Consider the following 111566-nt stretch of genomic DNA (forward strand, 5'->3'; position numbering starts at 1 on the left):
TTATTATTATTATTTTTCATAATCACACCGTAACAGTATGACACAATAAAATACAACGTTTAGTTTTGGGCCCTCCAAGGGAAAGAAAATGGGAACCTCTGATCTCGTTGCTTCTTCTGGCAGTCTACCATCTTCCCTGCGTCTCACAACTTGCAGTTTGTTTGTGGATTCACACATTTGTTTCGAAAGTTCTGGATGTTTTGTTTGTTTGCTTATGTGTCTGCTTATGTGTACATCTGTCTTATCTAGAAATCTCCAAATGAGAGCGACATGGTGGCCCAGCATTTTACAATCCTGACCAGCAGTAAAAAATGTATAATAAAGCTGACAATCGATACAGTGGAGTATCTTTTGGGGGATCTCCACATTTAATGATGATGTCAACAGCAGTACAATTGTACGTCAGGTGATACAGGGACATTTTTCAGTCAGTGTTCAGTGTTTTATTTTGTTAAAATCATAAATTCTATGTGGTTTATTCACAGTCAAGATTTGTGCTTTGCGTAGTCGATGTGAACTACTCTTTTGATCAGGAAAAGCAACTTATGGATAGTCACATAGACATCCTGATTACTTATACAGTGAAGATAAATTATTTGATTAGATGAAGACATTTTTAGTAATCGATGACAAACGTCAGAGACTGAAAAGGTTCAGGAGACTAAAATGTGTTCATCAAAACTTTAAAAAATCATATTTATCTCAATAAATGTGGTAACGCCTCATGTCAGAGGCTACTCACAATTGTGTTGTACAACTTTCTTTTAAACCAGCTTTTTTGTTGCATATAGTCAAAATAAAATGCCCCTTGCTTGTGTACGCTTCTGTTGTGAAGGTGATCTCTAGGAAAATAATACATGGTCTAAAGTGTTCAAACATGAAACCCAACAAAAAGGCACCAAAGTCTCATTGATCGCTGGAGGTATTTTGGGAGTTGTGGATTCTGGTGTTTGACCTTATAAGGGAAAGTGAAACCCTGCTGCCAGCTGATGAGCCTGTCAGGAAACGCTGACCTGTGTGGTTGTCAGGGCGACAAATGGACACTTGAAGCTCTGTTTAAATGAATGATGAATACAAAGATGATATTACACTTACTTACTTATTGACACTTAGAGGATACAACCAAACGCACAAGCAGGATGAAAAGTTCACCTTTTAAAAATACAAGTTTTTAACCAGGGGTCTGTCGGCTACATCAGTTGGATATCACTTGAATTGAGATTTATCATCACATATTAAGGAAAGTTTAATTAAGGGGTTTCATTTGAGTGGAGTGCTCTGAATGTTAATTTTGTTCAATAATATCAAAATGTTTTATTTCACCTACAGTTTGACTTTTGCTCTATTTCTCACACAGCTGTCATGAGGCCCACTCACACTGTAAAGTCAGTCCAAGGAGAGAAGTGACAAAGCAATCCATTATTTCCTGCTGGTCTCCATCTCACGTTACTGAACGGAGAGGTGCTGAAGTGGTCCAACCCACAGGATGATGCCAGTCGCACTCCAGACTCCCTCCTGTCCTGAACACACTGTGGGAACGATTATCATCCCCGCGCATCCAAAGATGACATCTCCAGTCACCAAAGCCATGATAGAGTCCTACGCGCTCATGGTCATGGTCATGGGCACGTTTTTCGTCTATTTCTGCGGCATGGTGTGGGCTTTTTGCAACCCGAAACTGAGCGGAGCCGAGGAGGAGGAGTGTGGGACCGGGAAACAGGCAGCGGAGCACGGGGACGACTGCTCGGTTTGCGCCCCAAATCCTCCAGAGCCGCATTTCAGGTGCGCCTGTACGCACGTACCGGCACCGCCGTACACCGCACAGGGGCTCACACAGACCACTTATGTTAACTTCTGGGATGATACTGACAGTCTGCTGGCGGACTGCAATGCTCTTTGTCGTGAGGATCTTGGAATTAACAACCAGATTGGAAGTAGTCAATCCTGGATCGCATAGGCTGAACAGATGGTGACCTTACCTCCCATCCGTGTCTGCGTATTTTAATTGCTCTCCTCATGTAATATCATACTTCATGGAGTTGGATAAAGTGGATGAAAACAGGCAATGCTCAGTTTTATTGTAAACTCTTTTACCAAACCATCAGAACATACATAATTCTGGTTCTTCGTCCTATAACAGACATTTTATTTCAAGATAATAAAGATGTAAACAGGAAATCAAATCTTTCAATGCTTATGGAATTACTGTAACTTGTTTTTGTGTTGTGCATGAGGCAGCGAAGTGTGTGACAGTCAGTGTGCGGCTGCTCCCAGTCGAGACCAGAACAAAATACTCTCCCATCCCAGAATTGTGTCAAGATGATCCAAGGGCATGTTGGGATTTTTTAGTTTTTCCTTCAATTTCTTTCTCACTTCACTTTCCATTTGCAGTAATTTCTCATACAAAGCCTCAGATGTTTCCAGGTCGATATCCATCTGCAAAGAGGAACAGACGACACAAAATCACTGCATGATCTATCTTCAAAGGCTTTTTAAACTTTCAAACTCTGAATTTTTTATATTTACACTTTAATGAGGTAATAACACAAACTCAGAAATATTTATCTTTTCCAAAAGTGAATAATCAAGCTGTTCTCAGAGGAAAATAAGGTCCCCAGAACACTGTTTGAAGCTAGAAAAGGTGGCAGGGTCCGCCACATATAAACAAAGTAAAACAGTATGAAATTGAGTTGTCCTTTAATGTCAGTTTGTTTATTCAATAATGAAAGCGAGGAGAGTTTGTTTATTTACTTTGTTTAAAATGTCGTACCCAAAACTACATAGTGCACCGTCAGTGAATAGTATTCCTTTGCCGTACCTTACGCGGTTGTGTGTAGTTGTTACCCAGCCCGGATGTAAAACTGTGGTACTTGGCTTGAGGGTCCAGTGATTCAGGCTTTTGCTTAAATAACCAGAACTGCAAGAAAGAGCAGCATTCATGAATTAATTTGTCCTAAACTGAGTGTGGAAATGTGGACATTTGTTCAACCTACCAGGGCTTCAGCTCCGTTGTAAGGGGTCAGCGTGAAAGTATTGGTGAACATTCTTATCTGTGATCATGAGAGAAAGATGCATTCAATATGAGCAGGTAGCCCCAGTTTTTCTGTTCTTCTTGCATCCATCACAGGACAAAGACAAACTCAATAATTTGCACTCACAAGCCAAAAGACGGGCATAAGCACGGTCCAGAGGAAGGCTGGGAAGGAGGGCAAGATACCGTAGGTCAGATTGGTCATCACGAAACCAGGACAAATGACAGATGAGAACAAACCCTAGAAAGCACAATGAAAGCAGGACAACAGTCATTAACTCAGTTTAAGATGCATGGACATGTGAGGTGTGTGAGAGCCGACCTGCTTGTTGTAGTGTGTGTTGAGCGCCAGGCTGAGCAGGTCGGAGGCATATTTGGAGGAGCTGTAAGGTTGGGTGCCTCTCTTGTGCTGTATGTCTTCGAGGTTAAAAGCTGAGCGGTGAGCGTTACTGGAGGAGGTCCAGATCAGCTGGGAGGTCTGGCTCGCGTGGCACAGAAGAGGTTCCAGCTCCCGGATCTGGGACATGACACAGGAGAACAACACAGCATTAAAACAGTCATTTTAAAGCATCATCAAGTAACTTTTTTACAGCTTCAACATAATTTTGATGATCACTTGTTTCTGCAAGTTATCAACAAATAACATTGTCATGACGTAATTGAAACACCTTGAAACAAGACAAAAAGAGGCAGATTAAGTTTTTAAATTAAAGTTATTTTTTGAAACTTGGTTGATTTATGTGATAAGCGGGTGAAATGGCTAATTTTAAGTGTATTAGTGTAAAGCCTTTTGTGGCTCCAGAGGGAGCTGCATGTTATCTGATAAATCGCCTCTAGTGATGTCATTCAGTTGCTAAGTTGCATTGTGGGTAATGTAGGCACCAGGTTTTGAAAAGCAGTCCACTGCTCTAGCATTGCTCTCCTGTAACATTGTTATGGACGGATGTGATGAAAATCCAAACAGCATTATTCCACGCATTCTTCTTATTTTTCAACACCTGGTGACTACATTAACCACAATGCAACTTTACTGTGATGTACCACTGAGTGACATCACTGGAAGCAATTTATCAGATTACATTCAGCTTCCTCTGGAGCCACAAAAAGGCTTTATACTACTTTTTTTTTAACTTACAGGCTAATACTCCCCCTAGACTTGTAAACACACTTTTCTGTGCAAAATTGGTGGAGTCTTTAACTCCAGCTGGAGTTACCCTTTAACTCCAGTTTTTCCATGATGGCAACTTAATCCATGTGAAAACACACACTAGGCAGAATATTGTCCTCGGTGACCTTATGGCGAGAACACTACATACTGTTCATTTTTAATGAGCATCGTTGCCAAGTGACAGACAGATCAAGTGTCACCTATATTTATTTCATCGAGGGTACACAGCTGACAAGAACTGCTCTCCCTGCAGAAAACTGAAGATGTGTCCGATTCCAAGTCTAGATCAGATCTTACTAATAAATGATTTAGTGATCAGAATGGCAGACACTCACGAGCAGGAAGTGACCAAAGAGGTTTGTTGCAAAAACTTCTTGCAGGCCGTCAGGGGTGACGCTGTCCTTCTGCGTCAGAATCCCCTCGCCGGTGGCAAACATGGTGATGATACGGCTGCAACGAAGACATCATAGAAATCTGAGCATGAGGAAGGCAGCATGAGATGTTTGAAATAAGAAGTAGCTTCAGAAGTCAGATTTTTTTAACACACTCAGTGGAGACAATACCGAATGCTGCATGTAAGCAGGTAAAATCGACATAGTACCTGGAGAAAAGGCCTTTGAAAAAGGCTTTTACATCAAACTGTGGGTTTGGCATGATGCCTGCGTTCAGGTAGAGGTAGTCCAGCCGATTATACCTGCAGCAGACAACCGAAGTCACACACATAAAGCACAGGTCTGTAGAGCATGACCTGCTCTGTAGTGAAGACTCTATGATCCTGCTGTGAGTCTATCCTCCCACCTGAGTTTGACCTCCTGTGCAGCAGCCATGACTGAGGAGATGCTGCTGGTGTCCAGCTGCAGCAGGGCCACCTGAGCCGCAGGGTGAGAGGCGAGGAGCGCCGAGCGAGCAGCCTGAGCTCGCCGCATGTTCCTGCAGGCCAGACACAGCTGCAGACCCTCCGTGTCCTGAGAGAGGAGACGCTCACACAGCGCCAGGCCAATCCCGCTGCAGGGAAACACATACAATGTGCTGAAATGAAGCACTGGACACTAAAAAAAATGTTTTTCTCCACTTTCTGTTGAAGTAAGTGTTACTAACCATGTGACACTTAAACATCCAACGTGCCAACAAATTGTAAATCATGCATCTTATAGTAAATACACATTGTTCCCTTACATTTCATCATTTTAAAATATAAATGTAAGGTTGCTGTATGTCACATTCTGTTGATCATTTTGGCAAATTTTTTATTGTTTCAACCAAAATCATTATTCTGTATCTTTCCTTTTGTGTGTACGCATACTTGGTAAGTAAAGCTTATTCTGATACCTGATACCACATTGAGGACATCTTTGACCTAATTAATCTTGTTTATTCCACATACATTTACTGTATCTGACAAAATCATGCTGCCACTTGCGTCAAGACTCTCTTGAAAAGGAGATTTCAAACCGTCAAATAAATGAACAAATTAAAAATAACAATATCCTTTTGTAAAATAAATAAACAATAGCTAAGTATTCACTAACAATTCAAAGGATTTCATTACAGATAATGAAGAAAAGGTCTCTTGTGTCATGAATCCATTACACTTCAGATGCCAGACATCATAAAAAAACACAATAAATACAACTATTACCTGTTTGCTCCCGTCACCAAAATCACCTTATTCATCTTTTCTAGTCCAAACTGGAAACAAACTGCGTACAGAAACCTCAACACACTCAACAGTACGACATTAAGTGACTTCCACTTTCAGAGCAACAAGTCCTGTGTCTGCTCCATGGAAAGTTCTCCACCCCACGTGAGTCATTATCTTCACTCTGCTTTCATTTTGTTGTGATTGGACACCACCGCAGCTCTCAGCCAATGAAATCCTCTCACCACTGGGCTCAGATTGAGGGACCGCCCACACATCATGAAATATTCAGTGCCTATGAATGAGACAGGAGCTCTCAGAGAGGTAGAATCCCCTGTTTAAATTTTATTTGTATTTTGTCTGTCCATGTACAACTTCTGTTTACAACGTATATAAAAACAATCTCACTTGGAAAAAACCAACAACATAAGAGTACAAATATGTAATAAAACTACACATGACATGTCTCAGGGTGATATTACAGCTTTACATCTGCCTCCAATTTATCTGTAACACAGAGGGGATTGAATATCACATTTGACCTTTGCCTCGCTTACGTAGCACAGAATGACAAGGGTTGACGTGACCATGAATTAGGCCAGGCATAAGGGTCATATTTGTACAACTTTAGTGGGACAAAGGTCTCTGACAAGAAGATAGAGACCGTAAATATGGTCGAATTAGCTGAAACAGTGGAATGCAGTATGAAGTTCAAGCTATCAGAGAGCTATACACAGAATTATGTTACAAAAGAAGAAGAAGAATCCAGCATACGTCAATAAAAGAAAGAACAGCCGATAACTAAAACCTGGAGACGAGTCATTAGCTGTGCTATGAATCCGAAGCACTCGTACCATTACATTATTAAGGCTGAATATTCCCAGTTCCTCTACTTTCCTGATATCAAAGTCAAAATACTTTCTCTGTCAACTGCGACAAACTATAAACACATATGCATTAAAGGAGACTTATTATGCTTTTTCCTTTTTTTTCCTTTCCTTCAGTGTTTCTTATAGGTTCTTTCAAGATCTTGATCATAAAAAAAGTCCACATCAACAGAAGCTCCTCTCTCCCACAGAAACACTGTTCCTGAAACGCCTCGTCAGTAGTCCCGCCTTTAATTCAGTGACTTTGTGACATCACGCTGCGTCACCATGTCACACATTTGCATAAGTTATGCGTAGCAGCTAGTTTGCCACGTACAAATTGATTCAGCACAGCTACTCCGTTGTTGTGAGCAGTGCTGGGTCAGGCATGTGTGAGCTGACCAATCAGAGCAGACTGGGTTTTTTGGGAGGGGGGGCCTTAAAGAGACAGGAGCTTAAACAGAGACAAAGGGGGAATACAGTGCTGCAGCACTGGACAGTAAGAGAAAACGGATGTGTTTTTTGAGCATTAAAGCTTGTAAACCTATTCTAGTAGTAACCCAAAATAAACTTCTGAACCTGACAATTAGCAAAATATGTCTCCTTTAACTGGTCCGACACCCAAAACACACTCAGTAACATCTTCCCAATAATGCTGACTGTAAACACATACTTTTGATCCAACATAGCACATGGTCTGCATCCTGATAAACATCTGGTAACATCTGATCAGGTATCAAAGAGCTTGCTGTTAATATCAAGACAATAACAGGTGCAGTGCAGTAGGGAAAAAAAAATATTCTGAAGCAGTTTCTAAATCCAAAATGTGAGCAGAAAAGTACTGAAAATCAAATACGATACTCAAAACAACTCAGAGATATTATCCACAAATATATCAACAAAACATAGACAGAACAAACAAATATGAACATATAAATATTAATACAAAATATTGCTATTTGAGATTTAAAACTCATCTATTGAAAATACACAGTCATATACACTTCATGTTCAAATTGCTGTGGAAAAACTGCAGGGAGAAGAGAAAGACTTGCTATTTCCTTGTTATTCTAGATGAGATGAAACTGAGATGAGATACTTGAAATATACTGAAATGTGACAGTGAAAAATGCTTCGCTGCACTTTTCTACATTCAAGCAGTCTTCCAAAAGAAAACACAAGAAAGTTTCTTATCGAACACTGTAACATGGGAGATTTGAAAAAAAAAAAAAGAGAGAAAATCAAAATACATTTTTAAAAGTGCCGAATGTCACTTGCTACATTTAACTTTGGCTTCTCAACACAACCAAACCTTCTGTCACGTTTCTGCGTGTGCTTTGGTGGAGTATAAAACAGAGTAGATTTTATTAAGAATGCCTGTATGTCTTATAAAACATGTGATGTGATTGTGCTAGTTAAACTCAAACTGACACACACTAACAGTCTCTGGTAGTCCATCTTTGTAGTGTGTAAGTCCATGAAACAGTGTTTCCCAAATCGTAGCTTGGAGCCCACAGGTGGCGCTCACCCTGTTCCTCTACTGAAACAAGATAGCTTAAACCTAGATCCATGCCTGAATCACGGTCTGCTCTTGTCATGCACCATTTCCTCCAGAGGTGAGCAGACTGGGAATCACTGTCTCTAACATCGCCCTGGCTGTTAGTCCAGGAGGGCTCGGTGTATTTCCTGGAAGGAGGGCCGTTCCTTCGTGTTCCTCCTCCAGCAGCTCAGCATGATCTTGTAGAGCGAGTCTGGACACAGCACAGGCTGAGGCAGGTAGATCTGCACAACAGGGAGCGAGAAATGTAGCCGGGGATTCGCAGGTTTTCTAAATATATAAATGAAATGTTTGTGACGACACTCACCTGTCTTTTCTGGTCCCTGAAAAACTCCCCTGTGTTTTCTATCACCTGCTCATCAGTGAGCTGAGAGTAGGGCTGCTCCTTGCAGAAGTTTAGTATCTCCCACAGGGTGACCCCGAAGGCCCACACATCGCTCGCCGTGGTGAACTTACCCTGCACAGGAAAACAGTGATGAGCACATTTTATTAAACAAGCTCAACAAAATGTTCCTCGGCTTGTCAGGAAAACATTAACTGGAGGTCAAAATGTGTGTTCAGTAGCGGCCCTCACCAGCAGGATGCTCTCCCATGACATCCAGCGTATAGGCAGCACCGCCCTGCCCTGGATGCGGTAGTAGTCACCGCTGTACAGGTTTCTGCTCATGCCGAAGTCGGCTATCTTTATCGTGTAGTTTTTGCCCACCAGGCAATTCCGCGTGGCCAAATCTCGATGAACGAAATTCAGAGAGGAGAGGTACTTCATCCCCGACGCTATCTGAGCGGCCATGTAGCAAAGATTACTGAAGCTGGAGAGGAGAGATAAGAAACAGTGTGTTATGAACAAAACATAAACACATACTCCCTTCTGTCTCCCTCCGGTTCGTTCAACAACCACTCACCTGACAGTGGGTGCATTGCTGAGCAGAGCCAGTTGCCCCTCGGGCTCGTGGCGGGAGAGGAACTGGTTGAGATCTCCGTTCTCCATGTACTCTGTGATCATACAGAGAGGGTCGCTGTAGATGCACACAGCCAGCAGGCGAATGATGTTGGGGTCCTTCAAACGTGACATGATCTTTATCTCTTTCAGGAAGTCGTTCCTGCCAAAATCAAAAGAGAGAAGTGACTCACTTTACACAAAACAAGACATTTGGCGCAGATCACTCGGGAGCGTCTGGAGTCGATACCTTGCATTTTTGTTGGCGTCTGAACGGAGCATCTTCACAGCCACTAAAACTGGCTGGTCCTCAGGGATGTCGAATAAAAACTCCTTATTCATGAACTCCTGCATTCCCTCGGCTTCACACAGGTGCACCTGGAAGGACGAGGAAGCAGAAAGGAATACAACATTTAGGACTTCATTTGTGTTTCGAGCTTGCCTAGAGATGTAAGAAAGGCTGTAGAGGTAATGGTGCACGCACCTCTCCAAACTGGCCCTCTCCCAGCTTCTCCTTGAACGTGAGCAGCTTTCGGGGGAACTCCTCCACCACGACATCCTTCCCTGACAGCAGGTCCATAGTCAGAGCAGGGATGGCGTACGTGTTGCTGCCAGTCACGCCTTGCAGGTTTACGATGTCTGCTTCTGCGTAGTGAGGGACGCCGTCTTGAGCTACGGTAGTTGTGGTGGATTTAGACGCAGTCGTGCCAGTAGAAGCTGAAACACAGCAGGAGCATCTCAGTAATCATTGGCCGCGTTGATTATAATATTATATGTAAGAAGACGTGTGTGTCGACCTACCAGGCTCCTCTGAGCTCTGAGCAAACTCGGGCAGCTTGCATATGAGGCGTGATGGCTCCTGGTAGTCAGGGCCGAGGGGGAAGATGCGCTCATAGGTGGAATTAGACTCCTGCTCACTGATTGTGCTCGACTGGTTGTGGTTGTAGGCGAACGTCTCGCTCTGTATTGACAAACTAGCGGTTAGTTCATCGTCCAGCATCCGGCGAGAGGCCTAGAATAAAGGACGTGGGGGGTGAAGGAACAAATCTGACCACCTCCCAAAAAAACAAAAACTCTACATGGAATTGCACATGAGCTCACCTTCTCCAACATCTTCTGCCACACCTGCCTCCACAGGATGATGACGATGATGGCCACAAGGATGAAGATGATGGCCACTAAACAGCCAATCAGAATCCGGGTGTTGCTGTCATCTACTTTGTGGGTGGGGTCGTCCTCTGTGGCGGGAACAGATAGACAGGTGCTATTAAAGATGGAGACTGTATGGTCTGTTTTCATGTGTATGTGGGGGACCATACTGTACTTCTCCATTAAAACCAAACAGTTTTGACTTGGAAAAAAGGATTTATGTGAAACGTTTTGCAAAAGCAGAATACACCTTTGTCACAGCACATGTTGTATCTTGTCAAACAGGTTTAAATAATAACATCCACGGAGGTGTGGCGCTGTAATCCCACATGCTGACACGCCTAAATGGAAGAGAGCCAACTAATTCATGTTATTAGTTCCACCTGTGCTTTTCCTGCTATGACAAGTTGAAATTTCTGCTGTGAGAAAGTCCATTATCAGGATGTGGAAATGTTAAATAACTGCCCCGACAGGAAAGTAATCTCCCTCTTCAGTTCAGACTTTACACACATGAGAGCCAAATGTCACTTCCACCTTCTCTGACCTTTATTTCAAAGGGAGACAAGTTTTGTGAGGTTCACCCTCATGTGTCATGTTGTGTTACTTCCTGTCTTCCTCCCTTGTCATTGTCCTGATGAGGTCAACCTGTCCCTGATTGGTCTCCTGTGTCCTCTCTCTTTGTCAGTTCTTCTGTTTTGTTCCTGGTGTCTCTGCGTTGCTCCTTGTGTTTTCTGCCCTCATTTTTCTGGACACCTGCCTGCATTCCAGGTGCTTTTAGTTTGTATTTCTTTTGTTTTTTGTGTTGTCCTTTTTTGTTTTTTATGGATTTGCCCCTTCAACCTGCCTGCCTATGTGAGGGTCCTCCCTCTTTTTGCAATCTGTCCAGTGTTATTTTACAGATCTGTCACAGAATCAGTCCCGACCTTCTCACTGATTGGTTGGTACATATATGAGGATCTAAATGTGAAATGAGGAAGCAGCTGGGCATCATTTCTACATCAATCATAGCAAATCCAGAACAATCTCTCATTTCTTCCATGGACAATTCATGCATGTGGAGTGATTACTGACCTGGCTGTGTGTTTGGCGTTAGTCCTGTCTTGGGCGGAGCCAGTGTTGTGTTGTACATGGCTGTATCTGAAAGGTCAGATGACACACAGCTGATCAGCATTAACAGTTTATTTTAAATTAGAAGGGTTTAAATAGTTACTTTTCTACCAATTACAGCTTATACAAACAGTTGTTTGATCTGTACCTGACTGGAAGGTGATCTCACTGAACAGCATCCAGGCATCAGCAAAGTAGAACTGGCACTTGATGGCACTGGCCATGTGGTTGGCCAGGTTGACGGTGACGAAGCGGGCGCTGGGGTTCTTCTCGTCCACCACAGGGCTGAAGGAGAGCGGCGAGGCCTCCCAGTCCGACTCTGAGCGGAAGTAACACACCACCTGGCGGAAGGCCTTGACGTGCCGGGAGAACATGTTGTTGCAGTGGACCTGGACAGATAAAATGGGAGGATCTTTAGTACGGATGAGAGGCTGAAAAAAACTGAGAATATGATCTGGTACAATCAGGAGACTCACTTTCATGGTGGTGAAGTTTCGTGTGCGGTCAAACTCAAACATGATTTCCACAAATCCACTGGGGTAGCTCTCATTGCTCCAGCCAACGTAGTCGTACCCGGGCCACACATTGTAGACGTGACTTTGTGTAAAGTCATCCAGGCCACACACTCCATCAGTCAGCTGGCCCAAACCCTCTGTCATACTGAGAAACAGAGAAAAAGCAGTGTAAACATCCTTTATAATCGCAGTAGGCCCCTCTGTTAATAGGTCACTGAACACTAGGTGGCAGCATTGTCAAACCAGTCCCTCACTCCTGCTCTTGACTGTGATATCATAATAAAGGCCATTTTCTTTTCCCCTCTGCCTCAACGGAGAGTGGAGGCCTGCCTGTGTCATGGAGGACATTATTCACCGCACCATAATCCAAACACTACTGTCAACAAAAAGACTGATTGGTTCATTCCGGTTTTTTAAACATCATAAGCACGGTTGACTCAGTCATTCCCATGAGGTATTGCCTAACAGTAAACCAACATGAACCACTCACCACTGTCTGTCTCTGTGCTTTCACCATGGTGACCAGCAAACAACAAGGTGAGGGGGGAAAAGTACTGACGGAGGATGAGAGCCATGATGGAGCAGTGAAAAAAGGAAGGAAGGAAGGAATAATTAAACACACACAGACACACACCTGTGGATGACAGCTCCATCGTAGACAGTGTCGTTGACATAAACAGGGTGAGAAGGCGAGTTCATCTGTTCTCCTGCTGGAGCGTTGTACGACACCAGACCGTCTGTAACGCAAAGAAGATGAACCGTCATTGCAAACTCACCTTCTGTAGTAAAAACATTTCTATCCTTTTGTTCCAACCAGCTTTAAATTACCGGAGGTTTGCCTGATGCATGGCATAATGGTGTACATTAATGAGCATTTTAGGATAACACGTGTGCATGAAAAGCATCAAAAAGGCCAAGAGTGGAATGAATCTTGACCTGCCTAATTTCCGCTTGAGATTTTGAACATGGGAACCTTTTGATATTTGATGTCAAAGCGAAATAATAAAAGGAAAACACGTGTCACAAGTGTCTAAATGCGGTCTATTTGATATGGCAGTGTTGGTGTTGTTCCTAGAGCATCATAATTAATGTTGTTCCAGGACAATCATTGAAAATGACCAATCAGGCTGTTGTGATGTCAGAAACTGTGATTTTCAACACCTTTCAGACACCCGGTGTGCTTTCATTCAGTGGTAATATTGTGAACGTTGAGATATGGTGGTATCAGTGTTGTATAAACAACTGTTTCCAGTTTTTATGTCTTGACTTTATGGGCTCAAAGGTGAGGACTGATGCCAGCTCAGCTGTGATCTTTGTTCCCAGCTCCCTCGCTCATCAGTCCTTTCATACTCTCAGCCACCGTCTTCTTACCCAGCCATTCACAGCCGTAGAGCTCCACCCTCATGCAGACGTTCATAGAGTGGTCGGTGACGGGCATGAAGCGGACGAAGCGGGCGATGATGGGCGGCTCGAGGTCCTTGAGCACAATGTCATAGGCGTTCCTGTTTCCTTCAATCACCTGGAGGTAAAACAAACACACGTTGACCTCAGGAAGCTCACTAATGATTGAGAATGAAGTCATGGCCTCTTTATAGATAATGAACAATGAAAAAAATCCCTTTATCTATATTAACACAGCAGGTATAAACAATGACAGGCCATAAAACTATGATGATGATGAGTATCAGTACTCTGAAGCACCGACAGGCTGGCTGACCTGCTTGCCCTGCCTGTTCCTCCACGAGATCCAGCGGCTCCCATCACGGCTGTACTTAATCTTGTACATCTGGGCGAACTCGTTACCGATGCCTCCGGCGTGACGGCCTTGCGTGCCCACGAGGGTGATGAAGTGGAGCGAGCGAAGGTCAATCTGGAGGAACTCCTTCAGGCTGTCTGGCTCCACTGTTATCTCTGGACACCACGCGCCATCACCCTCCTCGAAGTCCAACCTGGGCAGAAGGAGGGAGAGGGATGTTCATATTAGAAAATACGGCAGGAAAGGGAAAAGAGCAGGGGGGAGAAGGAAAATTAGGACAGGATGGAGAGGAAAAGGTGAGAGGAGAAGCACAAGTGAGCGCGGTGGAGGATTTCAGTTCTTGCAGCCTGTTATAAAAACACCTCAGTGACAGCCTGCCTCATAAATTCATCTTAAAGTGTTAATTTTGGGCAAGGGGCTGGCAGGGGCTGAAAACACAGCCGGGATGGATGGGGAAAGAGTTTTACATCATTATACTGATACTTACAGAAGGCCACCCAAGATCTTCTGCACACACACACACACACACACACACACACACACACACACACACACACACACACATATAAAAGCCTCCTTAATCATGTGGCTAAGTAGAACTGATACCTCAGTTTGTGGTTTACTGCAAATAAACAGGCAAAGGCACCTTGCAGGATAAACCACCCACACACACACACGTGCCTCATAGTATGTTTACCCTGATAATGAGTGTGTGTGTGTGTGTGTGTGTGTGTGTGTGTGTGTGTGTGTGTGTGTGTGTGTGTGTGTGTGTGTGTGTGTGTGTGACCTACCGGCCATATCTAGCCGCCGTGGATTCGGACCACTGGCTGGAAGCAGAGATGTCCTCATCCTGTATCTGCCCTCCTGACATGCCCAGAGGATACCGACACACACCTGAGGCACAACAAACACGTCGGATTAAAAGACTTAGAAGGAATAAATAAACAGATCAGAAGATGGTGCCTTAAACGTTCATCCTGTATTTTACTAAGAAAGGGAGCAGACTGATTACAAGCAAGTGTTGCTAATGAGCAGCTTTTTTGTTTTGTTTGGAGTCGCCTCCTGAGCTGGACTATTTTTTATTATGTAGTTTTGGAAAGGCCAGATGACAGAGTAGCCTTTAATTGTGCCGTTATGACCCATTCAGGGAAATATGACTTTTCATTTGGTTTCCCCTTTTTCTTTGGAAGCAACCTGTGATAATGATTTCTCATGAAGGGAAACCACAAGATCGGTTTGAAGCACTGAATTTGAGATGGAGCAGATGGAGGCGGTGCATGGTGACTAGGTACATTTACTTTAATCAGAAGAAGTTTGTGATGTAGGCTATTTGACCACTTTTATGCTGCGTCTACGTCACTGTTTCAGATGGAAATATTAACCCAACGGTTAACGTCTGAGAAGCGGGTGTGCACTGAGCTTAAACAGAGGATGGGGAAAGTTAGCCAGACCTACGTTTGTCAAACCAACTTGTGAGTCTTCCTCCTTCCAGTCTTTTCTCTTGTAAAACCTTAAAAAATACTGCTTGAAGTCACATCCGGTTAAAACATAAAGCTCACCTTTGTCTCACATGACAGCCCCTCTGCCTTAGGATACAGTTATGAGCCCATTTTTAAGAAACCGGGCGCTTAATATTTACTTTTGCCACCGACACAAAGGTAAAAATTTAAGCTTTAACTGTTCCTTTATTACATTTACTTGAATAGTTTCTAATAAGAGTACCTTTAATTCTTCTTGCTCACCTCTATAACAGTGCTTTTATTGAAGCAGGAAATTATATCTAATAGTTTTTCCACCTCTGGTATTTAAGGCTACCTGGATTATCACACCCTCAAATATGCGGTTCCCCTCGCTCCTCTCCAGACCAACCACAGCGCTGGTTGGCCGTTGAAAACTCTAAACCGTACTCGAGCATTCACCAGACGCTTCTTAAGACAGACCTACTTCATTCTCAGCTTCTGTCAAGAAACCTGCAAAATGTGATGGATAGCGCTGGATGAAAGGGGTGGGGTGGTGATCTGAGACACACACACACACACACACACACGAGCAACTACACACTGCTTGCACTCAAATTGTGGTTGCTCTATTGAAATAATAAGCTGGATCCATTCAGTGGTTCTGCCAGTCCAAACAGTGCTGGTATCAAGGAGTCAGTGAGTGTGTGCGTGTGGTAGAACTGGCTGGTTTGAGCCCATCACGCCTCCACTGTGCGGTCAATAGCAGGAATATGCCCTCTGTTTCCTGCATGCCCCTCCGCCCCCTCACGCTCCTTTCTTTCCCTCTCCTCCTGTGTGGTCTCTCCGCGAGGTGATAAACGCTAACAGTGTGATTTAGACAATCTTCGTCTCATTAAGACTCAGCACGCTCGTGGCTAACTGAGCTTGACACGGCCGATATGGTATCTATTAACTTTTTTTTACAAGGCTCTGAATGAATCTACTGATTTCTGGGGTGTTTCCACGAGCAGAAATGAAAGGGCTTTTTTTTTCTTCCCCCGTCTCGTGTTATCTACAGGGCTGGGTTGTTCTTGTGTTTTGGCCTAATATTGATAATTCCAGTTTACAGGATATGACCGCTGGTTAGCCTCATTGATGGATGAAAGGGCCTTTGGAAAAACTTGATTTCTGCGTATGCGATAGCGTTGGAGCTGGAGGCGGAAGCTAAAGGCAGCCTGACCCTGTTCGCCTGGCCCCTTGTCTCACAGAAAAACCTTTGAGAAGATGCCAGCAACAGCACAGCTCGACGTTCAAGGCCTTCTCTGTCCCTCTCTTGCTCTTTCTTTCCTTCTTTTTCTCCCCGTGTGATTCTCTCTTCCCCTTTTTTTTTTGATCTCCTCCAAATATTTGCTTAAAAGTCAAGATGTGGAAACCCCTGAAGGTTCAGGACCGGGACTGACGACCTGATACGCTGCACACAAACCAGGCGTAGATGCGCTTCAACCACACACGTGCATGCGGGCTTTCGTCTTGGCAGTGACACAAGTGACAGCTCGAAGGAGGCACAAACAAAAACTCTTCCAGATGTCTGCACTCGCCTCCTCTGTCCTTTCATCTTGTCCTCTCTAACTTTTGTTGCCCACTTCATCCCTCGCTGTTTATCCCCAGCCGTTGAAACCCCTCCTTTTCACTCCACTGCTATTTCTCTCCTCGCACAGAAATCCTCTTACTCCTCTCATATTAACAGGGTCCTTGGCAAACCATTTTAATGATAGGTGATGTGATCAAACTGCACGAATGATAGCCGTAGCAAAACACAAAATATCAGAACCTGCTTCAAGAGAAACAGCGTAAGTGATTTCATATCAAAGAGCACCAATGTCTGAAAACGAAGAGAAAGAAGCATGACTGATATCTGGCGTCAAACAAGCCGAGTTGAAATATTGTATCTGTCCTTGGTGCGGTGTTGCAGCCTGCTGCAGAGGAAGTGGGGTTTGAGGTGGGTGGCATGCCTGCCCTTGAGTCAGAAGAGCAGTTAGGAAACACGTGTCTGTTATACCAAAAAAACATGATGCTAGCCTGTCGGAGGAGCTAACGATGATTTTAGCCTGTTGGAGAAGCTAACACTGAGTTTTGGCTGTTGGAGAAGCTAACATAATGATAGCCTGTGCAAAATGTTGATATCAATGTTATTCTGTTCCCTGTAAGTGGATATATTTTTGATTAATGCCTCCAAGCTAAAAATAACGCCCATCTTTTCTTGTTCATTATAGCATCTAAGCTTGCCAGTGACAACTGAAGTGAGCCAGCTGTTGTCAAGTATACAAGCACTGTCATTTACATACAACACACATGCAGGCTGTATATAATGAGGCCCATGGATGTAGAAGAAGATGACCACAGTGCAGCATCTAATCTTTAACTCTTACTGCCTCCACACTGGGATGACACAAAAAGGCAGAACACTCTCCACTAAGCACTCTCAGATGATGATTATGTGCATGTCGTGCGGTATGAGGTGGTGACATAAGTGGTTTTCTATGAAGTCTTGCTAGTCAAATGCAGAGATAAACATGCAGCCAGTGCAACGTCCCGAGTTGGGGAAAACACAGCAATTGCCTGGGACATAATTGATGAAAATAGGAGTCATTATCAGAGTCTTTAACCACATCCTCAAGAGTCAGAGACGGGTCTCAGTGTGCCGTGCCGGATGTATGACCGCTCTTCCAAATGTTGGTTTTTGCTGTGTTTATTTATCTACCCAACCCACTCAGAGGTGACCCCTGGGGCGAGCTATGGGCGCAGGCGAGTGTGTTTCGTTTGGATGCACGCACACATATACAGATACACACACACACACACACACACACACACACACACACACACACACACCACCACCCATCAGGCTCAGCATTTAGCCGCAGTATCTAAAAATATCACCCCAAGAAAAAGGTGGAAAAATACCAGCCTTGTGTGGTGGGGGAGAAGAGAGCGAGAGAGGTGGAGGAGTAACGGACCAAAGCCTCTCTCTCTCACCTCTTGATTTTCACCGCACCCTGACTGCTGAAAGGCCGGTTTGTTCTGTAGTGTTTGCCGTCCAACCGCCGGCTCCAAATGCATTCAGCGTAGTAGTCACGCAAGATGATGTTCACAACTGCCACATAATACCTGTCAGCTGAAGGCAGTTTTGGCTTGCATTGCTTAAAATGTTACTTTCTGCTTTTCTTAAACACACGATATGTAATTAATGAGACTTGAGGTCTCTTGAATCGAAACAGTGAACATTAATGCTCACAGAACACATAAACATGTTCCCCCTCTGTATGAAACGCTCTGTTTTAGCTCCGGCCTCTTTAATGTTTCCCAGGGAGTTATAGCGAGAGAGTTAATAAAAGTTAATAAAAAAACTACGGACATTTTCAGGCAGAAATGTTACATATTAAATCTTTAAAAGCAAGACCGTAACGTTTTAACTGAACAGATGTTATGCAGACACTGTGGCCACAAGCGGAAAAAACAGGATTAAAACTCAAGATGCTCTTGAGTCTGTGGCTTTAAACCTGCACTAATCAATAGTTTTATATTAATAACACATTTGTCTCCATGTAATATCAAATTCTACAGACTTTGATTTGGTTTTATGACCCTTAACTTTACAAAAAATAACACTGACAAATACACAAAGAGACTGAATAGCGGACAAAGTTAGCGACTAGCGAGGGAACACAGTGGAGCATTCAGCAGCTAAAGACCAAGATATTTCCTTCAGGAGTTGGTGGAGACCAAAAACAGAGCTAAAAGCGAGTCAACATTTGACCTCACCTGTCCAGAGACACGACTCCAAATTAATTTGAATTTTTCCTTTTCTCTGCTAGATGTATAAAAATAGACAACTGTCAGCTAACACGTTCACCACAGTAGCTTTATGTATAATTATGTCCCATGTCAAAGGTCTCATAACAGTGGAAAGAGAACACAAACAGGAAATAGCAAAAACGTGTCTCCTGGTGAGTTACGTTTTATTTTGTAATAAAATCAGAAAATGTTTATGCTATTAGAGGCACAAGTATAAAAAAGGTGACAACAAACACAGCAGAATCTGTCCAAAGTGAGCTTATAATGACTAACAACAGCCACCGTCATCAATCGTTCACTCACTCAAGGTTTACCATAAACATCCTCACGGGATGAAGCCCACATAATAATAGCACTGCTTGATACTTGGCTGCTCTGCTCCGGCCTTTGCATGTCCACACCTCCCCCCTCCCCTCCACAGTGAAATAAAGTTCGCCCACTCACGAGTAAAATGGGAAAGACAGGGATGGTATAACTCCATTGCTTGGGAATTTTAAACAGGGGAAAGTTGGCATCGCTCGACATCTCAGCTCTACTAAATTCAGCCATGAATATTTCCAGACTGTGGAAAAATGAGCCTCCTCTGAACGCAGCAGAACTAAAGCGTTAGACAGAATTATAGGTGGATATATCCTGCTTCCATATATTACAGCAGGTTGAGATTTGAGCTCTTGGTGACACTGGAGGTGTTTTTTTTTTCTTCTTTTAAATAATCGCTGGTGATTTCTGAGCGAAGAAGACCCCTCGCGTCAGATGACAGATACAACACTTTGTCATGAATGGTGAACTTGTTGAACCTTGACCATTATAAGATGCACAAACAGACCTTTCCATGACTTATGAGTGGTCAAATACTGGGAAACACACACCACACACACACACACACACACACACAGAGAGAGAGAGAGAAAGTGCTGGGGAGAAAGACAGAGCTTATTTCAATGGACTTTCCTGCTGTCAGAATGTCTGGTATGCATTAGCCACAGACTCCAGTGGGATAGCTGGATCCACAGTATGCGTGTGCATGGGAGTAAATGCATGCGAGCAGGCACACAAACACACACACACACACTCTCACAAAAACACAGAAGGAAGACAGACAAGCGGAGAAAGATACTCCCACAGGGGTCAAACACTTAAATCCTTAATTAAGTGCAGTTGAGAAGATGCCTCATAAAACATCCAGTCACAACTCGCGGTGCTGAATAATTAATGGTCCAAGATTCTGTAGAAAATGTGAAATGTTTCAAGGAGACATATTATGCTTTAAGGCTGCTCCAACGGGAGCTCCTCTCTCCCACAGAAAACACCGCTCCTGAAACGCCTCACCAGTAGCCGCGTGACTTCTTGACATCATTACGTCACACGTTCACATAATTGATGTCTATATTCACGGTAGAAGTGAAGCTAACTGGAGGCTGAAAACACGACAGAGCTGATAAGTGACTGTGCTGGCTCATGCGTGTGTTGGCTGACCAATCAGAGGAGACCATTTCTGGAGGGGGGGGATCGCCTTAAAGAGACAGGAGCTAAAACAGAGCGGTTGGTGAGATTTAAGCATGTAAACCGGTTCTAGTAGTGACACAAAAATAAAATCAGGAACCTGAAAATGAGCATTAAATGGCTCCTCTGAGCAGCCTGTGTTACATTCACATCTGGTTAAAGAGGTCAGAATATAAACTGTACATGTGAGGAGACATACGCATGAGAGTAACCACAGCATGCACACAGTCCTTCTATAAATGTTCTCTGTGAGCTCTATCTAACTCACCATCTCTACTTCTTTCTCCTTTTTTAACTCCTTATAAAACTCTCTGCTCTCTCTTTCATTCTGTTAGCTTTGGCACGACGAACGAACGGATGACGAACGGGGAAAGTCAGATTTCGATTGTGTGTTTACGCACGATGACTCTGTGCGCGTGTTTTGTCTGTTGTTGAAAAGTAAGAGTTAAACTTAACTTTTTGTTTTCCTGGTTTGAAAGACGTTTGTAGTTCCCCACTGGCTTGTCATCATGGCCTCATGTTTGCTTTTATTTTCATACATCTTTCTCAAAATGAAATTGCATCCGCAGTTGTAGAGGACTGAAGAATAATAACGTCAGAAGTTTTATTTTGAAGATTGGTGTAGTGTGGTGAAGTGAGGCGGGAGGATGTGGATGTGATGAGGCGTTTTTCCACTGGTATGTCTTTTCTTTTTAAGCACTGCTTGGTAGAGTGAGGTCAGTGTGACCTGTAAACTTTTGTGCTGAACCATTCTGATAAAACCGTCATTAATCACCGTGTAGATCTGAGTGCCATTCATTATCCTTTCAACAATGAAGAAAACTCAGCCCGATGACAAGCTTTGAGACTTCGGTCATAAACAGTAGCCAGATCGAGGTTTTTACTGGCAGATATCTGCCGTGTTTCTACTATTTCAACAATAACCAAAAACCTCTCTTTGGTTCTCGTTTGACTGTATCTCTGCCCAACAAATGTTGCTACTCCATTTCCTTGTTAAAAAAATATTGGCTCTTTTTCATTGACATCACACAAACCGCCCGTACAGCCGAGGGCGAGCTGGAGAAAGGCGTGCATGCTGGGATCAAAGAGGCCGAACCAGAGAGAGAGAGGGGACCACACGGCTCCCACAAAGCAGCACTTATTTAAGATCTGAATCAGTCTGGACTAGACTGGGAGCACCAGGCACAAAAACACGACCCAAACATCACAAAAGTCATTTTATAGTCGTCACAACCTCTCGACTTGAACACAGACACTGAAATGAATGAGAGCGTGGCAGCACAGACCTGGGTTGACCTGCGATGTCACGGCTCCTAACAGGTAGAGGAGGATGAGCAGGAGGAAGTGAACGTCCCACAGGTGCTTCATCCCAAATACATGCACAGAGACAGGCTTCCAATCTGAAAAGACAAGAGGGACACAGCAGGTTAAAACAGCGAAAAAATAGCTCAGTGTGTTAGCATGATGAGCACATTTTGTTTTGTCTGTTTTCATGGGAACCAAACATTTGTTTGGATATACAAGAGGAAAATGGGAGTTTAATTGGAAGCATGTTTTTTATTCCACTCAATAAAAGACACAATAATTGCCACCAAACTGGAATTTCCATTTATTTAGTGCTTTATCACACTATGACAGAAGGCCTATTAAATTTTCTTAGTGCGGTGATACTTTCAATATCGGCCACACAAGACAAAATAGCCTCAGTTTGAAATTAAAATGAAGCTTTTCATTTTTTAATTTTACATAATGTGCTAATTGTAGGAACAAATGACGAACAAGCAAGCGAGGGGACACATGATGGAGAAGGGAGGAGGAGGAGAGAGACGTTGAGACACTGAGTCACAGACATGACTTCAGCTGGACGGACACAGCGCCAACGAGCCGCCTCCAACTGACCACTTAGTCCGACAGCAGAGCACGACGACGAGTTTCAACCGGTTTGAGTCCACAATTCATCTCTGATGTGGCTTCACAAGTTTAGAGTTTCACAACAAAACAAAGAAATACATACAGCTCACTGACCTTCAAAATGTCTTTCCCTAAAACTATGACTAAGTATTTTAATTTCATGTACATTTTATTAAATAACTTATTAAATTAATGCAGATTTATGCATAAACATAACGTGTTTATTCAAGTATTTGTTATTTAAAGGAGACTTTTTCGCTTGTTTCCTTTCCTTCATCGTTTCATATCGGTTCTCACGTAAAAGGTCTTGAAAGTTAAAAAAGGTCAAAGTCCGCACCAGCGGGAGCTCCTCTCTCCCACAGAAAACACTGCTCCTGAAACGCCTCGTCAGTAGTCCCGCCTTTATTTCCGTGATTTTGTGACATCACACGACATCACCATGTCACACGTTTGCACAATTTATGCTTATATTCCTGGAAGAAGTGAAGCTGACTGGAAGATGAAAAAAACAACAGAACCGACTGGAGAGATGGTGAGCATGGTGGCTCAGGCGTGTGTGAGCTGACCAACCAGAGCAGACTGGGTGTTCGGGGAGGGGCCTTAAAGAGACAGGAGCTAAAACAGATTGTTTCGGATAGTATGAGAACCCTTTACACTAGGGCTGTAGCTATCGATTCTTTTTGGAATCGATTAATCTAGCACTTTATCGATCGATTAATCGATTAATCGTATATATATATTTTTTTGCATTTTTAAACAACCAAAACAAATAATGCATGACGAAAATGATGTGGCTGTAAAATGATCAACCATTTGGCTTTTATTTCTTAAAAAAACAGAGGTATTTCTTACAACTCCAACATTTGGCTCCAAAACTTTATTGCAATTTACCCATTTAGTGGGTAGTGCAAAAAGTGCAAACAATTAAATAACAATACAGTTTCAACTTACTGTAAAACATGTATAACATGTAACACTATGAATCAATACAAACTTAAATAGAAACGGCCATTTTGCCTTAGTGTTGTCTTATACAACATTACAAAAAGGGATTGCACCTTCTAACCACCTACTAACAAATAATATATAATCTCTGGGATAGGCCTATTTGCTATGGTAACCTAGCAACCTATGTGTGTGCACGCATGCTGTGTTATATATAATTTTATGTTATACATAGCACCAAATCACAACAGAAGTCATTTAAGGTCACTTTTCCTATAGAACCGGTGCGGACCGTGTTCGTTTAATTAATAATTTCTTCATCGTCGCGCATTTACAATTCTCCTCCGCTCTGTTTTACGAAGGGAGGAGCTCCGGACCGACGTAAACAAACACACGTGCACACACACTTACAGACAGACAGAGAGACAGAACATGTCATGTCGGTCTCAACTGTCTGTAAAGCAGATATCATATCTACGTTTTTTAAACGCGCACAAACTGATTCTGCTCTGGCATGTCATCTCGAGCCTTCGCAGTTCTCCGTCGTGGTGGCGGATACGCAATGCAATCCCCCCCGGGCTGCTGGAGAACCAGCGTGAGGACGTGAGTTTAGAGGACCAATCACAGCCCTTGCCGTCTCCGTTTCCCCTCGACGGAGTGACGGACACTTAAAAAATCTTTCATGCGCCCGGAGAGTGCGGAGAGGGCTCTCCGTCAGGCTCTCCGGCGACGGAGAGGGCTCTCTGTGTCCGTGTACGGCACTTTACGCAGTAGTAACAACGGTCCGTGTGGAACAGTCAAGATCCCTGCGCGTCATAGGAATTTAACGACGCTTCGAGGCAGAGTTTTTGCCTCGACCAATTTTTGTAATCGAGTAACTCGAGTAACTCGATGAATCGTTACAGCCCTACTTTACACTGAATTTATATTCTAAATTAGATAGAAAATGTGATTAAAATACTTAAAGTAGCTGTTTGGGACAAATTATTTGTATGAATGTACAAACTTAAATGTCTACAATAGGCCATGGATGTGTTCAGTTACATGCTTCAACAGTTTTCTTCCACATGAGCAAAAAGCTTCCACTTTGCTTTACTTATAAAGATCTGTTATCTGATAATTTTTTTACTGCTGCTCAAAGTCTCTGTTATATAACCGAGGTTAGTTTTATTGTTCACACCATGTTAATCATGTCTTATGTAACACGATTGTGCAGTAAATGAGAAACCAGACACCCAAATGTAATTAGAGGGAAAAATCTACAAGTCAAGTGTTAAATTTTGAGAGTTTTCCAAAAGCTTTCAGAATCTTTTTTTTGCTCCGTCATCTAATGATTTTGTATCGACGACAGGCTTTGTGTTCTGCAGCTCCAGTGTAAATCAACAGAGCAGGGTTATCTAAACCCAATTGCACATAACACAAAACAAAACTACCAGAGCACTGTGGGAATTTTCACAGAGAGACATCGGTGAGTGTGTGTATCAGACGTTTCCTGCTCTTCATCGCCGGCCAAAGACAACATTTTCCTGACGTTTCCTCATTGAAATAACAGAAAGATCAGCAGCATGCCGCTCAGAGCTGCAGTGCAGGACAAGACCGGACTACAGTACAGACCTTTAATCACTGTACAGTGTTGGATTATTCCTAAAAACATGGTCTCTGTGCTTCTCTCCTGTTGCTTATGTTCAACAGGGGATCTCCACCAGCAGTCTGTTAAACCTCTGTCCAAATTAACCTCTGACATAAATGAAGTGCAGGTTCATATTCTGTCTATGGGAAACAAATCCAGACCTGTTGATTTTGAGCTGGTGCCCACATTTTCTCAGCTTTCCACATTGCCTGACTACAATGATTAGACATTTGGAAATATGAAATATGAGTTGGAAAACACTGATAGTTACGGTTTGTTTTTGCCAAATAACTCTGGATGTAAATTGATTCTCAAATACTCTTGAACTAAAGCAGTCCTGTGGTTTAAAAAACGACCTCAATCTAATGCCGTGCGACCGGCGCCGATGCTCCACCTACTGAATTTTGCGACACTAATTAAGGTCTGACTCGCGTCTTTCATTGTGCCTTCACACATAATCTCATTGCTTTTCTTACATCCATTTCCTGCAGCTTCAGGTTACAGCCACTTCCCACTGAGACCCCTTTGCTAAGCTTAACTCCTCTATGCGTTTCATGGCTAATGAAACACAAACACCTGATGGCTTGTGTGCATTTGGAAGTCAAAAATGTGTTTACCATGTGCTGGAGGACATTTATGTAAAGGCTGCCTGTGTTGTGTCGGGGAGGTGGACTGACCTTTGCTTCTACATTTTTCAAAGGACCGAACTTATGTGTTTGCATGTTTTAGCCCATTTACTGCAAATCACATACATCTTACAAATAACTGCTCGCCATTCTTCTACGCATGTCATATAACTCAACCATAAAGCCCTTCACACGTAGCTCCATGTACATAGTGAATTAATCTGATAACCTTTCAGGCATCTCTCGTGATTTTCACTGTTCACACATGCAGCAACATTCAGGAACATTTTTGTGTTGCACCTTTTCATACAGGCCATGACAACGGACAGTCTAGCAGATGGCGGTAATGCAACGCCAAACGTCATATAAAACTCAACAGAAGAAGAAGAAGAAGAAGAAGAAGAAGAAGAAGAAGATGGCTGTCTCCCCATTTTTCATCAATTCACAAATGTTGTTTTTGTGGTACGCATTTTTTTTATTTATGTCAATACAATGAGAGGAAACTTCTTGAAGAGTTTTGAAAACTGCTTCAGATACAGTAGGTATGAAAAGTCTGTAGGTATAGGTGTGTGAAAGCCAAGTCTTAAGTCTAAAGGCTGCACCCTAAGGATACTTTGACACCTAACCTGTTTGATTTGGTTGATAATAACCTTGGTGTGTTTGTTAGGTGTGGAAGTACATGAGGACATCCACCTGGTAAACTGCTGCAGTGGTGTGGTATTAATACAACTCTAACTGTGAAAAATCACCTGTCTCAAGTAAATTCAGGGTCCTTCCAATGCACTACACTGACATGAGCCGACACCTGCGAATGCCTCTGGATTTGGAAAGTTTCTGTCTGTAATGTGAACTGTCTGTAAATTTCTTGGTGTGAAAATACAGCGGTCTTTGGAGACTTTTCTAAAACTTCCAGACCCTATTTATTATATGTTTCTCACTGTCTTTGCTCTTTGTTTGACCCTCAGAGTTAAGGCTGCAGATATGTGTGCGTACAGTAAGTAAACGTTGGAGATGGTTTACTGATTGTGAAAACGTGGAGATGGATTTCCTGCACATCAGCTGAATTGCTGTTGCCTCCTCTGGATCCAGCTGTGTTCTCAATACCTGCGTGAGGTCAACAGCTGTTATTCCACCACTGGCCTCTGTTACAGTAACATCAGATCGGACAGCAACGCTGGAGACGCAGGCGCAGGTTCACAGCTCTGGAAACTTCCCTCCGCTCTCGTCTTACAGGAACGCAGCAGGAAAAACTTATTCATGTCCTATCTCGGTTTCAAAAAGTGTCTATTCCAGGATTTTTTCCTTTTCACTGTCAAAAAACATATTCTCAACTTTGAAGGGAAAAACAGGGCGAGCACTGACGAATAGTGTCAAACCTAAAGGGTTAAATTCAAATGTACAAACGTATCCATAGTTTATTATCTATTATGTTCTCGCTGTCATACAAAGTGAGTTTTTTACACACAAGGTTCTGAAATTGTGTCTTTTAAATCAACTTTACTCTGGCAATCATTTCATCCAAGTAGGCACAACTCTACGTTTGAAAGAAGTGGACATTTCTCTTCATAATCCATTTTTTAACAGCTTACAGTAACATTGATTTTTCTGAAGTGAAAACACTCGCACTAAAAGTAAAAGAGAGAAGGGGGATTGGAGACAGATGAACGCAACGAGGACCAGCTGCACAAACCCTTCAGTGGCGAATTTATTCTCATCGCTCCAGAGAGACGGAGCAGGAAATAGACAGGAGATCTAGGACACACAGACTTCCCCACCTGTATGTCAGATAGAGATACACAGGAAGTCTGACCATTGGGTTTTGCTATTTACCATGCATGAGAACTTATGGGCCGGTGAATAAGTAAAGTAATGTTTCAAGGGTTTTTAAAGTCCTCTAGGTGAGGTGAAATTATGGAAAATAAAAGTCTCCTTCCCGGCACAGTAAGTCTGACAATTTACTGGTAATTAAACAATTCATTCAGCAGCGACCAGCAGACACCAACGGGCAGAGTTTGGTTTGGATATCACCGGTCTGAGGTAAAGTCTGCGCTCTACTGTTACCATGGTAATCTGGGTGCACCTACGTTTTGTGTTGAGCTCACACTAACGAACCGATGCAGGCAGTCCAACGTAAACAGGTACAAGGAGAGTGAAATTGGAGGGGGGGGAAGAGAGGAAAGATGCCATTCGGGGCTTTTCAAAACAGCCCCGAATGGCATTTATTTGATACAGATGCCTGTCCGCAAACCCCAACACAAGCATGCAGGGTTACGTGTAAAGAGTGGGGTTTGACTCAAAGTGAGGCTCAGAGATCTACGAGGAGCTGTGAAGTGACTCTTTCTGGACACTGGATATTAAATAGCAAGAGAATACATGTGAATAAAAACACTGATAATAATTTTTCCTCTTGTAACAGTTGCATTTGTGCACCACAATTTTGCAAAACACATAAAAAAGGGCATCAATGACAGGATGATGGGATCTTTAGCATCAAAAAAATGAAACTGTGTTGGTCTTTAAGGTCAGTTTGTTAATTCACTTTATTCAGTCATTAAAAAGAAGAGAGTTTGTTAATTTAGTTTGCTTGGACGTGAAAAGTCAATGATCTTTCTGTTCTGATTAAAATTTCTTCCCCAAAATCTACATAGTGCACCTTTAACATCAGCATGTTAGCATGCCGACATTAGCATCTAGCTCAAAGCCTCACAGTGCCGTTAGCATGGCTCTAAATTCAGCCTGACATGAAAAAAAAATCAAACCTGTCTCTGATCTCCTGTCTCTCATACCGAGCAGCTAACCTTCATGAAAGTCTATACCACAAGACAGCACACTCCAGGGTCACTTTACTAAAATAAACCAAAGTCAGATCCACTGACACTTAGAAAAGCTTTCAGAAAGGGAACAAAAAATAAACTTAAAGCTAAAAGTGTATGAAGCAATCAAAACAAGTCCCTAGAAGCATGTTTGACATGTTTCAAAGGTCCAAGAGAGAATTTTCTCACCAGACACAAGTCACAGAGGAACAGATTCAAATATCAAGAGAACAAAATAGGATGATTAGAGAAGACAAAGAGACTTATGAGAAAAAGAAAAATATATGACTTTTCCTGAGTCTAACTATAGAGAATGACACAGCGGTAACAGCATACTGGTCCCACCTTTACTCTGCTGCTGTACCTCGTGACTATATGATTAAAATGTCTGGGCAATAACTCTCAAAGGAAAGTTGGCCTCATATATTCATACATATTTCACTGACGGACGGGGAAAAAATACGTTTTTGTCCTTCAGTTTAATATGAGCATTTTAACCATGATGAGGAGCGAGTACGTCATCTTTAGAGGGCCCCTCACTCTAATTTTGAACATCTTCCACCCCAATCAATCAATATAATAATGTCTCTTTGCCGTCTAGGGGAAGCAGTTATCAGTATTACTGTCCAACACAGCACACAGTATGTTCAAGGCTCAGTAAGTGATCAGAGTGCGATCATGGTCATGTGTTTGTAGTCTATATCCCGGTGCAAACCATCGCTTATTGTACACAAATGCAAATGTTGAATATTTCAAAATAAAGGCAGGATTTTAAAAGAGTGAAATCTGTCATTTAAGCTCAATAAGACTTCCTGCCTTTCTCTTGTTTTCCCTCCTTTGTGATTGTCCTGATTAGTTTCACCTGTCCACGATTGGCTCCTTGTGTATTTAAGCCTTGTCTTCCCCTCTCTCCCATCTGTTCTGTTTCCCCACGTCAGTATTTGCCTGCTTCTTGTGTTTTTTGCCACCTGCCTTTTTTATTGCTTGCATTTATTTTTTCAGACTTATGGATTGCAGCCAGCTTTATTAAAGCTCACCTGCTGCTCTGTTACCTGCCTGCCTCCGTGTGTCTTGCTTTTGGGTCCTCATCATTTTGCTGCTGGGACATCTCTGTCATTGATACTGTGTGTGCTGTTCAACGGACCCTGCCGCCTCTCTGCCTTCAAACTGTGTTCTGGGGACCTTATTTTCCTCTGAGAACAGCTTGTTTATTCAGTTATGCAAAAAATAAACATTTCTGGGTTTGTATTATTACCTCATTAATTTGAATTTCTTCTCCAAAAATACAAAGTGCCCCTTTAAATGTGTGTGTATTTACCAATATAAGCTTCAATAGGATGCATATTTGAGTGTACATTTTAAAAATACATGTTGTGTCAATAATTTGGATTAAAACAAAATTGTGAACATACTTGCATTAATAACAATCAGTTAGATCTACTTTTCTTTATCTAAGAATAACAGTATATGATAGCATGGCAGCCGTTTACAGCACTCTCACTTACTTTCTCCCATATAAAAACAAAACCATGTGTGGTAAATGTTACCAAATGTGGTGTCAAATGACTGTATCTACTGTGGGAGTTATAACATGTCACTTCACATTAAACACAGTATCAAACTATGTCAGCGACCCACTTAAACTAATGTATGTCTGTAGATGTATTCATAGATATGAAGGGTAAAGCACCGCTCGGACAGACATGAAGAATTACAGGAAAGATCCGACTTCGACTGGACCTTTGTTTGACTTCACGCGGGTTATTATAAACACAAAATGTTGATCGGCAGTGAACAGAGTTTATTGTGTCAGCCCGGAGCAGAATGTTCCTGAATAGAACGACTATTGACTTGAATTTCAGCTTCTGGGGGGAAAAAAGTCTGCGCCCCATAAATATCAGCTCCCTCATGGCTAGTTCAGGAAGTGGTGAAGGACAGATACTACCCTCAGAAACCCACCAGCCCGCAGAGCTCAGCCATCAAACTCACACACATGCTCTACCTACACTTCTGAGTCACACGGATAAATTAAATGTGGCTGAGATTCACCGACGAGTTTCTAAATTCGTACGACTCACAGGAAAAATAACTATTGCAACTTAAAACTCGCATGAAGACCTCACACACGGACATCTGCACTCTCGTACGGTCAGTCGGAGCCCGTGTCCTCCGGCAGAACTCTCACACTGCAAACGGGCCGGCGGTTTTATTTTGTTTTCCCAGGCTTTCTTGTTTGTATAAATAATCAGGTTTTCGTGGGAGGGTCGAGCGCACAGACTAACCTTGGTGTACCACCAGGTCCTGCTCCCTGGGAAAGCCTGTAAAGTCAACACGCAGGTTTACCTGGCTCTGTTCCCTGCCTCTGTCACACAGCAGCGTCAACACTTGGGGCTTTACATGAGCCTCTGCGGGAGAGTTATAGCAGCCAGTGGAGGTCAAAGGTCAGGTACAACTGAACGCTTCAACATCCAGCCACCAAAAACTGGTGATAGAGAGAGGAGGAAGAAACTAAGGTCTGAGGCATTTTAGAGTCTGTGAGTCCTCCTGAGCGGCTGTGGCTCAGCGGCCTCCAGGAATCGGGAGGCTGCTGGTTCGATTCCCTGGCTCCCAGGGTAATGCAGGTACATGGTCATAAACAGAAGTACTTTGCTAAATGAAATGTCAGGGGATCACCAGAGTCATCACAATCGATCCTGAGTGCAACATGAATGTCTACACAAACCTTCAGGACAATCCATCCAAAGCTAGGGTTAGGGTAAAGCTAAAGCTAAAACCTGCCTCATCACACTCTAAACCAAAATGAAAGTTTGAATACTGATAAATCTTCTGGCTTCTTATCGACAGTAATATATAAAATTAGATTACATGAGGTTAAAAATTCAAAGGTAACCAATCCAGGGCTTCTTATAAAGAGGGAAAAGGGGGGAAGCTTTCTGTGGCCCAGCTGCTAGGTGGGCTACATTATGTTCTTAAAGTATAAGCAACCAAATCTCTGTTTTGAACAAAAAAGCCATTACTTATCAAAACAGCAAAAATAAAAATTATATTATCTTTAGCAAAATGTCACCTTGTTCATAACAAGACGACCTGAGAAATGTACTGGTCTAAACTAACTAGGCTAAAGCTAATGCTGGAGTTGATTACTTTGCTGTGGCTGGACCTGCATGTAAATTGGGATGCCAGAAAAGAAGAGGGGGGAAGAAAAAGAGGGACCTGGCAATGGCAGAAATGATGACAAACTTTCTTTAGTCAGCTCAGGAAGCTGCTTCCTGCCAGACTGAGGAGGTGGCCAGGAGGTAGCTGGCATGGGTGGATGTCAAAACTAACAACGAGGATGATGGTATGAGGAAACTCAGTGGACTCAGGGACCCAGTCATTTCTGTATCATCTAATACTAACAACTTGACAGTATAAAGGTATGGTACGACTGCTATAGGCCTACTTTTCTGAAAAGGGGCAATAGATGAAAGTCAGCTTTTAGCTCTATCTGGTGACATTAATGTATTTTCTGTGGCGTTTGGTGGCTTGGTGGTAAAAACCTGAACCGTATAATCACAACATTGCTCATTCAGCTCATGCTGGGGATCTTTGTTGCACTTAATCCATCATTTCCTGTCTGCTTCTGTTATTTTAACTGTTCAAAAAAGGCAAAAACCGACCAAAAGTTGCTAAAACCATACAATAACCAATAAATAATGGCGAACCTACTGCTAAAGACAAGGCATGCCAAATAGGAAGTCAAATAACACATTTTACTCAGTTCAAATCTTCTCACTCAACCCAGAAATCATGACTCGGCCTCATAGCTATACTGCATTTACAGTATGTATAAGGGCGTGTGTGTGTGTTTATGTGCAGTGTTGGTGCTGGGCCTGATTGCTATACAGTGTGCCCGTACGCTACGCACCGTAACCACTCACATGTGCTTTCTATTATATCCTCTTGTTTCTCCCTGAAGGCTGTAACATAGCATTGCGGATATTTTATTTTTATGGGAATGCATGAAATCCGAATCACATTTCCCAATCAGAGCCAGGTGGAGCCATGTAAACACACACGGGCAGTAAAAATCTGAGAATGAGGCGCACGCACTTGCACGTGCACACGTACAGTGTGTAATTACATTTTTCTCGACTGGAGGAGGAAAACAATACCGTATAGTGCGGGTAAGACGTGACACCTGCGGAGAAGCGTTTCCACTTAATGGTAGGATATCTTACACCACATATGCACATGTAATGATATACGAGGAAGATTTTTGAGTTTTTCTTTATGATAGAGTGGATTAAAAACACGACTTTGCTACGTAAGCAATAGTTTTACAGCAACATGAAACCAAAAGCTGAAAAGCTAAGGTCGTGTACCGCTTTGAATCCATCTGCTGAGGCTTGGGTGTCACATCCTTCTGCACAGAAATTGTTATTTTACAAGAAAGTCTGCAGAGGCTGACACGAGGCCAAAGGATACACTCACTGTAATGACTTTCCATTATATGTAATGTATCAGAGGTTAAGGTTTGAGGTTTGTCTTTAACACCGTAACTGCTTTTCTTGAGGTTCGACAGTCTCCAGCAGGAGCACACCTGCTTTAGCTCCTCACTGGCGCTGCCACGAGGGACCTTCAGCTGCCCGAGGACATGAACTGCTGAAGCCAGCGTGCAGGTGCTCGTAAAGGCTACCAGCTGATGTTTAGAGGCCACGAGGGAGACAGAAAGGCGAGAAACTGCCGGAGAAGCTGTTGGCACTCTTACTTCACCTGTAAATACTCACAGATACACAGATTCAGCAGTGTATTTGATCTACCTGCAAAAGATCAGGTCATTGTGAATATCGTGCCGCGACGAGGGGTTTCTGTTTATTATGTAAGGAGAGAAGCCTTAAAAAAAAAACTTTGACTGGAAATCCATTTTGATTGAATATCCAGGCCCTGAACTTTACAGCTACACTGTCAGATTGGAAAAACACCGGTTCACGCCAAGAAGCTCTTTTTTCTTTCCACTTCCCCCGTTAAAGCAGAGGTCCATCCTTCTGCACGCTGCTTGAATCAAGAGCAATTGTGAATTCAAACTAGGACAGAAAGTGCTTTCTCAACTCTCAACACGAAACGTACATCTGTGTCCTTGAACGAAGTGCTGCATTCAATATCCTACAAATCCTACGGTACAAATTAATTCATTTCTCAATTTATCATTCATTAATTCATTCATTTTTCAAAGTTATTAAATAATTAGTTATTTTTACAGCGACAGCACACAACTAACAGAAATTGCACCGAAGTTAGCTAGAAGCTAATTTGCATCTGTTGTCCCTGAGCAAGTACATAAAATCACTCATTACTCATTAATCACACGTATGTTGTAGCTCTTCGAGGTAAAGCCAGTTTAAACTACTTTATATAGTTCATTAGGTTTTCAGTGGTTGCCGAACTAGAGGGTTGTGAGATGACTGATTGGCCAGAAAATACAGAAAAACACAAATTTGTGTTCATTTTTCGGCCATTTTTTCTTTCTAAAATGTCTTTTGTTCGAGGATATTGTGTAATCTGAACAGTTACTAAATGCACAGTGTGTAATTTTTAGGGCTCCACCTCTGCTGACGCTCGCCTCTACTGATGAAAAATCTCTGACTCTGGCAGAAATGTTCACAGAAAGTTTTTCAGTTTTATTCATGTTATGTTTAATCACGTTCACAGACTTCCGCCTTCACTCTCTGACTCTCTCCTGGAAGTTATAGTGACAGGGGACTAAATGAGAGTCACTGTCATGAGTAAAATTACAGATTTCTTTGGATTTGAACATTGTTGCAAAGAAGATAATGTACAGTAAGTACACAACGCTACAAAAATATACATAAAAAGGAATGCAGATATGTGGCATATTGTATCTTAAAATTAAATCACTAGAGAAGTTTACAGGTACAAACCTTTTTTTATAAGGAATCATCAGCCAAAAATGTTAAACGTGAAAAGTAACTACGTCTGCGTGACTGTCGGATAACTGCAGTGAAGTGAAAGTACAATATGTTCCCTCTCTGAAATGTTGTACGTGTAAAGAGGAAGAAAATGGGAGTATTCAAGGAAAGTATCTCAAAATGTTACTTATTTTCTATGTATGTAACACATAATTTTAGACCAAAGACATTCAAATAAACAGTTGCAGAGCAGATAGTAACAGCTGTATAAAAAGGCAGATGTTGTGCACACAGCCTGATACGTCAGCAGTGACAACTCTTTCATTGCCCAGGCTGTCATTTGTGCAGAGTGGCAGCCTGCAGAGCGTCCTGAGGTCCTTTTCATGTTGAAATATTACCTCACATCTGCCCTGACAGCCTGTAATTAGGAAGGACTGGGACAACTGAGAGACGGCGAGGTGGAAGGACGGATAATAAGCTTCAGACAAACGGACAAACAAAAACAGAGGGCCACTTGTAAACAGGAGAGGGAGAATGAGGCCACATGTGCAAACACAGGAGCACTCAGGCTCCGACTGCTGTGTGCTAATGTGTATCTGTGCATCTCTATTTTAGCTCCTACCCGATTGTTTGGTTTTTGTGACTCCACCAGCCTTTTCTGTGATATCAACATCGGTAATTACTCCACAATAGAAAATATCACAGAAGAAAGGACATTTTTGTCATACTTCCTGTCACCGAATCGCCTCTGGTTCTGGATGCAGACCTCAAGTCGGAGACAAACAAGCAACTCAGGCTCAGAATTAAGAGGCACAAACGTAGCCTGCTTTGAGCTACGAGTAACCTAATCCCCCTCAAACAGTAGGTGATGAGTGGGGCGCTGGTTTGGGCAGGGTCGAAGTTCAAGCACGTGCGGTACACAGAGTCAACAGCGCAGTATTTAAGGGATGATGTTCCCTGAAATGCTGCTATTTATACCAAATTACAGCATGCACCTCAGCGAGCGAGCAAGAGGGCGGGCGGGCGAGTGCGCAGCTGGTTTTCTCTTGCCAGAAGCATTGATTTGAAAACACTTCCAATCAAACAACGTCTGCGTCGAGTTACAGCTATAAGCTAAGTAAGCACCGGGTGCCTCCAGTGCAGTGTTTTGAATGTGGGGCTGAAATTACAGCCCTAGCTGTGGTGTGTGATTTGGGGTCTGAATGTGAGGATGTCAGTCAGCCTCCGAACTGTGGAGGGAAGGGCTGCTAATTGAAATGACATGTCAGAAAGATGCAGCGATAACACACTCCTAATGTGGTCCCCTTTTACTCCTTCGTTCTATTTATCCCTGAGTGTGTGTGTGTGTGTTTTAGCCTATATATGTGTGTGTGCATCTTATATCAAGTTACATCCAGATAATGGAGCGATGGCTTCGGATCAAATCCCCCCTCGAACGTTCTGTCCCGCTCTGTTTTCCAACTGTCTGGACAAATAAAAAAACACTAAAGTTGAGTACATTATCCACTCCCCTTGGACATCCACCACAGGCATTTCATATATTTCCCTGTCATAAGCAATAATCCTCCATTTGAGCTCTGACAAAGAGCTTATTTACCCTGACAAAGATAGCTTGTTATTTACACATCCAGCCAAGAGAGCTCACAACAACAAAAAAGGCCTCAAAGGACAAAAAATCCACACCCCTCTTCTCTGATACAGTCGTAAATCGTCCATCTGTGGTTATCACTGCGTTCCTTGAATTAATTTGTGGGCACGTTTTGAAATCTCTTTTTGTTTTCCCTCAACTTGATATGTCTACTTGTGCTTCCATTACTTCTTTGTTCCACAGAGTTCGGCGCTGCGCTGAGAAAGAGCTGCACTTTGGCGTCGAGGAGAGAGCAACAAAGCAAAAACACTTCATTAAAATCACTATATATCACGACCTTGTGCTACATGGATTTGAACATGATTATTGAACATTGCTAAAGAAATGACAGATGTTTCCCCGGTCAAGAAACATTATGCAAGGAGAGCTACTCTGATGTGGAGAATGATGTCTCTCCGGTGCTCTTCAGTATGTGGATCCTATTGGTTTGAACTTATTGAAGAAGTCTGAGGCGCTCAAGACGACAATGAGATAAAAAGCCTTTAATTTCTCACGGCTATTCAATCATAACATGCCTGCGTGTTTCAACCATCGAGGCCTTCCTGCATGTTGCGTGTTTTTATTGCTGTTTTAATTCAAAAGCCATTTCTGTCCATTTCTGACCAAAATGTTGGATTCAACATCAACTTTTCTTAAAAATAACACCTTTAAGTATGTGCAATATAAAGGAATAGGCCGAGCCAGCTGTCCTCTTCATACTCAGAACAAACACAGGTTAGCATACAACCAGAGAAACTGCTAACTGCTGCTAAGTTAGCTAGTTAGCTCTGTAAGCTGTGCATCTAGTGGATCAGACTGGGAGCTCAGAGCGGGGAGGGGAATGCTGGTTAGCATGTTAGCTTCAGTGGATATCCCTGCAACACAATAACACCTATAATGTCAAAACCGTTATTTCTTCACCTTCACTTATTCATTGCACCTTTAAATCTTTTCTCAAACAAAGACAAGTAAATATACTTTTTTCTATTGATCACTCTAAGGCTGCAACTAATGATTATTTTCACTGTTGATTAATGAGTCTATAAAATGTCAGTGAAAAGTGTCAGTCAGTGTTTCCAAAGGGCCTTTTTGGATTGAAAGTTTTTACTTTTTTCCTTAAAAAAACATCATAAAATCATAGTTGGCAATTTATTTCAAAGTTGACGACTAACCGATGAATTGTTTCAGCTCTAAATCAATTAAATATTCAGTCTAAAACTACATAATGGTAAATTTCTCATTACCAGCTACCAGACATTGTGCCAGAAGACATCATGCTGCAGAAATGCCAACAACATTAACAAAGACAAAACGCTGCCATGTGTAGAGGTGAATAAAACCTGCCTACTAACTGCAGTCACACACACACAGACCAAACGTGACCTCAGCATCACCTTCACCTCTCTACAACATTTAATCCATTGATCAGAGCCTCTCCTGCTGCTCATACACATTCTCAACTCTTCAGATGAGTGTCGAGTTGAGTCACCAAATAACTCCAACGTGGTAGAAAGGAGGCCTCTGTGTGGACATCTATCACCCACACACCACAGGAGGATACCTACATACCACCTACGTAACACCTACATAACACTGAGGAACATACACACCACCTCCGTGACACAAAAAAAGCGAGGACGTGTACTGGAGTCTCTTTCAAAGCTGTAACTCGAGCATCCGACATTTCATCAGCTGACCGCAGTAAACTCTGAGACAATCTGAGCGGGCCATAAATGAGTCAGTTGTTTAACTTTTCCAAAAACACACTGCTCACTGCCCCGCCACAATAAAGCAAACAAGAATGTGTGTGTGCTCGCTGCGAGGCATTCAAAACAAGAGTCACATCATTTTTACATTAGTTACACTTCGGTTGGTGCTTGTGAAAGAAGAATTGGTGCCATTCTCCAACAAAGGACGGACAGACAGCCAGACAGCCACAACCACGCTTCAATCATTAAATATCTGACATGTCTGCTGTTTGAACTTATTCGTGGCAGACACTGAAAACAGTCCAAGAGATGAAGCTTCTGCTGGAGTTTTGATGATATTTTTAAAGAATTATAAAAAAAACTCTGACATTTATACTCTTTTCTTCAAGCCTGGTCATTATTTGAAGTGAGAAGATCTTTAAATCAATCACATCCAAAGTAAAACAGTGTGTTCAGTTTGAAACAGCTGGATCTGCAGCAGAGCAGAGAGGAGTTTCAGCATAACACTGCATCACTTTGCTCCTCTAGTCTGCCATGCAAACAGCCGACACTCCACAGAGAAGGTACATGGAGTTCAAACATGCAGCTAAAGCTCCCACTGTGAAACACTTCAGGGAAACTTTAGGGCACACTCAGAGGTTTCAGGGAAGTTGGTCAGAGTCCTGATTTCTACAGTCCCCCCAAAAAAACAGTTTGCAACTAGTAAAAAGGAGAAGGGTGACTTACTTCTAAGATGTCTTATCCTTTCAGACCATTTGTTCCCGAGATGGTTTGAGATTATTCCAGTGAGAGTGAAGGCGGCTGGATGTTTCAATCCGAGCCCTTCTCTCTCTGTACCGTCAGGCGCCTTCACCAGGGCTCACTGGGCTGATGTAAGACACCCCTGCACGTAGGAAAAAAAGGAGAGGGAGAGGAGAGACAGAGGGAAAGAGAGCGAGCGAGAGAGGGAGGTAGAGAAAAAAAAAAAAAGGTTCACATTCTGTGGATTCCTGGGAGCGTGCCAAAGTCCCAGAATTCCACATGCCACACATACGGTTTCAATTAAGTTTGAATCCAACGCTCAATCAGAAAAGCTTTCTTCCTCCTGAAAAGAGCCTTTCTTTTGACAGCTAGAGGCTCACGCAGCCATAATGCAAAGCAACGTTGGTGCTGAAGTCATTTTGGTTATTAAATGACACATTTATAGAACTTAAATCAAACATCATGCACCTTAAGTTTTGACTTTACTTCATACTGCTGATCTGTTGAGTGTGATCACCTGTAATGAAATATGATCTTTGACAATGAAGCAACTTTTCTCTTAAACCCAGTGGCACTAACACTGCAGTGCGTCAAAGCCTTAATAGTCAGAGCAGAACCATGAAAAGTGTGAGTCAAGTGTCACAGAGAGGTCGTCCTCTAATGACGTCACAACGTCCGTTGTTCTGCGTCAAAACTGTTTTTATCAGACCAAAGAAATTCAGCTTATTTTGAAATGCGAAGGTTTCAGTTCAAAGAAACTGTGACTTTAGGTTTTTCTTATTTCTCGGAGTGTAAGAGTTGCCTGTAGTGTGTCTTGATGATGAGGAAGCCATCATGCAGTAAAAGTGGCTAGGAGGAATTTATTGGATTTTTTTGTCTGCTTGAATGGAGAGTTTCTTCAACGAGATGGCAATGTTTTGGAGGTCACTCTGTTCTTCCACCACTCCATGCTAAAATATCTCAACAACTATTGGATGGATTGCCATGAAATTCTAGTTTGTACATTCATAGTCCCCAGATGATGAAACCTACAAACTCTGGTGACTCCCTGACATTTCCTCGAGTGTCTGAGGTTGACATTTGTGGCCTGGCTGAAATGTATTGACAACCGTTGGACAAATCGCCATGAAAATTGTAAGTGGATGTTCCTCTTGGCATGACCTGTGTTAACGTTTGTGACCTCTTAATTTCTCCTCTGGCTCCATTTTCAGATTAACATTTTTAATTTATCCAAATTTGCCAGAATACCTGCAAAAGCTGCATTTTGTTTTTCATACTCAACATTGTAAGCACTGAACCTGCTAAGCATCAGCATTTTAACATCATCACATATCGCATCTTAGCATGCTAGTGTTAGCATTTAGCTCAAGGCAGTGGTTTCCCAAGCATGACTGTCGACTTTGTCTCATACATTGAACGGAGGATGGTAACACATGTGAGTAGTTACTAAGGAACGAGTGAGGAATGAATCAAGAATGACTTGAGTACTTCCTGAATAAGTGTGACTCAAGGACTATATAGTGATGAGTAACTGGACAACAGACTGGGAGATAATACATTAATGAATCATAAGATAGAGATGATTTCATAAATATCTGTGAATCAACATACTGACCACTTTCTTCATGTTGTTCTTGATTAGCTATGAACCTGCCGCTGAGTGGCACGAACTAGTGATGACTCATTACTACTGTAATTACTTAATCATTAGTTCCTCTTTTTCTGTACCTTCAAGTAAAAACATGATACTGAGTAGTTACCAGGTAGACTAATGAAATAATGACTTAATCTTTAGTTTTTTGTGCCCCCTCAAGTAAAATGATCCATGAGTAGTTTTATTTTCTTCGAGGAGTAACTAATGATTAAGTAATTACTAATTAATGAGTTGTTACTAGTTTGTAAATGAGGAATATCTCATTCAGAAAGCTGTCAGTATGTTGATTCACAGATATTTCTGAACTAATCATTACCTAATGATTCATTAATGTAGTATCTCCAGTAACTCATCATTATCTGCTATATAGTCCTCGAATCACACTCAGGAATTACTTATTAACGATTTATTAACTATCAAGTCATTCCTGATTAATTCCTCTTGTTTCTTAGTAGCTTCTCATATTTTTGAGCACCTCATTGTAAAGCGTTACCCCAGAACACCTCTGAAGTAGAACGTCGTGTTCAGATTTGATAAAATGTTTTCAGTGCACTCTCTAGGCCACCGTAAAAGTGTTTTTCTGCTTAAGTGTCCACACTGCAGGTACTTCACATCATAGTGCAGTTATGGAGCTGGAGAGAAAGAAAGAAAATGAGTCAGAAAGGAGCCACAAAAAAATATTTCCTGAATAACTGCTGCAGAGTTGCATGCTCTGGCCCATCTTAAACATAAACCATGTGCTGGAAACTCTGATTCAACCCACCAGCAGTTATAATGCAAAAAACACACCCTGCAGACACAGCGCAGCGAAACTCACACATTCACATATTGTTTGCTGATTTGTCAGAAATCTTGCTAACATTTAATCTAATACTTCAATGTTTTCATGCACAAGTTTACCTATGCACACACAGACACACGCAAATATATGGTCTGAATGTACACACACACACACACACACACACACACACACACACACAAAAACAAAGCATTCAGTAGGTTTTCCAAGTAGGACATTTCTTTAATAAAGATGATAGAAATCATAGCATCTCTTAAAGCTGAACAATATCCCATCTTCAGTGATCACAAGCAGAAAAGAAGCAGATATTATAAATACCCCCCACAGCCCGTACCATGTACCTTGATTACATGCTAGTAAGAAACATCTTTCTGATTATTTCATCTCGTTGTATAAAAATCACCTGGTAAAATGAGTAGATGGTTAGTTTCCATCTATAGAGCATCTATCAGTACATATAAAAATAAGTCTCATCAGCAAAATAAATAGATGCACCTGCTGACTGCTTCATCCAGTCGGTGTGACAGGGATTTCGTCCTTCATCTCATGCTGTGTTCAAGTGCTCTTCAAAACAAATAGGAACTAAGTATGACATCAACATACGAAGCAAAAAATAAAAAAACTTTTTCTTGCTCGTTCATTCATTTTGGACAGCCTCTTTCATGAACACACGCACGCGACATTTGTTATTGCACAGCGATGACATCACAGTTTCTCCCAGCATACGTTGAGAGACAAAGGGAGGTCGGTCTTTGGGTTGTCCCTCCATCTCTCTCTCTCCTTCATTGTCTAAACTCCGTTCTTCACCAGCTCGTGGACTCCGTTCTCGTCGATCGTCAGGGTTGGATGAAACTCTCGTCCCTTCACCAACTCTTCAAGACCCTTAAAGAAGTAAACGGTACCATCAGGACAGTGTTCGTGTGTGTACAGGTGGAGAGCAGGAGCGGGACAACATCTACAGCCCTATTCAAACGATCTATGGCACATGATTTAAAGCGCGTGGCGCAAGTGCGTATAGGACGTGTCCAACTCCCTTTTGCGAGTTAAGATTCAAGATTCAAGATGTGTATTGTCCCTCCGGGTGTACAAGGACACGCCATTACAGAAATGGTAAATAGTAATTAGTAAATAAAATGTATATAATAATAAGAAATAACAAAAACAAAAACAAAAACAAAAACAGAGTATACAGAATAAAAATAAAGGACAGCAGGGATAAAGTGCTTGTGTATATACTATCCTTACATGTACATAAACGGTGGCTCAAAAATGTGTGCAAAGTAAGGCGCACATTGCAAAGGGGTTGTATTTAGACTCCTCATCAGTCATTGGTGTGTTTTGGATGTGACGTCAGTTAAACCAATCTGTGTGTGTCTGACTACAGCACCGTCTTGCAGGCTAAAAGCTAGATTAGTTTGGTGTAAAGTAACCACCCTCCTTGTAGATCCTGAGATACTGGAGAGATTCCTCTGTCCTGTCGAGTTCATCTAATCATAAAATTATAATGTACAGGCGTTGTGAACCCAAAGGTGTAGGCGCATCTTACTATCTGAATAATGCGCCCTTTAAATAGCAGGAAAAATACTACGCTTCTTGCTTAAGGATAAGTTCAACAAAAAATGAAAAGTTGGTCATTATCTACCAATGGAAAGTCAGGTGAAGTTTTATAGACAACAAAACATTTCTGGAGCTTCACAGCAAAACAGCAGCATTTTCCTGAACGACTGAAATAGATGGGGACTTAAGTTAAGAAGGATCTAAGTCATGTCTTTTCGAATCACTTTGGGATCTTGCAGCGTCCAGACTCGATTACACCAGACAATATTTTGGAGATATTTTACGTTTGTTTTTTTTTCTTCACATTTTAAGTCCCCATCTACTTCAGTTGTTCAGGAAAATGCTGCAATGCCATCAGCATTTGGATGAGTATTTAAACACTGAAATTTCATTTTTGGCTGAACTTATCCTTTAATACAGTAGGCTTCGCCTCCTTACCTCTCCCCCGTAGGACACCATCGGGGAGATCTCACATTTGATTGGCAGGTCAGTTCCGTCCTTCAGGCTGGTGGATCAGAAGAAAAACAGGAAGAAACAGAATGAGCGATTCTGTCGTGAAAATGCAGAGGGATTAGTTGAGAGAAGCAGCTGCGCGTCCAGGACACAGCTGTTCTTCTGCTGCGGCTTGTGATTAGAGTTCAAAAAGGCAGAGAATCAGAGCTTTATCATTGTCAAACACACTCAGTGATTAGTCCTCCGACCCGAAACAGACTTCCCCTAGAAGAAAACAGGTGAGTGACAGGTAATGAGGCGTTGGAGAAACCTTCCAGCACATTACCATCACTCAGCTGGTTCACTTCTAGACCGAGACAACAATCACTTATCAGGTACTTCAGGTGTTTTCTGAGCTGCTGCCCACACATCTGAGGATGATCAGGACATGGATGAAGGAAAAGCTGAATGATTGAGGAAAAAGCACACCCTTCAAAAGCCTGAATAACATTCATGGGTACCATAAATGTTATTGAAGCACATGCTCATTTAAAAAAAAGCAGATGGATTTAAACTCAAAGGCAAACTAGCAAGCAATGAACGGCTGGCTTTGTCGTAATACAAATCAACAGGTTTATCATCTGTTGCCAGAAAGTGCGACTGGTGCCCATTACCCTGCATGCAATACATCATGTGTATTAGTAGCAACCATCTGAGGGGAAAATGATCTGTCAGCAGGTCATTATGACTGTACATCATCCGACCAGGAGGCTAAGAGGACTGCGTTTTCAGTTGTCTAAACTGATCCTTGCTGTCATTTCCTTCATTACTGTAAAGAGAGAAAAATGGCTACAGACCGTTTCTCTTTTCAGTAAGGATGAAGGTGAAAGGACGCCAAGGATCAGACTCGATGTTATAAAGTGTTAACACGTCTGAGCGAGAAGGAAAGAAAGCCAAAACCCCATCACCATGCACTGAGAACTGCAGGGGGATAATAATTACTTTCTGCTGCCATCATCTGTGACACTTCTTGCTCCTCCGTCTCTGGAAACATTGCACGGGACACACACAGGAGTAAGACCAAGCATGACCGAAGGAGGAGTGAGAGTGTGAGGCTAAAAGAATATGATGTGTATAATACAAACAAAACAGAAAAGCCAATGCATGTAGTTTGTACACAAGGTGTTGGGAAGGTGACCACGAGGAACCCGTGTCTGTGTCTCGTGAGGTGATGTGACATGCATGATGCTGTGTGTTAGCAGGCTGGCTGTGGTCACCTGGGTATGGCGGGCACACGTCTGCCGTTCTCGTCGATGAAGTGGCCCCCAGCGTTGAGCACCCAGCGGTGGTGGAGGGACATGAGGGAGTGTCTGGCTGTGGTGGGCGTGTCCTTTCCGTCCTGACTGTCCGCGTTCTTCAACGGGGAGAACTCGTCCTCCCGCAGCACCTCGTACACAACAAAAGTCCTGTTGGACACACACAGCGCACATCAGCACAAAGACAAACACACCAAAGGGCAGACAACAGTACAAATTATGACAAGATCAAATACCATGCCACCTCGCTTTAAAGCTGAAATAGTAAGTCTATGTAGAAATTTAATTAGAAACAATTTTGATTATCAATTCTCATCAATTATCAAGAAAAACATTATCTTCTTTCTGCTACTCAAATGTGAGGATTTGCTGTTTTCTCTGTTTTGTATCATTCAAAATGAAGTGTCTTTGGGTTTTGGACAGCTGGTTGTACAAAACAAGCAATGTGAAGACACTGATGGAGAGTTGTACATAAAAAGAAAGTAGATTATTGTAGAAAAACTGTTAGTTGCAGCCCTAGCTCTACATCGATCTATCCACCGTAAACAGGACGGATGTTAGGTAAGAAAAGGTGCCTCGTGTTGCTATCCAGTAATCTACAAACATTGTAATTTTGTTTTTTAATACTGTATAAACCAAAAGATTTGGTGCTCGTTTATAGGTTGAAAAAATCTTCAACTTCATACGGTAAATGGTCTAATTGAAACTCCAGTGGTAAGCTGTCACAAAGCCGAAAACAGGGCTGTTTTTCTTAGCTCACAAAAAGCTGACAGTTTGGAGATTTGGCACACTATACAGGACCCTCGAACAGTACACAGAAGGATCAGAAAAAGTCAGACTTTTTAAAACTCTGGCTGCAGAGAGAGTCAGTCCATCTGTGTTCTGCTAAACCAGCCAGTCTGCCAGTCTGGGCACAACCGTAATCCATCTCCTCAGCAACGGCGAAAGCCATTTCTCATCTTTCTACTTAGAAATACAGCGAACAAACCTCGGAGGAAGCTGGACATGTCTGCAATGTTTTTCCATCAGTCAATCATTACAGGAATCCTTTCATTAGATGTAAAGTTCTATTAGTAGTGGCGTGACTCAAAGTTGATGTCATTCGACACTGGAGGAGGTGGAATGAGTGAACAGCTCATAAACCTCCATCCTCCTGCAGAGAGCTTGGCAGGCTCAGGCTGCTGGACCCGACCTCGGAGCATTGGGGCTGGTGGGATAGGCTACTGGGACTGGAAAAAGGGGCTGGTTCTTGCACGGAAGGACAGATCAAGGACCAGTCAAACCTCGGGCCTGAAGGCCTGCCAGGAGAACATATGCAACCCAGCCACCTCTCAAAAGGAGCATAAGATAGTCATTGTATTCTTTGTGCTTTAAGGCCTTCTCATTCGAGGCGAGAAGCCGTCTGCTGATGCTGTCACACACTGTGTGCTCTGTATGGAAAAAATGCACTGTAACTCACTTGGCAAACTGGAAGATGTCAAAGACGAACTTTTCCATTTTAATCCCATTTGGTTTGTCCGGTTTGATTAGCTGACCCTTCGCGTCCACATGTGGGATCTTCTTCTGGGCCACGTGGTGCTGCAGCTGCGGCTCGTGCTTCCTGGAGTATAAACAGAGGCAAAAAGCGAGACAGATGCTGATTTATTGCAGCACATTAACTTAATAATGATGATGAGCTACTGTTCATGCTATAGGAAACCACTACAGAGCAATAAATGAATACAATTTGACAGAAAAGTGCACAAACTGTATGAAAACTGTGAATCTGTTCAGGTTGCATTAGTCTTACTGCACTATGTCTCTGAGGAAGGAGAAGCTGAAGAAGTGATTGGCCACGTTTCCTGCGTTGAACATCAGTCGTCCGTCGGCGCTGCGCTTCTCAGCGGTCGCCAGGGTGATCTCGCTGTACTCCACCACCTGATAACGCCCATCCACCTTGCAGACCACACCCACCGCCTCCGTCGGATTGGTTTTTTCCACCACCTGGAAACATAAGAAAAGAAGACTTGTAAGTTTTCTGCTATTAACACATTAAATGCACATCAGTCATCTTTTATTGTGTAATTTACTAGGAATTAGCAGATTGACTACCTGCTAATGTATTTTATATAGAGAATACACTACAAAATGATACAAAAATATTCTCTGATGACCTCTTTTATCACATTTTCTGTAATAGCAATGAAGTCCAGGATAAGTGAAGTGGTGAAAAATGAATTCAGTAAATGGGACTTGTGACATTGCAGTTTAAAAATGGTGAAACAAGCAGAAGTATGAGTAAAAATAAGCAAATATATTAGTTGATTTTACATTTTAAATTAGGCTCAAAAAGTTAAGGCCAGCAAGTTAAAGTCTGCACTGAATGAAAAAAGAAAAAACCCTCTCCCCATCTGCTGGTTGCTAATGACAGAGTGGAGTCCTGATGTGGGGGTTGGTGAACGGGGTGGGGTTAGGGGCAGGGGTGGTGGTGGTGGTGAAGCCACATGAACTGTGGCGGAGCTTAGTAATTTATGACGGGAGGGTGGGACTCGGCTCTGATCTGATCCTTCCATCTCTGCTCCACCGCACAACTCATAATGTCAAACAGGAGCGAGGTCTGCACGATCCATGCAGTGAAATACTGCAGACTATTCTGTGTTGCTTCAGTGTGGTACTGCTGAGAGATAAAGAGCCTAAAATAGAGTCAGTCTGAGGAGTAACGGGAGCGTTATAGTTAAGTAAAACTAAACTAAAAGCTTAAAGTAGTGGGGGAAAAAACATTTTAGAAAACTAACTGATATAAAAAATAAAAATATACAGGATATGTCTTCAGTTTTAGTCTTTGAGTCAACTACCTTTACAGAGTGTTGTGTTTGTATTGTAATACCTAGACCCTGACATATACCCACATATCTTAATGGGAAACAATTGAAACTAATAAAAAAGAATCTAAAACTAAACATTTTAAAAACAATAAAAACTGAAATGAAATAAAATTAAAACTAGTAAAAAATAAATAGTTTTAAGTTATAACTCTGCTTCAAACGACCCCAGGCACTGAGCAAACATGACCTCACTTACATGTGAGTTCAAGGAAAAAGTGGAAGTAAAACTGTTTTTGATGAAGTTTCCATGACAGGTAACGTTTGTTTGTTAAAAACCAGAACAATGTGTCGGTCACTATGTATGAATAACTCTCAGGTCATATCCTATTTCCTAAGCAGGAGATCTTACACACTGTGTTTGGACTTTTTCAGACATGAAGCATGTTTCCTGATTGACGCAAGTCTGCTCTCTTTGTTTTACTGTTTATAGATATTTTGATCTCCTATTAGTGGTAACCTTGACAACAAGTTATTAAGGCAACTTTTACAGCAGGAGATCCAAGTGATATCAACAGGCCAGCGAGTCACTTTCAGCTTCACCCAGTTGCAATTATTTCACAATACTGACCACATTTTTCCTTCATTTTCTGTGTAATTTGATGCCAATTTCTAAATTCTTTTGTTATAAATTTAATCCCTATAGTACCATCAGAAAATACCTACAGTCATACAGTTTTGATGTTTTTTTGGTAAGTGTTGTTTGACATCACACAAGGTCAAAAGGAGCAACAGCATAATAGCATTTAGTGTTGATTTATATATATGTGTAATATCTTTACCATTGTTACAACCCCTCTGTTGGTTCTTTTGTGTCCTAGGAACAACAGATGTAACATTGGATGTTTGCAGTTTATACCGTAATGTATTGTCTTTAGAGTTACATGTGTTGGTCGCCTAATTGATAAGTCTATCAAAATTACCAACTATTTCAATAATCAATTCATCGTTACATTTATTTAACAATAAAAAGTATCAAACACTTGCTGGGTCTGTCTTCCTAACTGTAAGGATTTGCTTCTTTTTCTTTATCATTCACGATAGTAAAAAGAAAAGTCTTTGGGCTCGAGGGAACTGTGATGAGTATTTTTCAAATTTGTAAACAAAAAAAAAGCCCTAATTGTCTTTCTTGATTGCTACTATCACTTATTATTTGTAGGAGAGGAAAAGTGACTGCAACAACAAAGGACAAAACTGACAGAGCGAGCTTTGCCAGTGGAAATTCTTTCTTAACCTGTTCTGCGAGGCACGTCTCAATTATTTATTCCATGTGCAGCGTGTTGGATGTACTGATACATGTTACCAGCTAAAAGAAATAAACTAGAAGATTATGAAAAAACAGAAAGAAGTAACAATTAATCATGAATAAGGTCTATTTACTAGTGGAAAACAGTTTTAGGTTGAGTTGTCGCAGCCTGAAAAGCTTTTTTCCATACAGAAAACTACACTCTGTCTTTCCAGAGACACTGTTAAGGAAAAAGTGGCATCTCCACATCACACTAATGTTATCCGAGACTGATGAAAAATAAAGGAAGATTCTCGGCTCAGACCTCACATTTCCTAGAAAGCTGTGATGAATTATTGCTCACTCAACATGAAAGGAGTGCGGCCTATATCTCCACCCAGTGGTAAGTTGTGGAAAGTGCAGCTGTCTTCACACTGAAACTGTTGTGACCGCAAACTGACCACGCCTGTAAATACAAGACTGACACACTCAAAAGATATGGATCAACATCTGTCACCCTTAAGGACCTCATGGTATTTAAAAAACTGGACTGACTGATCAGACTGGGTCACATTCAGCTGTTATTACTCGACTGCTAGTTTAGTTCCTTGTATCAATGTCCACACTTATGACACACGTCTATATTTGAATGAGTAATGTTTCTTTGACGCATTTTATTATTTGATTAGGCTGTAACAATTGTGTGCCTGTATCCTTATAATACTAGTACTCCCTGGTCTGATAAAGGTTACCGAGCATAGGATCAATGTAACAAACTACTTCATGACAGGAACATAAAAAACCTGCTGCTCTACCTGCTGCTGCCTCTATCTTAATACATTTTTCTTATACTATATACCATTATTATCACAAGAAGTGATGTAAAGGTTGACACTTGAGGCAACATCATGACTCAGGTGTTGTGATCAGGATGGCCGATTCTTAAAAACTAAAGCTATGAAACCAAAACTTTAAGATCTTTCAAATTAAAAGATTTAAAACCCCCAATAATACCTAATTATCACAATAATCCATCTGAAGACTACTTGAAATCCTTAAAAAATGAAGAAAAAAGACAGGAAAAGAGAGAGAGAGCAGGAGATGTGACCAACCTTAGCTCCACAGTCCGCTCCCTTCTGCACACAGAAACCAACAAAGGCAGGGTCCGCCACTTTGACCAGGATGTTATCTACACAATACACGTGGATGAATTCAACCCCCCGCCGCTCCATGTCATCTATGATGCCCTGGTTCCCCAGCGCTCTGTAAAGACCCCCGTTGCCATCTGAAACACAAACACAGACACACTCAATTGAAACACAAACTCTAAAATCACAGCGTGAATGAAGATTTAAAAAAAATCCTAAGTGGGCTCACCAGGGGCCATGGAGAGCTTTCCTTTGCTCTCCAGGATGATCTTGCCTTTGTAGTCCATGGCAGGTAGCATGCCCTGCTGAAAGAAGACGACGTTGTTCTTGTCCAAGCCAAAATAGTTATGTTGGGAGAAGTAGTCCTTGGTGGACTGCATTGTCCTGCCGCTGGTCATGATGTACCTGAAGGCAACATAGGAGGAACTTTGTGTTGATTCATTCAGTATTTGTTATCCTCTCTATTCAAAATCCTTTGTTAAAAGACTTTGTTTGTAGTGTGAGCCAGCTGAAATGAGAATCATTTTTCTGTTTTTGGGATGTACTCTTCAGTAAAACGTCCTCCATTTATGCTGGTTTCTTTTGGCTGGATGTTTATGAGAAACTTGGTTGTGCTTCAGGAAGGGAACCTTTTTTGAAGCAGATTTTGTTTGCAAACCTTTGGAGAAAAGGCAGGATATTTTTGTTTATGACCGAGCTGCGAAATGACCTTTTTTTGCAATGTAGTGAAATATTGTGGGTGTCCTGTAAACCCATGAGGGTTGGGCACTTTGTGTGCATGACATGAAAATAAAAGTTGAAGTATATGACGGATAATAAAAATGCAACAACTTCCTGCTGAGGATTTGACTGACTGTTGAACCTTAACCACAGTGTCATGTAGTCTTTATGCATTCCCCTGCTCTGCCTTCCGGGTTCCTTCATCGAGCATATCTTTAAACTGCCCTTGAATCTGCTCCACAGGAAACTAATCCTTTTCTAGTAACACAACTTCCGTGACCGACTGTCCTTTGATGCTGGCAGTGATTTGACCCAGAAACACAACTGGGACAAATAGCTTTAGCTCTCATTACAGATAAAGAGACAGTATTCGTTGGCTTGGATCCGAAGTTTTAAATAAAGCAACAGTTCAACTGACAGGCACACTAACTAAAACGCCTCAGTCACGTCTTCCTGAATATCATGATGTCTTACCAGGGAACACAGCATTTGGTTTTGTGCTTCTGCTCAGCCAGCTGCTGCAGCTTCAATATGCGTTCAGCCTGGATCTGAAAGAGGGTTTTGTGGGACGGCAGCCCCACGTCGTACATGCCTTTGGGGTAAGAGACCCCCAGTCTGGTTCCTTGGCCGCCGGCCAGCAGCAGAACCGCTACTTTACTCTGAGAGACGCACTGCAGACCTGAATGAGCACAGAGAAGATTGACCTGTCATAAACAGAGGCAAGAATATGTTTCCTACAGAGTATATTTAAGATTGTGAAACATATTGATATGATAGGACACGACACACTAGAACAGTATCTTATCTCTATTAACATTATCAAGCCATCACCACACATTTTATCACTAGTTTAAAAGGACTTTGGCAATGTGATATAATAATTAGCCCTGAACTGATGTCTAATAACCCTACAAGAGCCTTTATTGTGGTTCATCGGTTCAATGGTTTATAACAGTTCCAGTTTATCTCACATAAACTGCTGCTACGTGACTCGATACGCAACTCTCTTTCTTCTTACGTGCCAAAGAGACAAAGTTTATGCCAGCGGACGGGGCGGGCCTGCTAGACTTTGACTAGCCTCCCAAACCTATACACACACACACACATACACACACACACATACACACACACAGACACACACCTCGCCCTACACACAGATTTGGTCTCGACAGAGCAGAGTGACCTCATGAATGAGGGTCAAGCAGCAACGCTATTTACGTCAGGCCCGAATCAAAAGCAGATGTTTTCTGGTGCCTGCCTCCTCTGTCATCCTCCCCCAGGAAAAGAACTCGACAGACCCGCTAAATGGTCGGACCCCCACTGCAAGGAGGATTACGCAAAGTATGATGAACAACACAAACTGACTCACTCATATTTCAAATCTACGCAGGAGACTCAGGCTGGGAATAGTTTGTGAGTTTGGGCAACCACACAGCAAGCAAGGAGGGAGTTTCTGCTGCAACTCAACTTCTTGACAAACTATAAGGCTTTATTGAAATCTCTGCTTTTTTTCTTTCTTATAACATCATAAAAGCAAGTTGTTAGGACACACGCTGTCACATCTCAATATCAAAGCTTCTGGGTTAGCATGTGATGCTTTAATCCCATTTGGGCATCCAAGTGGGAGACCAGGAAATCTTTCCTCTCTCACCTGTGGGCCATCACTTCGCATTTAAAAGTTGCTCAACCGAAACTTAATTTCCAGGCTACAGTCTCTTGACAGGATTATTGTTCCCACAGTAACTACACAAGACTGGCTTAACAAGAGATAATTGCTTACATATTTTCTCCTGCTGTGTGACATTGTAATAAAACCCCACCCCACCCAACAAGACATAGCATACAGCCTGTAGTACACTGACAGTGGCTGTGTGAATACACTTTCTGTGGTTAGAAACCGTTCTGATGAAGCTCACCTGCCAGCTCCCAGTCTTTAAGACACTCCCTGTCCCTCGTCACACTCCCCAGCACCTCCCGGGGCACCGGCTCCATGCGGGTGTCCATCTTTTCCTGTTTGCTGCTGCTGGACGTCTCCATGGCGTTCTTGAAGAATCCATTGATCTCCTTAAAGTCCATCCCCTGCAGTTCGAGGGTCAACTCGGCCTGCTCAGCAGGGCTCAGTTCGCTCCAGAACTGCAGGAGGTGAGACTGGTCGGCCTCAGCCAACCTCTGGGCGAGTCCGCTGGCGTTTGGGTCCATTATCAACAGTGGTTTTGATTTAACTCTGAAACACAGACGAAAAAATGAGATGAGCAATCAAAGTCATCTCCTCAGCCATATTTCTGAAAATGAGGTGTTTATAAAGATATGAAGAGGAGATACACACACATACATGTTGGATTTTAAAACTGATTCTCATATTCTTAGACATTTAAGCAAAAAGCTACTTAAGCTTCATAAAAACGAAAGCAACTCCTCCTCAGTGTCACACGCTGAGCAGGCACCTGCTCATAAAGTATTACAGATAATACTCTTGTCTGGTTGATGGCTCTTCAACACTTCCTCAGGTGGGTGGGGCTGTTCTGGGGGAAAACTGGACTCATGACCTCAGTGTTCATACACCCCACTTACTTACAGCTGGCAAAACTAGCACAACCTGTGACATAATGCAAACACCCAGCCTGACACTTAACAAGAACGTTTTTAATTGAGCTAATGACAGGGATGTTTAAATACTGTATTTGCACCCACACCCACAATAAGCAGCTTTGTTGGACCAGGAAATCATCACAACACTACAGGAGGGAATCTGAACGGGATGCTGAAGGCAACAAACAATACATTTGTTTAAAATCGATAGCTGTCAGGCGCGACTCTGATTTAAAATATTCATAATAAAGCTTTCAATGCTCCCAGGAGGCTGTGTCAAGTCTGCAAGGGGGTTTTAAAGTTGAGGTTATTCTGACCTTAAACACGTGAATGCCTCGTTTAACTCACAGCAGAGAGATTCAGCATTATCTCTGAGTAATGAAACGTGTTGCTGTTACTACACAATAAACGTGTTTGCTGTGCAGGCTATATTTATCAGTCATTGCTGTTTAGCCGCTCAGCACACACACATACACACACACACACACACGAGTGGCAGCGGCGGCAGCGGAGCCGAGCTGATGCTAGCAGCTAACCGGCTAACTGAGGAGGACACAGTCAGCTCGGTGAGGACATAAACTGTAACCTGAATGAAATATTCAAAGTCTTACCTCTGAGAAGTGCTCCTCTCTGGTTAAAGACCATTAATGCCAGTGGCTGTGCGGTCGCTTGTACTGGTCGGGACGCCTCCCACCCGGACTACACCTCCTGGTACGTCACGTTGACGTGGCAGTAGTGGCGCCGCCGAAAGAGGGTGTGCTTCTGATGCTGCGTTCAAGTGCTGCTCGGAATTTTGACAAGTCTTAATGTCATAAAAAAAAGCTCTACCAATAACCTCTGACATGATTTGGAAAACTGTTAAACCGAGAGGCTAAATGTCACTATACTATACAGAGGTGGCGAGTAACTGAGTAGATTTACTCAATTTGTATTCAAGCAAATTTTCCAAGTGCTTTTACTCAGTGTTGTAAAAGGTACCCAAAAGTTGTGCTTGGTAATTTGGTAAAACATGAAAGTCACCCAAATGAAAGGTACTCGAGTAATCTAAGTAAAGTTAATATTTAATATTATTAATATATATTATTAAACATATATTTACATGTATGTAGGGGTCAACTGGTTATCAACTTTGGCCAAATATTTGATCCAATATTCAGCGCCCCTCTTGATTTTCAGAATCAACTACAACAGATGAAATAATTTAATTTAAAAATGTACTTCTTTGGCTCTGATGCAGCGTGTAATCTCCAAAGTAACTAGTACTAAAATTATCAAATAAATGTAATTGAGTAAACTTACAATATTTGCTTCTAAAGTGTGGTGTTGTGGATGTTTACAGCAGAAAATGGAAAAACTCAAGTTAGGTACAGGTGTATCAAAATTGTACTTAAGTACAGTACTTGAGTAAATGTACTTAGTTACATTCATCACTGCTTTTACTTCACTTGAGTGTCTCCATTTTTTCTTTTTCTTTTTTGCTATTCTATACTTTAAAAAAAAGTCATGTCTGTAGTTGTCTCTGTGCTTATCAAATATTTGTTTTAATAAATTGTCCCAATGATGCACAAATACACAGAATATTATCCTTTACAGTCTGTGTATAGATCCTCTAAATGTTAATGATTTTTATTTCTATTACGAGTTAGAAATGTATCGTACATGCAGGTCTGACATGTCCCATGCTTATACTTCAGTTTTATCAGTTGTCATCATTTTGGCCTATTTTGATCAGAGCTGAGATATCAGAGAGAGTGAAGGCAAAGCATTATGTCAATCTAATCTATGTGTAAAAAAAAACCCAGCCACAATCACTTATAAAAACTCCAGTCAGCAACTTTAAATATCAGTTGAAGCCGTCATTTCCTTTGCCTTACACTTCAAAGTAGGGTGTTAGGACTTACAACCCATTAATCTCTTTGAGGATCTGACAGGATACAGAACTGTACCTCTCGCAGACATGTGTGTGTACTTTTGAGAAATCAAAAGTTAAAAACAGCCTTTAAAAGATTAAATGGGTTTTTTTTAATGAGGAAATGTTAATTTTACAGAAAATCGTAGCAAAGAAGATGTTGATCATTGACAGACTTAGCATGGATGACCATCAAGCATATGGTGGCTAACATTCAGGTGGACCACCTGTGTTTCTGGTCATGCTGCAGTTGGGGATGTATGTCTGAGTATTTTAAGAAAGTCCGTCTGTGAGCGTCAGGAGGCATGCACACATTAATTCAGTTCAATGTCAACAGAAAACTACAACAGGCAGGATTAACGGTTGTGGTGGTCCTCTGGTTGGAGGCACTAAATCATTTAGTGGCCACTTTGGAGCTGATGGACTTGCACATTATGGTAATTCTTATAATGTTGTGGAAGCCCTCCTCTGCCCTCCGTACCTCCCATCATGGAAACACTAATGCAGAAGCGGGCTGGATATGGATACGATGTGTAGCTGTAAAGAAAATTACAAAACCTCCATAATGTCCACTTTAGAACAATTACTTTATTGATCTACACGGTAAATTAGTTCTGTGAAGAATTGCACCAGTTGCACCGTTCTTGAATATGATGTAAACTAAACGATTGGATGAATAAAAGACTTATTTGCAATGGCAATCTGCAATAATGACAGTGCGGTAACAGATTATTCAGTTCATAAATTGCATATTAAGTGTTTTGCTGGAATTATCCAGGTTCACAAATCTTCTTCAGCTCTAAATATATATTATAATTGACACTTTTTTGTATTTATTTCATTTTATTTTATTTAATCTTTTATTTTATTTATTGTGTGTGCTGCCACTGTACTCTTCAGTTCTGACCTCGGCCACACGGGGGCGACACCACCTCTCCGGAAGGCGGAAGCAGTCTCCTGTCAGCTGCCTGCCACAGTTTTGTTTTGGTCCTCCTCGTAGCTGAGGTTAGCTACGTGCTCTTCATCTGTTTGTGTCGCTGCGACAGCTGAAGGAAATGAAGAAGTTTTTCGATGACTTTAAGAAAGACATTAAATTTAAATCTGCGGGACCGGGGAAGAAGCTAACAGCAGATACCAGGCAAATACCAAAACTTTTCTCAGCGACTTCTTCAGCGCTAGCCACATAGCTAACGTTTTCTACATTGTGAATTAGCATAAAGCTAGTTGCTGGTCATAAATGATTATTGGGTTGATGTTAGCATGTTGTAAAGCTAACTGGGGGGGTGATGATTAGTAATTTCCACTGTTTGTACAATAGCGTTTAACGGGCTGTCTGTTTTCCGCCGTTATTAACTGGATTATATAATACAAAGCAGGGCGGAAAGCGTCCAACCAGTATCAGTTAGAGTTAATCCCTGAATAAGCTTATTCAGCCACTAGTCTGAGAAAGCTAGCTAAAGTTAGTTTTAGTCGTAGGTAAGCCGCCTAAGAGCTCGCCCGAAACACAGACCTGCTGTGTCACTGACGTTTGGATGGTGTCGTCGTTAGCATGTGGTAGCCTAGCTAGCTAACAGGCACACTTCTCATGTGGTGACAGCGGAATTTGTGGCTCTGTGCTGACGGAAACGTGACGGCAGAGACACATCTCTTCACTTCTCTTCTCCTCTCTGTCCTTTAAACACTGTAGTTCAAAGCCCGATGTGGTGCAGAGCAGCTCCAGTGCCAAGAATAATCGCCATGCTCCCACCGAAGGAGCCGCGCGGGCAGGAGCTGCAGCCCTGGCCAGGATCGAGCAGCGGCAGAAGCCGAAGGTCCACACCTCTCAGGACACCATCAGGAACCAGGGTGAGACACGCAGCCCTCATCCAGCCATGGTTCAACCAGGGTGGTGTCTGAAATCTAAATGATTTCCACCCCCACTTTACATCATTTGGGTTAATGCTTTGAATAATGTAGCTTACATGCAGGTGTCATAGGAGGTTTGGGGTTGTGGAGCCCTAGTTCAGATCCGGGTCATGGGTTGTGGTAAAGACAGACCTGATAAAGCAATCAATTTATAGGCCACCTAACACCATTAGATTATGTGAATTGTGGAAACAGGATTTTTAGTGTCAGCTAGCGTTGTCACAGATATCAGTATATCGATACATAGTGATTCTGAATGGTTTCAGTACTCATTTCCCGCAGCGTGGAAACACTGGTACCAGCTCCACTTTCTAGCTCCGTCTTCCTTCCAACAGAGAGTTAACACATGCACTGCTGCAGGCCCACCTCCTCCCACTCTATTGTCTATTATTATCAGAGGTAAATTAACTTAGATGCTGTCGTGCTTGACACACAGTACACAAGCATTGTTATATTCATTGTATTTGAATGTCTTCATAGCTATCTTTAGTTTTCTATTGCTCATTATCTGTTAGCTTTCAAGTGAAGTTCAGACTGCAGGTTTTTGGCCCTGATTTCCCAGTCACTGACGCTTTTTTGGGAGATTTTCGACAGTATTTGTAATCGTATCGTCCTTGCTGAACCACAATATGAACGGGCAGCTTCAGAGCAAAAGTAATCCTTGCTGCCCATGTATCTTAACCCCATCTCTCATACATATGCTTTTCTTTTTCTTCCTGCTTCACTCCCTTGTCATGTCTCTCACGTGTGATCTTGTACTGTGACCATCTGTCACTGATCAGTCATGTAGTGTGCAAAGCAACTGCAAGTCTCCCGATTACAAGGCAAAAAGTTGTGTGACCTAAGCATAAAAGGCGCTAGTTACTAGAAAAAAAGAAGAAAAAAAGACTTGAATATAATTGCATGATTTTCTGTGTTTATTTGTAGTTAAAAAAGAGCTGGAGGCAGAGGCGGCTGCACTGGCTGAAAAAGACATGGCAGCTGCAGCAGAGGTATGTATTACATCAATCTGTTTGAGACTATTGACATTAAGTTTAGCTCACGGTAATCAGTTTCTAGTCCAACGATATTGATGAGTGCCAATTCTTTTCAGGGATCCAACGTGCCTGTGAAAGATCCCACCTGCCTCTCAGTGTCAGGTGTGTATTTCACCTGTCCGCTAACGGGAGCCACTTTAACTAAGAGTGAGAGGGAGGTACACATTAAAGAGGCCATTTTAATGGTACGTCTGAAGATATTACCCCTTGTTTTGGCTTTAATTAGAACGTGTTTGCACTCCTCAGCAACAATAACTTTAATCTAAATATGAATGAATGTTAATCCACTGTTTATTGTTGATAAAACATGTACTCTGTCGTTGCTGTCAGCGGTTTGAGGAGGATCCAGTTGAGGCCTCTGTTATGATGATCCACACGTTCAACAAAGACAGAGAGAAAGTGAAGACTGCCGTCGACATTATAAGCAAGTAAGACACTTAGCAACTGTTCGATGTGAGGTTATCTTTTAATTAGCTGACTATGAATTTAATGTTTGCCTTGTTTTCTATAATTCTCACAGAGCAGAAGATCTTAATTACATGTTTCTTCATTGTTTTGTAAATAGGTATGTTGACAATATATGTAAGAATCCCACAGAGGAGAAATACAGGAAGATTAAACTCAGCAACAAAGTGTTCCAGGTCTGTTTGTACTTTTATAACAGATTGAGATTTAATGGCATCCCTCTGAGTAGAAGCATGAGAAAGCTATTTCTTCATTTCTTTTATATAATTTCCTCTTACGTTTCAATTCAGGATAAAGTTCGTAGTGTTGAGGGCAGTAGAGAGTTCCTGCAGGCGCTGGAATTCATATCCGTGATGCTTCCTGTGGACGGTCAAGGTAAATTAATCCTAAAGCCTTTTAATGTACGAGGCTGTTGGGCTTTCTTTGATTTATCACAGTCAACAGATCATTTAGAAAGTCAAGCATGGCTTATTTTGATATTGTCTTTCCCGGAGAGCAGAGGAGGAAGAGGAGTTCCTGGTGTTACCGGAGCAGAGTCCAGACGCCCTGGAGTTGATGAAGGAGAGGAGGGATCGTCTCCAGAGAGGCGAGCCGGTCAGAGCTCAGCTCGACAGACAGCCTCAGGCGTTCAGATCCTCTCCCAACGCCCAACGCTTCGAACTGCCGCCTGAATTCTACAACCTGACGGCGGAGGAGCTCAAGAAGGAGCAACAGCAGAGGTACAGACTTCTCGAGAAGGCCATAAAGTACATTCCTTATCATGCGAGGTAGATGGATTTGCGAGATCATGTGATGTTGTAAATCCATCTTGCCAGGCTTCTAGCTGTGTGCTTGTAGCAGAGCATGCAAGTGTTGAACTAATCAGCAACCCTTGATGAACTACTGGCAGCTGTGAGCGTGGTGTAGGTGTGACGACCAGCGAAAGAAGCAGCTGTTGGTTGGTAGTCCTTTCCAAACAAGTCATATTGTTGTGCACATCTAATTTTCAGAAAACGTTCTTTTACAGCAGGTCTGATTACAGACGTGAGGCCAGGACTGTAGAGTAAAGATAAATGACCGATACCTCACATCTGCATTCGCTCTCTCCGAGTATAAACTCTGACTCACTGTGCTTGATTAAATCTTGCACAAGCTGCTCCAGGCTGTTGCCAAAACAACCACATAAATGTCTGTGCTTTGGTGCACAGCAAGCTGGTTGGTTACAGCTTGTGTTGTCCACAGCTTCTCAGTTTGAGAAAAAATCTACCTGGCCCTCAAACCACCTAATTACATGTTGTTGAAAACATGACTGTCAGCGTTTCTCTATGTCCAGAAATTCTATTGAAAAACAGATATTTTCTGCACTTGTCTGAATATTTGACTCCCCTCAGTAGAAAAAAAAACAAGAGCAGATGAGTGTAAACAGCCTCAAACTCACTTATCAATAATGTATGATGATGGATCCCTGCAGGAGTGCTGTACACCTCCTAGCCATGAAAATACAAATGTGTGGTCTACTGTTGTTTGTCCATCATTTTAAAGAGCCTGCACTCAACGCCCTTGTGTGTGTTTCCCAGGAGTGAATTGGTGGAGAAGAACGCCATGCTGCGCACTAAAGCCATGAGGGAGAAGGAGGAGCAGAGGGAGAGAAGGAAATACAACTACACCCTGCTCAGGATCAGACTGCCTGATGGAAACCTGCTGCAAGGTGAGAGCCTATTTTTACAAATCACTTCGGAGGCTGAGTCAACAAGCTAGCGAAAAGCCCTGATAGAAATAGAAGTGAGTCGGTAAAGCGGGCTTGTGATTTCAGGGACCTTCTATGCGTGGGACCGGCTGCCTGTGCTGTTTGGGTTTGTCCGGGAGTCCCTGGTGGACGGCTGGCAGCCCTTTGAGCTCATCGCTCCTGGAAGTCAGAAACTACAGGAGTCTGACGAAGTCGCCCTCGCAGAGTGTAACTTGGTGAGTCAAAACCGGAGTCCTCTCATGAAACGTGGAAAAAGTGGTTCCTTCAGTACCATGAACACACACTTTATTTTGAGTCGGCACCATACACACTGGCCTGATTCCACAAATACTCACTCCAGCACCAAATGCGTCTTTATTGACTGCTGAAAAAAGTCCCCAATGAATTTGCACCTGTCTAAGCAACGTTTGCTTTTAGGAGAGGGAAACAGAAAAAAAATAAGTGTGTATCTGAGACCACTGTAATGACATTTATGAAACAAACAACCAGTGTAACATCAATAATGAAATTAACTGTGAGTTGCAGTCGAAGGTGTCATCTCTTATACGACCAGTATCAACAGTTTCCTGCCTTTAATATCAAACTGTGTCTGCATGTTTGCCCTCAGGTCCCTGCAGCTCTGCTCACTTTTGCCTGGGATGCAGCTGTGCAGGCGGATATTGCAGCCGCAGGTGGAAAGAGCCCTACCCTCCTGAAACCGGAGCTCCTGGAAACCATCCGGACCCTGAGCTGAGGGTCCCTCACTGTCGCTGAACTCCCCCTGCTACAGTATCTCCCCCTTCTGCCACTGATGGGGTGAAATTGCCTCTTACAGATGACTAGCGACGAGTTTATTTTTACAGATCCTAACTTGATTCAGTAGCAGTGATAGAGAAGGGGCAACTTCACCCTAATGCTTCTGCTGAGCACCCCTCCCTCTCTCCATGTGGAGATAAAGCCACACTACAGACGGTCTCAGCAGCACATTGTGTTGAAGGATGAATTTTACTAACCGATGTCAAAGGAGAAGGAACGAGGGCCAAGTGGTGTTTTTGTTGTATCCTGAATGAATGTACATGCTGTGGCAGCAGTCCTCTGTAACAGTCAGGTGTACTTCATGTGGCATGTTGAGAGACCTTGTTTTAACTGTGTCCACTCTTCCCCTCCTTGTTTTGAAGTAAACATTGCGTTGGACTAACAGTGTACACCTCTGACTGTAGGGAGTCAAATGAATCTGGTCAGATTCAGACTCGTGTTGGGCATTTCGGCACCTGGCGTCTTTCATTTTAAAAGCTGCTGGGTGTCGGTGCACCAGCTTTACTTTCAGATTTGAAATGCCGTTATCTCCGTTCAGCAGTGCTCAAGTTTAAACAGTGTTTTGTCTGATTTGGTGTGACATCAGACTGGCTTGTCCGTGTTGTCCTCTGCACTCCTTGGTGTTGTACAAGACTCCTTTTGATTTCTTCAGTCAGTAAAACTTCATATAGATTTTTACGTCTACGAGCACAAGCCTGAATTATTAACGTGTTTTTCTGATTAATTTCACTTAAAGAGTGAGGTCAAAAACTATAAACATTATTTATTGACAAGGCCCCCAAAGTTTTAAAAGCGTAAGCCATGTGCTGAGGGTGTAGATACCAAAATATGTTCTTATATTTTACCAGTTTGAAGCACTTTCCAGGATTATGCACAACTTTATAAAACAGGTGTTAACCGTGCCCACACAAAGCTTCGTTCACACTACTCATGTGATAAATGGGTTTAATTGTAGAGGCTCACTGCAGACGCTTAATGTAATTTACTCGCCCTGGCATGCAGGCAGGCATGAATTATGTTTCCGTTGTTAAAACTGGCAGCATGGACTCGTCTTGATGGTGGTTTTGTATTTTGTTTGCATCAAACACGTTTCCTTGATATAAAAGCGGTCTATATTTCAAACAGGGAGGGAGTACATGAAAATAAAGGTCAGAGCAGCTACGAGCCCACTGCATCCAATGAGAAATCAAAGATATGAAAGGGACTGAAGATTCAAATTTATCTCTAAATTGTGTCAAATGGTTCAGATCCATACTTTCCCTTGAAACATGTCAATGAAGGTTAGTACTTTTATTTTGGTAGTGCTTTTGCTGTCTATACCAGGTAAATCTATAAAAGCGTATAGTTTCTCCTGCATGTGTTTTGGTTAAGACGACAACAAACCTACCTCTCACTGCTCGTCTTTGAAACATCCCAAGTGAGTCGTACACAAACGTGCAATAGATCTTAAAAGTCCTGGCTTTGTTTCTTTTTTTTAAAGTTTGTTTTACAATAGAAATCAGTCACCACCTCACACCTTTACAAATAGTTGCACAACAACAACACATCTATAACTGCTGGGTTGTAATTTGATAGACAATCCCAGCATCTGCAAGGCCAAGTCAGCAATAAGCGACATTTCTTCACTCCCCTGCTGTCTCGTTCAGCCTGTCCACCAGCGACCCGCAGGTGTTCAATGGAAGGAAGGAAAGTAAATGTTTTATCGGCATTGTAACCTTATTAAAAGGATTAGTGAGCAGTTGTGATCTGTCCAGATGTTCTGAGTTGTGTTCTGTTGCTTTTTAACCTGCCTGTAATAAAGATCGCTTGCATTGCATCTTAACTTTTGTTTCATAAACAGAATTATGAGGCAAATCAGTGTTTGATTTTAATCTGTACATAAGGAGAAGCTACTTTACAGCTACGATCACATGAACAATGAGAGCTCACATACTGTTGTACATGTACAAGTATTTAAATAATGCTTTATTGAAAACAAACCAAGAGCAGCTGCTAGTGGATTAATTAAGGGTTCAGTACACGTCTGACAAATGTTGTAATGTTTAATATTGCTCCTCCACCACAATGTTTATCAAATCAGAAATTACTGGATCAGACTGTCAGCACCTTTTAGAGAGGCTCCCTACTTGTCACTTTGTAAACAGTGAATCAACAGCAGACACGGTGCAGCTTGTCTCAACAGTGATCAAAAAAGATGTTCAACATAAACTGCTGAGGAGAGATTGCAAAACAACCATTTTACTGCCCTGGGGCGGCCAATCATATTCCAGACATCAATACAAATAAGATTTCATATAATTTACAAAATAAACCCCGACGTCACGGCCCCCATGCAGCCTGTCAGCACTTGAGTAGTTTTGTAAAGAAAGGGGAATTAAGAGCTTATTTTTCCAGATTTGTTTATTACCAAGACATTGTCTGGGAACACAATGAATTTGATACTTATTAAAATAGGTACTCATTATTAAATTAATTGCTAGCAGTCTTTTATTTAGTGCACGGCAATCAGCTGAGCGTCTAAAGATGTGAAATTAGTCTACAGGCGAGAACTCAATTGAACATAAAGAATAAAGTTTTCAGTTATTAATGAATATGAATGCTTGCTTGGGTTTACACTGAGCAGTTATTTCATTTAATTCGTACCAAATACTTAGAAGGAATTGTCAAAATTGCAGTGCCCACATGTGCATATATGAGAGTTGTTATTCAAGGGTTGAATACTTGTTATTGAACAGATAACTGTATTTTTGTAAAGACTCAGATAACAGATGAGAAGCCTCAGGCACTACTGCATCTCGTAGGTTTTTAATCATCCACATCTCAACCCAAACAGCAGTTCTTTATAAGACTAGCAGCTGTCACAGTGGTGCCGGTGTAAGCGTCATGTTACCAGATGAACCCATATGAATGGCAAGGAATGAATGGAATATAAAAGTGCAGTACTTTCATTCATGTTTAATGAATTTATCCTGTTCAAGTATTCTTGAAAAAATACAGAAAATACATATTTATAAAACACTGTGAAACTGGACCTAACTGTACAAGTACAGGTATAGCAACTACTCCAGTGAGCTGTCAGAATTAGAAATCGCAGAATAAATGGCCCTGCTGAATACAAAGAGAAATGTTCAGACGGACTTTCGGCCTCTCATTTCCCAGCTCTTATTTCAGTTAGACAAGAGGAAATCCAACTATGTTGTGAATTCAACATTTCAAAACCGTAAATAATGCTGAACTCTGTGTCTTGGATGCTTCTCATGAAAATCGGGCATTTCTGTTCTGCTCTTCCTCCCTCTGTTCAACCCAATCTGCTGTAGCTAAAGCAGTGCTAGAGAGACTTTCACCTTCCCATGCCAAACATTCCTGACTGAAAATTCAATGCAAAAATCAGACACATAGTAAATGAACACTGGACAAACAAACCTGTCCTCAAAAATCAATTCAGACACTCTGATTTTATGCACAACTACATTTTACAGGCAAGACTCCTGACTCCTTTTAAAATAATTAGGTGAGAGGGAACTCATAATACTGAGCAGACGCCACCTGCTGTGAGTCGCTGGTACCAGAGTGTGGTGCTTCATCTTGCTTGAAGACTTGATTCTGTCTTGGACGCAGTAGAGTTCAGAACCAGATGGGAGGACTTTGAGGGAAATGGGGCAGCTTGGTTAGAGGAGACGGTCTGTCCTGTCCTCAGGCGGTGGCCAGTGTAGGAGCAGCGCTGGCTGTGGGAAGAGCAGCTGTGTCGGAGGGGGTCACTTCCATCGGACAGTCTCCCTCACTGGACGAGTTTGCTCTGGTTGGACCTACAGAGTAATATCAAATGAGGTTTCATTTAGATGATGGGAAAAACAAAACAACCTAAGGCACCCATTTCTGTAGAGCGTGTTGCAAGTGAGTGCATATGTTTTGAGGCTGCTTAACTAGTGTCTGCCTGAAAGCTGCAGCTGTATCCAATTATTAAGGAGCCAGGAGGCGATTAGCGTGACCAGCACTACAGCCAAAAGGATGTCATGGATGGATACACTATTCAGTTTGTGTGTGGCATCTGTACAGGATGTGCTGGCAGGCAGGTTTTTAACTTAGACAGAGCCAGGCTAGCCATTTCTACTGCTTCTAGTCGTTACACTAGGCTAGGCTTATTGCCTCACAGTTCCAGCTCAGTACTTGACAAGGACATGAGAACCATGTCTAAACCAAACTTGACAGGCGCTGGAGAAACTAGGGCATGTTCGATAATGTGTGTTTAGAAAAGCTGGAATTAAAGTCCAACTCCAGGTGAAAGTTTTAAAGTTTTACTTCACTAAGTGATACTTAAAATAGAAGGCTTGCGTACTGACTATATGTATGCAAGTATGCACAACACATCGAGGTTTAGGAGGTGGGCTCCTCTGCAACCTACAGTTACACATCAAACCCTTTCCTGTACATATACACAGACACCTTCACAGGAGTATAATACAAACTGAATCATAAAGAAAGGAAACAAGCATTTCCCCAAATGCTTTACTATTCTAATTAAGCGATGCCAGCGCTAATATTCATGTAATAAATAAATATATCTACTTATATTTTGTATGTATCCAGCTGTACTTATAAAAGCTGATTATGTGGGCCACATCACCAGAGCTGGACTAATATGTGCTTGGGCATACATCTTATCAATCATTATAGTACAAAATTTAAACTGTCCAAATCTTGAGTAAAAGTTGACAATGACAGGTCTTCCTGCTGTGTAACTCACCACTCTCTGTGGAGACGATGACGCAGTCTTCCTCGTCATCATCCTCAGTATCAGCTTGAAAACCGTCTGTCTCCAGAGCTTCCGTCTGGAAAATACAGATTTAAGACCGTTTAAGCCAGTAATAGGGTGCAATCGACATGTGAAAAGCAGATTTTCATTAGGAGATTAAAAAAACCCCGACAAAAGCCCCGACTAAACTGAGTAAACAAAGAACTAGAACGTTGCAGTGAAGTTTGCGTGGTAATTCGAAAATCTGTGTTTCTTTACCTGCTCAGGGTCGGTACATCTCTTCATGAACTTGGTGATCGACATGCTGCCCGTGCTCTTCCTTTTATTGGAGGATGAAGATGAGGTGGAGGAGGTCTGGGGTGTAGTGGGAGAGTTTCCCTGAGAGCCTGTGGCAGCCTGCGGTTCTTCACGGGACTCTTCTCGAGCTCCTGTGGTGAGGTAGGTCCACTGGCAGGGCACGGGAAGAGCCTCCTGGCCATGACGGGCCAGGACCTCTGTGTGCACGTACCAGCAGCAGCGTCTGTAGGTGGAGCGCTTCTCATACACAGCATTGTCTTTCATGAGGCGCCTCACCCGTATTCTGATGAGGGGAAAAAAGTCATTTTACAATCTTAGAAATGAACTAGATGTTTTCCAATTTTTACAAGATGTTTAAGACATTTGTTTGAGTCAATAAATTAGGAGTATTATTAAGACATTTAAACATGCCCATCATTTTTTAGCTCACATGATAACACAAAAATTGTTATCACCAAATATTGTTGTTTTACCTGGTGGGAATATTTTCTACTGTGCCCTGAGGACTGGACAGTTCAGGAGGTGATGAAGAGGAGGAGGTCTGCTGACGACAAAACTCCTGAAACTCACTGATGATCACTTTACTGCTGTTGATATTGCCGTGCAGCAGAGGCAAAAGCTGACCGAGTACTGTGGGGAAAGCAGAGCAGCAGAGATGTTTTCAGATTCATTCGGTCACCCATAAGAAATATTTAAAAGTTAGTGTTTTTTTTTGTTTTTGTTTTTTTAAATACTATAAATACTTCCCAATACAAACTATACCAACTACCAAGGAAACATATTTTTATCCCCCTTTAAGGTTTTTCCCTTTTTTTGCCCAACACACAAAATACAGTCAATGGTCATCCACTCAGTTTATTGGCACCTTAAAGACACAGATCTTCAGCTAAAAAAAGGCTGTTCTCAAACTTTAATCCATGTATCCAAGTGAATCACGTCACACACTTACACTGTGCTTCTCTCCGACACCTCTGTGACTGCTCCTCTGGGCTCGGGCTGGTGTCTGCCTTCGGTAAGGGCTCGACCATACACATAGCAAACGGCTGGAGGAGCTGCAAACCAGTTCCTTCTCCCTCCCAGACACAGCCCTTCACAACTGGCTCCAGCACCTTCATCTTCTTCTTGGTGGACATCAGCTCATCCCACTCCCTCGCTTTCATTTTCTGGCGTAGTTTCAGCTTCTCCAGATCACCACCCTCCTGAAAGATCACGTGTGTCAATATTGGTGCAACAGGAAGCATACACTTTAGAAAGTATTTTTAAAACAGCTGTCCGTCAGATTAAAGCGACAAATTAAAATGTAATGAAAAAACATCCAATATCACACCTCCTCTTCTAAAGCCCCTTCATCGTCTGAAAGGTAGCCATGAGGAACAAAGAAGCCGTCATCATCATCGTCTTCACCTCCTTCCTCCTCATCTTCCTGAAAATGAACAACAATGTCAACAAGGTTTTGTTAAAAGTAAAATTATCATCATTTCATTGTTCGTACTACTTTCCTTGCTGTCACGACGCAAGATGAATATGACGTTTTGTTGCTGGCTCGAGTTCAGAAATCTAATAAAAGCCCCCTTCCTTCCATGCTTTTAATACATTAAGAGAAGACGCGCTAACAATACTTAATGGTATGCTCTGATTATTCAGATACTTATTTCATTCAACCTCTGTTCTTATTGTGTGATACAGATTCTGATCAAATAATTTCATAACTTTCAAAAAGGCGTCTTTTCAGTCTTAAAAACAATTATAAAGACTTTTATATTCACGCTTTTAAAAAGGCCAGAGGCATTGTTAATTGTTTTTGAATGCTTGTAAAGTATGTTTCAAAATGACTGCTTCATTTTGAGCTCGCAGGGACAGAAGCTTAACATGAGAATCCATTAGTGAAAATTGAATTGGCTTTTTGTTTTTTTGTTGTCCATGTTCCACTATTGTTACAGGTGCAAGCAGGCTTTTCTCAAAACTGTTGCTGTGCATGAATTTTAGAGCCAGCAGCAACTTAGAAACCTTTTCAAGGACCCAAATTCTCATTATTCTCATTGTTCCTTTTAAAAATATCCATGTCTGCCTCTTGGTTAAACTATTAAATGGGCACTGCTTACAATTGCTCTGCTAGTTTCAAGGCCCTACAAGCTGCAATTGTTATGGTGTATTGACAGAAATGGTATTCAGCTGCTGCCTGAGAGCCGAGAAATCAATCTTTAATACATGCTTTGTCTGGCACCAATGCTACTTGAATTCAATTTGCAGATGTCAGGGTACTTTTTCATGCGTTTTAACTATAATACTAGACATTGAAGTAGACACTAAATAAACAGAGAAGATGTTACAATCAAACAATGTCCATGTTTTTTCCACTCTCAAACAAAAAACTCACCCCTTCACTGTGTGACAAGGACTCTCCTGGTTCCTCTTCCTCCCATTCTTCATCACTGTCCACCTCATAGTCCAACACATCCTGTGGTGACAGAACACAGTTAATGGTCTGGCGCATATGCAAACACTGCCTTCCTGATAGTCAAAATATTAAATCAGAGCTAAAATCATGTAATCTAACTTTTCAGTTTATACAGACAGACATCTGTGTTGCATTTAAATATATGCCAAAATGAAAAAAAAAAGTAATGCTTCATACTGCTGGGATCCCTTGTGGGGTAACAAATTAGCTGAAGAGGTTGACGCCTTTGCAAAAGCGTCTTACCTTGTCTCGTCTGAGTGGGCAGCGAGGCGAGATGTGTGAACTCTTCTTACTCCAGGTTCCCCAGTATGCTGGACGGTAGTTTTCATGGAACTGCAGCAGCTTCATGGGTCCATAACGTTTCCGATCAGGCACGTCATCTGGTTTAGACCCTTCCACTGTTATACACTCACTGGAAAGCAAGTATATGAAGTTACACATACGTAACATTAAGTGACTGTTTAACCCTTTCACGCATAGAGGTCACTACAGTGTACAGCTATTCAAAAGCTGTTTTCTAACCCAACAACCATTGTTTGTTCTGGCTTCAACTGCTAAGGTAATCAATGAACCATGGCACACGGCGGTGGATGTAACAGAGGAACCCCACGGCCATAATGTTTTGAGCCGAGTGGGCTTTTAACAAAATGAACAGAAAACGCCACAGAGCAGTCAGTGATATCCTGCATTAATTCCAGGAAATGACGCGATTACAGCCTTTCTTTTTATTGAGTCCTGAGGAAGGTCAGCAACGAAGTAATATACAATATTTCCCATGTTTCATTAGTATGTATTGGTTTTAACCAGTACAGTTTATCATTTTTGATTACTGGGATGTATGGATCAAAACCAAGACCAATCCTCATTTCAGCAATAAATATAAAAAGGTAAATGGACATGGGGCAAATTACACAAGTTAGGATAATCAATATTTCCAGTCCCACCTGAGTGAGTCCGTCTGTCTGGGATTGGTGGGTCCCGACTGTCGTGGTTTTTGCCCGATCCAGTCTTTCAACCCATTCCGATTATCAGCAGGGTTCTTCAAACACTGATCCAGTTCCTCCAGAACAGAGTCGTCACACTGTACCCGGCACAGAGGTGCCAGAGACACGTTTTCTTTGATCTCAAATGGAGCAAACTTCCCACACGCAGCTGCAAGTGTCTGAAATCGGGACACAACATGTTGCAGTAACATTATTTCTACTTGTTTATTCAGTTGATACTCTTGGTTAAAAGGTGGGATACAGTTGATCATAGTGTTGCAACCGTAACACTGATTTAGATTATGCATTAAGGGTGTTAAAATAACCTCCAGCTTTTAGGCAACAACATAATTCCCCAATTAACACTGAAGCTATGACCAAAGTGCAATTTATAGAGGGGAAAATCCACCTGAACAACCAAAAGTACCTTAAGAGAAATCAATTTCACATTTCTCTGTTATAGTGAGATATCGAGTTACCTTTGGAGCCTGTTGGATCTTAGGTTTCTGTAGAAACCGTGTAATTTCTGCTTTCTCAGCTTTGAGGCGCTGCAAACAGACAGACATCAGTCAACAGACTATTGGTAAAATGGTCCATTACTATACTCTGGAACAAGAAATGTTGAAGCATGTACCTAAATTACACCAACACTTTGGTTCATAAACTTACTTCTTTCTCTTCCTTCAACCGTTTCTCTTCTTCCTTCATCTTCTTCTCTTCTTCTTTCTTCCGTTTTTCTTCAAGCTTTGCCCTGAAGTAAGAATACAGCAAAACATTTAGCACACCCATATCAAAGTGTTATATCATATTTTTAACCAAAATTGACTTACGGAGCTATAAACATGTCAAAAGGATAAGTCTTGACTTTAGAGTAACAGGGCCTTGATTTACTCACTCTAGCTTTGATTTCCGTTGCTCCTCTTTTGCTTTTAACCTGTCTGCCTTTTCCTTCTCCTCCTTTTCTTTTTTCTCTCGTTTCTCTCGTTCATCCTTTTCTTTTTTCTCTCGTTTTTCCCTTTCTCGCTCCTCCTTTTGCTTACGAGCCTCTTCTTTCTTTTTCTCCTTTGCAGCTTTGGCTTCTTCTTTCTGGCGTTCCTTCTCCTGTCGCAGCCGAAGCCTATCCTCCTGTTCTTGTAAACTCTACAAGTGCAAAAGTTAAGTCAAATTTAAAAAAAGTGACAAAATGGATGGAAATTATGACACATAACAGATCAGGCTGTGTTTGAAGCCATGTTTTTAAACTGACAACCAGGGAATTTGAAACATAGTTTAAACCATGCTCACAGTATAGCCTTCAAAAGTCTCACCTTCAATGAGCGCCTCTTGATCTTTTTCTGATCTGCTGGTATCTTGGGGGTGGTCTTTGGCTCCTATGAGGACAGGGGTAAAAACAATAGTCATTGTCTGAATGTTTTTGACACAATGACATCCATCCTAGTCAATGTTTCATTTGCATGATTTATAGCTGGACAAATCATTGCAATGACACGGATAGTGTGCTATATTTTGAACTGGATTCTTGATTTCCTTCATACATAAATGTTCTCAAAGGGCGGTCACATTTTTGATCAACGTATTTATCCTAATTACAAGATATTTGATTTTGTCAGTAAAGTCTAATGTGATAAGAGCAGTGGAAAAATCCTAGAATCTAGAATGTTACCTATTGATCAATTAATTATCTTTTTTATGAGTAAAGCTCTGGAAATTCTCAAGTTAACATGTTACAAGTTATATTAATGATTGAGTGATGAATGAGCCAATGCTAACCAAAACCTCTGTAATCAATGAACCACTAAGCAGACGATCACACCAAGACACTTCACCAGAAACGCATGGCCAGCAAATTATGGTTTTCCTAGCTTGCGCTGCTCTCTTGTGTCATGTTTTTCTAGAAGTTTTTAAAAAGTTGAACATTTCTCAAGTGTTCAGCACAAGGTGCAGTGTTGCAACTCTTAATCAATTAATTACATTTGTTTTTGTACACAGCCCTACTCAAAGGGCACACTGCAACATTTAGTCCGAAACCCTTTTCACAGGCGTTTTTGAAGCGGCTGTGCCTGTCACATGTGATGTGTCTGACCACACTGTACTTATTAACAATAAATTTGTTTTGTGTGATGTACACAGATACATTACCAAACAAAATACAAATACTGATCAACTAATATTGTGTGATATGACACTTTACTAAGTGGGATTAAATAAAAAGCAAGTGATGGCGATGTACATACTGATGGTGTAGTAGTGGGTGTAGGGTCATCAGTCTTCTCTGGTGAGCTTTCACATGAGGAGCTGACTGATGGAGATGACAGCACGGACCTGTCTCCCAAACTGGAAACGTTTCCCGACTCATTCTGCTCCTCTGGCTCACTTTCAGAATCCTGTGTTGTGTCGAGCTCAGAGATAGATGCTGTCTGATTCAAATCTTTTTCCTCCTCCACTTCGGCCTCATCTTCGTCGACTACTGTGCAGTCTAAATTGTGTATTTCAGGAGTGTGATCCCCATCGCTGGATTTCCCAGAAGAGGCAGTTTTGTCTTTGCCCTTATGCTTGTCTTTTGTTGGGAGGCAGGGAGAGGCAGCAGCAGGTGGAACAAGGCGCTTTACGGGAGATGAACTGTTGTCCGAGGTAAGATCTATTACCGCCTTCTCATTTGAGGATGCAGGGCGCCTGCGACTCAGGAAGCCATCAAGGGGCCCACGACCATTAACCAAGGGTGGGCCACTGTGCACAAGGACTGGAGACGACTCATTTTCGTTCTCCCCGTCTGGGACTTCTGGTTCAGGGCAGGCATGTGCACAAGGGCGTTTAGGTGGCTGGTTCTCTTTAGGTTCAGGGTTTAGGCGCTTGAATGGGAGACGAGCTGCAGGCAGAATTAAAACAAATAAATAAATGAATAACAGTGTCATCATAATGGGTGTTGGGTTGTATTGGACTGCATTATGTAGTACAGATGATTCGGCTACCACAGAGTTGTTTATCCAAATGCAGTCTCAAATTCTGTAAGGTTCAATGTTAAGGCTGGATAAATATTTGTAAAAGTTCATTAATATGTTGACTGATAGACTACATACAAAGTTATGTCAGTGCAAACACAGATTAAAGGGCCTTAACAAATTCGGGTCATGTTTCTGCAGAGGGCAACTACCTCTGTATGACTAAATTTTTACCTTTTTTGTGTATTTTTTGTAAGATTTTGTTTATTAGTGGGATTAGTAGTTCTGTAATTTGAGGTGGGGCTACTATGTACATATAATTCCTGTGGAGAATAATTAATAGAAAGGAAGCAATATATGAAATGAGTAACAAATTATCATCAGGCATTATGAATGTGCAGTAAAGTAGGACATGGATGATAATAAAATTATTGACCTTCCATGCTAGGTCATCATCAATGGCATTTGATAATGTCTTTAAATCTTTAAACAGTGTCAAAAAAGTAACAAAAATAAACATTGTATTTACCTTGGATAAGTTTCTTGTTGGCATTGTTACTTGACTTACAATCCATGCCTGAAAAGGACAAAAACATAGGTACATCAGAAAAATAACACTTCACCCTAAATTGTCTCTACTAAATATTGAAATCTGGACAATGAACTGGCACTCAAGTAGGGCTGCAACTGACAATTATCTTCATTGTCAATAAACCTCTTGATTATTTTCTCAATTAATCGATTAGTTGCTTGGTCAATAAACTGTCTGAAAAACAGTGTTTCTCAAACCAAACCTAAGGTGACATGTTGTCCACAATTGAAAAGTATTCAGTTTACTGTCTTGGAGGAGTAAAGAAACCTGAATGGGTTCACATTTAAGGAGCTGTAATATGAGATTTTTTTTTTATTTATTTTTTTACATTTTTCTTTCAAAACTACTTAAACCTATTATCAAAGTATAGTAGATGACAACTTATTAATTAATCATTGCAGCTCTACACTGAATATCAATCAAGGAGAAGTTTTTTATAACTGTGGATCTGATGGCTGTTTTAAATCTTTTAATAGCAGCTGAAGACACAAAGCTAGCTCAAAATGACAGCCACTGTGACAGCAAATACAGCCTCCAAAACACAACTCATTTGAATGAGTTTAATTGAAATAACACACATCTACATTAACCACTCCACTCAGCAACTTTTTATTGTTAAAACTTGTTTACCACTATAATACCCGCATGCCAGTGCAGATCATATACTGTGAGTCTTCGGTTCCTAAAGACTGTATTTACGTTAAAGTAAGTTTTATCGTATAGCAAAAACGTCAGTAGTAGTATTTTGTCGGAAAGGTGCTACATTGACTGTCACATTAGTTTGCAACGTCGGTGTGCTAACGTTACAGTGTTACAATGGATGTAATGGTTGTATTTGGTTAGCGCTCCCGCCAACCGGTGTATTAATCGGTGCAGCAGGCCCGATCCAGTCCGCAGGACAGGCACCCTGTAGGGCTGTCAGGCAAAGACCGCATAGACTATCACAATACTGAAAACTTCGCCGAATAGGCTACGGGACATTGTTTCATTTACGCCACTGCAGCCTCGAGACACTGTTTGAAAGAGCGAAGACAACAGAGCAGCTCTCGAGTTTCACCAATGAAAACAGCTTTCATGTGAGGCGCTAACGTGAACTACTACACAGATGCTAACACAGCTAGCTTCTCTGCTAACCTAACAAAATTAGCTACTTTGCTTAGCACCCTGGGTAGAGCGATGTCCTAGCAAAGCAATGGCAAGTTTGCCACTAGGATAACAAGCTAAAGACTTCACTGATAACTTGAGTTTACGTCTCCTGGATGGAAAACACTGATAATTTGGGGCCGAACTCAACTTCAACACAACGTTATTGTCCCTCATCTGACGTCGAAGCTACAGAATAAGCGTTAGGTAACATGATAATATTAGCAAAGCCGGGCAGCAAGTTAGCTGTACAGTTAGCTTACTGTTGGAGTTAGCGGCAGATAGTCACCTTAACATCAGTTTATGTTTGCTTCATAACAGTGACAATAGCGAGTTAACGTTAACTGATGTCTTTGTGGTAAACGAGGTTGGTGGCGTTAACGTTGGCTAACTTAAACTTCACATTAATGAACGGACACTTTTATCTTTAGTTTGTCACCGTTTAGTTGACGCTAAATTGTACACACGAAAAGACACTGCGTCCGTATTATAATAGTGGACATTTTTGGCAAGTTGGTAACCATTTGGAGGTTTGTCGTACACGGATTTGCATTACCTCTTCTGCGGGGAGTCGCTGCTGCCAAATGTCCGTCCATAGATGGGTTTTCCGCCGCCAACATCCCAACCACTAACCCGGGGCTCCTCTCGGTAGCGATATTCTCCGTCAAAACAACGGCACAGGTTACGTGAACTTCCAAGAACGCTACTGGTAACGAACCAAGTAGTACGCTGCTAATTAAACGACATGTATTTCTGATTTATTTTACATAAAACATAGCGCACTCTCTTTCCGCATCTCCCGCACACACCTTCGGTCTGCCCCGCTGCCTGCCTCGCGCTCCTCAGTCGGAATTGGCGGGAGTGTGTCACTTGCATCAATAACCGTCGCTGATTGGTCAAAGCCAGGTTAGTGCTCGCCGGTGGAGGCGTTTGTTTTGTGGAACGGCGTTGCGCGTTTACTCGGTGCTTTGTGTAGTGGAGCGTTTGTTTCTCGCGCTAAATATTTTATACGATGCTTAAATTGTTGTTTATTAAGACGACATTATGTGAAGTCATGTCATTCCACGGTCTGAAGCTGTTAATCTTTATTTTAACATTAAATACTACCCAACACGTCCGGGACACCCCGTGCGTTAAACCGAGATTTGCCAGCTGTACAGGTCACGCCTTCTGGCTGATGTTTTGGGCTCTGTGATTGGCCGCAGAGTCTGACTTTACGAAGTCAGGGTTGCCATGTTGTGGGTTACTAGTTGTGAAATGAAAGGAGTCAGAGTAAGGTCTGATGTGGCTGGTGCTGGTGGCTTTTAACTTATTGTGAATTAGGCAAATTAGACACGTTATATGACCACGTGTTGTAGAACTGATAAATAAATGAACCTTTTACTTTGGGCATTTACAAAGTATCCATTCAAATACTGATTTACATATTTTGAAAGACTAAAACACAGTTTGTCACTCGACGCTACCATCCACAGTTTTGTCGGTACGAGTGAAAAACACCTAAATGTTGATAATTAACGTTTAACAGTTGTTCCGCTCGTCTGCCCCAGAACGATAAGGCCATGTCCTAAACTGTTTACAGATCGGGGGACTGTAATTGCATTGGGTGGGATGCACACGGAGCGGTGTCATGTTGGGAGTCACGCGTTTCCCGTTTACCGCTCACGTGAATCCTGGGACTTGTAGTTCTTGAGGCCCCCGAGCGACTTGATCATAGACGGTTGGGAACTACACGTGCTACGGTGCAGCGCAGTCGCAGTGTCCTTGGATAGGATCGAAAAAGCGCATCCTGGATGTTTCCTGCAGTTGTCGACGGAAACGTAAGGAGATCAACGCTATCTCGGTAATGTTGGCTTATCTTTACTGAGCTATATTCCGCTTTACGTTGACTTGTTAGCTGCAAACGGTTTAATATTCTTTGTCAACTGCCACCTGGGTAGACAATGAAGCGGTAACGTTAGATAAAGAGACTACGCTCACCTCTGCCTCTATTGCTGCCTAACATGCTTTTACAGTTAGCTGTTTACTGTATAATACCACACACGAGAACTACAGTATAACTTCGTGTAGGAATAGTTTAAAGGAAAACCGGACGATTGAATGTTTTTCTGTTAGAATTAGTTGACGGAACAGTGTGACTAAAGTTGGAATAACGTTAATGGAGGCGCGAGAGCGACCGTTTTAACTTTCACTTGTAACTGGTTAAAGGTGAACATTAGCATGTAAATTGTGTGCAGTGTTAGCAATGCTATTAAGTCGTGAAAAACAAGTAATGAGGAGTAACTATAAGTAATAAGAAGGCATATACAAATTGGTTCAAGGTTTCCTGCATCAAATTGTATGTATTTGTGAGTGTAATTGTGTTTATTTACTTCTCTGTATATTCCTATTATCCAGGAAAGAAGTGGGATTTCAAAATGGCAGGTTTGTTTCTTAAAACAGCCTATCTATCTATCTATCTATCTATCTATCTATCTATCTACATATCTGTCTATCTATCTATCTACATATTTATCTATCTATCTATATCTGAAAAGTGCCACTAAACACTCTACTGTTCCTCATTCATGTCTCCTGTGCCATGTATTCAGGCATGTTGCAAACATGTAAGAATAGTAATCTAAAATAGTAAGACTGATATATTATTGGTGACACTTTCCTTCCTGTTTCAGACCGGTCGAATAACTTTCCTCCACTGCCTCAGTTCCTGAGAATAAAGCCATGCTTCTACCAGAACATAGAAGAGGAAATTCCAGCACCCCACCAGCAGTTGGTGCGCAGAGCCTACACGCTTTGGATGTGTGAGTTTTTTCTAACTTTGTGTTGTGTTGTGTTGTGTTGTGTTGTGTTGTGTGTGGAAAAAGGTGACGCATCCTTTCCTGTGCTCGTAACTGAAAAAAATAAATAAAAATCTATCCCTATGCTTTCTGTCATATCTTTTCTCTCCACTGTCTTCTCTCCTCTGCAGTGTATTCAGGCACGCTTTGTTTAAATGTGATATCATGCATTGCTTGGTGGGCTGGGGGCGGAAGCGCCACCAACTTTGGCTTCTCGCTACTCTGGCTCATCCTCTTCAGCCCTTGCAGTTACACCTGCTGGTTCAGACCACTCTACAAAGCCTTCAGGTTAGTCACTCATCCACCAGAATCATGTCTGAACTTCAGTTTATATGAAGTGCACATCACCAAGTATGGCACTTTTACCCATGTAAAAATTAACACGTGCAAAGAGGCAGAATCCTGAATAAACAGTACAACCGCTGATAAAACGACAGCATTATCAGTGGAAATGTTTTTAAAAGTGTAAATAGGAGGGGGTACAGAACAGAGAAAAAGCCTTTAGTTCAAAAAAGGAAGCTTGATGAGCAAAGACTTCAATCGCCAAACTATTAAATAACCAGTGTCACGAGAACGTGATGGATTGTACACAGTAATGAGACAGGAGATGTGTAGAAGTAGCTAATACATTTAAATGATTGTAAAGTATCGGGTGGATTTGGAAATCAGCCCTCACTTGTTTTGGTAGCCAGAGCTGTTTTCTGATCAGACCTCTTGGATCTTGTCGGGGCTCTTGAATCTGTTTTCCACCAAATGAATAGCTCTTGTTGCTGATACAGACAGGGAGATCAACAGAAACGTGCATTGCAATTGTCAATTTTGGTTGTTATAATAGTGTGTACAAGAATTTCTGTGTCTGAATTGGATAAAATTGTGCATATCGTGGTTACCTTAAGAAAATGTTACATACCTGATAAAAGACAGTTCAAAAACTGAATGTACCCAATAAGATTTATATAAAAATCAATGAAAACAGATTTGTGTATGACAGAACCAACTCCTCTGGGTATTCAGATGTTGACCACAATCTGTGGAAAGAGATGCAGCTTACAAATCATCTTTTTCCTTTTCAGCAGTCAAAAGGTATCACTTCAGCTGTACACAGGAAACCTATGTGGGGCGTGTGGTTGTCTGTCTTTCGTTTACATCAGAGTAGACGTGCGCATTGACATTGAATTTACTCAGAGTAATCCATGATAAGTGGGAGAAGCACCTTATAGCCGTGAGAGTTGATGTAGGTCACTGTGTGGGTTCAGAGACCACCTGAGAAAATATTTAAGTTTCAATGACTGTTATGAGATCTTTTTTAGCTCAATAGATGTGTCATTAGAAATACTCAAAGAGTTTTGGTTGCTTCAGATTATCAATCATTGATCTGTAACTTCCGGAGGATGTGTTTCTGTCAGATAATTCTTCAGTGATATATTAACCAGCAAACCGCAACATTTCATGCCAACTTAGGTATTTCTTTTGGACATCATAAGAGTATGTGCAGGTCTTGAATGGTTAAAATAATCATTACAAGCTATTAAAAAGAACATTTTAAATATTTTATTACATTTTTGCCTTAAGTAGTAATGTTAGTTATAAAATGTTCCGATAATAATAACATAAACATCTTTCAAGTCACCCAAAGGGCACTTTTAACAGATATAACGGGGTGTGTGTGTTTTTTCTTTATTTAGTATTTTCAAATAACAAGCGTTATCATTGTTGAACACACCTCTTACTATTTCCAAGTAACATATTTTAACAATGAGAAAAAATAAAAGCAAACAGATAAAAACTAAACTGTAATATACAGGGGCTTAATCAGTATATAATGTAAGTAATTCAGAAAAAACCTCAAGGCACTTGAGCTGTGAAAAATTATATTATTACACATAAATTCAATCTCTTTGTTTTGCATAAAAACACAAAACTGTACAATATACTATTCAAAAACAGGTATCATATTCTTTGTTACTAACCACTCATGTCCCACAAAAGTTTACCAGTATTACAAGTGTAAGAAAGATTGTGCTTCATCTATTTGACAAAATGTACTGTACATTCATTACTATCAAAATGAAACGGTACTTTTAAGAATTCACTGCATGGATAAATATCGTTAATTGTAGGACACTATATAAATCCAAATAGGATAGAAAACAAAAGAAAATATAATGATGGAAAGAAAAGTCATAACAATAATGATAACAAAGTACAACAGCTACAACAGCAATGACAAATAAAGAATCCATCCAAAGTACACATATCACAAAGCAGCAGGAAACGCTGATGTAAACGAGTGAATTTTCAGTTGCGACCTACACAAAGCCACAGATGTGGCCTGGCACAGACCCTGAGGGGGAGCATTCCAGAGGAATTATTGTATCCGACTGTCGGGAAGCGTCACACGCCCAGAAAATAAAAGTGCGATTGTTTACACATCGGCTTGTTAACACAGAAGGCTTTAGCTCAAACATCATCACCTAATAATGGGCATGCAAAAAAATCTGAAATGAATTCATTGCTTTTCATCGGTTTATCTATTCATCCATTTCAGCCAGCAGGGTCCAGGCTGAGTTAATTTGTTCAATAATATCATTAGAAATTTATATTATATAATGCTGGGAAGTACTGTAAAAAATGTGGCCATATCATCCCTATTTTTTTTTTCATTGTACTTTCATAATTTGGAGAGTATGATTACAAAACAAGTGTGAACTTCTATGTGGTATTAAAAAGACTGATTGTGTGTTGACTAGTAGGAGGAAGCAACATGACAACAAAAATAGAGCAACTCTTGGCTTATTTGTTTTTGTCTTGTATCATCCTTTGTTCTCAGGGCTGATAGCTCATTCAACTTCATGGCCTTCTTCTTCATCTTCTTCCTCCAGTGTGTCTTGGCACTCATCCAGACTATAGGCATTTCTGGCTGGGGAACATGGTGAGTTGAACCAAACCAGCTTTGAAGACTGTACGCATGTTTCCTGCCAGTTTTCTACCAGAGAGAGTGTGTGAGGTCATTAGGGCTCATGTCAAATGATCAAAGCAGATGGAAAATGTGCTTTCCATCAGGCACTCACATTTTCAAGTGCCTGTTCAAATTATGATGCTAAAATAGATTTAACACTAGAATGTAACCATTAAGCTAACACGTGATGAGGTTGTTCACAGAATTAAGTTGCAGCTTTTTACATTTTTATTTACTGACAGTTGAAGCCTGTTTCTGATTTTCTGGCGTGGCGTCGGTGTGGCTGGTTTGCAGAAACATCAGCCTCTTAATGTTAAATTTAAATAGGGAATGAATAGTATTTCAGATTAGGGATCGACCAGTATGATTTTTCAGGGCCGATATCAATTATTAGCAATTGAGGAGACCAAAAACCGATATTTGGAACAGATTTACATTTGCAGTAAAAATCTTAATGGCAAAATTTAGAATAACCAGTGATGAATTGTAAGTACAGTTTTGAGGTACTTTACTTCAGTACTTTGCTTCATTTTTTTCTGCTTCTTTATACTTTCACTCCACTACATTTATTTAATAACTTCAGATTCAGAGTATTCAGTGTTGATAGGTTATTAAATGTGACATGTAACCAGTCGTATAGTGTTGTGGGCAGGACATTGAGTGACTACGGAGGGAGAATGGATGCTGCTTCCGAGCCCAAGTATTGCATTTTTTCAAGTTAGTCAGAAAGAAGGTACATTTGAGTTGTAGAAAGACACAGGAGTTCAACTCTGAACACTGAGGTTTCTAACTTCTATGGATTTTAAGCAAATGCTCAGCACATTTCACAGTGCTACTCACAGATTGGTTATAACTGAACAATTATTGATAATTATAACAAAATTTTACACAAATGTCTAACATGTCTTTATATCCAAAGTGTCAAAGGTCATCTTCACTGTGACACCATAATGTTTTTTGCAAAAAATGATCAGAGATCAGAAATGGCAACTTGAGTCGTGTGCAGCAGCATAGTGCTAGTTTAAAAGTATTTCTTTCTTTTTTGGTTATCCATTTTTTAACGCAAACAATTCTCCAAAAACTGAGTGATATTTATGTCTAGTAACTGAACATCTACTTGTGATAATAACATGGTTACCCATAATGCAATGTGTCGTGTAAAGTAACTTTCACACTGATCATCATTATGCTGTTTGTCACTGCATCTGTTTCCTCACTGCTTAATGGCTCATTAGTAACTTTGTAGATTTGTTTTAAATCCACTTTGCTAATTTGATGACTGTACAACTGACTAACCCGGACTACTCCATCTCACTCTCACCAACACCTCAAAGCGGCTGGATTGCGACAGTGATGTTTTTCAGCTATAATGTGGGCTCCGCTATAGTGATGCTTATCACATCTCTGCTCTTCACTCTGGTGACTTTTTTAATGGCACTGGTTCTCATTAAGGTGAGTGAACACATACACTAAAAACACAAACACTTGCATGTAGTTTTAGTCTCTCATGTATATCATCCCACAGACACTTCAAAACAGACAAAAACACATTATGAACTCATCTTTTCCCCCTTTCTTCTTACATGGCAGGTGCACAGACTGTACCGTGGCGGTGGCGGTAGTTTGACGCGCGCTCAGGAGGAGTGGAGCAGCGGGATGTGGAAGAGTGCACCAGTGAGGGAAGCAGGGTTCAACGTTGTTGCTCAGACGGCCCAGGGGCCGAGCTTGCCTCAGTACCCTACCGCAGTGCCGAGCTACCCTGACAACAGTCAATGGTGATAGCTGAGAGTCGCCTCTAGATGGAGACAGATAGCTGGCCTTTTTCCTGAGGTGCACAAGAAAGCGCCTCACAGCGCCATATCATTTCACCCTTACATGACAAAATGCATATACATATTTTTTTGAATGAGAGGACAGAATTGCTGTAAGAAGTTTTATCACAGAGTTTTGTCACTGAAGCTCATTAAAGCCCTACCTTTGTAGTGTAGGGTTATCTTCAAAATGTACCATTCCATTTCAACTTTGTTTACATCTAGTTTATTAAAATGAGTGAGAGAGAAACACAATTTTATGCTCGAAAGAAATTTGTTATTGCAAATCTGCAATTGGAAGCTTAAAAAAAAGAGTATGAACTGTTTCAGGATGACAGTATGTGAGGGACGTGTGCCTTATGGACCTTTTATGATAGCATTGTTTTATGTATTGCCAAACTTTGCATGCTAGAAATCATGGTATGCTGATGAACAGGTTTTTTTTTCTTTTGCAACAAGAGAGAGTCTTCAAACAGCACGATTTTATGAAACCTGTGTATTACGTGTATTCTGGCAGAGGTTCAGTTTATTTTTGATACGTCGTGCTTTATATTTCTTCACGCTTGCCTGCTTTGGCTGTGATTTCTTGAAATGCACCTTCATATTGCGTGCAGATTTCGCATGTTGCCTGGCTTTTGCCTTAACAAGTGCTGCTTGTTTTTTGTCAGACTAGACCTACGCTTCGGTGAAACAACATGTGGAAACATTGCAAAAAGTTGTTGGTGCGTAATCCTCTGTGTTTTCTCACTGAGCACCGATGTGCCAAAACACTTGGCTCTTTCCATTATTTTCATACTGGGGAAAAAAAGGCCACACCCAAAGTAGATGTTTTGTACTCTCAGTATTTCTCAGTTTCTGTCGTTCCAAAGCTGCACTGTTTGCTTTTAGTGGTCAGCGCCCTGTCGTGAAAGCACCTTATCAGCTGTTGTCAATGTTCAGTCACTTTCACTTTCCCCCAGATAGACTGAATTTCTGTGTCCAGTGACTGCAGTGTGCTTGCATGCAGCCTATCACGGGAGTGAACATGAGTCTCATATTTCAAATGAACTGACCTCATGTAACCAATACAAACAGATACAAACAACTGAACTGGCTGACAGAATAAAATACTCTAATTGATCAGCAGTAGAGTAAAATCATGCATGTAAATGTTTTTACAGGCTGTTTTAATGCAGTCTGATACTCCAATGTGTGGACTAATCTACTGTCGTTCAAATGAACCCTGTTAAAGAATTAATTAAACCCAATGAATGTGGATTTTTATGCAGGTAACATAACAGTTGATCCACTTTTATTTTGGCTCAATGAAGCAGTCAAAGCCTGTAAGAAGTGTGAGCATCGACTGGAAGTGAAAGGTGCCTGCCTCATGGTTTGACTATTTCTTTTTGATTTTTCTGTTACGAAAGTGTCCTTCATGGCCAACTGCCAAATCGAGTATTTTGATTTTTCTCTGTTATTTGATAAGTGATAAAACGGATATGTAACCTTTAAATATTGCAACATTTCAATAAATATTCTTATTCCCAATCGTGTCTGTCTGTATTTAGATATTTTAAAGGATAAGTTCACCCAACAATGAAAATTCAGTCATTATCTACTCAGCTTCATGCTGATGAGAACAACAAAAAACCCACATACAATAGCTCCATGCAGCTTGTCCAGCATATTGAAAGTTAATGGAAGCCACGAGATCCAAATTGATTTAAAAATAAGTTTTTGACAAATGGTCAAGCTTGTGCACCCACTTTAATCAGGATCTTAAATAACTACACCCTACAAAAATTCATCTGATTTTCCATCAGTATGAGAGTGAGTAAATAATGACTGAATTTTCAGTTTTGGGAGAACTTGTCCTTTAAAGGTGCAACATGTAAAAACTGGCCACCTTTTAAATTCATACACCAAACATTAGGGTACAGCTTATCACCGGAACAACTGCTAACTGCTGCTAACTGTTCTTTACATCCATGATTGTGTGCTCAGTTAGCTGTGCAGCTAGTGGCGTAGTGGAGGAGTCTTGTTTACACTGCTAGCACAGGAGCATCGGACCGCTGGGAGAAAGATCTTCAGGCCCAGGGCTAGCTGGTTAACATGCTAACTTCACTAGATATCTCTGCAACACTACACACAGACATATTTGACATAGTGCCAAAACTGTTCTTTCTTCACACTGTGTTGATAGTCGTTTTAAACTAAAATTCTTACATGTTGCACAATTAATGGTTGAAATCTGAGAATAACTATTAACTAAACTATTATTATTCAGCTTTTCAAAGGCTTTTAAAAATAAACAACAAACTAATAACCTGAATAAAATACAGATTTCAATGATACCAGTTGCACTGGGCCACCAGTTCTGGATCATTGTCCATACTTGGCCCATACATGGTCTGATTGCCTCTATGTTGCCAACTCCTGCTGTGTTTTTTCTGTATCTGTCCTCAGTGTTGAATCTTTCACCCCGGCAGAGAGAAGCTGCTGTCGTATTGATTTATTCAGTTCGAAGAAAGTAAGTGTGTGATAAAAAAAGCCCTGTGAGCATCACAGAAAAACTGAACTAAAAGTAAGCGAAGAAACCTCATTAATTCTTGGGAGATAAAGTAGAGCTGATGAGCAGGAGAGAGGGCAGCTAAAAAAGAATGGGTAGGAGTGATAGTGATTTTTGAAACTTAAGAGCAACTCGGCATAAGCCCACTGGCTTTTTGTAGAATAAAGAAACTGTAAATGATAGCTGGTGAGTGGTTTGTCTTAATTCCCCAGAGTAAATATGCCTCTGCTGAGCATGAAAGCACTTAAAAACTGTGCAACTACAAGTGCATTTTTTTTATTAATTGTAGTTTTATTAGACCAATATATAACCTTAATTCTGCCAGAGACAACTTTGTTAAGCAGCACTGTTGATTAACTGAGCAGAGACCCACTTCGACCCTTTCATATCTCCAGTACTTGTCTGAGACGAAGCCTGCCGTTAATGACAGAGTGTGAAAAACACAGAGCAGGTTCAGGATACATTCCTGTAATTTTGTTCGCTCTCACACTTAAATTCAACAAAAACAAACAGGTCTGAGGTAACTGGAGTCACAGGGGAGTCTGCTCGAAAGCATCAGCACAACAAGCGTGTCAGTTGAACTTTCAGCATCGGCGGGGAGAGACGGTAATCATTACTGACAGCTACCAACACGTCAAACTCCCAATAAAGTTTGTTTTTATAGCCAACAAGGGCAGCGTTTTACAAAGTTTGACACCAAATACCCCAAACTCTCATCCGTGCTGTCTCTGATGCAAAGAGTTGATCCACTGACAGTAATCTACGCCCACACGTCTACACCCTAATCTCTTATCATTGGCATTGGAATGTTTTAAAGGTCCAGCGTGTAGGACAGACTGCGCTGAATGTGTCCCTTTAACACTCAGCGATGCATCATACCATAATAACCTGACTCTCATGGTCATACCGTTAATGTAACAGCTAATTTCACATATTTGTACCTTAAAAAGAAGTTCCTAAGCTGGTTGAAGCACGCCTGGGAGCAAGAAATGCTAAGATGTAGTGAAGGAAGATGGATGATTTAATATTCAACAGCTCTGATGAGAAATGTTGTAGTAAAACGTGTTGTTCTTCTTTTCTTTGTTAATTTGCGTATCGTACACCAACTTTAAAGGTGCGTACTGCCAACTACTGTATCGGAGTCTGTAGATGCTTGCTAAGTCAATGAAAGGAATTTGGCTCTGTATTATTGTCTCTATTTATCAGCTATCATTTTTTATCAGATATTATTTATTGGCCCAATATACAATATATCATATCAATAATAACAAGCTCATTCCTGCCCTTTTGACCATGTTGTTGGCAGTCCAACGGGCCAATTCATTTGCTGTTTGTTTCTTTTTTCTTTAAAAAGTTCTAACCCAGGCTGTTTAAGCAGAGGGAAGTCATGAGAATAAAACCGACAACCCACTTCTAAGAGAAAAAATGTGCGTTGTTTATTTCCTGTTCTTTAGGAAATGCAGTGTGTTTGGTTTGTCCGTTCTGGGCTACTGTAGAAACATGGCAGTGCAATGTGCAGGACTCCGTGAAGGAGGATCTGCTCCCTCTGCAGATTTAAAGGCTCGTTCTACGGTAATGAAAGACTTGTGATTCAAGTCCTTTGGTCCAAGTCTCAAGCAAGTCATCATTTCTAGGGCAAGTCAAGTCGAGTCAAGTCCCTTTACTCCCAAAATCCTGCAGTCTCCTGGTTTTATAAAGAGAAAAGGCGAGGTATATTAGTACCTGTCTAATAATGATATAATTAGCAAATTTATCCAAAAGTTTGACACTGAATTGAAGTCCAAGTCACATTGTGAGTCTTTAACCTCCAAGTCAGGTCTCAAATCATTTCTTTTTCTGTCGAGTCACGTTACAAGTCATCAAAACAGTGACTTAAGTCGACTCGAGCCCACATGTCTGGTTTGAGGAGATTATGTGCTAATGAAAACATAATTGTGAATATTGTATTGCATTTCTGCCCCTCAATCCTACACACTGGACCTTTAACTGCAGAAGTAAATCTTTCATCGTCTTTTAACAGCCGCCTGGAAATAAAAGAGTAGTACAGGTCATAGATTAATCATTAACAGCCTGAACAGTATGTTCCCTGACTGATGAATGCTGTCTTAAATAAACAGTAGGATCCATAAAATGAAATGCATCTGGAAATCAGAGGATGAAGTCTTGCTGTCGACCCAATTCACAAGACTCCAATCACAAGCGTTATCATTGCTGACATAAAAACTTCATTGTGACAATAAATAGCAGTTGAAAAACAAAAGGTATTGGCTGTACACATATATTACACACATTTGTCATTGTACAAAAAAAATACAGCTACAAAAAATGACTTTTCAAGAACTTCCCGGAGTGAAAATTTTCCACTCGAAATCCTGACTGAAGTCTCTTCAGTGAACATCAGCTGCCCAGTCACAGTACAGAAATGATAGACAGTGCTGGAAATTGGCGCGGAGAAACGGGACACCAATCAAAGGAATTTATAATGCGAAAAGCTTTTCTACAGTAGCGCATCTATAGGAAGATGATAAGTGCACTGTCGTTGGCCTCGACTTGAATTATATACCTCAGCAGAGTCAAATCTCTGACTCATCGTTTATGTATCCCAGCCCGTCCAGGCTTGAAATGTTGGCCATAGGTGTGAAGTGGTGCTCCCCGTTCCCTTTGAAGTCAACAGCAGAGTGATTATTATTGGCACTGCAAGGTCTTCCACACTCAGGTCCCAGGAGCTTTATCTCTGAAGTTCTGTTCGGGATGTGCATATACTCGGCTGACTGCCTCTTTGCCTCGCTTTCACTGGAGCGCTGCGTGAGCTTGAGACACCCCCAGCGTCCTTGACTCCATCTCCAAAATATGACCCCGATGAGGGAGAGGCAGAACAGCGACAGCAGAGCCACAGCCACCTCCAGACGAGCCACCCTGCCAGTGTCTCTTTGATTCTCGGGGGACAGCGGGTCCTCAGTTTCTGAGTGTGGCTTCAACCCCGGTGCAGTCGTATTCAGCGAGTCTGAGGAATTTGTCACCTCGTTGCCGGGAGTAGTGCTGTCCCCCACTCCAGTGTAGAGCTGTAATTGATAAACCGCCACAGTCCGGTTGTAAGTCCTGTCGTTGATGTGCTCGACTGAGACGCAGGTGTACAGGCCAGCGTCCGTTTCAGAGGCACTCAGGATGAGGAGGCCCCCGCTGTAGATGTAGTATTTGTTGTCGGAGTGAAGTGTTTGGTCAGAGAATCGCCACAGGACCTGCGCCAAGTTGGAGTGGATCTGGCAAGGAAGCTGGATGTTGTTCCCTGGAACCAGGGTAAAGTCCACAGCTGCTACCGGATCTAAAAACACACACACACAAGGTTGGTCCAGCTGCCTACTAATGAGTAACACTCACTTTTTTTTTAACACCCTGTAAAAGAAGCGTACCTGGCTGAGGACACTGTGAGACGTCTCCGTCCTTCAGACTCTGTAGTGCAGTGTTAGAGGTGGGTAAGCTGGAGACGGAGGTGCACTGCTGGGCGGTGAAGTCCCAGGCACAGTAAGGATCCCGGGCTAGGATGCAGTCCACACAAGTCTCATGGCGGCTGCAGTTACTGACCGGCATCTGGATAGCACCAGACTCTGAACCTGCATACAGCTGACCCTGTGTTTGCACACACACACACACACACGCACACACACAGATTAATAAACCATTTAATCTTTATTACCACTGAAGCCTCCCTGCTGCCTGTCATCGGCAGTTAAGTCACAGCTTATTTAAATTGAGATATAAATTTCAACTGAGGCTTATTGTTCAACATTTGCCAAGAAAAACAGCAGTAAACAACTATGATCTATGATAATGATCAGCTAACGAACCATACTGAACCTGAATTGACCCTGTTATTAGTTACCTTGCTGGACGAGAGGCGCAGGGTGCTGACGGACACAGGGTTTTCATACAGCTGAATCTCCTCGATGATGAACATCTCTCCATTGTAGTTGACAGCCTTCTGAACGTAACCGTTTTCTATCAGGAGCCAAAAAAAACAAACACATTTGTTAATCAACATCTTGGCTTAGATATACTCTCCCATTGTGCCTTTAAAGTTAATGGTCAACCAAATTTTGTGGTGGTTTTAAAGTTGAGTGGGGTGGCTGCTTTACAGGGATGCCTCCAGTGATGTCACTTAGTTGCTAGGTTGCATTGTGGGTATTGTAGGCATCAGGTTTTGAAAAGGAAGAAGAATGTGTGGAATAAAAAAAGGAGATATCTCTGATTCTGCTGTAGCGATTTTTATTATGTTTTTAAACTGTCGATACCGAGTCCAAGACCTGTTAACACACTGTAATGTGTCACGTTGACGGAGTTACCCTTCTAACTGTTTTATGGACGCCCTATTTTGACTATACAGACACCACTTTTTTGATAAACTCATACTGAAGTTATGTCGGCTGCCAGCCTGATATTATTCTTTTGTGCTGTGAGGAGCTTATCTATATGTCTTTGTTTAATATGTATGTAACTTGTGGACGTGCTAACACATTTATCGTGCACTTAAGGGAACTACACTTTTAATCATTCAAAAAGCCCTGAAAAAACATTTTCGCAATCAGACTCTTACTCTCAGCACTGGGCTTTGGTGCTTTTCACATGCTTTTGGTGTTTTTGTCCCTGCTTTTCTCACTGGTTTGAAGCGGGCAGGGCTCAGCTGGAAAAAGGTGATGTCACAAATTTCCGAGCCCCAAACATTTGGATGTAAATGTGACGATAGTTGTACGTTTGATTGGAACAAACCATAAAGTCCAAATAAAAGAGATGAGCTGAGTTTTGAAGGACTGAACTGTTAGTTTCACACTTCAACTTGTTTAACTTTAACTCAAAATTTTACATTTTTACTAAGTTGTCAGGGTCTGTAAGTTTAACCAACCAGAATATTCACAAAGAATTCACAAACTAAACTAAGAAGTTAACCGTCTAACAGCTCCCAGCATCAGTTTCCTGCTCTACTAGATCTCCCATAGTTTACCGGTGCCGATGAACATGACAGCAAATGTCTCTCTGTCCAGCGCCAGCACACTGTCCACGACAATCCGAGTCAGCAGAGCTCCCCTCTTGACCAGCAGCGGCCCTCCTGTCAGAGGGCGAACAGCCTCGTCCATGAGGGGGCGGTCCCTGATGAACTGGAGGGTTTTGTCAGGGAGGTCCAGAGAGCGATTCATACCCATCTTACGTGCCACATTATTGATGCACTGAAATAAAAAACCTCAATTTAGAAATGTGGGTTTTTCAGATTTGCCTTGTACCCTTTAATATCCACTTTCACTTCTTCAGCAAAGTATGTAGACTCACCGCTCCCGGTCTGGGGACCGGCACGTCTCCGGTGTACATCACCCACTTGACGTGAGATGTCTCCACTGCAACAGGTGTCTTAAACTTGCCCTCGTTGAAAATATCTCGAATTTCAGACACACGATATGCACAGACTGCAGATACCTGGGACAAACTCCTGGAAAACACCGAACATATTTGGTCAAGCAAAGCATGTTTGTTTTATTCATAGGATTGTGAAATAAAAATATGAACTGCTTTGAAACTTAAATTACAATGGACATAATGAAAAAAGTCAATTTAAAAAAATCCAACTTAAAGCTTTGTTTTAGACTAATAACTGTGTTAATAAAGACAGCTTTTTCATTCTTCCACATTCACTGCTCAGCTCACTTCCTACTTCGCTGCACGTCAGCAATAACCCATAAAACCACAGGATTTGATTGTAACTACTCACGACTGGGGTGTGAAGACAGCGTAGAAGACGCTCTGCCTCCAGTCGTCGTGCTTCAGCAGGAAGACATCCTGGACAATGGGGGGCAGGCTGGGTTCAGGGAGGGAACAATCCAGACGAGCTTTCAGGAACGACGTCCATTTCCTCTGCAGTGTCCGCTGGCCGCCCATATCCCCCTAAACACAGACACAGAGCGCTCTGTCATGTGCAGTTCAACTTAACCACAACAACCGGAGCAGTGTCAGATAGGGAGTGTGAGGCCACACATAAATCTTCACATAATATACAGAAATTTTATTAAACCTTCTCTCTCTTAAAAACAACACATTGATTTATGTTTATTTAAAATATCTATGACAATGCCAAAGGTCTCGCAGAGGGTTTCTGTCACTTCTGCCACCATCAAAACAATGAAAACAAAAAACGTAGTTTGATGAGGTCATGAAGTAGCGTGGGATCATGAGGGCTGTTGTTATCATCCTAAAACAACCAACCGATGTGGATAGTAATCTATGGTACGTGACTCAGCCAGGAATGTTGACGGACGAGGCGCTTTATAAAAGTTTTAGTCACGTTACATTTAGTCTCTTTTGCTGACCTCTTTCCTCACTCTGACGTGTCATCTGATGTTTTCCTGGAAATTATAGTGGCAGGCGACGAAATGAAACATTGTTTTCGTTAATAAAATTTTTGGATTTCTCTAGGTTTGAACACTGTTGGGAACATTTGGGATCATTTGAAGGGGACGTATGGTGGGAATACTGACGAGGCGTTTCAGGAGCAGTGTTTTCTATGGGAAAGAGGAGCTCCGTTGGTGCAGACTTTGGGCCTTGTAGCTTTACTTTTACATGCACAAGACAATATATAAACCACTGAAGGAAAAAAACAAAAAAGCATAACATGTCTCCTTTAAGTACACAATTCAACAAAATGTATGACAAGTCCAGTCTTTTTTAGACATTTCAATGCAGAAATGTTACATGTTTAATTATACCTTGCAGACACGGGCCACTCGAGACACGACGACTTTGCTGTAGAAGTCGTACTCCATGGCGTTCTCACTGAAGAACAAGTACACCTTGTCATCATCACCATCAAGGCTATTAAAACTCTCACCCACAAAGTCCGTGTAGACAAAGTTTGGCTCTGGAAACACAAAAAAAAAGGCGCTTAGGTGTTTGATCTGCCTCCATGTTATGTTAAAGGATATTTACAAATGTCATCAACTGCATCATGCATAAGTAGAGTGTTCCTGTAGGCACCTCCCTCTAAACTATGCACACCGTTATGTAAAACCTTAAATGGCTGGTTTCAGCAGAGGAGGAACTCACCACTGAGCCAGGAGCTCTTGAACTCGGTGCGCAGAGCCAAGTCGGAGCTGCGCAGGACCACAGGCTCAGAGCCCAAGAAGTTGATGGATGTAGCAGAATACAGGTCATTTCCTGTTGGACAGGAACAAGAGATGAAGGAAAATTCCTGGAGATCCATTATTCATATTAAGTTGGAACAACATCTCATTTATATGCCTTTTATTGGACTGAACCAACTATCTGACTAATTAGTGTGGAGTGAGCAGGTCGCACTCGCAAAAGATACTGGCTGACATTTGTGATGCATTTGGTGCTCGGGTCTTGTGGCGAGTGAAATTTGCACACAGTTATCATCCACGCTGATCTCTTCTGTTGGTGCACTTTGAACGTTCAGCAGTATTTTTCTGCTTTGTTCTCTTTGGCAATAAACCTGACTCAGACACTTACCAACCATGAGGGAGGAGTATCTCTGGAAGGGATCAAAAGGACACTTCCCCTTTCCCTCCTCCTGCTTTCCCTCCAGCCTCAGCTGTCCATTAACAAACGTCTGTCGGAAACACGGCCAGAGAGAGGAAAGAAAAAGTTGTGAAGAGAGGGAAAAGAACGAAAATCTGCCATTTTACTCACAACAAAACACAGACACAGTATCAGGGTACAGGACTGGAATTACAGGACTTTTCCATGGATCTGCACGTTATCACCCATTTGATTATCTATGTTTACATTATTACTCACCATTTGCTAAAATATACAAAAGGTACACCCTTTGACTCAGCCTCTATGTTACATTTTTGTCCAACCGATATCTTGCGGTGGCTAAAGACTGACTAAGAATGCCCATCCCTTAAAGTAAAATATTCCTTGTTTTTCTACACATTGTCCTTGGTGATGCATTCAAAATGGAAGATCCAAATACACTCACTAACAATGACAATGAATTAGCAAACACCAACAGTATAAGGGACAGGCTTAAACCTTTTTTAATATCGCAGCCAATACGCCCATTACAAGGATATATAGCGCAGTGAGACCTCCTGCCAAGAAAATTATGTTGACTGTATTACAAGAGAGGATTCTTAATGTAATTCAGAAAACGCATATTAAAGGAAATGCTACTTAACTGCAGCATTCGAGCACAGTTATTGCTGCTTGTCTTATCGAATAAATCGGGTGATATTCTATATTTTGCTTTTTGTAAAATAAAATCCCAAGAAAAATTAATTAAAGACTTCTGTTGTTGACTGAAAATAATTGAAAACGCATCAGTGAGTCACGCTGTTGCACTGACTGACTTCCATTATTGTGATTGAAATGGGCACTTTATTTTATTATGAGTCAATCCCTCATCCCTCTCCCGCCCTACTACTGGAAATAAACTCACTATTATGTGTATAAATCTGCAACTTAAAATAATCCCCAATACATTTAACTTGCAAGAGACATGTGCTAAAAAAAAAAGGTTGTTTTATGAAAATCATTGAGACTCAAAGGTCCCATATTTTGCTTATTTCGGGTGTCTCCTAGAAAACGTTTACATGCTTCGATGTTCAAAAAACACATTCATTTTGTCATATTGTCCAATGCTGCAGGACGATGCTTCTCTTCACCCTCTGTCGGTACGCTCTGTTTCAGCTCCTGTCTCTTCCTGCTCTGATTGGTCAGCTCTCACAGGCCTGAGCATGCACCGCCCACCATGTTTCCACATCAGCTCTGCGGGTGTTTTTGCAACCTTGGCCATTCTAGGGGCGTGGCTGAGGTCGGTGACTGTATAGTTGTGACATCGCAACTACAAAAGTCCCGATGGCTCGTTTTCAGGCACAGTTTCTAAATACAGGCTGTGTGGATTTCTCCGTGGATCAAGCGTTTTGATACTTTCACAGTATTTAGTATTTTAGCACCTAGATCCGCTTTATTTACTAGATCGATCTTTATTTAGATCCGAGAGTGCCTCAACCTTTAAAAATGCATAACCATTAAAGAAGTGGAAGCCAATGTCAGGTTGATAATCGAAGTAAAGGGAAAAAGGGCACAGTTTTTTTACAGAAACACTTCCTCTGAACTAACTTTATATTCTGGTGTATACTCACCAAGTAATCACAGGTGGGGCTGAAGGCATTTGTGCCACACACATAAATCGTGGTGTCGTTCATTCTGTGCAGGGTTCGGATGTAGTTTCGGCATTCCACCTGCAACAAGATCCAGCGGAGAGAATGCCAAGGTCAGAGCTGTGTTAGTTCAGCCGCAAAAACACAAACATGCCACATACACACACTGACAGCCCTGAATGCCAGGAGCTGAGCTGCTGGCCAAAAGGTCAAGGCTGTGTACATGCATTTTCTTCTCAAGCCTTTATTTGGACATTCAGTTTGAAGCTGTGCGCAGAGCACTTCAAAGAGAATTCAACGTAAAGACTTGAGGAGGAAGAGGAAAAGAGAGCGCTCTCGTATAAATGATTTACAAATGAGATTAACCACATCGGGGCGTAAACTCCAGTTACCCGTCATCTTTTAAAACCCTAGAAGCGAAAGTTAGAGTGCGCGGTTTTTGAAAGACATTACACAAACCTCAGCATGTTTTCCTTTGTACTTGCACTCCCTCTGCTTCTCCTCAGTAACCCGCCAATACACCTGCATCAACAGAGGAAAAGTGTCATGTCAAAGCATGCAGGAAAAGTGTCGCAACCCTGCTGCATCCCGTTTACCCTCACACATTTCATTGTTTGTCTGACATCGAGACCAGTCAGTTCAGTCTGGCGGGGAGTACTTGCAAGCTGGGACACCAATACCAAAACTTCAGTTGCGACTGTTAGCTGTGTAACTACAATGAGGTAGCTGTCTAGAACTCAACAAGACCATTATTCATTCACATTGCTAATGCAAACAAGCACTGGACAAATAGAGAGCGGTGCTGAACTGAGAGCAGTTCTAATCAATCGAACGTGTGTCTGTGAGCATATCTTCAGCCAAAACACACTCAAAAACAGTAAAAGATAGCAGAGAAGGATTTACAAAGAAAACACTAAGCAGAGGAATGACGAGAGCTGGTCAAAGGCAACAAGAGGCTACGCTTTGTGGGACACAAACTACTGGTTCTCAACCTGGGGTCGCACGATGATTAACGGAGATCTTTTGTGCTTTTTTGTTTTCTGTTCTTGTGCATGTAAAAGATCTTGAAAGTTAAAAAAGTCAAAGTCTGCACCAACAGAAGCTCCTCTCTCCTACAGAAAACACTGCTCCTGAAATGCCTCGTCAGCAGTCCCGTCTTTAATTACGTGACTTTGTGACATCACAATACGTCACCATGGTATACATTGGCTTCATTTATGCCTTGTGGCTAGTTTGGCATGTAAGAATTGGTTTAGCACAGCTGCTCTGATCAATTATGAACCTGAAAATTAGCATAATATGTCTCCTTTAAAGGAATGAGAATTTGAGAATGCAACAAACATTTACTTCTCTTTCTGAAAATGTGTTTTTTTTTAAAAAACTTCTTTCAAATTTGTGCCATTTTCCAGTGAAATACTGGATACTTTCACATTAAGTCCTCAAAAAAGCATCACATCAAACACGCCTCATTACTTCCATCCACACCACTATAACCTCACCATGACTCCATTTTAAGGGGTTATAAACTAAGAGGTTTGGAAAACACGGATTAAATGAATGATTAGGCCAGCCTTGAGCGGCGTATTGATTATTTGATGAAATGTTTTTAACCACTGATATGAGATCTCATAAATGTTCAATAAATCTCTCAATTTCTTGTCTTTGCATATTAATAATTAATTGTTCTGCAGTCATGTGAGTGTTTATCAGTTATTTTACAACAGTTTTAAAAGAAAACAGACCTGCACATTCATTTCTGGTTTCTTACCACAGCCTTTCTGACGGAGATGTTGTTGATGTCCAGAGCATAAATGGCCTCTCTGGCCCCCAGCAGCAGCACATCCAGGTCGTCTCTCATAAGCATAGTGGAGTAGTTGAAGATCCCGTCTTCTCTGAACGTCTTCAGCTCATCTAAACGGGAGAACATTTGCATGACTACTCTGCATTTCATTATATTCTCTTTTCTACATTTTAGCTGCTGTGAAAAAGGCTCCCGCAACAAAAACAAAATGCAAATTCACTATTTTAGAAGCTGAACGGAGCAGGCACAAAAAAACCAAGCAGCCACACTGGAGTTGAGTCAGTCTGACTTACTCTGGTAGGGGACAGTCTTTCGTGGGATACCGTACTGAGTGTTGAGTGTGCTAAATGAAACATGGAGCATTAATCCACAGACGAGGCTCAGGGCTGAGAGAAGAGACATGGCTCAGAGTCCCGGTCCAAGTGTGGAAGAGCTGCACAGTCCAGCTCTGCCACAGAATCAACCCAATCAGAGACAGAACATGGTCCAAAGTCTCAGTCCAGATGTTGCTGTTTGGTCTGGTCACTGTCCCGCACATGTGCCGCTCCAGCACAAGTCATCCTTGTTTTCAAAGTTCCTCAAAAGGGAGTTCATCCGTACGTTGAACCAGTTCCTGTGCAGTGAAGCTCAGCCTCCCTCGGTTCAGTTTATAGTCGGTGTCCTACGTGGTGAGTATCTATGTCGGCGTTAGCCTCCAGCGCAGCGCTAATGAGCCACTGGTGTCCTCTATGGAAGGAGGAGCAGAAGCCATGCTGCCCGGCTACTGCTGAGGGGTGCTGGAGGAGATCATCTTCAATGGTAGCCACATCTAGGAAAGATATGCATTCAATTATTAAAGAGCCTCAAGATGAAGAAAGAGTGATTTTAATGCTAAGATTGGAAATGGACAAAATGGATAATATAATAACTTCAAAAAGAAATACAGCAGCTGGTTTACCTCCTTAACCTTACTTCTCTCCACTCTTTCTGTTGTATACTTCACTATTCATGGAGAGGAGCTTCTTAAAGATTTGATATCCCCTCTTCTCATTCATTTTCAAGTGATTATCATGATTGTCTATGTGGTGAATTCAGAGTAAGCATGAATGAAAGAACTTGAGCTTCAGATCTTTAACCAGAGAACGGAGACATAAGAACATTGCACTTTCATTAAGATTTGTAGATATAACGGTCCATAAAAAAAATCTGATCATGCAATTCTCATATTGCAACTCAAAGGCATCTTTCCTTAGACTCCCTCTGCCTGGTAAATGCCTTTCAAACTCCCAAGTTCACCCACTTCTGTAACAGAGGCTTTTCTGCTCGGTTGAAATTTGTATTCTCCGAGCCCGATCCGTGATAACCCTGCTGACCTGGTTATTTTCTCAGACTTTCGAAAAGCTCCCTTCAAAGCCAGAGAAGACATTAAAAAAATGGTTTCACAAGCAGAGTGACATTCCTTGTGACAAGTGAAATGGTCCTTACATATAAAATCGCTGGAGCTTATTCTGCTCACTACCTCAAGTTTAAAAATGTGAAAATAGACAAAAGCTGCGAGGGCAGGGAAGTGTCATACATAAACATGTCTTGCTTGCTTGCTGATATTTTCCCATCCAATCAAAATGTGTTTTTTACGCTAGAAGGCTGTTTTCACATTCATTTGCTGAAAGTGTAAATTTTCTCTGTGCTCATTGAAAATCTGATTTTAAGAGGCGGGCCTATGAGCATGATTTGTGACATCACAAGTAGTTTTAAAGCCAATCCTGGTCCAATGCACGAACACTGAGAATAGACTAACCATGACAAATTAGAGGATTTGTATGCCTTAAAGGAACAGTTCACCCAAAAATCTAAATGCAGTCATTATCTACTCATCCGTGTGTGAGTGGAAAGTTTCGTTTCACAGCAAAATAGCATTCTCCTACACAACTGAAGTAGATGGGGACTTGTTTAAAAAAACATCAAATGGCTCCGTACAGCTCATACAGCATAATTCAAGTCTCCAGAAGCTCCCAGAAGATCCCAAATTTACATCCTCAAGCTTGTGCACCCACTTCAGATGGAGTGCGGGCTAACGCTTTTAGTTTAGCAGCTACAATGACGATTGCATCTTAAAATAGGTTGTAAATAGTGACTCAAAGACTTGGATTACACCGGACTAGCAGTATGGAGACATTTTATGTTTTTTTCAGTGGGTTATTTGTTTACAATTTAAAACAAGTCTCCATCTACTTCAGTTGTATAAGAAAATGCTGCAACACTGTTTTGCTGTGAAACTCAAGAAATGTTTTCTGGACTATGAAACTTCACACTTTCCATCCGCATGGAGCGGAGCAGATAATGACTGGATTTTCATTTTTGAGTGAGCTTATCCTTCAATGTGTGGAGGGGATCCTTTATGTACAGTAGGCAAAAACAAGGCCAGACTCAGCCTCATTGTTACACGTGAGCCCCACTCACAGTCATACATATTAGAAGTCATAAAGTTGACAAAGGAAACTGATTCCTGCAGAGTGCCCCGCTGCCCACCAGCCCCCACTCTCTCTTCCTCCTCCACTCTGTGTCTTCCTGTCCTCCTCCCTGATAAGAGCCTGCTTCCTCTGGGCTCAGCGGGGTTCAAGCAGTAGAGGGGGATCAGTTCAGGTTCGGGCATGCATGCAGATCACAACAATCCACTGCTTTGGCACTCCATCCCTCCCTACGCTGGGATTCCTGCTGAATTGAGACTTACCACTTCTTTGCCGAGTTCGTTTCTGTTTTGACTAACTGAGTAGTGCAGCCTCATTCAAAATTCATCAAGGCACCTTTTCTCAGAATAACACACAAAGCATACTTGAGTCAGACTCGCAAGGTAAAAAACTACACCCTTATCTTCTTGGTGCACACTGCTCGAGAGCAGCCGCACCACACAGCTGCTTTGCAACTGTTATTTAGATTTTTTAGCTCGCAGAGAGAAAAAAATACAGCATATTTCATTGAGGTGCATCCTTTGAAACACACACCACAGAGTCCCTGCCTGTTGACAGAAACTAAAATGACAGCATCCCAATTTCCTCGAGAGACAGCCAGGCGCTCGCTCCCCTGAGCCTCTGAACAACCTCACTTTTGAATGTGCGTTTTGCGACAAACTGCCATGCTCCCACCTTGTTGTTACTTGACACAGCGAGACGAGCTGCAGCATGTAGTCGACTGCTCATCTGTTGTCAGAGCACCAATGTCTTGAGCGCCTTTCCCTTCAGGCTGTGAGGGTGAGGTGACGACGGAGGGGAGGGGTGGGGGTGTAGGCTGAGCGTTACAGCTGAGTGGAACGACTGCAGGTCGTTTCTCACAGAGTTTGACAGACTTCCAAACGGTGCAGACAGGCAGGTATGGCTATATCAATAGAAGAGCTCGCAGCAGTTGTCCCTCGTTTCTCTTCCTTTGTTTATCCACGGTCACACTCACACAGGGACATGTGCACGTGTGGACGGGGTCTGAGGGGGGGAGGGACGCACAGCTGAAGTTACAAGTTACCAGCTGCACAGGGGTGAATTGTTCTCCCATAAAAGAGGACCCTTAAATCTAGTCAAGTTAATTCAAACGTTTATGTTTTCCTCGTGTCTGTTTGTTGGTTTGTCACCAGGATTACACAAAAACTACTGAATGGATTTTCACGAAACTTGGATGGAGGATGGGTCTCGGCCCAGAATAGACCCCATTAACTTTTGGCGCAGATCAGGATAAAGGGATGTATCTATGAATTAATTTCTTTAACATTGTGAGATAGGGCGTTTTTCTACATTTTTGTCACTTTCTCAGGGAATGATGCATGGATCTAAGTGTATTTAGGTGGCTGGTATTTATGAGAGTGTAAAATTTGGGGCAGATCCTCATAAAGAAAATTGGATCTGGCTGATTTAAATATGGTTTCAGACAGGGTGGTCATTGTCAGATGCTATATGGTAACAAATTTGATTGAGCTTGATTAAATAAAAGGGGACTGTTGGGCCTTGGCAGAGGTATGCACTCCCCTGAGTGCCATTCTAGTTTAAAACCGCTTTCATTGATTTATTGTTTTCAATCTGTGGCAGTGGAACAAGCTAAAAACACCACACTGACATGCTGTAATCTTGTAATGCAAATGTATTGTGGTGAACATTTTTGCAACTTATTGACACATGATCCTACAGACAAAGAGCAGCATCATTAGGAGTCGTGTGTTCGGCCACCTGACAGAAGTAAGTCAAATATTGACTCTGCTTTAGGTCTGTTCAGGTCTTCAACGACTCCACAGGGGGAAATGTAGCTCTTTAGCTGCTAAATGCTCCTCTGTCTTCACTAGGTAGTTTCTAGCTTTGGACAGGAGGCTTACAGTTGGCTCATCAGAGCTTTATTTGCTGTGGCTCGCAACCAGGTTGCTGCAGAGTTTGTGGGCCAGAAAGCTAAAACATTCAGTTATAACAGCTAGACTTAAAAACTTTCCTCAGGGCTGAAAGAAGCTGCAGAGTTTTGTCTTTTAATTCTCTGTGGGTTTCTACCTTCCACAGTACAGTTAGTCATTTGATGTATTGTTCATAAAAATATTGAGTCGTGCAGCTCTAAGATTTAAGTAAGATTAAAATATCCATAATGATGCATGAATAAAAACTTTTTATCATCCCATATGTATGTCTCTATGTCCTCCATCATTGCTATGTGCTTTGTTCTTTTTAATCAGTGAGGAAGGACCCTCCCAGGGACCGTTTGACCTTTTACCTCATCATTGCCAAAATCCACTTGAAATGGCGCTCCATCATTAATAGCTGCAGACTTGATGGATGATTTATTAACCATTTGCATTAACAAGTATTGTAAAGTGGCAGCTTTTCCTTTCATCTCTGTGTTAAAGGTCTATTTTTTTCAGAAAATGGCCAGAGTGTGAAGGTAGCTCTGAAAACATAGGGGGCAGCATTTTGTTTGTTGTTGTTTGTTTTGTTCTTTTATTACGCAAGCTGGCATATATCTGTCAGATGAAACTACAGGGGCTATCGTGCTATCGCCTCTTGATGGTACAGAGTGGTAATAAGTGACAGGAAAGGCCGGGGCTAGCTCTTAGCATGCTAACTTCTGTAGATATCTCTGCAACACAGAAGTCTTTGTAAGAACGTCAACAGTTAAAAAAGTCTGCACCAACAGAAAATCCTCTCTCCCACAGATAACACTGCTCCTGAAACGCTTTGTCAGTAGTCCTGCCCTCTGACTTAGCACAGCTGCTCTGTTGTTGTTAGCGATGCTGGGTCAGGCATGTGTGAGCTGACCAATCAGAGCAGACTGGGTATTCAGGAGGGAGGCCTTAAAGAGACAGGCGGGGGAATACAGAGCTGCAGGACAACATGAGAAGACTGATGTTTTTTTTAATCATTAAAGTGTGTAAACCTATTCTTGTAGTAACCCAAAATAAAGTTATGAATTATGAGCATAATATGTTCCTTTAAACCAACCCTCTGGCCACATCTGAGATGTTGCTCCTTTAATATCTCATCTCAGTTCTCTCTTTCAGCTTGAATCATTGTTTCTTTGACACCTCGTGACCAAAATAACAATAAACCACCACCGTATCGGGTGTGCTTTCTCCCAACTCAAAGGGTGTCTGGTGAAAGACCGGTGTGAAATCTTTTGTTTACAGGGGGATCAATGCTGATTCATGTACAGCCAGCAAAACCTGCCCAAGGATCAGTCATTAAACACACAGCTGTGTTATCCCACTCTGCACAACTTCACATGACCCGATCACACACACTCATAAAAGACGAGGAGGAATATTCATGAATGACATTGTTTAGGCACAAATAGAAGCTGCATACGATGAAGAACACTACACTGCTCTTTTTGTTTATCTTGAAAATCAATCTGACACTTGAAGCACCGCTTGCATGTAAATACAGCGACCACAAAGTCCGCGTCAGGGAAGATGAGCGTCTAGAAAACCAGAACAAACACCAAGAGTGTGACTAAAATAGTGTCTTCACATCTCTCTCAGTCCAGATGTAAATATGAAAATGCATTTCCCACATGAACAATTTATGCCAGGCAAAAAAAAAAAAATCCATGAAGGGTTAGCACTGTGGCTGCTGGTGGGTTTTTTACTCATCAAGATGGAAAGTGTGAACAACTGCAGGTTCAGAGGCTGAACATGAACTCGTACAATAGGCTGAAGAAGCCCTGCAGCAAGTATCTCCAGACACTTCAACTACATGAAGCGTGAGGATATTTATAGTCTGTTCAGGAGCCTCCATCGTATCTACAATACTACCGCGCCACCGTGGATACTCACTATGACTACGTGCTGCAGTTAAACCCTGAAACGTGCGCTGACAAGCATACTGTTGTCACCACCATATGAGCAGTCAAACAGCTGGAGCGAGCCGTGACTGTGGCTACCTGGCTGTGGTGCACGGCTTCCTTTTGCATCACACACTGCGCTGGGTGAGGCCTCCTCGGGCTGTAACTGATTCACCTGAGTGGCTGACTAACTGATTTACAGGTTTGATTCAGGTTGAGTCACTGGCTGGCTGACTGACTGCCTGTTTTGCCCACTGGCAGGCTGGCTGGTGAGCTGGCTGTGACACAGAGAACCATCACAGGGGCCTGAACAGGAAACCGGTTGTGGGAGGGTGTTCACCTTTGACACTCCTTGTGTCACAGCCTCTTGTTGTGCAACACTCACTGGAAAACACACCCCAGTTCAGCAGCTGGTTATATTTTTGCAAGCTCAGATGGCCGAAAACAAAAAAAAACGTTCTTTCATCGTAATGATGGTAGCCTGCCACCTTTTGTTTTGACTCGCAGGAGAGTTGTAATTAGCTGAAAACAATACTTCAGAAACATGCTGTGTGTACAGTTTTCCAGCCTGTTACCACACGTATCATTAACCAACAGTTAACGCGAATAAAGACGACAACTACAAACTCAAAATGCAGCAACCTGTCTCATAGGATCATTGCCTCCGCTCAGACAAATTACTTGTCATTGATGAGACAAGTCTGATGAGTGTGAATGCACGCTCGAATGCACACACTGAGAGACACACACACACACACACACACACCCAGGCAAGTCTCAGCAGGAGCAACGGCACAAAGGGAAAAATATGAGCACTTCTCTGCCAGTTCTGCTTGTGTTGTGTGACAAGTTCACTGACAGACGTGGAAACACCCAGGAAAACAAAACGTGGCGAGCGCTTCAGGTTGGATTCAAAATCAAAGCTGAGGAACTGATTTAATCCGTCACTTTATTCAACTTCACCAACCTACAACAATCATTTCAATACGTGCTCATGTGTTGATTGTTTCCTCGACTGTTCGATTTATTGTTTGGTCTATAAAATGTCAGATGATAGAGCCAAGGCGGCGCCTTCATGTCTTGTTTTGTCTGATACAATCTTTCGTCAGAAGATATTCACTTTACAATAACATAAAACAAAGAAAAGCAGATAATTCTCACATTGGAGAAGCTGCAACAAGGGAATGTTTGTTGTTTTTGCTAATCCATTATCAAAACCGTGGCCTTGATTACTAGCGAACTCATACACAAATGACTTCACTCCGGCAAGACGATCTCAAAAGTAGCAGATACGAAACTATCAGAAACAAAATGTTGTGAATCAACAGCCAAATATGAAAAACTAACTGATCGTTCTCTTCACACCAGAGCGTCAGGCCGCCTGCTTTCAAGAGATCACATCTTAAAAAACTGCCTACACGAGATTAAAAATATCGTGTCAGCCCGTCACGTGCCGTACACAACCATCAAACTGCTCCTTCCTGCTGTGGTGCTCCAGAATTGTGTTATCAAAAGTCTAAAAGCCACTGATATGAGACCCACAAACATGTGTACGTTTTGCAGTGATTGAGAGTAATTAAGTGCCTTTACAAGTACTGTACTTAGGTACAAATTCAAGGTACTTAAGCATTTCCATGTGATGCAGCTTTATTCTCCCTCTCGTCTACATCTCAGAGGTAAATATTGCACTTCTTACTCTGCTTTTTATCTTTACTTTACAGTGAAAACCGTACAGGTACAGTTTGACTTTTTCAGATAACCTGGGGGGTACTTTTAAGTTAAACAAACAATTTAAAACCCTGAAAACAGGTTGTTTTCCTCATGAAAAGCCTACTTTTTAGACATGGACAGCAACGTGACAAACACATGATGATCATACAGAATATGAAGCGTTGCTGTAGACTAAACTACCCAACAGTATATAAAGTAGTAAAAATGAGCTCAACCTTAAACATCTACAGCACGAAAATACAACATACACATTAATACAGAAGTATTATGAATGCAGGACTTTTACTTGTAGTGTAGTATTTTTACAGTACGGTTAAAGTACTTTTACTCCTTCATCCTGTTACACTGACAAACACTCAGCTAAATGTGCTGATGAACAGGAGCAGAAACACACCGGTTTATAATCAACATATGCATCAGTGATGCTGCGATTTAAACAGACAGTATTTTCCTGTGTAGTAGATCAACCGTGTACAGGGTGGATGCACACAGGACCGCCACACACTTACATAAAGCAGGAGGAGTTCAGGAGGAAATGTACTTCCTTTTGGCTTGAGGAGGCATTTGAGGACTGATCATTGACTGACCATTTTTCATTGACTACTAGTGCACATACAGTGGGGCGAAGCAAAAGGAAACTTGCATCATCTCCAGCTCTGACCACAGAGTACCAGTGTATTATTTGTGGCGTGGCGGTGCAGCCTCGCCTCGACACCCTGTGACCCCACTGAGCTGCAGTATGACAGCTAAAATTGGTCAATCCCCCGAGTAAGTGCACTGACAGCACTTAGTATATCCTCTGCTCGCTCAGCCAGACACACATTATGTGCTAAAAACTCTCACCATCCAGAAAACAAGTTAACCCTTATATCAAGCAGACAAACACAAGAACACTGAAGTTTTCCTTTAGTGAATTATTAATATGGCTGCATAGATTTCCCAAACAGGAAAGCATTTTTTTTATGGACTGTTTGCAAAGAGATTTGTCCAGTTGTAGGTGCGGTTGGTCACTTGTTTTTAAATGGATACAATGTGTGTACTTGAGCTTAATAAATGCAGTGTGACTCGTGCTCCAAGCCAACAGATCCGCAGCTCTCACTCTCGTCCTGCAGCCTCAGCAGGGACCCTACAAGTTAGAGCGTCTGTCTCCTGTTAAGTGTTTGTTAGGCAGCATTAACGCACATCCTACTACTGCTTAGTCTAGCTTTCTGCTATTATTAGATTAAGATCTCCTATAATCTTAGATAAGACAGACAAGTTACAGTGCCCTCCACAACACCACCACCACCACCACAGGTTGCCCAAATCCAATCTCTCCCCTCCACAACAAAAAAAAAAAAATCATAATCCTGCGGGACGAAGCTGCGCACAAACAAGCCGAGAAGTCACAACAGCGGCTCGGGTCCGCATCAGACTCACCGGGAGCTGTCAGGAGTCAGGACCCACATGAAGCTCCTGCTGGTTTGTCTGCTCTGGGATCCGCCTCGACGCTTTCTGCTCCACCTGTAACGATCACTGCTCATCCAACTCCTGCAGGGAGCGATTATCTGGCAGCTCTCTCTCCCTCTCTCAGCGGTAGGCACTGCCTGGTCATGTGACTCTTGATTGTACCTCTCGCAAAACACGCTCACTTGGCAACCAATCAGCTGTGACACAGCCAAACCAAAAACCATAATACTTTTCCAATTTGTTTTTATTTTGATTCAAATGCGACATTAACTTGTGACGTTGCGGCAGGATGCTGTCGACATCACACGCTCACATTCAAGAGGTTAATAACTGTACAGCCACAACAAAGAAACAGCATCTGAGATTGAATATAAACAATAATAAGCGCACTTGATAGAAAAACACGTCAGTCAAATTCACGTCATTCATACAAGAAATAAAACATTTTGGCCAGCCTTTGCTTGTTTACTACACAAACGCTGCTGTTGGCAACATATTGAAATATTATCAGGTGTTGAAATACATTAAAGAAAAGAAAAAAATATAACTTTATCCTTTAAAAGTGTCCACTGTCTGCCATCTAGTGGACGATTATAGGTACTTTACAAGAAGTTCTCAGAGGATATACTGTACATTTCCAGTTTAAAGGGCCACTATGTAGTTTAAGAGAAGGAATTCAAACTTTACAATATTAATGAGGTTATAATACAAACTCAGAAATATTCATTGTTTCCATAACTGAATAAACAAGCTGTTCTCAGAGGAGAATAAGGCCACTGTTTGAAGCTAGAGAGGTGGCAGGGTCCACCACATATAAACAAAGTAAAACAGTATGAAACTGTGTTGTCCTTTAAGGTCGGTTTGTTTATTCAGTCATGAAAACAAAGAGAGTTTGTTTATTTGTTGTTTTTTTTAAGGCATGAAAAAATAAGTCAATGAAGATCTTTCTCTTCTGATTAATATGTCATCCTCCAAACTACATAGTGCACCTTTAAGAGAGGAGCCAAATAACATCTGATAAAATGAAAAACGTGATAATATAACAGACATCTCATTCAACTTTCACTGCAGTGAGTACAATCTGTGAGTACAAGTGAGGAGGGGCTGAGTAAGAGAAATGTGAGGTCCATGTCTTCTTCAGTGTCTGTATCTCCGTGTGCCGTCGTCGTACCTCTTGGGACTCGGGTTTCGGAGGTTTTGAGATGAAGAAGCCGTCTTCAGGGTGTCCGCCGGCATCCTCGGCCGAGGTGAGGCCTGCTTGCTGACCACAGGACGAGTGTTGGCATAGATAGGATCCTCTGCTGCTTTAAAAAGTAAGAACAGGATTTAATATTCAGGATGAATTTCACTTATCTGGCTGAAAACCTTCCATTAAGTTGATTTATCAACCATTATGTTACAACACTGCAACTAGGCTGTGGGAGCAAATGAACAGAACAGAGTATAAAATGTTTTGTTGTTTGTTTTCTCACAGGAACTAAATAAAGATTGAAGACAGATGAAAATTAAAAAAAATGTTCTACCAACATTAAAAATTAGTTTTGAATAAAAAAGAAATACATTCTGGGGAAAAGAAAGTTGTCATAATAGCTTATATTATATTTTGTAATAAATTGTTATTCACTAAAATTAAATCAATTTACTTTATAAAATAACCTATCTCATATTATATCTCAGATAAAGAATGGCCTTGCGATCTAAAATAAACATGCAGCAATTATATTAATTAGTAACTTTCTCTTTCTTTTTTTAAAAATGTATTTTATATTCATGTCTATTACAGTCGGTCACTACCAGGCAAGTGCCGTGAAATTAACTATCTGCTGTCATCACATCCTTTGCAATACTGAGATAATAAAGAATATCTATAATACTATCAGGAAATATAAAGGTCTGCACATATAATGCTCTTATTGTGCTTAATATGGTGCACCTACTAAACAATGTTAAATGATGGCTCATCTTTTAATATCTTTAAGATTTGAAATAAACCTACAACAGACTGTGGTTTGAGACCATACTGTGGCCAACACTCTCTCCACTGCAGTTTCTTTAGCACGTTTTTTTTATCACTGTTCTCACAATCATGAAGTGCAAACACCACCAGTTTACACTCTGCAGCACAACACTTCATCTGTCCTGCACAAAACAGTCACTCAAAATGTTTGACTCGTTTCAAAAGTATCTTAATTAATCAACAAGTGCATCAGTGGCAACAGAATGAAACTGAAATGGCAAAGGGACTGTGTGGATATACACAGAGCGGTTCTCACTGAGACATTATCTACAGCAACACAGATAGTATCTTTAAATATCTTATAAAGCAAGCCGAGAAGTCAACATCAAACAAACTGAATAAAAGACCAAAGAAATCTGATCCTCTTGCTGATAATACACAAAGAATATTCTGGCTTGACACAACCACTCTCTGTATGTACGCAGCTCGTCCTACTTTAAACTCTGCTCCACCTCTGTGATCAAACCACCACGCGGACACACTGACCAGCACATCTCTCGCCCTGCGTGACAGGTCTGCTGGAACTGTTGAACAAAAATAGGTAACTACTCGGTTAAGGAAGCGTGTCGCTGCCCACACCAGAAAAACTAAAAAAAAAGTTTCAGTGTCATGTTATAACAGAAGTTTGATGTTTTCACATTATTATAAAATACAAATGAGAAACTTTTCTTGTAAAAACACTACGTTAATAAGTTTTATGTCATTATTGTTATAACATTTATACTTCATAATGTAATGCGATAACATACATTGTTCCAAAATGAATTTTTTCTTGTCATAAAAATATCCTATTTTTTTTTTATCTTGTTGATGAACATGATAATTTATTGTTATAAGAAAAAAAAATTTACATTACAATGTGAATCATTTTATAGCGTGATAACTCATAACAATATACTTTTTGTAATAGCATTATAATTGATCATTATATCATAAAGTTTTATACATTATATTAGATATGCTCAAATTAAAAAAATATATATTTTCACATATTATTACGTTATTATGTGACATTATGTTACGACAACTTTCTATTTTTATAACAAGAAAAGTTTTTTGCTATACCTGATAAGTTTGTATGATTTAATAACTTGAAAATATCCAGTTGCAATCTTAAAACAATAAGCATTTTATGTTATAACATCTGATCTATTTTTCTTTTTTGTATTCAGCGCATTAGTGTACATTTGAATTTTGTATGAAAGCTACAACGAATGCATGTTGATTAAATCATTTAGTGTGTAAAATATCAGGAAAAACTGAAAAATGTCCAAAGCTGACGTCTTCTTGTGTCTTTTTTTGTTCCGACCAACAGTCCGATTCCCAAAGATGTTCAGTCGTAAACATTAAAGCAGTGAAAAGCAGCAAAAATATCTTCATTGAAGAAGAGGTTTTGTTTGATTAAATTACTTTCTCAAACAATTAATCAACTAATAGTTTAAGCTCCCGATAAAAATAATATGAGGAAAAATATGAGGATTTCACACAAAATGTTGACAATAATGATTTACGTTTGAGGATTGTAGAAAAGCAAAAAAACTGAAATTGATTGTTGTTGATCGCTTCTCCAATTAAAGAGAAATATTTCCCTTTGTGAAAGAAGAAAATCTATATTTACATGAATTTTAGACTGCATCCGCTCACTAGTTCTCAAGTAAAACTGTCTATATGACTGGCAGAGAAGTGAAATTAGTGGGTGGTGCAGTTGGGTGGATTTCGCGGCTTTGCTGACGTTACTTCTGCAAAGTCAGTATTGTTCAGTCCACTGTGACCAAACCTCACTGTGTTCCTTGAAAACGGGGTCCTTGTATTTCTAGATAACCTCTCTACATTCACACAGGAGAAGACAGACAGCCTGGTCTGTCCTACTTTGACATGACAGATTGTCACACACTCTGCTGTTAAACCACACAAACCACTTGCTTGCTCAGTTTGCATCCACCGGCCATGAGTTGGGCAGCTATAACTACCTGAACAGTGCTTCCTCTTTTTCTTTTGTTCTGTCACTCAGACGCATACAAAATCAGACTCTATCATTATCTATCTCATTAAAGAGACTATAGTCTGGTTATCAGATGAGCAGAATTCAACAATAGTATGCATCCAAGTAATTGTCCCTCTCACCACTCAAATCACACAACCGTTACATTTTGTAAAAGAGAAAAGTACCCCCCATTATTTTGTAAGTGGTCCAAAATGCCCTGATTTTATATGCACATCAATAATATCAAGTGTTTCCAATTTAGATCCTGGCACTGAGATCTGTTAAGACGGATCACACCCATAAAATCCGGTCGAATCCAATATTTCATTTCTTGTGTTAAATTCTGTTGCAAAAATTGAACAGCAAGATTCACCGAGAGCATTTTTCAGCTGACTGGTTGTCGTGAAGTTCACTGTGAGAGCATTTTGCCCTCTTTTATCTTTTTTCGCAGAGGATCTTGCATCCCAGTTCTCTTGCCCTACAGAGCTTATCTACAATCTATAGATGTTGCTCACTGTACTCTCAGTTGTGTCAAGATGATTATCAAAACTGCTCAAACTGAAAGGGAAAACATGTACCTCGGCTTCTGCGGCATCTTCTTCTCAGCAAGATGCATATGACCAGCAGGACGAGGATGAAAACAGACACCCCCAACACGATCCAGTGCCACTTCTGGAGGTTTGCTGTGGGAGAGACAGTTGCTGTAAGAGAAAAACTTTATCATTTCGGATGATTATGTCAATTAATAAGAAGGCCAATGCGCGCACACAATATCCCTTTCGTCAAACAAGTCTCACACTTCAACTAAATTCCAAGAACATGAAGTTTCAATTGTTGAGTAGTTAGTGTGCAAAATGTCTCAGAGTATGTGTTTCTGGAACAACTTCAGCTTCTTCCAAGGTGCATGGAGAAGATGTTCATCATATGATCAAAACCCACAATAAAGTTGTTCTATACGCCACAAGTGCTGCTGGAGTTCCTCTTTATACAAACTGTCTCCGTTGGCCGCTGTACAAGAGTAAGGCTAACAGTGATGTTTGATCATATGCACCCCCACACAAAATCTGTGTGTGTGTGTGTGTGTGTGTGTGTGTGTGTGCAAATGTTCACACCTCACAGAATTAAAATTTCACTTTGAAGAGTGAAGTCTCATCACCTCTATAAGTGGAAAAATGACACCAACACATGTCGGTTCAAAGCAACATTCAGCGGAAAAGGAGCGCCTACTGCCACCAGAATGACTGCTCGGATGCTGCTGGGCCGTAAAAATATATGATACATGTTGTTTATAAAAGCTAGTTATACACATACACACACACACACCACCAGAATGACTGCTCGGACGCTGCTGGGCCGTAAAAATATATGATACATGTTGTTTATAAAAGTTAGGTATATACACACACACACACACAAACACACACACCTGCGCGCGCATCATTGTTTTTATCACTTGTGGGGATATAACATAGTGTTACACTTAGTTGAACTTATAAGCCTCAAGTTAAATGATTACTGTATGGGGTCCAGCATTTTGGTCCCCCCGACCCTACAGAGGGCGTCCAGAACAGGGACCCCACAAGTACAGAAAAACAAGAACACACACACACGTACACAAGCACACACACCTTTTTTGCTCGTAACAATGGTTAGTGACGGGTGCGTTGTATGTTCCTCATTCCTCGCTGTCATGAAGAAAACAAAATATGAGCGTTCATTCAGTGTTAGTACATCAGAATCCCTGTATGACATAATGTTTCATTATAACAGGCTTTATGGCAACACTTCACTTTATGTGCCTCTATTTAGCATTTATGAGCAGCATATAAGCATGTAGTGTATTGAATGGTTTATAAGCCGAAATAATGTAGCTGTCAGCAAATATAAGCAGTGATGGAATGTAACTAAGTACTAATACTCAAGTACTGTGGTTAGGTACAATCTTGAGGTACTTGAACTTATCTTGAGTATAGAGCCAAATTATTGCAAATTAACTTATTTTATCAACAATCAAATAAAATAAATAAACACTTCCAGTATCAGAAAAATGCAGGATATCGGATCTGATTATTGGCCGGGCTGATAATCGATTGACATATATAATTCAGTATGCATACATGTTAATATATGTATAATTTCCTTTTACTTGTACTTTTGATACTTCACTTTATTTTTTGCTGGAAAATTACTTTTGATACTTAAGTACAGTTAATATCATATACTTTCTACAAAAGTGCTATTTGTATGAGTGACTTTCACTGAATTGTAAAACCCTTACTTTTACTGAAATATGACTTGTTGGTACTTTATACAACACTGGACATAAATCTTTATTAATGTATTTGTCAACCACTGTAACTCCTCCGGTGTGAATCCGTAAATGGAAGCTGGTTTAGACGGATTAATAAATGGAACACAGCTGCAATAATATTAAATATGTCTTTATAGGAGAATTATTGAATTGTTGACAAATACTGTACTTTAATAAACACGTAACAACTATATTATAATGTGACATCAATATGCTGCTTATAAACATTAAATAGGGGGACTTATAGTTAAATGTTGGCAGATTTTTTACTTACATGTAATACTTACTGATAACAACTTCTGTTCCATTGCTGACATTTTCTTTCAAGAAGGGAATATCTATTTTTACTTTGCAAAAGTACCATCCGCTGTCCCCATCTGTAGCACTTGAGTTGTAATTATACAAAATCTGTTCATCGTCTTTGTCATCAGCCTTCCTTTTGTCAGGCATTACCGTGGAGGTTTTTGTAGATCTGTTATACATCTTTGACCATAAAGTGCGTGACTCATTGAATAAACGGCCAGAGGGGTTAAAATGCCAGTGCACCCACATTCTCTCATATCCCGTTGTATTAAAATTGCACTTTAAAATCAGAGGGGAACCAAAAAGATGTGTCACTGTCCGAGTGTCATTATCCAGAGTCACAGGCTCTTGACCTGATATCACCATGGCTGCTACTGCAACTATAGACAGATAGATAGAAGGACAGACAGGCAGGGATAAAGATGGAGTTGTAGTTAAAATCAACACAGATTTTCTTATTTTTTTATTTAAAAATCAGTGATATACTATAAACATTTTGCAACATCTGTTGTTAAAAAACTACAAAAGTTCAACAGGAGAAATGTCATCCTGTCCATTCATTATTCCATTAAACACTTCTATTATATCTTTACTCTTTTCTTTTCTTGTCTGTTTTGATCTACTGAAGTCAA

The 111566-nt window shown here is 41.4% G+C and overlaps 7 protein-coding genes across 11 annotated transcripts; 2 read left to right on the forward strand and 5 right to left on the reverse strand.

Annotated features, from left to right (window-relative positions):
• Positions 1-2049: 2049 nt before the first annotated feature.
• Positions 2050-5980, reverse strand: hsd17b7 (hydroxysteroid (17-beta) dehydrogenase 7). The gene is made up of 9 exons (XM_084354432.1): positions 5839-5980; positions 4998-5204; positions 4801-4893; positions 4535-4649; positions 3354-3548; positions 3159-3272; positions 2994-3050; positions 2819-2917; positions 2050-2436 (listed from the first exon to the last, which is right to left on the reverse strand). The coding sequence occupies exons 1-9, from the start codon at positions 5871-5873 to the stop codon at positions 2254-2256; spliced, it is 1098 nt and encodes a 365-aa protein (XP_084210558.1). The 5' UTR covers positions 5874-5980; the 3' UTR covers positions 2050-2253.
• Positions 5981-6152: 172 nt separating this feature from the next.
• On the reverse strand, positions 6153-38564 carry ddr2a (discoidin domain receptor tyrosine kinase 2a). 2 transcript variants are annotated; one of them, XM_084354264.1, is made up of 17 exons: positions 38420-38564; positions 21810-21923; positions 14518-14620; positions 13688-13919; positions 13342-13489; positions 12605-12707; positions 11932-12115; positions 11604-11844; positions 11420-11485; positions 10301-10437; positions 10001-10160; positions 9684-9916; positions 9450-9577; positions 9165-9362; positions 8837-9071; positions 8570-8719; positions 6153-8486 (listed from the first exon to the last, which is right to left on the reverse strand). In XM_084354264.1, exons 2-17 carry the CDS (start codon positions 21889-21891, stop codon positions 8364-8366), a joined length of 2523 nt encoding a protein of 840 aa, XP_084210390.1. In that variant the 5' UTR covers positions 21892-21923; positions 38420-38564; the 3' UTR covers positions 6153-8363. The 2 variants fall into 2 exon arrangements, with proteins under 2 accessions (XP_084210390.1, XP_084210389.1); XM_084354263.1 differs by having other exon boundaries at positions 10001-10211.
• Positions 38565-41092: 2528 nt separating this feature from the next.
• Positions 41093-53440, reverse strand: uap1 (UDP-N-acetylglucosamine pyrophosphorylase 1). 2 transcript variants are annotated; one of them, XM_084355971.1, is made up of 11 exons: positions 53347-53440; positions 52063-52370; positions 50621-50825; positions 49656-49831; positions 49391-49563; positions 45982-46175; positions 45652-45792; positions 44154-44342; positions 43879-43920; positions 42883-42949; positions 41093-41769 (listed from the first exon to the last, which is right to left on the reverse strand). In XM_084355971.1, the coding sequence occupies exons 2-11, from the start codon at positions 52343-52345 to the stop codon at positions 41677-41679; spliced, it is 1563 nt and encodes a 520-aa protein (XP_084212097.1). In that variant the 5' UTR covers positions 52346-52370; positions 53347-53440; the 3' UTR covers positions 41093-41676. The 2 variants fall into 2 exon arrangements, with proteins under 2 accessions (XP_084212097.1, XP_084212098.1); XM_084355972.1 differs by lacking the exon at positions 43879-43920.
• A 2163-nt stretch (positions 53441-55603) lies between these two features.
• ubxn6 (UBX domain protein 6) lies at positions 55604-62388 on the forward strand. Its single transcript, XM_084355215.1, has 11 exons — positions 55604-55782; positions 56332-56489; positions 57477-57541; positions 57643-57771; positions 57917-58014; positions 58152-58227; positions 58342-58426; positions 58551-58770; positions 59608-59738; positions 59844-59992; positions 60385-62388. Exons 1-11 carry the CDS (start codon positions 55700-55702, stop codon positions 60508-60510), a joined length of 1320 nt encoding a protein of 439 aa, XP_084211341.1. The 5' UTR covers positions 55604-55699; the 3' UTR covers positions 60511-62388.
• Positions 62389-63507: 1119 nt separating this feature from the next.
• Positions 63508-75873, reverse strand: chaf1a (chromatin assembly factor 1, subunit A (p150)). 2 transcript variants are annotated; one of them, XM_084355214.1, is made up of 16 exons: positions 75718-75873; positions 72532-72579; positions 71298-71929; positions 70371-70433; positions 69959-70203; positions 69733-69814; positions 69543-69611; positions 69025-69242; positions 68324-68492; positions 68000-68080; positions 66950-67045; positions 66572-66821; positions 66096-66252; positions 65584-65905; positions 65317-65401; positions 63508-64378 (listed from the first exon to the last, which is right to left on the reverse strand). In XM_084355214.1, the coding sequence occupies exons 1-16, from the start codon at positions 75740-75742 to the stop codon at positions 64266-64268; spliced, it is 2655 nt and encodes an 884-aa protein (XP_084211340.1). In that variant the 5' UTR covers positions 75743-75873; the 3' UTR covers positions 63508-64265. The 2 variants fall into 2 exon arrangements, with proteins under 2 accessions (XP_084211340.1, XP_084211339.1); XM_084355213.1 differs by lacking the exon at positions 75718-75873 and adding an exon at positions 74294-74722.
• scamp4 (secretory carrier membrane protein 4) lies at positions 74849-82871 on the forward strand. 2 transcript variants are annotated; one of them, XM_084355217.1, is made up of 7 exons: positions 74849-75557; positions 76135-76161; positions 76410-76538; positions 76706-76862; positions 79405-79506; positions 80868-80985; positions 81124-82871. In XM_084355217.1, exons 2-7 carry the CDS (start codon positions 76155-76157, stop codon positions 81310-81312), a joined length of 702 nt encoding a protein of 233 aa, XP_084211343.1. In that variant the 5' UTR covers positions 74849-75557; positions 76135-76154; the 3' UTR covers positions 81313-82871. The 2 variants fall into 2 exon arrangements, with proteins under 2 accessions (XP_084211343.1, XP_084211342.1); XM_084355216.1 differs by having other exon boundaries at positions 74853-75580.
• Positions 82872-86154: 3283 nt separating this feature from the next.
• On the reverse strand, positions 86155-104540 carry LOC311258038 (semaphorin-4E). The gene is made up of 14 exons (XM_084354086.1): positions 104290-104540; positions 95154-95668; positions 94828-94970; positions 93519-93581; positions 93042-93140; positions 91402-91501; positions 90976-91086; positions 90639-90790; positions 89648-89820; positions 89212-89368; positions 88889-89111; positions 87773-87888; positions 87303-87519; positions 86155-87214 (listed from the first exon to the last, which is right to left on the reverse strand). The coding sequence occupies exons 2-14, from the start codon at positions 95260-95262 to the stop codon at positions 86466-86468; spliced, it is 2412 nt and encodes an 803-aa protein (XP_084210212.1). The 5' UTR covers positions 95263-95668; positions 104290-104540; the 3' UTR covers positions 86155-86465.
• Positions 104541-111566: the final 7026 nt, after the last annotated feature.

This window comes from Pagrus pagrus (genome assembly GCF_965226575.1).
Source record: "Pagrus pagrus genome assembly, chromosome: 6".
Lineage (NCBI taxonomy): Eukaryota > Metazoa > Chordata > Actinopteri > Spariformes > Sparidae > Pagrus > Pagrus pagrus.

What these genes read in the sequence shown, in the direction of transcription:
- chaf1a (XM_084355213.1), bottom strand. Translation starts at nt 74,357, where the DNA reads ATGTTGGCGGCGGAAAACCCATCTATGGACGGACATTTGGCAGCAGCG. An exon ending in CAACGGAAATCAAAGCTAGA is followed by an intron (nt 69,815 to 69,958) that starts GTGAGTAAATCA and finishes TTCTTACTTCAG; the next exon opens with GGCAAAGCTTGAAGAAAAAC. An exon ending in GTGTCGGAGAGAAGCACAGT is followed by an intron (nt 66,253 to 66,571) that starts GTAAGTGTGTGA and finishes CTTTCCCCACAG; the next exon opens with TACTCGGTCAGCTTTTGCCT.
- LOC311258038 (XM_084354086.1), bottom strand. Translation starts at nt 95,262, where the DNA reads ATGTCTCTTCTCTCAGCCCTGAGCCTCGTCTGTGGATTAATGCTCCAT. An exon ending in GCCCCACCTGTGATTACTTG is followed by an intron (nt 91,502 to 93,041) that starts GTGAGTATACAC and finishes TGTTTCCGACAG; the next exon opens with ACGTTTGTTAATGGACAGCT. An exon ending in ATACTCCTCCCTCATGGTTG is followed by an intron (nt 91,087 to 91,401) that starts GTAAGTGTCTGA and finishes CCTGTCCAACAG; the next exon opens with GAAATGACCTGTATTCTGCT.
- scamp4 (XM_084355217.1), top strand. An exon ending in AGCCTACACGCTTTGGATGT is followed by an intron (nt 76,539 to 76,705) that starts GTGAGTTTTTTC and finishes TCTCCTCTGCAG; the next exon opens with TGTATTCAGGCACGCTTTGT. An exon ending in CCACTCTACAAAGCCTTCAG is followed by an intron (nt 76,863 to 79,404) that starts GTTAGTCACTCA and finishes CTTTGTTCTCAG; the next exon opens with GGCTGATAGCTCATTCAACT.
- uap1 (XM_084355971.1), bottom strand. Translation starts at nt 52,345, where the DNA reads ATGGACCCAAACGCCAGCGGACTCGCCCAGAGGTTGGCTGAGGCCGAC. An exon ending in GAGCGGACTGTGGAGCTAAG is followed by an intron (nt 46,176 to 49,390) that starts GTTGGTCACATC and finishes TTATGTTTCCAG; the next exon opens with GTGGTGGAAAAAACCAATCC. An exon ending in ACAGATGATGGCAGCAGAAA is followed by an intron (nt 42,950 to 43,878) that starts GTAATTATTATC and finishes CTGATCCACCAG; the next exon opens with CCTGAAGGACGGAACTGACC.
- ddr2a (XM_084354263.1), bottom strand. Translation starts at nt 21,891, where the DNA reads ATGAAGCACCTGTGGGACGTTCACTTCCTCCTGCTCATCCTCCTCTAC. An exon ending in ACGGCGGCTAGATATGGCCG is followed by an intron (nt 13,920 to 14,517) that starts GTAGGTCACACA and finishes CCTTCTGCCCAG; the next exon opens with GTTGGACTTCGAGGAGGGTG. An exon ending in CATGGGAGAGCATCCTGCTG is followed by an intron (nt 8,720 to 8,836) that starts GTGAGGGCCGCT and finishes TTTCCTGTGCAG; the next exon opens with GGTAAGTTCACCACGGCGAG.
- ubxn6 (XM_084355215.1), top strand. Translation starts at nt 55,700, where the DNA reads ATGAAGAAGTTTTTCGATGACTTTAAGAAAGACATTAAATTTAAATCT. An exon ending in GGACACCATCAGGAACCAGG is followed by an intron (nt 56,490 to 57,476) that starts GTGAGACACGCA and finishes GTTTATTTGTAG; the next exon opens with TTAAAAAAGAGCTGGAGGCA. An exon ending in AAGAAGGAGCAACAGCAGAG is followed by an intron (nt 58,771 to 59,607) that starts GTACAGACTTCT and finishes TGTGTTTCCCAG; the next exon opens with GAGTGAATTGGTGGAGAAGA.
- hsd17b7 (XM_084354432.1), bottom strand. Translation starts at nt 5,873, where the DNA reads ATGAATAAGGTGATTTTGGTGACGGGAGCAAACAG. An exon ending in TTGGTGACGGGAGCAAACAG is followed by an intron (nt 5,205 to 5,838) that starts GTAATAGTTGTA and finishes GTTTCCCTGCAG; the next exon opens with CGGGATTGGCCTGGCGCTGT. An exon ending in ACACACACTACAACAAGCAG is followed by an intron (nt 3,273 to 3,353) that starts GTCGGCTCTCAC and finishes TGTGCTTTCTAG; the next exon opens with GGTTTGTTCTCATCTGTCAT.